The 137,174-nt window shown below is 44.4% G+C and overlaps 6 protein-coding genes across 10 annotated transcripts; 4 read left to right on the top strand and 2 right to left on the bottom strand.

The window, feature by feature from the left end:
- Positions 1 to 5,422: 5,422 nt before the first annotated feature.
- Positions 5,423 to 6,780, top strand: agtr1b (angiotensin II receptor, type 1b; the record flags this gene model as incomplete). Its single annotated transcript, XM_083632202.1, is given in 3 exon segments — positions 5,423 to 5,461; positions 5,580 to 5,651; positions 5,653 to 6,780. Coding segments are annotated over 3 exon segments (1,239 nt in total).
- Positions 6,781 to 8,437: 1,657 nt separating this feature from the next.
- cpb1 (carboxypeptidase B1 (tissue)) lies at positions 8,438 to 13,495 on the top strand (the record flags this gene model as incomplete). Its single annotated transcript, XM_083632210.1, has 11 exons — positions 8,438 to 8,502; positions 9,352 to 9,427; positions 9,772 to 9,896; positions 10,151 to 10,250; positions 10,363 to 10,464; positions 10,646 to 10,750; positions 10,840 to 10,950; positions 11,078 to 11,168; positions 11,349 to 11,551; positions 12,605 to 12,689; positions 13,308 to 13,495. 11 exons carry the CDS (start codon positions 8,438 to 8,440, stop codon positions 13,493 to 13,495), a joined length of 1,251 nt encoding a protein of 416 aa, XP_083488336.1.
- Positions 13,496 to 16,958: 3,463 nt separating this feature from the next.
- On the top strand, positions 16,959 to 31,553 carry gyg1b (glycogenin 1b). Of its 2 annotated transcripts, none has more exons than XM_083632211.1 (7): positions 16,959 to 17,093; positions 18,897 to 19,032; positions 19,146 to 19,320; positions 22,093 to 22,255; positions 26,678 to 26,804; positions 28,740 to 28,950; positions 30,586 to 31,553. In XM_083632211.1, exons 1-7 carry the CDS (start codon positions 17,087 to 17,089, stop codon positions 30,733 to 30,735), a joined length of 969 nt encoding a protein of 322 aa, XP_083488337.1. In that variant the 5' UTR covers positions 16,959 to 17,086; the 3' UTR covers positions 30,736 to 31,553. The 2 variants fall into 2 exon arrangements, with proteins under 2 accessions (XP_083488337.1, XP_083488338.1); XM_083632212.1 differs by having other exon boundaries at positions 17,039 to 17,107.
- Positions 31,554 to 33,430: 1,877 nt separating this feature from the next.
- bdh1 (3-hydroxybutyrate dehydrogenase, type 1) lies at positions 33,431 to 45,344 on the top strand (the record flags this gene model as incomplete). Its single annotated transcript, XM_083632209.1, has 5 exons — positions 33,431 to 33,643; positions 34,320 to 34,430; positions 36,074 to 36,215; positions 40,951 to 41,103; positions 43,294 to 45,344. 5 exons carry the CDS (start codon positions 33,431 to 33,433, stop codon positions 43,758 to 43,760), a joined length of 1,086 nt encoding a protein of 361 aa, XP_083488335.1. The 3' UTR covers positions 43,761 to 45,344.
- A 540-nt stretch (positions 45,345 to 45,884) lies between these two features.
- Positions 45,885 to 98,417, bottom strand: nck1b (NCK adaptor protein 1b). Of its 4 annotated transcripts, none has more exons than XM_083632205.1 (5): positions 98,305 to 98,417; positions 81,578 to 81,628; positions 78,167 to 78,407; positions 51,603 to 52,354; positions 45,885 to 50,168 (listed from the first exon to the last, which is right to left on the bottom strand). In XM_083632205.1, the coding sequence occupies exons 3-5, from the start codon at positions 78,390 to 78,392 to the stop codon at positions 49,968 to 49,970; spliced, it is 1,179 nt and encodes a 392-aa protein (XP_083488331.1). In that variant the 5' UTR covers positions 78,393 to 78,407; positions 81,578 to 81,628; positions 98,305 to 98,417; the 3' UTR covers positions 45,885 to 49,967. The 4 variants fall into 4 exon arrangements, with proteins under 4 accessions (XP_083488331.1, XP_083488330.1, XP_083488333.1 ...); XM_083632204.1 differs by having other exon boundaries at positions 78,167 to 78,402; XM_083632207.1 differs by lacking the exons at positions 78,167 to 78,407; positions 81,578 to 81,628; positions 98,305 to 98,417 and adding an exon at positions 76,532 to 76,641.
- A 3,328-nt stretch (positions 98,418 to 101,745) lies between these two features.
- slc35g2b (solute carrier family 35 member G2b) lies at positions 101,746 to 103,641 on the bottom strand (the record flags this gene model as incomplete). Its single annotated transcript, XM_083632200.1, has 2 exons — positions 103,597 to 103,641; positions 101,746 to 103,022 (listed from the first exon to the last, which is right to left on the bottom strand). Exon 2 carries the CDS (start codon positions 102,994 to 102,996, stop codon positions 101,746 to 101,748), a length of 1,251 nt encoding a protein of 416 aa, XP_083488326.1. The 5' UTR covers positions 102,997 to 103,022; positions 103,597 to 103,641.
- Between the last annotated feature and the right edge of the window lie 33,533 nt (positions 103,642 to 137,174).

Genomic DNA, 137,174 nt, shown 5'->3' with positions numbered 1-137,174 from the left:
GACAAGTCACATACAGCACGGCTTTGTAAACAGAAATATGCAGACGTGCTTTCTCAAGCCAATATTTCCATTACCTCCTGCAACCAGAAGTCAGTCCTCATTTAGCTCAGGGACAGTCTCTCTGTCTCCCTCCCACAAACACGCGCACACACACACGCACACACGCACACACACACACACACACACACACACACACACACACACACACACACACACACACACACACACACACACACACAGCACACACACACACACACACACACACACACACACACGTCACGTGACGTCCTTAACGTTCTATATATAATTGTGTGTATTTTGGGACAAAAGTCAGGGTGAATGTACAGTCTTCCATCTAAGCCTTTAACACTCAACTTAATTGCATTTATTCAGTGAGGTTGTGATGCTTGAGAGGGTTTCTTCAGCAGTGAGGTTGTGATGCTTGACAGGGTTTCTTCAGCAGTGAGGTTGTGATGCTTGACAGGGTTTCTTCAGCAGTGAGGTTGTGATGCTTGACAGGGTTTCTTCAGCAGTGAGGTTGTTGATGCTTGACAGGGTTTCTTCAGCAGTGAGGTTGTGATGCTTGACAGGGTTTCTTCAGCAGTGAGGTTGTGATGCTTGACAGGGTTTCTTCAGCAGTGAGGTTGTGATGCTTGACAGGGTTTCTTCAGCAGTGAGGTTGTGATGCTTGACAGGGTTTCTTCAGCAGTGAGGTTGTTGATGCTTGACAGGGTTTCTTCAGTAGTGAGGTTGTTGATGCTTGACAGGGTTTCTTCAGCAGTGAGGTTGTGATGCTTGACAGGGTTTCTTCAGCAGTGAGGTTGTTGATGCTTGACAGGGTTTCTTCAGCAGTGAGGTTGTTGATGCTTGACAGGGTTTCTTCAGCAGTGAGGTTGTGATGCTTGACAGGGTTTCTTCAGCAGTGAGGTTGTTGATGCTTGACAGGGTTTCTTCAGCAGTGAGGTTGTTGATGCTTGACAGGGTTTCTTCAGCAGTGAGGTTGTTGATGCTTGATAGGGTTTCTTCAGCAGTGAGGTTGTGATGCTTGACAGGGTTTCTTCAGCAGCGAGGTTGTGATGCTTGACAGGGTTTCTTCAGCAGCGAGGTTGTGATGCTTGACAGGGTTTCTTCAGCAGTGAGGTTGTTGATGCTTGACAGGGTTTCTTCAGCAGTGAGGTTGTGATGCTTGACAGGGTTTCTTCAGCAGCGAGGTTGTGATGCTTGACAGGGTTTCTTCAGCAGTGAGGTTGTTGATGCTTGACATGGTTTCTTCAGCAGTGAGGTTGTGATGCTTGACAGGGTTTCTTCAGCAGTGAGGTTGTGATGCTTGACAGGGTTTCTTCAGCAGTGAGGTTGTGATGCTTGACAGGGTTTCTTCAGCAGTGAGGTTGTGATGCTTGACAGGGTTTCTTCAGCAGTGAGGTTGTTGATGCTTGACAGGGTTTCTTCAGCAGTGAGGTTGTGATGCTTGACAGGGTTTCTTCAGCAGCGAGGTTGTTGATGCTTGACAGGGTTTCTTCAGCAGTGAGGTTGTTGATGCTTGACAGGGTTTCTTCAGCAGTGAGGTTGTGATGCTTGACAGGGTTTCTTCAGCAGCGAGGTTGTGATGCTTGACAGGGTTTCTTCAGCAGCGAGGTTGTGATGCTTGACAGGGTTTCTTCAGCAGTGAGGTTGTTGATGCTTGACATGGTTTCTTCAGCAGTGAGGTTGTGATGCTTGACAGGGTTTCTTCAGCAGCGAGGTTGTGATGCTTGACAGGGTTTCTTCAGCAGTGAGGTTGCTCTTGGCTAATTCTTCCTGTGGAATTCAATGAGGACATTTTGGAGGCCCTCCTCTGCTGAAGTCAGCCCCTGTAAGATGAGACGCTGGAGGAAGTGAGTTGTTGTAGGAGGGCAAGTGTGTGTTTGGTGCACCAGCTAAAAGCCAAAGTCATCAGTCTATTCATTCCATTCCATTACTCCACAACAGACCTGTGCATTACAGTATGCGGTCCGGGGGCCAGAACCGGCCCTCGTGATGGTTCTGCCTGGCCCGGGAGGTCTAAGATAAACCACAACATTTTACTTATGAAGCCAGATTGTTTTATGAACTTACATAAATTGGCTGTTTGGAGTGATTTTCAATTGAATAAATACTGAAGAATAAGTGCACAGTTTGTGTTTTCTATAATGTAATACTGATACAATATACACTGATGCCCACAGAAATGCACTATCAGTTTTGGGACTGGTAGAATGTCTTCAAGAGGGATAAAATGTCCCTGTAACATGTAGCAGCAAAAAGGTAGAGTTTACAACTATGGGAAGCAATTCTGTTGTCACATATACTTTCTGTTGACTGTATGGGGGGGTGGGGCTAAAATGTCAGGATGATCATTGTTTAATAGTGTGCACAAGTCTGCTGAGGTAGTGTGTTCCCAGTTAGCTGAAACTCACTTCATAATGGGCTGAAATAAATCATTAACTCCATCAACCAGACATTTTAGTGGCTCTCTATGAGCAGCCAGATGGTGGTGCTCATGTCAGAGCAGAGCAGCCTGCGTGGTGCTCAGGCCAAGGGCAGCCTCAGCCTTAGATAGCTCTGTTGATGGGAACCATGTTTTTCAACCACGCTCGCTCCAGGCCCCCCTCCACCCACTCAGACTGTGACTTTTGTGTGACTGTCTTCAGCTTGTTAAGAAATTCCCATGATCCCAGGAAGAGGCGGCATTTAAATATCCTGGAATTGGATATTTATTGGGATGTGTCAGTCAAGAGTCAGCCGTCGCTCTGTGAAGCTAAAATGTACCTAAAATGTCTCTGAATCCTGATTTTATCGTCCAGCATTCTCTGTAAGAGGCGCCATATCCAGAGATGGGAAAAGTAGTTCTTTACTTAAGTAGTACAGTTACTTGTGTAAAAAAAGGTCTCTGGTAAAAGTAGAAGTACTGATTCAACGTGTTAAAGTAAAAGTAAAAAAAAGTACAGGCTCTGAAATGTAATAAAGTATAAGAGTAAAAAGTATTTCAACCGCCTGTTTCTGTGCGAAGCTCATGTCATATTAATATACCGTAATTCAAATACTATTAGATCCACTCCAAACATGTTTGAAGATGTATAAAGACTACTTTGATTAATAGTTTGTGTTATATGGTTTTTCCACAAAAACATTTTTGTCTGTCGTGCATTAAAACTAAAGTAACTAGCATGCTTTGAAAATGTAAGGTGAAGAAAGTACAGATTGACTCTGATGAAGACGCTGTGAGCGTTGAAACGTTAGTCTTTGCACCTGTATTAATTTTTCCAGTGATTCGAGTGCTCCAGGATCCTCTTTGGGTTTACCCATTGATCTGTTGTTACAGATATGTGTGTTATAATGTAGGGAGTAAAATCCTACTTAAGTACAGTAACAAAGTATTTGTACATAGTTACTTCCCATCTCTGGCTATATCTGTCAACAGCATGGCCTCCCTTGTGCTTTATCTTGTACAAGAGGATGTGGCTTGTTCATGGACCTTGTGAAGTAGTTGTTTACCTTCCTGTCTGTGGTCACCCAGGCTTTATGGCTATCATTCAGTTATGTGCCATCCCATTCCTAGCCACTGCTACACTAAATCACCTGCCACATAATGCCCGCGCTACCTAACCTTTATTATGGAGCTCACTTACATAGGACAGCTACTATACAGGCCGCAATAACCTCAAGTCACATGATCAGCCCTGCTTAAATACTCACATTCCCCACTTTGGGCATAGCATCTCCCTCGTGGAAAAACACTGAGTTGAAATGCCACCCCTTTCAATAATAGAAGAACGCATGTGGTGTAGATTTTCTCCAATATTATTTCCATTTATGGCCATCAGAAATAAGTATTAAGATTTTTTCCCTAAACTCTTTTAAATCCTTAAATTGGAAAACTGATATGTGCTTTGCCGCTCTCCACCGTCGAGCTTAAACGTACAGCCACCCACTGTTATAATCATTAACAAAAGAAAACACATGTAAATCTAAGCAATGACATCTGTGTTGGTGCTTTAGCCCACTGCAGCAGGTCTGTGGAGGAAGCGCTCAGAGATATTTCATTATTCTGTTGCCCTTGGCACCCAGACATCTTCCATTCTCCACGATCCCCACATCTGCAACCGATATGCTTGTTGCTTTAGAGAAAAAGGCATTTTTTTGAAGAATGTATCTACCGAAACCTGGTGGAAAATTGGGAGATGTTTGACTGAGAGATAAAATAGTTCTAGTGGAGGAGCTCAGACATTCTTAATGCCAACCAGAGGGCGGTCAGAGTGTGAAGAGGGATTTTTTTTAAACAGTGCATTCAGTGAGTAGTGAGTAGCAGTTGCACACAGGACACAGCAGCAGCAACTGGATGTATTGTATAAGCAGTTGTTCAAATGTCTGACAAAAATCAAGACTTGACATATGACAAAATTGATCTCATCAAGGTTTCCATAATGATATCACTGTATTGTATCTGCTGGAAAGATGGTAAAATGTTTGAAGCTAGAATGCCATCTTGTGGCAAGAAGCCTACCTACTTTAGTGATCTGAAGAAATGGCATTTCTATTTTAGTTGCAAGTACTGGGTTGTATATAGTCCATAATTCATAATGTAAACACACTGCCCATAAAATTGTGATTTTACTATCCATGTGTTTGTTCAATTTCAAACCACAAATTCAAGTCCCAGCATCTTTTTTTCCATTGTTTGGTTTTTACTGTAACCACTGTCATGTTGTGTCATTTAATGTAATTAGTGAGAGAAAGCATCTTTGCAGTAATACTATACATCAGCCTTGTGCTAATATTACTACATCAGCAACACTAATGACACCATTAAGCTGTAACATAAAGATTCTCAACTAACAGGAGATTTTTTTTCTTTAAATTCCCATTACACATTCTGGTCTTACAAATGAACCAAAAACTAGCCCCGGGCCAATTTTCCGCAGCACGCAGGTTTGATTTTCTCACAGAGCAAAGTTTCCACAGAGCTGCATCCCTGCTGTCCTGTTTGTTTAGGTGTGTGCTGATTAGAAGTTCCCATGCTGGGTATCTCAGCACACCGAGGGCTGCAAACGTGACATGTCTTTTACAGTGAGTGGAGACGAGGCTCCCTCTCCCTATACCTCAGTGCTTAATAGCGTTGTTATCCGAGCACGCACTTTGCCATGCAGTCTTCATTAACACAGGGCCGTAACACACAACATAAACGCTCTCCTTCCGGGCGCTGACAGTCCACCCAGATGGACGGAGCATTTGATAAACACCGTACAGTTTTACTGTTGCCGTTCATTAGCAAAGAGAGACGTTTTAAGGGAGAAGGCAGAATGCAGACTGTTCGCCACGTTTCAAAGGGCATTTTTGGAATATTGAATAACGTACAACATCTGTTTTTGATCTCCTCTTATTTGACAGAAATAGCAGAAAGCTGATGGTTTTAATGTGTAGGTCTTTAATGAGCTGGTGTAGGGTGAGCGTGTGCACTTTCATGGGCGCTCTTGTAGATTAACGTTTATGGGCCGTGCCAATGGTAATGATGACTCTTCCCTCAGACTGTCTGTGACATTTTTGTTGTGTTTCTTTTATAGGACTATCTGAGGCCCTCGCCCAAGGCCTGTATCAGACAGCACAGACGCACCCTGCCGACAGGGCCCCCTGTTTGAAAGAGATCGGGATCTGGCACTAACAAAGGGGAAAATGCAGAATATAACGGCAGGAGCGACAGAAGGGATAGATCTGAAGTGTGGCATGTCTGGGAGCCACGAGTTCATCTTCACCATGGTACCCGTTGTCTACGGCTGTAACTTTGTCATCGGCATCGTGGGCAACAGCATGGTGGTGGCTGTCATCTATCGCTACATGAAGCTCAAGACAGTTGCCAACATTTTTGTGCTCAATCTCGCCGTCTCTGACCTCACCTTCCTCATCACCCTGCCCATGTGGGCCACCTTCACAGCCACGGGCTACTACTGGCCCTTTGGAGGCTTCCTGTGCAAGGCCAGTGCAGGATTGGTCATCTTCAACCTCTACACTAGCATCTTCTTCCTCACGGCGCTCAGCATGGACCGTTACCTGGCCATCGTCCACCCGGTGCGATCACGCAGGTTCCGCACCGTGGTGTACGCGCGGATCACCTGCGTTCTAATCTGGCTGCTTGCTTTCCTGCTCAGTGTGCCCACAGCATTGACCAGGGACGTCCACAACATAAACAAATCGAACACCACCGTGTGCGCCATTCTGCATCCCAAGGATGGAAACACGGTGCGGCTGAAACAACTCCTGCTAGCCATCAGCCTGATGAAGAGCCTGCTTGGCTTCCTGGTGCCCTTCCTCATCCTCATCACCTGTTACTGCCTCATCGGCCGGGCGCTGCTGGTCGCCAGGCACATCCAGAAGAGCACGCGTTCCCGGGACGACGAGGTGCTGCGCATGCTAGCGGCAGCTGTCCTCGCCTTCTTCCTGTGCTGGGTGCCCCATCAGGTGTTCCACTTCCTGCAGGTGCTGACCCAGCTGGCCGTGTTGGAGAACTGTGCCATCCTGGAGGTCATCGACACCGCCATGCCTTTCACCATCTGCATTGCCTACTTAAACAGCTGCATGAATCCCATACTCTATGGTTTCGTGGGACACAACTTTCGCAAGAACCTCCTACGTCTGTTGCGGTGCTCGCCACGTGGTGCTACTGGAGCTCACCCGAGCATCAGCTCCAGGATGAGCGCCCTCTCCTACCGCGCCTCCGAGGCCCTGAGCCTCACGGCCAAAAGCAAGGCCTCCTCTGACGTTAAGTGAGGAAAGAGTACAAATTCACGTTCCCTGCTCTTTTTGTTCTGTGGTAAAAGGGCTTGGGATGGAGACATTCCATGCTTTAAGAACCCCAACTGTATTACCAAGCACTGAACCATGCAGACATGGCTGTAATGTTGGATGTCGTATTCATAGATAGTCCAAGAGACATTCACTAACTTGCACAATGTTGTTTAGCAGAATAATCCTTTGTCAAACGTCACATGTCACATAATGTCTGTCACACCCACACTCGAAGATGTTTCTTGATAGGGCCTGTGAAATAAAGAGTGAACACATCCTTCACTAAATGACAAGTGCTAACCTTTTAGACCACGGCGCCACTTTTCCCTGACCCCCCAACACCACCCATAACCCTCTATTCCTACCAACCCCTCCAATCCCAACTCTCTATCACCTTCCTATCCCTAGGTACGGCCCTTTAATCATTAAACTCACTAAACGTCCATGACTGACTGAGTGAGTGAGTGAGCGACCGAGTGAGTGAGTGAATGAGTGAACAAGTGAGTGAGTGAGTGAACGAGTGAGTGAGCGAGCAAGTGAGTGAGTGACTGTCTGTCCTGACTTTTCCATCTTATGACCCCAGGGCCCCGTAACAACAACAATTATTTTCTAGGAGTGTTAAAACAAGTAGTGTCCTGCAAGAAAAGGCTATACATCATTACTGAAGGCTAATCACATTATACATAACATATGCAAGTGCTACAGGATTTTGCCATCTCATTGTACATTAAGAATACAGTGCAGTAATATTCATGTCCAGTGGTACTGTAACTATTATGTGTGTTTAGCAGGTCATCCACCAGTTGGGAGCTCAACAAATTACCAAAGCTAAAACTCAAGAAAATCACAATCTAGCTGCAGTATATAATGCTCTGTCAACAATTGTAAACATGGAACAATTCAATGTGTCTAGCAAATGTGATGTAAATTATATCAGCAAATAACATATATGACTATGATAAGTGGTGGCAGTATGCTATGCTATTCAAATTCTGTCCAATTCTGTGCTCCTTGTGGCAATAAATGTTTGCATAATAAGATTGAAATGCAGTAGCCAGTGATGTTGCAAAGTCTGGGAGTGACCAACAGACTGTATAAATAAGAGTGCAACACAAACACTCCAGGTAGGCTGATTATATTGTCAATATACGTGGTGGTTGTCTTTGTGGTATTTAAACATGTTGATAGATTTTTTTTCTATTCTGTAACTGTACAGTTTGTGAATATATGAAAATATGAATAAAATAAAATCAAAAATTCCAGGTTGTATAGTTTTTTCAATTACCTTATTTGTTGCAAGTCATCATCGTTCATGAAAATGTGCTATCAGTCCTGAATCACTGAAACTAAACAGGGCCAGGATTCAGGAATAACAGTACATTCTGAAAAATCCTACTATGAGGAATCAAAATCTATTTGACCTTGGTTTCACCCCTGGCACAAGCTTTCGTGGCTGTTAATCATTGATTATGCGTCCTTTCAGCCTGTATCTCCACGTAACACCTAAAGTAACAGGTGCACAGGCCCTTCTATAGGGAGGAAACGTGACATGCTGCTGCATCACAGAGGGGATTGGTGGACAGGTGGAGGGCCAGGGTTATAAGTGCGCTCCAGAGAGGAGCTCAGCCTCATCGGCAACATGAAGGTCCTTCTGCTTTTCGGATTGGTGGCATTTGCCCTGGCTGAGGTCACTCGCTTCGAGGGGTAACGTTCTAATATTTTTTGGAGCAAAAAAAAACATTTTTTTTTTCTTTCAAGTCTGTGTAACACTAGGCACAGCTCAGTGATATTGCAACTAATTACCTCCCTGCCTGCTCTGTATCATTGTATTTAGCCTCCAAAAAGGCCAATAATCAGGATGTGATGTCATTACCTGCAATTCAAAGCATCTCAACATCAATATTTGCAATTAGTAGAAACATTTGAACCGGCAGAAAGACAGAATGATGGAATGAGTGTGAGTGTAAACCAAGAGAATGCCATCTGGACCAGGTGCATTTTCAACATTTGTTTTTAGAAGAGGATGATGCAATAGAAGGTTGAGCCGGTAACTGCTGGGATGGGAGGCCTCACTAAAAGAAAAAACTACTAACCACTGTAGCTTTTGGCTGGTGCAATTATAGTTAACAGTTGGAATTTGATATGAGTAAAAAAAAACATAGTGTTACGTATTCTTATAGATTATACAGTAGGCAACACATGTAAAAAGTAACTTGAATATCACATCTGCAGCTACAGAGACTGAAAGTACAGGTTTATAAATCTCTCCAAATGTTTTTATACACCCCAATTCTGAACGCATGTAGCTGATATTGATGAACATTGTCATATAGGCTAACTGATTGGCTACATGTTCGTTATCCAATCATGTTGATTCCCTTGTTGTGTCCCTGTAACAGAATGAACCATGCCCCTACATGATCACAACCTCTGTGGTGAAATGCCTAGCACTTACTGTGTAGGCTGTGTATAGTCTGTACTATAATGAATGCTCCAAAATGTGGACAACAAAACGATGGCTATTATATTTCTTCATCTCTTTCGCATGTACAGAGAGAAAGTGTTCCGTCTGAAGCCTGTGGTTGACGAGCATGTGACGCTCATTAAGGAACTGGCTAACAGCATGGAGGTACTGGTCACACATCCCCACCTAAAAGTGTGCTATTCTCACTCACTGCAGGGGTTAAATTGGTTTGATAAAGGTGATAGGCTAAATTGGACATACTTTCTCAGGTCATTCTATTCAATGCTTGTTCAGATGGTCTAATCACTTCTAAATTATTCTAATAATTATTATTGTTTTTCTTTCCTGAATGATCAAATTAAACATCTGTAGCATTTGGACATATATTCACTTCACAATAAGAATTCAACTCCCCACAATTTGTCAAATGAGTGGAGTGGCTGAAAAACTCAGTGCTGTCTGACTGACCGTCAACGTGTTCAACTGTTTGTCTGTGGCGCCATCTGCAGGTCGACTTCTGGAGCCCAGAGAGCGCAGAGCTGGTGACCATCGACATTGATGTGGACATCCGTGTGCCTGCTGCCCACATTGACATGATGTTTATCATGTTACAGCAGAACGACATGGACCACGAGTAGGTCCCGATACACATACACTTCCTCACTGAACATGACATGGATGCATCTCAACCCGAATGTGTCTTCTTGAGTTGATTCATGATGTTTGTATGTTTGTTTAATTAACCCCTTTTCCACATTTGAGCATATAATTTTATTATCATTGCTGAAGAACTCAATTGCTATCAATTGCTGAGCGGTAAATAGGCCTACAAAATTGCTTGTTTGAAAGCAAATATTGTGCCAGGAAATAATATACTCTTGTCTCCAGGGTCCTGATTGACGATGTGCAGGCCTATGTTGATGCCGAGGCTGACAATAAGCCTTCCCCCAGGACTCACAGCTACACCAAGTACAACTCTTGGGACAAAGTAAGAGGCAAAAAATATCCTGGCATTCATAAATTCTATCGCCGTTGGTCTTTTACTCCCTCTCCCATGACCTCACTCTGTGATTTCATTCCTTCTGTTCTTTTGATTTCAGGTCCAGTCCTGGATCTCCTCCATTTCCTCCTCTAATTCTCTACTGATCAGCAAGGAGGTGATTGGAAGCACTTATGAGGGACGCCCCATGACCGTTCTCAAGGTATGCCATTATTTATTTGCAATCAAAAATCATGAATATTGATCCATGGTGTTATATAATGTATAATGATTAAGAATAATTTATTGTATGATTCCCCAGCGCTGGTACAGCACTAAATGGAGATAGTCTGGTCAAGCGACACTGGATTCCATCTAACAAACGTAATATTCTCTAACCACAGCTCGGTAAGAAGTCTAGCTCCACCAAGCCTGCCATCTTCCTGGACTGTGGCATCCATGCCAGAGAGTGGATCTCTCCTGCCTTCTGCCAGTGGTTTGTCAAGGAGGTAAGGAAGATATCCTGATGGGCATGGCTAGTATTTGGAAAGAGGTTTCTGTGAATTATAGTATCTAAACCGCTTCTGATCTCCCTCAGGCTCTGTCTACCTATGGCAGCAATTCTCAGATGACCAGCCTTCTCGACCAGATGGATGTCTTCGTTCTGCCCGTCTTCAACATCGATGGCTATGACTACACCCACAAGAGTGTATGTTACATATCACTTTGAAATGTATAGCATTACCTAATGGAGACCATGCTGGCAATCTTACAGAATTTGTTGATTTATTAGCTCTGTACTTGAGTGTGCATTCTGTGCATGTTGGGGCCTTTAGAACAGGATGTGGAGGAAAACTCGCTCCAGGAGGTCTGGATCCAGCTGCATCGGAGCTGACCCCAACAGGAACTTCAACGCTGGCTGGTGCAGTAAGTGGAACATGGACAAAGATTGCTTATGTCTTAAGCATATATAAGAAATTAAACTTGTGTATCTAGAAAAGGTTTTATTATTGCAGCTAATTGAGGACTAACCTGCTGTCACCATTCTTTACTTCAGTAAGTTTCCCTAAAAGTTTCACATCTCTCCTCAATGTGATATTACTATAGCCATCGGAGCCTCCAGCAACCCCTGCAGCGACACCTACTGTGGGTCCAAGCCCGAGTCTGAGATTGAGGTCAAGAATGTTGCCGACTTCATCCGCAGGAACAAGTCTGTCATCAAGGCCTACCTCACCATCCACTCCTACTCCCAGCTGCTGCTCTTCCCCTACTCCTACACCTACCAGCTGGCTGCCGACCACAGTGAGCTGGTCAGTCACCACCATCACCTGCCACAAACTAATCACTGTACATTATACAATCAGTGCAATGAATGGGTTAACAGATGCATCTCAGAGCAGAGATAGACATTTTAAACATGACAATCTCTTAATTGCATCCGGGAATTGTATCTGTATCTGTAAATGTGCTGTCCCAGCACATTTAAAGGAGAAATTCACGAGAAAACATTGCTGATTTATTTTTGCACATAATCTCACATGTATCTGAAAACTGAGATTGTGTGTAAAATGAATCAGCATTGTTTTTAGGTGAAGTTCTCCTATAGCCTAAGGCTTTTTGTCAGACTGATACCACCATGTTTATTGTATTGACAGATTATAAAATCACTTATGCCAAATAGGTCTAATTTGCTATAGGAGACAATTCTCCAATCATATATTATGTAGGCATCTTTTCGTTTCAACACGCTTGAAATAAAATTCAAATGCTATCTTTAACTTAAACATAGCATGACAAATGTAGTTATAGTGGTTCCAGGAGGTGGAGCATCTCCATTCAGATATCAACATATCACAATTGTCAAAAAAGAATCTTCGAACACATAGGCTAAGGCTAGTCACTCATGTCCCTTTCTCTAAAATGATTTCCAAAACTCTTATGCAGTGACTCCACCCAGTCCCATTATCACTCTTATCTTAAGTCTATACTTAGCTGCTGCAAATAATTTACTCCCTGACTCCAGCTCATATGGCTCATTCTCATAGGAAGCAAGCAGCTCGTGTACCTCTCACTGGGTGGTTAACACTCACACCCCTGGATCACACATCTCTGCCTCTCTATCTCTCACTTGCAATGTTCCAGCACGTTAACAAAAGAACTCCGGGAATCCGTCATCCATCATATTTTTGTCCAGAAGTTTGCTTGTGCATTATTCTGGGGGGTTCATTTCCTGTAGTCACACTCCCATCTGCTCTTCACTATTATGCACTGTTTGCACCTGTACAGTCAGCTTAGCGGAAGAAAAAACGTTTTTCTTCCACTAAGCTGACTGTTTCTTCCATTGTTTCTTCTCTGTGTTGCAGTTGAAGGTGGCTGAGGGAGCTTCTGCTGCTCTGCGCAGTCTGTATGGCACCCGCTACACCAGTGGGCCTGGTGCTGCCACCATCTGTAAGTGATGTTGATGTTGATGTTGCAGTCCAAAGTGGTCTCCATAGTGGAGAAGATAGGGCATAGAGAGGAAGCTTGACAGTCTATTTTCCACTCCTATAGTAGGGCTGGGCGATAGTTCAATATTATTGTTTATCGTCTTTCAGTGGAATCATATAAGGACGATATGAAGATATTTTAATATCATGACACACATTTCTGGTGACGAAATTGATGATGACGAGCACATTTTACTTAAAAACTCATGAAAGCATGGTAGGAATATTAATATTTCCGTTTTGTTTGGGATCACACCTAACATTACGACTCGGTTCAATGAGATGAACGTTAATTTGATTATTTAACATGATTTTGCATACATGACCCATATAGTGTGATACAGAGAAAAATCCTTGTGATTATCGTGATATTGATTTCAACCATAATTCCCAGCCCATAGGCCCAGCCTAGTAGTATGTATTATGTGTTCACAATGCACAAAGCTCTATACACATATGGCCTCTCGAGGTCAAAGGGTCATGAGTTATGATAACAAAGACAAGACCAAACCCAGTATTTGTTTCAAAGCCCAGTTATCTATTTTTAATTAGGCTCTTCTTCTCCTCTCTCTCCCCTCAGACCCTGCTGCCGGAGGCTCTGACGACTGGGCCTACGACCTGGGAGTGAAGTATTCCTACACCTTCGAGTTGCGTGACACCGGTCGTTATGGGTTCCTGCTGCCCGAGTCTCAGATCAAGCCCACATGCGAGGAGACCATGCTGGCCGTCAAGTACATCGCCGCCTACGTGCAGAAGAACCTCTATTAAGAGAGCGGAACTGCCAGGACCCCTGCCAACTCAACTCCTCTCTACCAACCCCCAACCCCCTTCACCCCGCAACCTCTCAGCCATCTCTAGCCCGTATCCATGGATACGGGGCACCACCCGCCATGTTTTCTCACTGTGCTTGACAGAATGTCAAGATGAGTGCAAACAATAAAATCAATGATCCATCCCCACACGCCAAAACAATTTTTTATGTGTGTAGGCTATATGATAATATAGCATTTGACGGACTAAGAATTGGTCATTTGTATGTAAAAATAGAGATGAAAACGTTGATGTATGGTGAATAAAATAATGTTGAAACTTTACAGCCCATATCACTAACAGGTCAGACAGACCTGTCAACTGCATTTATTGCAACACAATTGTACTAGAACTCATTTGAATAGTTATTTTGTATGAATTTTATGGCTTAGAAAATTCTCCTTAGCACAACAAAACACAGAGTGAGCCATTACATGTTATTCCTGCCAACCAGAATATTAGCTTGGACATTTTGAGGGCTCGGCACTTAAATAGCCAAGACAATAAGACCATGCTTTTGAATCATAATAGCACAGAAGGAACAAAAAGAGCCATGGATTCACTGTACCGGCCCCCTCTGAGACTTGGTGATCGCTCTTGTGCACTGGCACTGGTCCAGTAGTGTGTGTGTGTGTGTGTGTGTGTGTGTGTGTGTGTGTGTGTGTGTGTGTGTGTGTGTGTGTGTGTGTGTGTGTGTGTGCGTGCGTGTGTGTGTGTGTGTGTGTGTGTGTGTGCGTATGTGCGTGTGTGCGTGTGTGTGTGTGTGTGTGTGTGTGTGTGTGTGTGTGTGTGTGTGTGTGTGTGTGGGGGGGGGGGGGGTCTATCCTTGAGGGTTTTAGTCCGGCAGAACAGTACAGTACGTGACAACCATAAAGTACTGGCTCCTTGGCAGCGCCTCCACTCTGCCAAGCATGCGCCCGACTGCAGAAAATAAAGGGGCCAAAGAGCAATGTTGAATCTCTAGCATAAATTCCAAAAGCAGAAAGTACAGGCACATTTGAATGACTGAATAACACTATGATAAATGAACTTTTGTCATAATAATAGCTTTATAAATATCTAGTATTGTTAGAGACAAATACCATTTTTCTTTATATTTTGTCATACCTTTTCAACCAGTGTTCACATTTGATTGAGAATCAGTATGTAGTGTAGTCAAGGACTTGGAATATGCTGTATACGTATGCAATTCCATACAGTATATATAGATATATCTACTTCTTTTTCCTGTGAAGTACACGTCACCTATTACCCTTAACGCCATATACTGTAAATATACATACTATTATGTACAGTGTAGTAGGCCAATGATTCTAAAACTTTTTCACATAAAGGACCCCTACACTGACACAACCAATGACCCCCATTTGATAAGATTTTGTCCCAGGGTCCCTGATAAGATTTTAGCTTTTGTGATGACCCTCGACCGCTCTCCTGGTCCTGTCTGGCAGGAGCCTGGTGTTGGGGCACCTGGGCCTGATGAACTCAATTGGCCTTAAAGGGATAGTTTGGCTTTTTTGATGTGGGGTTGTATGTAGTCTCTTAAAACAGACGGTTGGCTCTTGCAATTTTCAAATGCTTCCGCCTAAATGTCTGTACTTTTAGTAGGGAAAAGTTGGTCAAAACGGAAAGGGAAACTTGGGGAAAATAATGAGCAATGACAGGGGGATATCCCGCTCGTATCTCCAATCACATCGATTTGAACTTCCTCTGGTATGAAGCATTTTTCCCCCCAACTTCCTTTGTCCATGTTCTGTTGGTTTGAATTACAGACTGTCTAAGCTGCATTCACAAAATGTAGATGAGACAGCCTGGCTTGAGAGACTAGGTTGTATGAGGTAGGCTACTTGCATACAGACATGGTGCGGTCCCGGTTTGGAGAATGTACCGGCCGAGTTTTAGGCAAGAGCTGTCTGCTGAGTGTGAAAGGGGTCACGAACAAAAACTTATAAAAATAAATAAATAAATCAGAAAAAAACACATAAAATGCTTCCATACTGCTCGCTGGCATAATCCAAGTCTCCACAAGCCCTGAGATGCCAAGTTGACATGAAAATAGTTATTTACACCCTGTTTTGAGCTGAAATATAGCCACATGCAGCTGCCTGGCTCCTCCTTCTTCTCATAGCTCGCTGGCTGCAGTGCAGATTTCAGCCTAACGACCCCAGCACCAGGCTCCTGCAAGGCATTAGTGTGTTCGGAATGGTTCACTCATTCATCCACTCACTAGTATCGCTTGCCAGACTCTCTCCCTGCTCACTCACTATTCCCCATGTAGTGTTTATCATATATAGTAAACTATATGGGGAACGATCAATGAGTTTCGACACTAGTACACTACCCATCACTCTTGGTAAACATGACCACATTGCATTGTGGTAAATGAGAGAAAATGTAGTGTTCATTCAGTGTTCACTAGAAATTCGGCATTGTGGATACTTTATAGTGATGTAGTGAATCAAATTAATGGTTGAGAATTCTGACACTATTAAAAAATGGCGAACACACACAATATAGCCCACTATTTCTGTAGGCTAACGGTTTCAAACAGGGCTAGGGTCAGGAGAGTGGGAGGGTTTTCACACTTTTAGATGTTTTATTACAGAAAGTGTATGAAACCCATGACCAAAATAATCATACATTCTGTCATTGTGTTAATTATGGTTGGAATTCTAGTGAAAATAAATACCCTTTTTGCTGGGGACCCCCTGGAACCCCTCAAGGACCCCTGGAGGGTCCCCAGACCCCACTTTGAGAACCACTGTAACACCACTTGTGCTGTTCAAGGAGTCTCCTGTGACCACTTAACCTGACATTGCCAGATGGGGGCGGTATTGTTTTCACAAACCAAACCGCACATCTCGCGGGATTTTAGATCTCGCGAGATAATCCAGCTTGCTTGCAAGACCACTGCGTAATTGTCTTGTTGTACGGTCTTTCTTCCACTAGATGGCGACAAAACAGCATAGTTCTACAAGGAACATCATGTCCTCAGCTCATTACAGCATCATCTCTCCACCTTGTCTTGAGCAAAGCTGACACCAGCCAGGGGAGCTGCACGACAGTTTGTTTGAAAGGTCAAGACTGCAGAATGGAGTCTTGGACATGTAAAATAATGTCTGACTCTGTATAGTGAATGGCATCAAAGTTCAAACAATATCTCTTTGCTGTGACTTATAGCCTTGCAGAGTAGCAGGGTCAGGGACCTTCACGGGAAGCAGCAAAACAGAAACGGTGTCTGTTTATGATCACACACAAAATAACAACTATATGACAAATAGATACCTCGCCTCTGTACATTTTTAATTGTATACACATTCCTTGTATAACTGTGAGTTGAACCCCCTGAACTGCAGGGGGGCGGTGTCTCATTAGTAGCAGCCATGTGGGTGTGTGGAGAGCGTCACGTGACGTCACGCTGGCTCTAGCTACTGTCATGCTACTATAAATCCACCTCCATATATTTAGTCAGTCCTTTCTCCACTCAAAGCTGCTGTGTCTTTTCAGTCCAGGCTACAAAGTAGCTTCGACGTAGGCTACTCTTCAGTCATGGCTGGTATGTAACATTATGTATGTTATCCTTCGATACTTTGTAGACGTTTTGACGAGATACAGTGTAGCTAACGTGACCAATCTGCATGCTCAAAACTGTTGATTAATTCTGTTAGTATCATGCAAGCATCAGCTTTGACAGTTTCCAAGTGACTGTAGCAACTAGTTAAGACTGTCTGTGAGCTGTTTGAAAGAGCCGGACGTAAAGCATGGAAAAAGTACAACGTGTAATGTTATGCTGTAAATGGTACAACCTGCAGTGCATATCTGTGTGTTCCTGAATCTCTGTCAGTTTCTGGGTTTAGTGGTAGGCTGCTGCAGCAGCCTCTTGAGAGACTGTGTTTAGCTGTCTGATACTTCCCAAATGCCTTTTTGTACTTGAAGCAAAAAGGCAAACTTACACCATTAGCTACAAGTGCTGAGGCTAGTGACAACATGGAGCAGCCAGCCATGTCTGCAACATGATCACTATCTGACAGCCAGACAAGAGAGGTGAGATATTATGTAACTGGCTTGTCATTTGACTACCAAGTTCCCAATCTTTTACACGTTAAGGGAAAGCAATGGATAAGCCCCCCCCCCCCCCAGGCGATATGATATTGGCCTATGAACCTCATCTAAGAATATTTGGTTGGTCTTTCTGCTGTAGCTGGGAAGATCAGAAGTCAGTCCTGTCCACTACTAACTTATAATGAATTAAGTTATTCCTATTTTGTTGGGGCCCCTTTGAGAACCATTTGGGTTTCCTGGACCCTGTTCTTGTGAGCCACTGGTCTGTCATGATTCACCTCTTCTTCATTTCCACTTGTTGTGTAGTGTAAGTTCATTTGTTAGGACCAGTGAGCAATCCTCCTCATAGCTGAGGAAGGGGGCGTAAATGGGTTCACAGTCTGCATATGCAGTTAGGACAAACTGTGATTTCACTGAGCCTAGGGGCTGTGACTGACATAATAACCCTCTGTTTCCAACGTTATTCACCACCATGCATCTGATGATACGTGCACGAATGTTACAACGTTGTTCCTAGCAGCCAATTGAAATGGGGGCGTGAGAGAAAAGTGGGTGGGGTGTTGTGTGTACAGTTGGAGAGTGTAAAGACGGAGAGGCACACCTCTGATGGCAACAGTGCCCTCAGACTTATTGCTTGAATCATGTAGGAACTTGATGCCTGTAAACATTTTAATAGAAAACTCACCCTGTGTCTTGCTTTCCTTCCAGTAAGTGGGTGAATTGCCCATTTTATGTACATTGCACCGAGAAACTGCCAAGTATATCACCACCTTGTAAAGCTTCGGTCCTTGCTTGCTTGCTTACTAATGGCGATACTGATCTAGCTCCTTGAAAATGTGTTGTGTGCTGCTGATATTGATGGTACAGTAACCGTATAAGAGACGTATTGTATTGTAAATGGGATTATTGGCCCATAGGCTGTGGTCACACAACCTCCCCAGCTGCCAGGCTGACTTCATCTCCATTTATATGTCTTCTCACAAGCAAGTCATTGTTCTGAGACAAGACTTGGCAGGTAACTGATAGATTTTCCTCTGGCATGAGAGGTGGTGGTAGAGTAGGCACCACACTGCAAATAATGATAAAGGAATCAATAAATAAAATAGGCAGGTTGAGAGAGGCTTGTACGCCCAAGAAGTAAATTGCAACACTTAATGAAATGATTATGGAGCACACTGAATCGTCACAAATTGATGATATATATATATATATATATATATATTAAACAGTGAAAGAGTATCCAAGAGTGTCATATGTTTCTAAACTAAGTCATCAATGTGTTTTCTTTCCTCCACAGACCAAGCTTTTGTGACATTGGCTACCAATGACAACTATGCAAGGGGAGCCATGGTTTTGGGCAAGTCCCTGCGCAACCACCATACATCCAGGAAGCTGGTGGCACTCATTGGTCCCTATGTGTCCGATCCCTGCCAGTAAGAACCCGTAGCTCCCAACAGCAGCACAACACTTCTGAATCACACCCAATGGCATTCCCATCAAATAAGACTATTTGTGGCTATTAATTCCTGGGTGTTGTGACCATCAGGTCTGTGCTGAAGAAGATCTATGACGAGGTGAGGGTGGTGGATGTGCTGGACAGCGGTGACACGGCTCACCTGGCTATGATGAAGAGGCCTGACTTGGGCGTGACCTTCACCAAACTCCACTGCTGGACCCTCACACATTACTCCAAATGTGTCTTCATGGACGCAGACACATTGGTGAGAAGACTGGATGCTTTAAAGCCCCCCTCCAGTCACTTTTTCTAACTTGATTCTGCACCAAAGAACTTGCATGATAAGAACTGAAGGGTAATAGGATGTCAAAAAATCACAAGACTTTGTCTCTTGTCTTCAATACTCTTTGTCTGCACTACAGCGCAAGTTATGTATGCCCTCTGTAACGTTAGCTTAGCTGCAAGCCACATTATTGCTGAGATATCAACAACCATCCTACGGATTTAAAAGCTGACGGTCTTATTGGAAAGAGCGTGACTTGGAAATGATTAAACACGCCCACGAGGCGGGAGCAGGATGCATTCCGGCATTACAGCCTGATATTTGTCAAGCTGAAGGATGACTGCAGCATATATGTAGGGGCCAGGAAAAACATGTTTTTCATAATATGGGACCTTTAACAAGCTAATGTTTTGGACACTCAGTGGCGTTTTGAGCCCTACAAACGTTACAGCAGCAGGCAGTGGGCTTAGCTACTGTAACATTAGAGCAGCAGGCAGTGGGCCTAGCTACTGTAACATTACAGCAGTGGGCTTAGCTACTGTAACGTTACAGCAGCAGGCAGTTGGCTTAGCTACTGTAATGTTACAGCAGTGGGCTTAGCTACTGTAACGTTACAGCAGCAGGCAGTGGTCCTAGCTACTGTAACATTACAGCAGCAGGCAGTGGGCTTAGCTACTGTAACATTACAGCAGTGGGCTTAGCTACTGTAACATTACAGCAGTGGGCTTAGCTACTGTAACATTACAGCAGCTAAGCCCACTGCTGTAACGTTACAGCAGCAGGCAGTGGGCTTAGCTACTGTAACGTTACAGCAGCAGGCAGTGGGCTTAGCTACTGTAACGTTACAGCAGCAGGCAGTGGGCTTAGCTACTGTAACGTTACAGCAGCAGGCAGTGGTCCTAGCTACTATAACATTACAGCAGCAGGCAGTGGGCTTAGCTACTATAACATTACAGCAGCAGGCAGTGGGCTTAGCTACTGTAACATTACAGCAGCAGGCAGTGGGCATAGCTACTGTAACGTTACAGCAGCAGGCAGTGGGCTTAGCTACTGTAACGTAGCTAACAGCTAGCCAGCTAGTTAACATGCCAGCTCCTCCTCACTCTGCATCGAATTGTCATTACGTTATGACTATAGCATCCATTGAGTCATAGGCTCCATTTTAGCAACAGCTTATTTATTTTTAAGTTTGTGCACAAATTTAGGTTCTTTATTCAAAAATATTTGGCGAACAGACAGTGTGGCTAATCAACATGGTCAGGACATGACTCAGAAACATGTAAATCTTAGTTAAAATTGGCTAAGTGGGTGGTGTCTGTGGGCTCGGTGTCTGTCACGATTTGTGACAGAAGTGATGTCATCATTGATGTCACTTGAGCAATTGTGGTGTCATCAGTGATGTCACTCGAGCAACTGTGATGTCATCAGTGATGTCAGTTGATGGCATGCAGTTGCACGATGGTGCCTAGGTGGGTGGGCGGTGTCTGTCAGTCAGTCACGATTTTGGGAGCCCACGGCGTGGGCAATTTCCATAAATCTTAACACGTTCACTGCCATTGACGAGATATCTCGTCTTACAAAATCCAACGGTTGACTGCCAATGACGAGATATCTCGTCTTAAAAAAAAAAAAAAAAAGTTTTGACGGTGGGACGTGGATCAACGCCCCCCACGTCTCCTATAACAATATTGGAGCCACCGAACGTGTACAACCCATTCCACCGACCCACTAAGTGGCGACAGTGCTCTCCAGACTAGAAAAAGCCAGCCAAAACTGCAGGGGAACGCGCGAGGAAACCATTCTCTCATACTGTAAAATGGATTGGCGAAAACGCTTTCGCTTTCGCGCATTATCGCGCTGGGAGCTGGCGGCGGTGGATTGCAAATTTGCATAATAGATTATGGGTGAAACACACTTTGAAACACGGCAGAAAGCCCACAATCGCACGCAGGCAGTTTCATTGCAGCTGAGCTCAACCGAAAAACCAGAAATGAACGAGCCTCATTCTCATACTGTAGGCGAAACCGCTTTCACGCTGGTGCACACGGGCGCACAACGGTGGGGGGTTCCAAAAATAGACTGGGTGGAAAACACACTTTGAAACACGCAGCATAAAGCCTAGAATCGCACAAAGCTTCATCAAAGCTCTCAAACCCAAGAAACGAGTGAGCCCCATCCACCAGTGAGCCGCCAGGGAGGGAGGCTGCTCACTGCTCAGACAGGCAGTAGAAACTGCTTGTGACAAACGCTGCTGAAAGCCACCAGACACGCCCACAGAGGGAGGAGTTTGAAGGAGAGGGCGTTCAGAACTATATTGTTTAGATGTCTGATCTCTCACTGATGCCAAAAATAAATGGTTAAAGTGACTGTTCTGCCTGTTTGATTGAATTTCACAAAACTGCGATTATCTCAGCTTTCAGTCTCAGACGCTGAAACCATGCTGTACTCAACGGCTAATATCTACATAACTACTAACTCTACAAACTAACTCTTTTAGAAAATAATCCTCGGCTCTTGTAAAATGAGCCAGAATCCTCAAAAAAACCCTCTGGCAGAAGCTACCTACAGTAAAAAAAAAAACGGCTGGCAGTGAATGTGTTAAAATAATGATCTAATACACTGGAGGGGGCCTTTAAAAGTTATGTATCTTAGTTTGACTGAGGATGCTACTAGAAATGCCCAAGATGCTGTACCTTTGTTGCACTTGTGACTGTGTGTTTGTCTGTGTTGTATCTGTTGGTGTCTGCATCCTAGGTGGTTTCAAATATAGATGAGCTGTTTGACAGAGAAGAATTGTCAGCTGCTCCGGACCCTGGCTGGCCTGACTGCTTCAACTCCGGTGTGTTTGTTTTTCGTCCTTCTTTGGAGACTTATGGCAAACTTCTTCAGTTTTGCACAGAACACGGCAGCTTTGATGGTAAGCCAAGAGAGGTATACATACAGTATTTAACAGATTATTATTTCACATTCTGTCATTGCTTGTTGTTGATGCTTCACTCAACTCAATGTACCAATTACAGATTGTACCTTATGGCGCTATTGTATGAAAATCCTACAGTATATCAACGGTTTCTCTGTATACTGTATGTAACTGTATGTCAACTGCAAGTTTAGTTTGCATCAAAATAGACCTTTCACAGATCACTGCGACAAGAATGAGGATTTAATAGGTCTAGCTTTACAAATACTTGTGGTGTTTACCATTTGGTTTGGATGCTGGCAGTCCTTTTCAGTCATAATCAAACATGTCGAGTTTGACCATGACCTTTGAGTTCTTGGTCAAAATGATTGAAAACCATGCTTGTTTATACTCCCTCCTAAGTAACGCCTTTATCGAGCTCAGTGCCCCGACACAAGGCTCTTCTGTCAGACCATCCAGCCCTTCTGAGTTATTCTCAGGGGCTCCGCCATGGGGGGGAGGTTAAATTTGAGAGGTCTGGTTTTGCACAGGCTACTGGTTGACATTCAACAACTCTTCCCCCTGAGACACAAGTGAATTGTGGTCTTCATTTTGGCTCCTCCTGCTGGGAGAATCGGTAGTGCGTACTTACTGTACTTGGGTGGGGGTGCTCCTGTGGTTTTGCTGAACGTACGTGCTCCACCTGATAGCTGCTTTGTTTGTTTTTAGCATTGCGTAAAACAGCTGGAATCCTAACACTCCAATCAACACTCCACTAGCATTTTCCGCCCCAAATGTTCATTTGGGGAACATTTTACAATGACAAAAAGCTCATTCATGGAAAGCATTCTCCATATCCTTTTATTTGAGACCCTAAACTAAAGCATACAGTTATGTACTACCGTACTTAACATAACTTTTTGAACAACTAGGTAAACTGGTACAATGTTACATTTGACTAGCATTCAGTTAGCAGCTTTCAGCTAATGGCAAAGGTAAAACAAGTCAGAATGTGAAATTATTTGAAATTGAGATTTGATCTCTTGTGAATGATTAGCATGTGTCTTGACAGTACATTATACAGTACATTTATTGATAGGATTCACTGTATTGACTTATCTACAGTATTTCAGCTGTCTGTCATTGTCCGGCTTCCTCCAAACGGCACAGCAGGACCGCTCTCTGAAATAAAGAAAGTGGCATAATACAGTATAAGCATTTGTAGGCATTTGTAGGCTCCAGATTGAGATGCTGGAGAAAACAGTTAATGTAAAAATTGTGATTCTTTATATCCGATCTCTGTAAACTTCCCATTTTATTTTATGCTGCACTGAAGCACCTACAAATTGGCCTCTTTTACCCCTCCTTAAATATTATCACCTCTGTACTTTCATCTAAGTCATAGTCTTTGTCCAGGGTGCGGCACCCTCAAGCAATGTTGCAGTAAACAAACAAAAAACATCTGTTGGGTTAAAGAAAAATGTACTTAGGGCCCCCAACAGCTGGGGCTTCTTGTTGGTGTCAGTGAACCCTTTAACAGGAAATGACATCAGAGCTGTCCTCCTTTCTGCTGATTGGTTACAGAGATTCCACCATGGAAAGTTGAGTGGACAAACCAAACCAATAATGGTCTGCTAGTGGCTCATGCTTTGACTCATTCAAATTGTTGCCACCAGCTGCTGTGTCTGCCGTCACAATAACTGGAGTACAGACACAAGACAAAGCTGTCTTAGTTTCTCCTGTAAAGAAAACTCTTTCTCAATGAAAATGCATCTAATTTGTGATTTTGCTACATATTTTGACTTCCAGTATTTTCATGTGATGCCAGCTTCTGTTAGCCTGGTAAGCTTCTTTATCCCCCCAGAATGACTGTATGTTTGAAGGACACATTGATTGCCTGGTGGTATGCTAATGGCTAAAGCTGTCTTATTTATAGCCAGGGATGGTCTTTTCATGTGCACAAGGGTATGAGTTGACGTCCCTTTGACCTTTTGCTCTAGCATTTCTGCTCCGCTCTACCATGAGGAATACATGATGTACACGCGCTAACCAGTGTAACCAGTGTACACCTAGCTTTCTCTCTGCAGACCATGGACAATATCGATAAAATTGCTGAAAGAAGATAACTATTTGTGTAGAGTGGACCCAGATGTATGTGCAGGTCTGAGGCTCCAGTGTTGTCTGCTGCCAAAACAAACTGGCATGGTTAGATGCACATTCTTGCTGAGCTATGCTCATCCCCTCAAAATGAAGACGCCTGGTCCCCATATTAAGTTTGAAAGCCTCAGGGGAGCTTCTGAAACAGCAGTTATGGGCCTTATTTTAAACTGCAGCAGGTTGTGGCTTCACAGACTGTACAGTTCTGTGCTTTGTAAGAAATACATGTGAAAGTTAAAGGCCAAGATCTAATCATCTCGTGCCAGTTTAAATCATACAATCATATACATTTCTATATGGCTACTAGATGGAGTCATGCAGTATGGTCAGTAAATTAACTTGTCATGTTTTGCCTGGCTTCAGAATTCTGTGTTCTGGTTCACGACAGATTGGATTAAGTTGATTAATTCCTGATTTACATGACCTTACAATGGAGATGTCTGTTGAAAGGAGACATTTGTTTTGAACTCAGATTAGCTGAAGTTTGTGTTTTTGTATGAGAGTGACCTGAAGGAGGCAGCAGTTAGTCCTTAGATGGTTCATTATTATTTTGCTTGTGGAGTACTGACAGATGAGCTAAGTCAGTCTTGCTTTTGATGTGTAACAATCAAGCTGCCACACACTGTGCAAGTGAGCAATTGCAATTTTGCTCTGTTGACTGATGGGGTGAGAGACCAGTGTTGAGACGAGAGTAGGCTACACAATAGAGCAGAGGTTCTCAAATGTTTTTCAGCCAAGGACCCCTTACAAGATAGAAAATATACCGGGGACCCCCTCATTCTGATTTGTGATTTTGGGCAAAGCTTAATTGTTTCCACGGTAATGTGCTTGACTTTTAAATTGATAGGTTTGTTAGATTAACAAACCATTTTAGATTTAAAGCATCAAATATTTTCGTTGAACCATGAAGCTTTTGCACACAAAAAAAAAGTTTTTCTTTTTATTTTCTTTTTTTTTTTAAATATATTTTATTTTCATTTATTTTTATTCTCTGAAAACTTTTCACGGACCCCCTTGCAAAGTGCCACGGACCCCTGGGGGTCCCCGGACCCCCATTTGAGAACCACTGCAATAGAGGACTCAAATGTACATGGTAAAATACACTGATTTAACAGGCTATGATACTGCATCCTCGTAAAGTTCATAGTGTTGCTGAGCAGATTTTGGATGTGGGCTGTGCAGAATGTAGAGTCCAGTGTGCAAACAGCAGCCAATCAGTCTTTGTCAAATATCAGCTGAGAGAATCCTCACCGCTGTGCGGATTAGCCACGATAGCGCAGACTTGCTATTTATAGTCCTAAGGCTTGCTACAACACACAATCTTTGATGGCACACACCCAGCGGAATGCAAGGGTCTCCGCATAAATACAAACAAGCTAGGCGTGTTCTGTACATCGTGTCTCCTTCACCCACTGTCTCTGTCATCACCCATAAACTTCTGCTGCCTTACGTGCATGACCCTGTATACCCATAAACTTCTGCTGCCTTACGTGCATGACCCTGTATAGTGTAAGTTAGAAATGTCTCCGTTGATGATCCCTTGCCTACCTTGTGCACTTGGTGGAGAGGGGAACTTCTGTGAAGAGCAGCCAGTGACTTCTAGTGAGATACTTGCATTTCAAATGAGCATAGACTTTTCTAAAGTAAGCAGATCAGGCTTCTCTGTTCAGAATGTGTGAGAACATTGTTGTGATGGCTCGTCTGGGCTGATCTCATCAGATTGCTGACTAATGGAGACCAGTGTCGGCAGAAAGACTAATTAATCTGGCAGTCACTGAGGTGTAGAGATCAGTTGACTGCCACTCTCACTCAGCGTTTCCTCTTTCAGTAAAGCCGGCATCTATCAACACACATAATAAACATAAACTTTTGTGAGTTTAGTGTGTTTTCATGCATGCAACTGGTTTCTCACTACTGTAGATGTGATCTTATAAAACCACAAGCTTCATTTCAGCCCATATATCTGATTGAACCGATCTAGACTTAGAACAGGCGTGTGATCTCTTATGTGGATCGTCATTGCAGATCTCTCCCAGCATTTAAATACTTTGTTGGGGATAAATCAAGTCAAATCAGACTACGGTGAAGATGGTTACTGTAGTACAGTGGTGTATATTTACCATATAAAATTAACTCTCCCTCCGCCCCCCCTTATTTAGGAAACATACCATTTGTAAAGGTTATTCTTGATACAAGTCTGCTGTCAATATGGTCAGTGTGGAAACCATTTTGAACTAACTTAGTACAGTAATGAATACTGACTGATTTTGTTTTCTTTTGCAGGGGGAGACCAAGGGGTTTTGAATGGCTTCTTCAGTGACTGGGCAACAGCTGATATCTCCAAACACCTGCCCTTCATCTACAACCTCAGCAGCATAGCCATCTACACTTACCTTCCAGCCTTCAAGCAGTAAGTACATCTACGAAATATTCATGAAAGAAAGCTTCTCCTAACATGTTAACAACACGTTAATTTGGTCTGTTTTTCACTATCTATGATGTGTTATTGTACACTTCAATGAGACCTATTACTATAGTGTCAGTATAGCTGAAATCTTAGGTATGGGTTGCAAAGCCAAGGTGTAAGCGGATCGGCAGTCACATGAGAGTCTAGTCATGCCGTGACATGACATCAGATTACTGGTGAGGTGAGCAGTGAGGTCCCAGTAGCTGGAGCTCAGCTTTGCTTTGGATATCCACCCTGGGCTCCCAACAGCTGATACCATACCCCAAAATAGAGCAGTTTATTTCAAGACCTTTATGCTTTCCACCAGGGCTACGGAGACTGGGTATTGTGCACTCAGCCTTAGCTCGCCTCCCTTCTCGCTCTCTCTCTATCTCTTTCTCTCTCTGTGTTTCTCTGTCTGTCTGTGTCTCTCTCTCTCTCTCTCTCTGTGTTTCTGTGTCTCTCTCTCTCTCTCTCTCTGTTTCTCTGTCTCTGTCTGTCTCTCTCTCTCGCTCTACAGTCAAGCTCTTGTGTTTGAGCATTAAAATCAATTAATGGCGTTTCCTGGTCACCATATATTGTTGCCATTTGGCAGCTCACAGTCTGGAATAAACAACACACCCCAGAGTGCCAGACAGACATGTGGTTGATTAGTTTACATGTGAAATGTCCCATATTAAGAAATGCATATCTGTAGGGCTTGGCTGGCTAATTCTCAGCATCCACAGTCCTTTGTATCTACATTCAACTCACATATTCATATTTGTTTGTAACTGGGTTTGGGCCGAAGTCGCGTTATAACTTTTAAACACCCTGCTTCTCGGTTTCGCTCTCTGTAGTGTGCGATTGAGCTGCCTAGCCCTGCCCCGCACTGCTCTCTACAGAGCAACAGAACAGGGAACACACACACACTCACACGCAAGACCCAAAATATGTCCTCCTGGCGGAGGTAATAATAATATAGAATTTGTTAGGGCAGTACACGTATCAAAATATGAGACGAATACCAATTCAAAAAACTGATTCTGATGAAGCATCCAAAACCAGTTTAATTGTTTAAAGTCAAGCTGAACCCAAGAATGACTTTTATTTTATTTTAGTTCAAATACCTGGGTATGCAGTGCACCTATTTAATAATGTATGCAAAACAAATCACAACAATCTAATTTCTTTAGTTTTTCACACTTTTTCACATCAAAAGTTCGTTTTTCAAGATTTCATTGATAACAGTAATTTACAGTTTGCTGACGTCACCTAGTACTATCAAATTTCTACCCCATTTCAATCAATCATTTCACAACATGCAGCTGTCAATCAAATCTGCATTTCAGGATCATTTTCTCTTCCAAATGAAGGGGAAAATGGCGCCTAGTGCCTGTCATCTGGCAGAGTTTCTAGCCCATAAACTAACTACTAACTTGAGCAATTATGCAAACTAAATCAAACGGTAATGTCTAAGAATGCAAAGAAATGTAACTGGCTCGTTAAAACATGCATTCCAGGAATATTATTTACATTTATAACGATAATGGCGCGCGCCTCCGAGCCTGACAGCCTCCCTGGCTGTCAGGGGTCGTCTCGGAGATTCCAGGCGGGCGGGCAGCACCTATGGATCGGATTGTCCGCTCGCTCCGCACGAAGCAGCTGGCTCCCTGGTACTCTGCGGATCCCACTCGCGTAGCATGACAACAGGCTGAATCCCACTCAATTTGGGGGTGGAACACGCCAGGATTGGCCAATGCCAAAGCCAATCCTCAGAATTGTCAAATCAAATCATCGACACGTATATGGTCCGCCTCTCAATTCGTTTTCAGTGTCCGACGCTCGCGCTGGTGCATTCCGTTCCGGTTCACTTCGACTTTAAATTCTAACTGGCATTCATTTTATTACTCTTTTCAGATATGGGAGCAATGCCAAGGTGGTCCATTTCCTGGGGCAGACCAAGCCGTGGAGCTACACATTTGACCCCAAATCCAAACAGATCAGAGGAGGTGAAGCAGCCACACATCCCAGCTTCCTCCTGGACTGGTGGACCCTGTACTCCAGCTCTGTGGTGCCCATGCTGCACGAGCACTACGGAGACCAGCCGTTCCACTCTGGATGTGTGGAGGTACAGTAAATAAACACTGTTTTCTTGGACCTGTAACCCTACGTTCACTCACTGAGCAACCTTATTGATTGGTCACCCTATTCTGATGTTTGTGGGCGGTGCCGGAGGCTCCGATTGCATCCATGTAGTCTGGGGCAGCTACAAAGTTCTGAACAGTTGAATCGTGTAGAACTGTGGAGATGTGTTCAGTTGGTAAAGTTGCATCACAATGCTAATATCAGACAGTAGGCCTAAACGTGGTCATTTTGAAATAAGTTCCATTCACCGTAAGAAACAACAACATTCAACTAGTAGCTAACGCTTCAACCCAGGACGTCACATTTACATGGTACAGTATGTGCCTTAACTTAGGCCAATGAGCCACCAGGATGAGCCCTAAAGCATAACTTCTGTTCAAATCATATGAAGCTAAATCTCACTGGTAGGAATAGAAAACAAGGAAGTGCGGAAATCTGATTTGGGTGTTGACAGTCGAATTGACAGTTTATCTCAAGAGGTTCCCTGGTGACGCAGCTCCATAGGAAAAGAATGGACTTTGTGTGACTTGTCGATCTTGTTGCTCACAGAGTGAACGTGGGTAACTAAGCTGTGAGGAATTGTGCTGTTTCCTTGTAGGCACATCTACTGTCTTGTCATTTAAGTGTTTTTTGTGTGTGTTTTGAGTCGTGATGATGTACCTTGTCTAATTGTCTTCCTATTCGTCTTATAAAGTTCCAGTTCAGTGACTTGGTCTTTTATGAGATTGGACAGGTATGGATTAGATTTAGAAGATTTCGTTGTAATGGCTTAATAACAGTTTGTCGGCGCCTTGTTTACCGCTATTGCTGCTCTTAGTTGCATCCCATCAAGAGCTATTTGCCATGGCGCTGTGTGGGAAATAGTTTGGTTGGTTAATGCTGCATTAGGATTTAGGGATGTTCCAAAGCGACTAATTTCCCTGTCGACTAGTTTAAAAATTCTTATAGACTAAAATTGAGCAGAAAAATCTATCAGGTTAAAACATCCCAAAAAATATTGCATGTACTTAAGAGCCATTTGATCGTTCTTCAATAATGAAATAATTCATTTAAATGCTGCTGAAATGTGCGCACTTTGCGCCATTTATTGGGAACATTGCTGCACATTACAAAACATGTACAACTCACTAAATGGTCAGCTTGCAGATTAACGTCCACATGCTTGAGCTGAATGTGGTTCCTCGTTCCCCCGGTCGAGTGGTTATATGCCAGTTTCGTCTGACACATCTTACACACAACAACCTTATCGTTTTCTTGTTCAGAATAGGGCCAAACGGTGTTGGTTTTCTTTTGGGAATTAATCTGTTCGTCTCCACGTCTCTAGCTCTGGCTAGTGGCGGGTGGCTGTTTAACATCTTGGACTCAATATTTGACATTATTACTGTAACCGTTTAACCGACTAGTGTTTTCTGCTGTTGGTTAGTGATTTGTTACCGTTTAAACGTTTAACCGACTAGTGTTTTCTGCTGTTGGTTAGTGATTTGTTACCGTTTAAACATTTAACCGACTAGTCACACACATCCCTAGTTAGGATCATTGCTTCAAAATGGCAATGATGGAAGTCCATGTCTCCTGTCACATTTCCTTGATTGCCATGTTTCTTTTCTGTTCTGTTCAGGAGGGAATGTACTCTTCACATGGCCAAGCGGACATGCCTCACATGTCTTCAGAAGAGCGCAAGGAGAAATGGGAGCAAGGACAGGCAGACTACATGGGAATGGACTCATTTGAAAATATCCAGAGGAAGCTTGATTCTTTTCTCAAATAAATACGGAATGAAGCGGAACATCAAGACTCATTGCAGTTTAACAAACGAGCTGCACGGGTCTTTCAAAAACATACTGTAATGCAAGTTTAGTATTTCCTGCCCCACCTATTTCTCAACTACAAACTGGTTGAGCCTCTCCCATCACCACTACCCACTCCTAACTCCAAAGACAAGGCTGTTTAAATGGGGAAATGTAGCAACAATACTGTAAACAGCTTCAATCGTCTATGCAAGTCTGTCACCATCCAGTTAAGCCGCTCACTAGCACCTGTTGTGCTGCAGTGAAGAAGGGCCAGGCCAAACATGATTAGAACATGAAATCAGTATTATTTTTGTACTCATTACTTTTGCACGCCAATGCCCTTTTTGTAAATGGAATTGAAACATCCAAGAGTTCTTTGAACCAAGCCTCCTATGTCTGAGTGAGTATTGCATGTGTACATACATGTGCATACATGTGTATTTTCTTTTTCTCTATTTTTTTTTTACTATTCAGTCAGTAGAAAATACAGTAGCATTTTAACAATACTTTTTTCTTTTGAAATGAAACTAAAAACCTGTTTACAACACGTTTAGATTGAAGGCCTCTCAATATGGTTCCTGTTGTTTCTTTGAATCAGGATGGGTCTTCAGTCGGCCTTATACACTAGCAACCTCAGTGCCTGTTACTCTTTAAAGTCTCCTGCTCTCTGTCATATCTACTCTTGACTAGCACTTATTTCTACTGTCCTTGCAATAAGGTGATTAGCTGTTTAGCTCACCGCTGTTTGACTTGACCCAGATGTTGCAGAACCTTTCACCTGGAAAAAATAAAACATTCAAAGTATTGGATTGACCTACGTGTTTTTCTTGAACATTTTATTTACACATCCTCCTTAGTTGTGTGTGTGTGTGTGTGTGTGTGTGTGTGTGTGTGTGTGTGTGTGTGTGTGAGAGAGAGAGAGAGAGAGAGAGTGTGAGAGAGAGAGATCGGGGTGTAACGACTTTAAGGGTGTAGATTTGCTTGTAACAGCATAAATCACTTCCTAGGCTGTTTGACTAGAGGCATTATGAAGTGCATTGATACATTTGGCACAGGCTTACCTCAGCATAGCCAGGAATTACATTCACAACTATTGTAAATCCTTTGCCAAGATGGTTGGCAACAGATGCTGCCATTGGAGAAGATATGAAATGTATCTTGACAAAATGTGTCCAGCCAGTGGGCATTACCCATTAACCTAATTCAGACTTGCATTATGCTACAACTCAGTGTTGCTTATTAGCTTTCCCTCATAATGCATTTAACCCAGTAGCAATTTCTAGAGCAGTAGTTTACTAGTTTCTTGGGAAAGCTCTGGAAGTGGTGTGCCACTGCCATCCTGTGGTCACACACCATCTGGAGCTGAATAAATGCTACTGGTTGTAGCAACCCCCCCCCCCCAATAAAACTGCAGTCAAGCCAGCCCACACCTCGGAAAGCACAGTCATTCTAGCCCACACTTGTTTTGTGGTGCGTGTATATACTAGGCATTACGGTAAAAGCATGCGCGAACTGATTTCAAAATAAAAGCGCACTCCCAGAGCAAATCTATACTAATTAAATGTTCTAATTTTTACATATAATTACAATTGCACGCTATGAGAGTTGATGTACAATTTCAAAGTAAAAGCCTACTTTTTTTTCCTTTTCACTGTTTTCTGAACATTCAAATGGATAGTTCAAGGAAACTGCCTGTTATTAAAAAATAATTATACTTCAGACTGATAGTACTCAACCCCAGGGTGTCATCCAGACAATTTCATAACAATCTGATGTAGCATTTCAGAATAAAAGCCTTCTAACTATTCATATTTCACTGCATCACATGTACATTTGGAGGAATATTGATAGAAAACTACCTGTTATTATTGAACCATTCCACTTCAGACTCATAGTACTCCACCCCGGGGGTGCAGTCAAATACACGATTATTTCATGGAACTTACAAATAAGTATCTATACAAATACTATACAAGGCACTGAAGGCAGTACATTATTATTAAGGATTGCCGATTATATTGTATTGGTATCTGCTACTATATCAACTGCTCTGCCACATTTCGGCCCGTCTGCAGCTGGAGCTTCTGCAAGAAGATATGCAATGGTTCTCTGTTGCAACCTGTTTCTGTTGGCATCTCGTTTGCAGAGGGCTTCATCATATTCACTGACCTCCAGTTCAGCAATCCTGTTCGGTTCAGCATTCATTTAAACTATTAAACAACCAAGATTAATGATTTTCATAATCCTAAACCACAGCTATGCTGCTGTCTGGATTTTTCATTTGTGATTCACACGGAAATGTTTGTTTTGTTGTAAAATATTAAACTCGGATGTCTGTCTCCCTCATTGAGTGCATGGAGAGCGGCCAAAGTTTTCTACAGCAAACTTGAATCCTGGCGTTTTGACAGCTTCAAACGAGTGTGAAAATAAACTTTATTTATTGAATGATTTATGTATTTGTTTATTATCTACGAGTTTATTATTAGGCGAATTTTTTGAAAACGTCCAAGACCAGATGTAATTTTATATGACGTGGTATTTTCAAATGAAAGTCGTATTTATCATGTTCCCATGTTACCTGAATGCATCATAATATGGTATCTCTTACGGGGGGCGTGACCACGGCATGATGGGAAGCTCCAGGAAGGAAAGTAAACACACCATTCCGTCAAGATGGCCCCGCTCTCGTTGTTCCGAGTGGCGCTCCTGGTCTCGTTTTCGGTCTTTCTGACGGTCGTGCTGGGCTTTGGACTGCCTGCCGCACTGAACGTCGTGGCGAGGCTTTGTGGCTTTCCGGAGACGAGTGTAACAGAGTGCATAGTTCTGCTGTATTTAGTTTTTGTGCTGTATGTTGCAACGCCTCGGATCCCCAGAGGACTCGTCGAGGTAAGTAACGTTGTGGACTTTTTGATATCTGCGTTCGAAAAAGAAGAACCGTTATAATCCCGTTATAAGAAGGGCACAGCAACATTTAAAAATATTATGGGTTATTATAGCAGAGTAAATCCTAATTAAGGCTATACCATAAGATACACATTCCAGTAAAGTGGCACACTATTAGCTCATAGATACTAGATAGAGAGTGAGTAACATACATGACTCTTCCTTTGGACCGTCTCTTTAGTAATCAACGTAGTATTGTATCTAGAATCTTACAGCCTAATGTAAATATGTAAGTTAAACTAAAGGTAATGTGGTGTTTTCAGAAATAGTTGCATTAGAAGTTTCTAGAGCAACAATGCAGAAAAAATTAATAAACATAAAAACACAATCAATGTATATAAAAACTCTTTCGAGTTTTTATAATAATAATAATAATGAAAACTCTTGCCCTGCCTAGAATTTGGCACTTTTGCACCTATGTCTTTAGATGCACTTTATTGATCTCCTAGGGGAAAATGTAGAAACAAATTATTATTTCAATATACTATTAATAAAACATTGCATTGCTTGGTGTTAACTATTTCATAATCCTCTTGTGTTCTCAATATATTCTGTTAGCAAAATGATGTTTGGGGGGAAATAGGCAAATACCTACTGTCTTCTCTCCCTCTCTCTATAGGTGAAGGGAAAAGCTGTATTCATAACAGGTTGTGATAGTGGATTTGGTCATGCACTTGCCAAACATCTGCACAAGCTGGGCTTCACAGTCTTTGCTGGATGTCTTCTGAAGGTACAGGATGAAACATTTCTGCTCATTTAGCTTAACCATGATCAGCAGACAGCAGCTTAGTGGTAGTTGAAGCTTATACACACTAGTTTCTTCATTCCTAGAAAGAGAGGCTGCTGTACTATGAACACATGCAACTACCAATCCAAAATGACACACCAGTCAACTCAAGTCAAAACAATATTTTAACACTCCCAGTAAGCTACATCTAAATTGGGATGCTTGAGCAATGTATATTTTTGCTATTGTTTTTTTTTTTTTTTACAATATTGCTTTTGAGGTAAGTTCTGGGTTCCTATGCAGTTTTGAGTATCGAGTTCCAGTTCGTGCAATTTCCAGGTCTGGATCAGTATGGAAAACAGAAAAGAGACTATGGAAAAATAATTCCAGACTATTGCCCCTATTCTGTTTTCTAAAATATAAAATTATGAATTTCTGAAAATAAATGGATCATACAAGCAGTGTTTTTCATGGCTTTTGGAGCAGGCAGCCAGCGCAGCCACCACTGTGTGAGAGAGAGCGCGGGCGTGTGACGCCTACGGTGTCTATATGTCATAGCCTGCAAAACAGCTCTGCCCCAAGTGCCTTATAGCTGTACCAAATCCAGACATCTGCAACCTATATCTGTGGCAATTATGTAATAATGCTGCAGTATCTAAGAAATAACAATACATTAATTATTATCATAATAAAATGCTGTGCATGTAACTATTTGGAAACATAATAGCACAGCACACAGGTATAATCTAACATACATGGTTGGATTTTAAACAATTTATTTACATAATAATCATCTAGCTATTACCGTGTGCGTGGCAGTGCAAAAAAACAAAAACTGACTTGATTTTGACCATATCGCCCAGTACTACATCTCCGTTCAGCCTAAAAATACAGAGATATGATTTTTTGTCAATAATTTTGCCCAGCTCTATGCCAGAGGAAGTGGGCTGTAACATATCGATGTGGGGCAAAAGGTTGTTGGTTCAATCCCTGCATCAGTCTCTGGCTTAAGAAATGTTCACATGATAAGATGCCAGCAGTGATGCTTCTTTATCATCAGTAGTTTGAGCACTGATATCAATAAGCTGATGAAGGAGACTGGGCAGTCCCTGGCTCTAGCTCAGTGAGATAAACAGCTGCTTGGTGTGTAGCTGCTCACTGGTTCAAATCCCACCTGTCTCACTCTTTACGCTTTCAAATCAGATGCCAAAGCCCAAACTGAGAAATAGATTATTCTAGATGTGTTTTCAAAAGGGACTCTTGATGTGTTTTCAAAACGGAGTTGTACGCCTGGCGGCCGCATCGTTCTTTTATTGTCATCAAATGTTTCTATGTTGGAATTGGTAAAAGTTCCTCTCTCATAATAATCCTCTGCTCATATGCCCGTCAAAACCTACAAACCATGGAATGGCCATAGGTGTCATTTACAATGGGGACATGTCCCTACCACTTTTCAACACAGAGTGACACCCTTGTGTACTCAGATGTCAAATATGGCCTGACAAATCTACAGAAAAGTCTGGAAATTGGAGTCTGGAAAAGTATGGAATTTTGAAATGTAAAATGTATAGGAATCCTGTATGTTGGGGAATTTCATGTGAATGTGAAGACGTGGGTATCACTGATGAGAAGTGTCATCCTGGCAGGACAAAGGCGGAGAGGGTGCAAAGCAGCTTGAGGAACTTCATTCCGATCGCATGAAGGTGGTCCAGCTGGATGTGTGCAGTGAGGAGCAGGTGAACGAGGCTGTGCAGTATGTCAAAGACAACATGGAGGACGCAGAGAGAGGTAAATAACCACCTACCTCCACTATGCAGGGTTCTCACAGGTCCTTGAAATCCTTGAAAGTTTGCGAATTTGAGGGGGGGCCTTGATTTTTTTTTAAATAGACATAAATCAGGGTCATTTGCAATTGTGCCATTACATCGACATGGTGGTGGAGTGGCGCCTGTTTGTAATCAGTACAGTGCCATAGACCAGTGTTTCCCAAACTATGGGTCGGGACCCAATTCAAACCCGTGGGGAGTGGGTCGCCAACTGGTCGTCATGGCAACTCATTACCATATGTTTTTTTTGTGAGTTTTGGTCCCAGAGAGACACACAATTTATCTTTTGGGTCCCAAGATGAAAAAGTTTGGGGTTCACACATTCAATACTCTATTTTTAATTGTCTGTGAGCTTTTGCTAGTACTCATTATAAAAATGATCAGTGTTGTAATAATTATTAACCTTGATCCATGTCTCAAACTATGGGTCCTTGAATTTGGAGAATTTACCTTGAAAGTCCTTGAAAAGTCCTTGAATTTGATGTTGAAAAAGTTGTGGGAACCCTGAAGAAATAGTTTTTTTTTTTTACTTAACTCATTCTCCGCCAATTGTGCATCATTTCTGATATTTACGTGGGGTAAAATATGATACTGTATATCGTAAAAATAAATAAAAAAATGCCCCTCCTGACATTTAGATTATTTTCTCTCTGTCCTCCCCCTGCACATGTAAAAAAACAAACGATCTGCCCTCCCCCACCCAGTTCAGCCTTTTATAATTTTATACACAAATTAGTTTGTTTGAAATAAAACAGCAATATTAACTTCTTATCACCCGACCATCATATCTGGTCAGATATTGAGAGCCTGATTGAAATTGTATTCCTGTATGCGCAGCAGCAAGGGCAGCAACGTTTCATGTGATTTGAGTTGTTAATGAGTTGAAAATATAGCCTATATGCACGGCAGATATTGATTTGGTTCCTGTTACAATTATGATTTAATGAGACGTGCAGCTGCTCTACGCATGGACAGATATCAACCATCATAGTATAGTGTCATTTTAATCAATTTAATTTCAATCAGAAGATACAGGTGAAATAGGCTATAGCTGATCATATTGATCGATTGTTGAAGTTTTGCTTTACTCTGTAGCCTAATCCTCCATTACGTGACTGCAAGCCTTCTATTTAACTTACACACAATTATGAGAATGATATTCTCCAAAGGCGCAGCGCAGAAAGGAATGTGTATGTGCAGGTGCGCCCGTCACCAGTAGGCTAATGTTTTCATATTCATATCATCATATCATTTGGTCATGTGGTCAGTTATAGTTGACTAGTAATGAGCTATAATGTAAACATGCCACCATGGTTACATAAGTAAGGGTTAATGCACGACGAGGTGTACATTATCAGAAATTATTAGACGACGCGGAGGCGTGAACCCCTTCGAGGCGAAGCCGAGGTTGCCTCCATGAAGTCCAATCATTTCTGATAATGTACACCTCGAAGTGCATTAACCCACTTATCCCATGGTCACTTGCCAAAGAAACAAAGCAAGACCATTTATATTTTCATGCGTTTGGCAATCAAAATCTAGTTTTCATTACCTTGGATATGAGTTGAGAATCGGCGAGACAAAATAGTCCCCTCAGCTGCTCAAGATTATCATTGGATAAAATGGCTGCTTAGTGCCTGCACCTGGCATAATTTCTAGACCATAAACTAACTAATAATTTGGCCAATTGTATGTAACATACAAAATAAAGAAAACGGCAATTTCTAAGAATGCAACGCCATGTAACTGGTCGTTAAACTCGCATTCCAGGGAATTACGTTAAAGGGATAGTTCGGATTATTGGACATAAACTTGTATGAACTACATACCAGTTGTAGAGTGTATGGGGCGTCCATGAGTCCCGTGGGTGGAGCTCTAGCTTGATCTGAGTGGAGAAAAACAGAGTTATCAGGTTTTACTCCTAAAGAAAGCATGCATGGGTTATGACAACTCATTTCAACAATAACGCTGTGTACAGGTGTTTCAGACACAGTGCGCTCTGTAAAACATACTAAACATGTCTGACTATGAAAGCAATGAAGATATGCCATTTACACCAGATTTGAGAGGATGTCTTTATGAACCTGAATACACAGTGATTTAAAGAATGCCGGAAACTAAAATTAGATAGAAATGCACGAATGCTCAGATGGGTGTTTCATGATAGGGATTTCAAACCTGCTCAGTTGGATGGGAGGTTTAGGCAATGGACCACTAGGGGTATTACAGCATACTGTTCCATTTCCTCCAGCAGTGGATTGGACAGCTTCCAACAGCTCTTAGACAAGTATGGTTTAGAAAAACAGGATCTTTACAGATACTTTCAGGTCAGGCACCACTTTGACAGAAATATTAGAATTACCCAGGAAACTGAAATGAACTTGATCGATGTATTTACTGATGCTTATAAGTCCAACCCACAGAAAAAACTGGTTGCCAGAATCTACTCGTGTTTACAATCTTCCAAGACTCACTCCACAATGTATGTTAAATCAAAATGGGAGAAAGAAGCTAATAGAGAGGACCGCAATGGAAACAAGCCTATGCTTTATGCTACGGCTTTATTGTGTTTTTATCCTCGGTGATTGTCTGTATCTGTATTTGTGTTCCCTGTTTCTTTGTTGACATTCACCAAATAAAGTCAATCAATCAATCAATATATCTCTTACAGAGGAGGAGCGGCTTGATATATGTAAAGCACAGGTATACACTTCAAGTTCGGGTCAATGGAGAGAATTTGTATGGAAAAACTTGATCAGGTTTTTTATCACCCCAAAGATAAAACAGAGACAGATTGGCAACATACAGTAGATCATGGTCACTGCTGGAGGAAGTGTAACAACACCATGGCCGACCACTTTCATACTTTTTGGGACTGTGCTGTAATTCAACCATACTGGCTGGGAGTAGTAGCTGAGATAAACACAATAACGGGCCTAAGGCTTAATCACGATTTTGGTACAATTTACTTATGCAATATACCGCACAAGCTCAATTCACATGATAGATACCCCACATACTGCTTGCAGCCAGTAAAAAAGCCATAACGAGGAAGTGGTTGAATGTAGAACCTCCAACAAAATCAGAGTGGATAGGGCTTGTAAAGGAAATTTACATTACAACATGGAAAGTCTGACCTTTTCTTTGAGATTATGCATGGACAAATTTGTCAACCACTGGATGAGATGGTCTCTGTATCTGGGTAGATCAAGGGACCTCTGTGAGGGCCCGGGTAACCTACCGTTGATCCATTCACTCTGTATACTGTGTTTTTTGTTTTGTTTTTGTTTTTGTTTTATTTTTCCTCTCCTGTTCTCTCCATGTGATAATCCCCATGGGATGTGATTGTTGTCTCGTATGCAACCCGCAGCAATTCTGTAAACTAGATGTGAAGAAGATGGATGTGCTCCTTCAAGACCTATTATTATTTTATTGTATTTTAATTTGTAATCGTTCCTTCCACTAATGTCTGTCTCTGTCATGTGTACTGTACTTGTATGTCTGTTCCTTTGCATTTAAAAATGGAAAAACTGAATAAAAACAAAGTATAAAAAAAAAAAGAACCTGAATACACAGATGAGGAACTTCGTCAGATCGACCTAGAATGAGCAGAGCGAGAGGAGAGAGAGAAGATTTTCCCATGAAAGTAGAGGCTTTGTTCTGTCTTTTGGGATATTCTGTGTTTACATCGTTATAGAAGAAAATATTCTGCGGGTCGTGGAAAATCACTGAAAATGATCAGAAACGCTGGTGGTGGCTGGTGACTTTTCCTTTGAAACTCTGGTGGGGAATGAGTGAACAGCAGCACAGTTGAGAAGTGCTGCTCTCTCTTTTGAATGATTGTCTGTGAGCTTCTGTAAAGCCTGCTAGTCCTGATTATACAAATTCTCTGTTTGGTAACAGCAACTAACCTTGATCCATGTCTCAAACTATGCTGTGTTGGGTCCTTGAATTTGAGGGAATTGGGCCTGGAAAGTCCTTGAAAAGTCCTTGAATTTGATGTTTAAGAATGTGTGGGCAGTGGGAACCCTGACGACTGTAACTTCGCTAAAAACAAACATCTTTGGATAAATAAATGTAAAAAAACAGTCTAAGGGCCTGTGTCCACCTAGCGTCTTTTTCCGACCGTTAAACGCTGGGAGTGCGCTGGGGAGCGCTGATCTCAGCGCACAATATACAAGGAAGCAGTCTGAAACTAACGTTAGTTCAGTGCGGTAGTAGCTTGATAGCTGACAGCTAACATTAGCAAACAACACACATACAGTGATTTAGCTCAACACTCACCAGAAATATCAAGTGTCTAGCCAATTTGCTCCCACAATTGAGCATTTCTGTCTCTGTTGCGATAGTTTCTCCATGATTAAGTTGCCAGAAAAGCAGCACCCGACACCAGCATCTTTCTGAAAAGTTAAAATATTTTCAGCTGGAAGCGCTGGGAGTCGGGCGCACAAAAACAGCGGAGCGCTGTGAAAATAGACGCTGGGCGCAGCGCACTTTCTCTAGACGTCCGTGTGCGCCCGCATACACTCTCTCCCCATTGGAAACAACTGAAAAAAGACGCTGGACCTGATGAAAAGACGCTAGGTGGACACAGGCCCTTAGGTGAGCGTTTCTGTAAAATGTCTTTGTTTCTTTGTATTCCAACTCTTTTCTATGTCGAATCTCACTTTATCCGCTGTGACGCTCTGTTGTCCCAGGTCTTTGGGCTGTGGTGAACAATGCTGGCGTGTCGACTTTTGGAGAAGTGGAGTTCACTTCCATGGACACCTACAAGCAGATGTCAGAGGTCAATCTGTGGGGCACCATCAGGGTCACCAAAGCTCTCCTGCCCTTCATCCGCAGGGCCAAAGGTCAGCAGCTGGAAAATCACAAACCGCACATTATCACTGTGAGACATGATATGATTTTTCTATTTACGACAATGATTTACTCAATTAAAGCAGAACTGCACTGCCACATTGCAAGAAGCTTAAAGGGATAGTTTGGTTTGTTTGAAGTGGGGTCCTATGAGGTACTTACATACAGTCAGTGTACTGGGGTAAGCACTCTGGACCCATCACTATGAGGTACTTACATACAGTCAGTGTAGTACTGGGGTAAGCACTCTGGACCCATCACTATGAGGTACTTACATACAGTCAGTGTACTGGGGTAAAGCACTCTGGACCCATCACTATGAGGTACTTACATACAGTCAGTGTACTGGGGTAAGCACGCTGGACCCATCATATGGTAAATGGTAAATGGCCTGCATTTATATAGTGCTTTTATCCAAAGCGCTTTACAATCAGTAGATAGTCTACATTCACCCATTCATACACGGGAGCAAGGAGGGTTAAGTGTCTTGCCCAAGGACACAACGACAGCAGCTGGGAGGGAGCGGGGATCGAACCGCCAACCCTTGCGTCATTGGCCGACCCGCTCTACCTCCTGAGCTAAAGCCGCCCCATCACTATGAGGTACTTACATACAGTCAGTGTACTGGGGTAAGCACTCTGGACCCATCACTATGAGGTACTTACATACAGTCAGTGTACTGGGGTAAGCACTCTGGACCCATCACTATGAGGTACTTACATACAGTCAGTGTACTGGGGTAAAGCACTCTGGACCCATCACTATGAGGTACTTCCATACAGTCAGTGTACTGGGGTAAGCACTCTGGACCCATCACTATGAGGTACTTACATACAGTCAGTGTACTGGGGTAAGCACTCTGGACCCATCACTATGAGGTACTTACATACAGTCAGTGTACTGGGTAAAGCACTCTGGACCCATCACTATGAGGTACTTACATACAGTCAGTGTACTGGGTAAAGCACTCTGGACCCATCACTATGAGGTACTTACATACAGTCAGTGTACTGGGGTAAGCACTCTATTTTTCAGCGCTTTACTTTATCGTCAAACAGCCCTCTCATTTGGCACTACATTTTCTCTGCACTGCACAACTACCGTATTCCTCCACAAAACGCCTGCACAGCGCCATTGGCATTTTGTATTTTACTTAGATATTTTTCTTCACCAGACCTGCATCACATTTGTTCTCCAGGTTGTCTAAAATGACTTATAAGTCTGGTTACCATTCCTTACTGAAAACAAGGGCCCCAGTAGTAGTCGTGTCCATTTCTAGGAAACTGAATGAACAATGTACGGCCTTCTGAAAAGAAAAATGACTAGGTCAAATTTTGAAATGTCGCTTTAACTAAAGGCTCATAATACAGAGCATTATGTCATGATGATAGAATGTGTTTTAATGCAGTGGAGAAAAATACTTTGGCAAAAAAAGAGGTCTTTCTTTGGAGTGCCTTACTTTGAGCAAGTTTCTAATGAGTGACCTATCAAGCGACAACAGTGCAGTGAAATCATTCACTTGGCTTAGTGAAGCTCCAGAGAATGTCTCTGTGAACAATGTCTCTAAAGACGGCTTGGACCTATGGACCTGCATGCCTGGCAGGCTTGGATTTAGAGGCTTAACCAAAAGCCCTTGCTTGGACTTGATGTTATTTTTGCTTGGTGATGCCATGTTAAACTACAAATCATCATACAGTATACATCATACAACGTCTGTTTTAGGGAGGGGGTCCTCTGTGGTACCAGAGGATGAAACCAGAGTCAAAACAAATCTCTCTCGGGTTTTCTCCCATTGTACTTGGCCAATTCCTCCTGCTATCCCAGTCGTTGTTCCACCCCCTCTGCCAATCTGGGAGAGTTGTAGACTAGCACATGCTTCCTCCGAAACATGTGCAGTCGCCAGCCGCTTCTTTTCACCTGACAGCGAGGGCTTTCAAAGGATGTAGCGCATGGGAGGATCACACTATTGCCCCCAGTTCTCCTCCACCACAAACAGACTGACCAGAGGAGCCATAGTGACCAGGACTCATACCCCACCGGCTTCCGGTGTCTGACCCAGCCGGAAGTACCACTGCCGGGAATTGAACCTGTCTCTGTGGTGGTAGGCGAGTGGTTTTAACTCTACACTAAGCAGACGCCCCAAAGCCCAGTGCATTTCTGATACCTCATGTCTCTCTTTGCAGGTCGCGTGGTGAACCTGGCCAGTATGTACGGGAGGATGGGCAACGCCTTGCGCTCACCTTACTGCATCTCCAAATACGGTGTGGAAGCCTTCTCTGACTGCCTGCGCTATGAGATGAAGGCCTGGGGGGTGAAGGTCTCCATCGTGGAGCCGGGGAACTTCATCGTGGCCACGGGCATCCTGACCCGCGACATCGTGGCCAACACGGCCAACAAGCTTTGGAACGAAGCCCCCGCTGGCGTGAAGGAGGACTATGGGAAGAGCCACTTTGAGCAGCACATGGCCCTGATGCGCTCCTACTGCAACAGCGGACAGAGGGAGGTCAAGCCTGTTTTGGATGACATCACGGACGCCATCATGTCCAAGCGGCCCTACACACGATACAACCCGCAGGAGCCTCACTGGTGGATCAGAGTGCAGCTGATGACCCACCTGCCTGCCGCCATATCTGACCGCCTCTACTTCTGAAACTGAGTCTGCGCCTGTACTACCCCCCCCCCCCCCCCACACACACACACACACACACACACACACCGCAGTTAGCAGCATGTTTTCCAACTGACTGTCTTCCACTACACCAGTCATTCCCAAAGACTGGGTCGGGACTCACACATGGGTCGCAGCAAGTTTTATTTGGGCCGACAAATGAATTTGCAGAATTTCTTCCAGTCTTTTAGTTCAAACTAAGCAGTTGTAGCTTTGCACGCCCAGTGCGCTCATCTGTAGTGGTGTGTGCCTCGCGCAACTTATTTGCTCAACTTCGCGCATGCAGAGTTAGTAAATGTGCGCTGCGGCGGAACCGCCGGCTACCTTATTATAGTAGTGAAATGAGATCCAGTATATTGTTTTACTGATGAGAGATGTTCAGTATATTGTTTTACTGATGAGAGATGTTCAGTATATTGTTTTACTGATGAGAGGGGGAAAAGCCAGAGCCTGATAACTCCGCCTGAATGCACTTATTTGGTCTCATAAAGCATTGGTTCCCAAACTGTGGTCCACGCCGCCTGCTGGTCCGCCAGAAAATTGAAAAAAAAAAAAAAAAAAAAATGTGTGCGTGTGTTTTTTGTTTTTACAGATAACCGTTTTTACATACGGTATACACATTAACCCTGAGGAGTAGCTGGATTGGACCGATTTTTGGAAATATTGTGATATTTGGGAAATTTTGTGTGATGTGAATAAGGTGATGCGGAAATGGCAATACAAATGATCAGAAACATTCCTTTATGCATAAATTCGCTGTGCTCACGATTGATAGATAGGCCTATTGTGAATTGGGTCGTGATGGTTTGTCTTTTCTTTAAGTAGGTCCCCAGAAGAAACGTTTGGGGAACACTGCACTACACAGATCTACAGATTGCTACGCTTGAAATCACACTTGACATCACTTACTGATGAAGCCTTAAACTTTTTTAAACTGAATTCATTATTGCACTTTTCTTTTTTATGTCTGATGAGGACCGATAAACTTTTGATCTATTTACATAAGTTGTAGATAAGTAGTATAACTACTTTGTGTTGGATATCAGCAGGGCTATGATAAGCCTGTAACTACAAGCAATGCATAGTTGCAATGGTATAATATGGAAAAAACGTGTCCCCTTTCAGCATCTTGGTCAAATATTCCCCTCTGACAGAGATATCTAACTGTTGGCCTTATGAGAAACTCGGGGGCCCCACTGGCACCAGGACCAAAGCTGGTGAAGCTCAAGAGAAGGCTCCTGCTGTTCTGTTGTGGCTTATGCCGGAACAAGCCAAGGTCAGCTACTGTAAGCCCATGCTGAGATTTGGCTAGACTCGCCTAAGGTTATGCAATGAAAACACAAGCCGGCTTTGTCTGACATGCGCCATGCGATGACATCCTACGTGCTACTTTTGCAGTGAGGGTGTTTGTGTGAATCATGGGCATGTTTTTCTTGTCGCCTCTGCTGTAAAAAAGTATTGTGTGTGTGGAAAGATGTGAATGAATAGATTGTTGCATTCCATTGTATATTTTGGAAATATTACAATGGCCTTTTTAAAAGGGTGATTTGAAATAAAGTCATGCATCACGCGATTGTTGTTTTAAAGGCCTCATTTTAGATATCTCAGCTTGGGCGGTGCCATTAAATGTACTGGTACAACTGGCCACCAGGTGGTGTACACGCATCACACAAGTCCATCACTGCTCTGTCTATCAGATAAGCATAATGTCCCAATTTAAGCATTATAATCACATTCAAGTTCAATCAAACCTGCATGCATAAACTACACAAAATAACCCAATTTTCAGATATTTAGGACTTTCACACAATCATAAATACATGACCAAAGCACAACTGCAGATATAAATTGAGATCGTATGTGATCGTACTGTATATGTCACTATGTTGGTACACAATAGAAAATCTAGGCCTAATCTTGATCAAAGATATTTTTTTGACATATGTATACATTTCATAATGTTAGGAATACACTGAACAAGAAAAATAAAATAGTACTGGCAAACAACGTTCAAACTGCACTGATTATTCAACAATAAATGGGATTTTGTTGTTGTTGATCTCTTGACACTAGATAAAAACAGAGTGCAGGCAGTATCATTTTATGTGGTTTATTACTTCCTTTGAACAGTCTAATAAACTCTTCTAAATTATTACACATGAAGATGATTTCCCCTCCATTAAACAGTATTAAGAGCATGACATTAATTTTCACAGCACAGCCTTCATCATTCCACAGGCCGTATCCGCTTTCCTCTCTCCCGCGTACAGAAAAGGCTTTGTGACACAAAGAACACCATAGAAAACATGGAAGCAGCACAAAAGCACCAAGTTAACATGGATCAGTTGTTTTGAATATTATCAAGAAATGCATCTACTGTATACTGAAAATTAATTTAGGCTCGTTTAGCAGTCAAAGATACTTCTGACTGCATTATAACTTCTGCACACAATTCCTGATAATATTTTCTCCAACTGGCCTCAATGTATTTTTTTTAAGCAGATTTAAAACCAATTCTGTACAGCTGTAAGGCTCTGCTCATGCAGCCTCCATTGGTGTAAAATGAAAGAAAGAAAAATCCCAGTTTATAGCAATATCAATGCAGGGAGATAGTTCTGTATTTGAATATCAATTAAAACATTTACGTATTGAGGAACCTTTTACATATTTAAGTGGCTAAACTGCAAAAGTGAATGTCTTCTTACACTAGCCTTAATATGAAATACATTATAGACAGAAACAATCTATTTGCTTGGAAACCATGAGCATTTTGTCACAACCAACAATGTGTGACACCGTTTACTGAGGTGCTCATACATGAGATTCAGGTGGTGATTACATCACACCTGGGGTTATGATCTGAATGAACACCAGCACATATTTTATACAGTTAGGCATTCGCTGTATGAAATCCACTATAGTAAGGTCACTTGATACTACACACAATGGTATCTAATGGGCATTTTGAGCGGGAGGGGGTGGGGGGGAGCTACAGACACTGACGTTTTCAGCCAACATGGAAGCAAACCGAACACTCCATAAGGAAATAGGAATGTGGATAAGGATGTTTTGGGAAGCCAGGGTGTGAGGACATCGCCCCAACACATCGCTCAGTAATCACACTCAGCCGACGCACATGCAAAGCTTTAACCAAATAGCACACGGCAGTGACAAGAGAAGGGGGAAGCGCTACTGATGAGATGAACTAAGGGCCACTAAACCTTTGGTAGACAGTAAGCTGTGAAGGCACATTACAATGTCCTGCTCAATCCAATCCAAACTGCGACAACCAGGCTTGGGGAGTAAAAAAAATAAAAATACAATTAACAGGATTCCTGTTAGCCAATTACAAACAGTAATTAATCTAGTGACATCTTGAAATAACAGTTGCATCCAAATTGGTCTGTATGTAAATTGAAATGGTCTTAAACTCCCTCTCCTCCTAATTAAGTGAAATCATTCAAACGATGATCAGGAGTAATCTATTGAATTATATTTGATCACTTTATGTGCAAGTTATCGGAAATCGGTTACAGTAAGCATTCCCAATCCTGGTTGCAACTTGACAAAAATATCTTATTGGTGGCTCCGATTAAAAGTCCTCAACTTGGAATGTTGTTTTTAATCAACTATGAGGTATCACATACTTAATTTCTGAGTTTGATTTATAGATGCAAAGTTAGGAGTTCGTCGTTTTTAATCCATCGTAAATCTTCTCCAGGAATACTCCAAAACATGAAAACAGAGTTGTCCCATAGTCCTTTCATCTGTCAATCAGTTGGGGAAGGAAGAGAAAAAAACAAGTTCACGCCCATGTTTTGTGTTCTTTGTGGCGGGTCTAACTTTGTTTCTGCTTGGATTACAAACCAGACCCCAAAGTCCCTCTCCAAATACTCCATTTAACGGTTATTTTCTTGCAGCATGATGTATCAGCATTGGTTATTTTCTTGCAGCATGATGTATCAGCATTGGTCTCCGTTCCTTTCCCCGCCCATATGATTGGGATTGGGATTCCAGACACTGTAGCCAGTGGAACAGATTCCCTGGATCTCAACTCGCTGCCTTTGTTTTTCAGCCTCATTTTTCCGTTGCTCCTCTCTGCCATCCCTCTTCCTCACTCTGTGCTCGCTCGGCTCCAACTCGCCACAGCTGGAGAACTCATCACAGCGGCGTCATGATCGTCCCCCCGAGCCCACTGGAGCAGCTCTCTGCCACTGCTGCTGGATGCTAACTGCCCCTTAGCTACATCCAGACCAGCTCAAACTCTTACTTGGTCCATTTTCACTCAACAAATGACCTTCCTTTAGACACATTTACCATAACTGAAAATAGAACCTGTTTTTCTATTCAAGATATTTTAACGATATGACATTCTAACCGGACACTGACCATGAAGTCAACCTTTACCTACCTCTTGACAAACTAACTGGAACACTTTCTGCACACACAAAAATGAAAGGCTTGCACATGGAGATGATGTTACAGTATTAGCAATACCACATGGAGATGATGTGACAGTATTAGTAAAACCACATGAGGCACAAATAGCATAAACCTTGACACATGATGGGGCAAGAAGGAAATATCAAAGGCAAATAAACCATGAGAGGCATTCCACCAAGCAGCCTTTCTTTCACCGCTACTTATCAAAAACACACTTGGTTGTATGCCCCCAAAAACACACAAGAGGGATTTCTTCCTGAAAATACTTTGTGCCTGCAGGAAGAAGAGGGCGTTTCCTAGCTTGATGTATGCAATCAGACAAACACGACCCCGGGGTGACCCCTTCCTCCTCCATTCCCTCCCATGATGGCGGCTAATTCAGCAGCAGTGACATCACCTCTGGACAGGCCCCTGCATCTACCTTCCCTGCTCCTGGTGTCATGGAGCCCCCCTCCCCTTCCTTATCTCCAGAGAGACGGCCCCTCCCATGGTCCCCCTCAGGCAACACTGGGAGGATGCATCAGCTGTCAATCACACTCCAGCGGGGAGGCGGGGTCTACATTGAGAAGGTCTCCAGACAAGAGAACACACAAAAAAAGTCAAGCTCTCTTCGTATAACCTCCAGAGGCCTGGGTAAATTCCCATCCGCCATATGTCCTGCCAATCTCTGGCTCTGCCATTTCTTGGGAGATAGTGAGAGTGTGATGATATCAAGCTCTCTGTTCTCTTATCCTAAACACACACACACACACGCACACGCACGCAGAGTACAGATACAGTGAGAGTGAGATGATATCAAGCTCTCTGTTCTGTTGTCGTACACACACACACACGCAGAGTAATGGGATTTTTGTGAGGGGGTGAGCAGCGCATTGTGCCGCCTCAGCTTTGCAGCACTCAGATGATACGGACACAGCCATGTGCGAGACGAGCAGATGTGTTTTATAAAAAGGAGAAATAGTTCAATGTCTGGTTTTAACCATGCAGGCAGAGGAATCCTCCACATCTCCCCTGCACTCACTCAAGCTTCGGGAAAAAAAGCAGCCACACCGTGTGATATTCAAATCTCCGTAACCGCGATAGAAACCTAACAGAAGTGTATCAATAAATATGCTTTGGTCACTTAATTATTTTTATTCATGATTAGCAGTTAGCAAAAGCTGTGGATTAGTGTGTCCACAACGTAGCATTCCATGAAGAACGTGTTAAGACAGACAACACAAAATGAGTTGAAAGGTAGAACTCTAGGTTAGATTCTGGATTTTGCAAACCATCATCCGAAAATGCCTCGTATTGGTGGCTGTTGTGTACTGGATAGAGTTAAAAATCACATTTTAAAAAGAAACTGTTAAAAAGATTATATATTATCAACAACAACAAAAGAAAACTAAATGTAGATCTAATGGATGTCAAGGTGGAAATACATGGCATTGCCGATGACCTAAACACATCTGGATATTTTAGAATAGTCGACCAAGAGGTCTACAGTCTACTCTCAGGGGTCCATTCCTCTGTGTCTCTCCCATACGTTTCCCCTCTCTCCTCTTGGAATGCTCACAAATTGGGCATTTAAGTCCTGATGGTGTGTTAAGTCTTCAGGCTTTGAGTTTGAATGTTAGTGTGTGTTCTGGTGTAGCATCATCACTGAACGTTTGTATGGATGCAGGTGTGTGTGTCTGCGCGTGCGCGCACACACGTGCGTGTGTGTGTGTGTGTGTGTATATATGAGTGAGTGAGTGAGTGAGATCAGGAGGCGGCCAGGGCCTTGATCAGGTACAGTTTGTCTCCCTGCTCACTGGTGAAGATGGGGGCCTTTTTGTAGTGTTCAACAAGCTCCTCCATAGAGTTGAACTTGCGCTGTCCAATGCAGTAAAGGTTGTCCTTCAGCTGCACTTTGAAATGCTTGTTCTTGCTCTGCGCTTTCAGAGAGATGGAGAAGTCGTTTGGCTGTGAAAAGAAAAAGGGAGAGACAGGGTTACCATCAGTGTTGAAATAAGAGTGCAACAAAACAAAAACAAAAATGTTTAGATTTTTTTAACATATTTTTTGGTCACAGTCAAATGTTCGATGGTCTCTTGTGATTCATCTCATAGCTAAATCACTTGGTTTGTCTAAGGACTAGAAATCAATCTCTAGTGTTGCCTGCTGCAGTTGAGCTATTCTGCACCACTGAGCAAAATAACCACTCAGTCTTATTATAGTAGTGAGATTTTATGAAAGGTAAACGGGAAAATTAATGGGGAATTTCACTCCCTAGGCCCCATGGGATTGCTGAAGAGGGCGTGACTTAGGCACGCTATAGAGCCGTTATGAAGGGGCATATGATTTCTGCAAAACGGAAAAAACAATCATTGAATTTGGTAATAAAAATGGAATAAACTGTAAAACATGGAATATTACAGAATTTTCCATAATTTGTCTGAAATTGATAAAAGTAGATCAAATTATCATAGTAACCTAAATGATTTCATAATTGTAAAGGCCTAGAGAAATGATTCAGTTTTCGATTGGGGTGTTTTGAGAGGGGGGTCGGCCTTGCGTGGAACCCTTAAGCTGTGTTCACACCGAGATATTTATTTTTCGCTCTGTCGCTTGATTCAACCCTTTGGAATCGCTCTGTCGCTCTGTTTAAATCGCTCATCAACAGGCACACGAATTGACGGACATGTGGGGGCTATAACGTTACGCAATGTCATGATGTTTGTCCACTACGAGCCACCGTCGTCATTTACAAGCTAAGCCTATCAGCGTGCTCCTAATGCGAGCTCCATACCGGTAGTACAGACTTCACTTCATGTCAGCCTGTCAATGCGGTTTGTTGCCACACAATAAACCAGCGGTTTGTTCCAAGCCAGTGTGATCCTTGACTCACTCTCACACGGCAGCCAATCAGCGTTGAATAGCGAGCGACTGATGCCAGCGTATTTTCGCTCGAGTTGGGATATTTCATCTGGGGCGACGAGCGTATTTTCTTCCTATCGCTCTGTCTGTTGCTCGGACGCCCAGCGATTTTTCTCCCGGGCGAATATACGCTCAATCGCTCGTTTGCATTGACTTTGTATGTAAATTCGATGCCAGCGAAAAACTTTAATAGGTCGGTGAACGCAGCTTTACTGCACCTCACAACTTAGTTTTCCCCTTGAGAAACATGTCGAAGAGGCTGTCTGACAGAGCCAAGTCATGAAAAAAAAAAATATCTAATCGCTCCTAACCCCTAAATTTCAATTTCAAATTAAAAAAACTGAATTTGGGAAAAAATAAAACGGAATTTGGGAAAAAATAAAATGGATTTCATATGACTCTACCGTTATGTCTGCTGAGTAATCAATGTCAAATCAATAAGCAGGTGGGAGATATATCGATCAGGTGTTGGCTACTGACCGATGACTCGCTGTCTCGGATGAGGAAGTCTCCCTCTGAGCCTCTCTGGTTGAGGGCCACCTCGGCCTGATGGCGTGTCACCTTGCCGTAGTACCACTCCTTCCCTGCGAAGCGCCCGCTGCCTGAAGGCGAGATGTAGTCACAGTCGGGTGTGGGCGGCCCGGGCGGGCCGGCCGAGGGGTGATGGGAGGTGGAGTCCAGCACGGTGACATAGTTCTTAGGCACCAAGCCAAGCTGTCCGTCCGCTTTGCGGCACTTCCACCACTCGGGGTCGTTCTCTGGCTTCTCCACCACCTCCATCACCTCGCCCTTCTCGAAGTTCAGCTCCTCGTCATTGCCCGAGCTGAAGGGGTAGAGCGCCTGCACTGTGTGCAGCACGCGGTTCCCGTTGGTGGCGCCACTCACCTCCGCAGTCAGCTTCTCCGTCAGCGTTCCGGCAGGGTCGCCCGGACCCCCACCTCCTCCGCCCGCCGTCCCGTCCACATCCTCAGTCACGTAGTTGGAAGGGAACCAGCCGGAGCGCCCGGTGTAGCTCCCCCTCCACCAGCCGTCGCTGCACTTCTCCATCACCACCACGCGCGTGCCCTTCACCAGCGACAGCTCGTCCTCGCGCTCCGCCGTGTAGCTGAACTTGACCAGCGCGGGCAGGTTCAAGTCGTACAGCCGCTCACCGTTGTCTGCGTACATGTCTGTGTCGGCATTGGAGGCCGTGTCTCTCATGCCTGCCTTTCTGCTCTTCACCTTGCCGATTCCTGGACAGAGCAATCAGGACAAAGTGTGAGGGTTTACAGAGAGCACATCACCATCTACACTGAAATATAGTCCAGTGAATTAGGTCAGGAGCTTTAATATGAGACATCTGGCCAACTGAAAAAAACAAACAAAAACAAATCCAATGTAATGTAGACAATTTGATGTGAAGTATCCTCTACTAGGTCTATCTACAATAATGTAATGGGTGTCCTAAATAGCTAACTAACAGCTAACAGCAGCTAAAAAAAGAAAAGGAAAAAAAAGCCTTTGAAAATGTATGGGGGGATCGCAGACAAATACCAGGCAGCGATAATAAGCATTAGTGGTTGTGTTGAAATAGAGGGAGGGGGTGAGTAGGCCTAAATACAGGGAGGGGGGATGATAGGCCTAAATAAAGGGAGGGGGTGAGTAGGCCTAAATACAGGGAGGGGGGATGATAGGCCTAAATAAAGGGAGGGGGTGAGTAGGCCTAAATACAGGGAAGGGGAGGGGGTGAGTAGGCCAAAATACAGGGGGGTGAGTGAGTAGGCCTAAATACAGGGAGGGGGTGAGTGAGTAGGCCTAAATACAGGGGGGTGAGTGAGTAGGCCTAAATACAGGGGGGGGTGAGTAGGCCTAAATACAGGGAGGGGGGGGGGGGTGAGTAGGCCATTTTACAGTACCCGGGCCTTAACCCCCAACCCTACAAATCCAAAATGCATTTTAAGGGATTAGTCCGAGGATCAAAAGGCAATGCTGGTCTGACAAAGTCTGAAAAAATATCTGAATGAGATGTTAATTTTTCTTGGCATGGGCCGAAAGGGCAATTACAGCCGTTTACTAAATTATTATCTCACACTGAAATACATTACTAGCTTAGCCCGCCTTTAAACAAAAAAAAATCAGGAATATAACTATCTATTCTACACTATATTGCAGCATGCTTAACAAATGCTGACAGATAGACAGGTTTGAAAAAGAATGGAGAAACAACAGGATTTGAGAAGAAAGATGACTGAAGCAAAACATTGTTTTAAGTCTACTTCTACTAATCTGATTCAACGGGACTACTGAAAAGCATAGACCAGGGGTGGCCAAACTACTGCACCTACACAGCGAGTGCATGTTCAACTGTGCCCTCTTAGCTCCTCTGCATTGCACTAATCACCTCGGCCGCCCTGACATCTGTGGCCTGCAGCTGGATACCAAACTACTATCCCCCTTTCTGCCAACACTCTGCCTCACCGCTTCCTTCCCTGTCCTACTCCCTCACACATTCTCCACTCCTCCATCTCTCCCTGTGCCACTCACTCTGTACTCTGTCATACAGCCTCCACACTGAGCTGACTCAGTCACTCTCTGTACTCTGTCCTACAGCCTCCACACTGAGCTGATGAGTTAACTCAGTCACTCTGTACTCTGTCCTGCAGCCTCCACACTGAGCTGATGAGTTAACTCAGTCACTCTGTACTCTGTCCTACAGCCTCCACACTGAGCTGATGAGTTGACTCAGTCACTCTGTACTCTGTCCTACAGCCTCCACACTGAGCTGATGAGTTAACTCAGTCACTCTGTCCTGCAGCCTCCACACTGAGCTGATGAGTTAACTCAGTCACTCTGTACTCTGTCCTACAGCCTCCACACTGAGCTGATGAGTTAACTCAGTCACTCTGTACTCTGTCCTACAGCCTCCACACTGAGCTGATGAGTTAACTCAGTCACTCTGTACTCTGTCCTACAGCCTCCACACTGAGCTGATGAGTTGACTCAGTCACTCTGTACTCTGTCCTACATGATGAGTTGACTCAGCCACTCTGTACTCTGCCCTGTCCTACAGCCTCCACACTGAGCTGATGAGTTGACTGAAGTGTTGTGCAGGGATGCTTAAAGAGCATATTTAATATCAACACTTCATTCAACAGAGGTCTAGCAGAGAACTAGTTTTTCTTTCTCTTTGCAAGCTAAAATATCAGCCAGGGAAAGAGACGAATACATAAACAATTTAATTGGTCGGTTGGTTGTCTTGTCGTGAGCAGGGAAAACAGATACTCCATCTTCTGTCTGCATATTTGGCTTACAATGAGCCATATGCTCATTTGGCACCATAAAGTCATCACAGAGGATCATGGATCTGGGCTACAATCCCAAGTCCACCCACCTTCCAACCCACACTGGTCTCAACGCCAGACCCATGAGAGTTCTTATGCTGCATTACTGCATGCTGCAGATAGACCCATGAGAGTTCTTATGCTGATACACTGCATTACTGCATGCTGCAGATAGACCCATGAGAGTTCTTATGCTGATACACTGCATTACTGCATGCTGCAGATAGACCCATGAGAGTTCTTATGCTGATACACTGCATTACTGCATGCTGCAGATAGACCCATGAGAGTTCTTATGCTGATACACTGCATTACTGCATGCTGCGGATAGACCCATGAGAGTTCTTATGCTGATACACTGCATTACTGCATGCTGCGGATAGACCCATGAGAGTTCTTATGCTGATACACTGCATTACTGCATGCTGCAGATAGACCCATGAGAGTTCTTATGCTGATACACTGCATTACTGCATGCTGCAGATAGACCCATGAGAGTTCTTATGCTGCATTACTGCATGCTGCAGATAGACCCATGAGAGTTCTTATGCTGATACACTGCATTACTGCATGCTGCAGATAGACCCATGAGAGTTCTTATGCTGATACTGTATTACTGCATGCTGCAGATAGACCCATGAGAGTTGTTATGCTGATACACTGCATTACTGCATGCTGCAGATAGACCAGATAGTTCTTATGCTGATACACTGCATTACTGCATGCTGCAGATAGACCCATGAGAGTTCTTATGCTGCATTACTGCATGCTGCAGATAGACCCATGTCAAGTCAAGTCAAGTCAAATTTATTTATATAGCACCTTTCACACACAAAGGCAATCCAAGGTGCTTTACAAAAAATCATTGAAAGACAAGCAGCAAAGCAATGCATAGCACACAAAGAGAAAAAAATAAAATAATAATAATAATAATAATAATAAAGAAATCAACAGCATATCAAAACACTTTCATAATTAAAATAGAACAATAAACCAAAACTGCTACCCGCTAGCAGTTTGCCAGTATCAGCCAATGTTAGTCATTTTTTAATATACCGGTTTCGGTCTGATGAGCAAAATAAGAGTAATGTTAATATTGGTTATCGTATCAGTCAAAATGTACATATTGAGAGGAAACTATGGGGGAAATCTATGATTTATGGGCTTTTCCAAATGGTTTGGATTTAAAGAAAGACATTACCTTTTCAAATTCATGTGACAAGTGGGGAAGTGGGTGTGGTCTAGCATGTGTCCCGTCACCCTCTTGGCATAGTGTAGGACTGCACTGGGTTACAGCATCTCTGCACAGCCCACAGGGGGACGTTATGGAGCCCTGGAGGCCAGCCTTGGCAGGCCTGTGGTCATCGTCTTACTGGACAGGAATGTCCCCTTTGCAGCCCGGCACCGTGACGCTTGTATGAAACACATACGTAGCTCACAGGAGTCAGACGCCTAATACTGAGAAACACCCCTGCTGCCCACTTTCCAACAGACGTGAATATTCACAGCCACAGCATCGCCATACGTTAGTGCCTGGGGACACTTCTATCAAAACGGGGACAGCAGCATGCCACCATTTTGCTTGTTATTGCAATGCTAATACAACATTAGAGCATTGTTATCATTATAGGCTTATTATGGCTATCAACAAAGATCTATCTGATGATGGAGGCAGACTAGAGGCAAGACTAATCAGACTTTGATAACAGACACAGTGTGAGCAGACTGGCAGTGACCCTATTTTTGATTACGCTAGCAAGGCTGTTGCAACATGCATCATCAAAAGTCAGCTGGGTGAAATTATACAGGGAGACAGGGTGTAGTCGCCAGGACAGAGCTGGGAGGATGGTGCGTGTGTGTGTGTGTGTGTGTGTGTGTGTGTGTGTTGTTTGAACAGAGACAACATGACTAATGTGTCACGACGCCACAGTCAATCTGTTTCACCACAGATAAATTGTCGCTGAAAGGTGTCGGTGACTCACGGAGAGGAAAGACAAATTTCATGGTAGCGCCGTCAGGCTCAAACTGCTTCCAGGTAGAACCTATCATTATTGTCACACAACTGTACATAACTCCAGACTCCAGACAGGCTGTTGGAGCTCATGTCTATTGGTTAACTCTAATACCACAAAATACAGACAGAAAAACATAGAACAGCTGAAACAGCAAAAAGTAGTAGTAGTCGTAGTAATATAAAAGTAGTAGTAGTAGTAATATAAAAGTAGTAGTAGTAGTAGTAATAGTAGTAGGAGTAATAATAATATAAAAGTAATAGTAGTAGTGATATAAAAGTAGTAGCAATAGTAGTATTAATAATATAAAAGTAGTAGTAGTAGTAGTAATATAAAAGTAGTAGTAATAGTAGTAGTAATAATATAAAAGTAGTAGCAGTAGTAGTAGGAATAGTAGTAGGAGTAATAATAATATAAAAGTAATAGTGATATACAAGTAGTAGCAATAGTAGTAGTAATAATATAATAGTAGTAGTAATATAAAAGTAGTAGTAGTAGTAGTAGTAATAATATAAAAGTACTAGTAGTAGTAAATTAGTAATAGTAATATAAAAGTAGTAGTAGTAAATTAGTAATAGTAATATAAAAGTAGTAGTAGTAAATTAGTAATAGTAATATAAAAGTAGTAGTAGTAGTAATATAAAACCAGTTCCCCATGAAACAGCCTGATTAAAGTAGCTATGGATCTTTTGGTAAGTGAATCTTCCTTTTCTCTCATAACACAACTCCACACTTTCCTTCCAAACTTCAAACTGAAATGAGGACAAAATTTGAAATAATTAGGGTGGGATATATATATATATTGTTTTAAGAAATATCGATAGATCGATCGTGATCCTCTTTCAATACATTATCAATACACTAGCGCCATATCGTGATACCATATTGAGACATTTATCCTGAAATGGGAGAAAACAAAACACAACAAGCCAAGATGGTGCAGGTGCAAGCCCCAGGATATGTGCCTTGTGCACAGTTGGAAATGACCTAGTTAGCTGAAAGGTTGGAGGTCAACTCTACATAAATACAATGGCTTTCAGCTCCAGCTGAGAGGCTGTATTTCTGGCTTCCTGGCCAGGTAAAGGAGGATGGGCCTTATCACACACACTATCAGAGGCATTTATTTGATGCTTCCTGCTCAAGTCACACGGATGCTTTGCATTAAATAAGCAAGGAACCCAACACTGTAGCTGCTCAATCTAAGCCCGATTGATGAAAGGGAACTGAGATTTGCCTACAAAGATAGGTAGATGATAGTGGGAGAAGATAAGTAGTTGTTTTTATTGAGGCCATCTGCTTCTCCAAAAGTTCAACTGACTTATTTGTAAAGGTTCAACAATGTGTATTTCTGTGGTAGTATACAATATCTGAGTGTGTAAAAACATGCAAAATATCTGTACTACTACTTTCTAGGGGGTGTAACAATACGCGTATTTGTACCGAACTGTTTAGGTATGAGGCTTTAGGTTCAATGCCCAAACTGAAATGAATGTTTGCCTGCTGAACAGTGCAAGTCTTCTACAAAGCTGAATCATTCAACAAGTAGACGGCCCGTGCACAGCGCTCTCAGCCTTTACTTCCTGGTGCAGGTGATGCCAGGAAACATCAGCAGAGTCATTCAAGAAGAAGTCACTGCACACAAGAAGGCTCAATTGCTTCATTTTAATTCATATTTAAAAAGTAGAAGAAAAAGGCATTACTTCTCTACTTTTTCTTAATTAAATTACTATTCAATTAAAATGATCTTAATTCAAATTAAGCAATTCAGCCTTCTTGTGTACGGTGACTCTTCTTCTTGAATTACTCTTCTACATCATGCTAATGTCAAACAGAGGCGAAAGGTGTTAAAAAAACATTGTCTTAAATTGAGATAATAAAAAACTAGAACGACCGCAACGCGGACTTATGCCTCCGCATTAGTTCATTCTGGAGTCCAAATCGCCATTTGAGGCAAATTGGAAGAGATTCCGTCAAGGCGCTCCTGTGATGTTGCGTTACAGAGCTTGGAAATTGGGTGTGTGAGAGGTCACAGTGAGCTTGAACTTTGACCACCAAAATGTAATCAGTTCATCCTTGAGTCCAAGTCGATGTTTGAGACAAGTTTGATTAAATTCCGTCAAGGCATTCCTGAGATATCGCGTTAACAAGCTTGAAAATGGCGTTCGAGAGCTCACCTTGACCTTTGACCTTTGACCACCAAAATGTAATCAGTTCATCCTTGAGTCCAAGTCGATGTTTGAGACAAGTTTGATTAAAATCCGTCAAGGCATTCCTGAGATATCACGTTAACAAGCTTGAAAATGGCGTTTGAGAGGTCACAGTGACCTTGACCTTTGACTTTTGACCACCAAAATGTAATCAGTTCATCCTTGAGTCTAAGTAGATGTTTGAGGCAAATTTGATGAAATTCCGTCAAGGTATTCATGAGATATCACGTTAACAAGCTGGAAAATGGCGTTTGAGAGGTCACAGTGACCTTGACCTTTGACCTTTGACCACCAAAATCTAATCAGTTCATCCTTGAGTCCAAGTCGATGTTTGAGACAAGTTTGATTAAATTTCGTCAAGGCAGTCCTGAGATATCGCGTTAACAAGCTTGAAAATGGCGTTTGAGAGGTCACAGTGACCTTGACCTTTGACCTTTGACCACCAAAATCTAATCAGTTCATCCTTGAGTCCAAGTCGATGTTTAAGACAAGTTTGATTAAATTCCGTCAAGGCATTCCTGAGATATCGCGTTAACAAGCTTGAAAATGGCGTTGGAGAGGTCACAGTGACCTCGACCTTTGACCTTTGACCACCAAAATCTAATCAGATCATCCTTGAGTCTAAGTCGATGTTTGAGGCAAATTTGATGAAATTCCGTCCAGGCGTTCCTCAGATATCGCGTTAACGAACCTCGTACGGACGGACGGACAGCCGTACGTACGTAGGGACGGACAACCCGGATCCATAATGCCTCCGGCCTGGCTATCGCCGGCGGAGGCATAAAAAACTAGACTGTGAAAATAAAATAAATAAGTAAAATCAATTACAAAATTTAAAATCAAGGAAATTGGTATTTTTTTGCTGTATCGAAAACGTACCAAACCGTGTCCCCACTTGTGTTGTATCGAACCCAACCGTATTTTGTGAACCTTTACACCCCTACTACTTTCCTCTACAATTACAATGTAGGCATTTAGCTGAGGCTTTATTCAAATAACTTGCAGCGATTGAGCAAGTAGGGCTTCAGTGCCTTGCTCAAGGACACTTCTGGTTGTTATAGAGATTGAAGCTGGGAACCTTTAGTTATGCTCAGAACAAAAAGGGAAGCACGCACATCTCCGTAAAAATTGTCTTTTAACTTTTAATTTTTCTATTTTTATTATACTGTCTTTTTGTCTATGCCTTCCCTATGGTACCATATTTGTGTACTTGTTCACTTATTTGATCTGTGCATCTAGGCCTTGAGTGATGTCTATTTGGAGCCTGTAAATGATTGCTCTATTCCTAATGTGTCTTTTTTGGGATCCCAAAAACACCCATGTACTGCCTATAATTAGTCCATTGGCTCTTTTGCCTCTTAAAACTGTATTGTGCTGCATTATGTCATTACATTATGTCACTAAAATGAATGAATTTCTATTTTTCTACTCATTATACTGTTTGTAGCCTGTCCCCTTAAGATGGGGGGGTGTGTCCATTATCCCCGACACAGCTGGGACTTGATTGTTTGCTCCCTATTTTAACCTGCCTATGTCTGCACTCTTCATACCTGATGAAGACCCGAAGGGGTCGAAACGTTGTGTGAGCCTTAAATAAAATTGTGGTCGCTGGAGCGTCAACAGTGTGCGGACTTCCTCTTCTTTCTATAACCTTTAGTTATGCCACATACTCCCTCTTGCGAGTAGGCCACCATGCCACCCAGGACTGGCACCTATACCAAAGCAAGAGCACTTGAGGGGGATTGTAGGCAACAATACAATGTGTCAATTGTGTCCAAACACGTCATCGAAAGTGAAAGGAGCCCGCACAGCAGCCAGTCAGAGCATCAAGCTTCAGGAAGCCTTTTGACATTTGCACAAAGACAGAGTGAAGAGAAATAGGGAAAGAAACATTATCTCCTTTTTTTTTTTAGCACCCTGCGTGGCAGCTTGCCGCCTTCGGTGTGTGAATGGGTGAATGTAGGCACATTGTAAAGTGCTTTGGATAAAAGCGCTATATAAATGCAGTCCATTTACCATCATCCATCCATTTACCATTTCAGCAACTCGTAGTCATGCTCACAATAGACTGACCACAATGTGCAAACAAATAATATACATATTGAGAAAAAAGAAGTCAAATCAGGGCTCCAGAGTGTGCCTATTTACATGCATTTTCCCACCTTAAAATCTGCCAGTGCGCCTACGCCTAAATATTTTTATAGGGCGCACCGGTGCACCTGGGAATTTGTAGTGTCTTTTTTCTCTCTCTACCGCCCCGCTCTTGTGCCACCGCGTGCCTTGCTATGCCAATCTCTCCCCCCTCATCAGGCAGACAGGCACACACACAGAAAGATGGGGAAATACAAAAAAAAAAGAGAACATTTTCAATTGCTTCCGAGTGCTTTAGACTTGTGCAGAATAGTTTTATTTTTTAAATCCGACTGTCTGCAGCCAGCTATCCAGATCCCTGGTGTGACCGGACTCATTGTCAGACGATTGTTTTATACGCCGGAGACAAAGCTAGTCTGAGTTGACTTCTGGCTAACGTTAGCTGGCTGGCATGACATTGACATCTTAGCGTCTAATGTTAGCATTGCTAATGTTAGCTAGCATCCCGCTAACTATAACTATCAAGCAAATTATGGGAATAACGTTACCGAACATGTAATTCAAGATCGCTAAAATGTGGTGTTGACAATATGGCTATGCTGTCTGTAAGAGCAGCTATCTGCTAGTCTCGCTGGCCAGCCTCCCCTCCCTGCCGTGAGAAGAGTCTGACACCGCAGGTCTCCATTGTGGGATTGCGATGGGCGGCGCCTGGCGGCAGTGCCCTTGGAAAATAGTTTCCAACAATCCAACTTGCCATTTTCAGCATGTAGCAACGAGCTAGCGTGTAGGTTTCTGCCGTTAGCTTGCTAGCTAGTTAGCGTTGTTGTTTTCACTGAGGCGGCAGGGCACCGTTTACAGCGACACACAGGGAGGAGGGAGCGGAAGCCACTCTGATTGACATGGTCGGAGCCAATGACAGAGCTTGTAATAAGCCGGGAGCGGACATCCGGCCGCGACTGAAACAGTCGCTCCAATGGGGAGCAGCTGTAGACCAAGGGAGGGCTTATCCCAGTAGCCCGTTTCCGTGCAGCCAGACGACTCTCATGGAAGGGAGAGGAGGCTGGCCAGCGAGACTCTGCTGATAGCCTACTCTGTTCAGTGATTTCACAGCACACTGTGGGATATGTTACTACACTAATCACACAGTAACGTGAACGTTCACAATCACGATCACCAATCATTACATAATGTGACTAAATAAATGTTTAATGATAATTTAATGACAACAATAGCCAATGAGCTGAGTCATTCTGGTAAGAAATTCATGGTGCATCATGAGAATACGGTAGCTTGAATTGAACTCAATTGTAATGTATCAGAGATTAATCATTGTGTCCTTAAAATTATTTATGTGCTATTAACTTTTTCAACTAATGTAAGGTGATAATCTCACCACAGACACCCAGTTCATAAATGCTGCAATACTTAAAATGCAAAGGCTTCCATCAATGGGCCATAGGCTTAATCCCCATTGTGTTAACTCAGTTGGTGATAGTGACTTACCAGACATGTACATGAAAATCTTTGAGTGTTTCACTTTAAGAAATTACCAATATGTATACAAAATGACAAAGAACGTAATGCTTAAAATGTATTATTGTGGTGCCAAAAGGCTTGGTGAAAAAATTGGGCGCACCTAAATTATGTGCTGGTGCACCTAAATTAAAAAGGTAAGCTGCACTGGTGCACCTAGTGTAGAAAGTAAGTCTGGAGCCCTGCAAATAACAAATTCCATTAAGACTGGCATAAACGATATGTGACAGACAACAGATGAATATTCCTGGGTTACATACTCAACAGAGTAGTACTGTAGGCTAAAAGTGACAATCTAAAAATACACACCATTTTGGTTGAAACCCCAATGGGGGGTAGTACATTTCCTGTGGCTTACCAATATGTTCACTTCCACAAAATTCAAATACGGCAGGTATTGCCTGACAGTGTAGATTTAAACCGCCATCTTGGAATTTTCCTGGACGAATTAGATACTCTTCTCTCCATATTTCCAGAAGATGGCACACCACTGATCCTGCTTGGCGATTTTAATATCCTGCCAGCAACCATGCAATCTCCCCTCTTTCTCAACTTTTTCGCGTCTTTTGACCTCTCCCTCTCTTTTTCTCCGCCCACTCATAAGGCGGGGAACATCCTCGACCTGGTCTTCACCCGTTCCTGCATCACTTCCAACTTCTCAGTTACCCCTCTCCCGGTATCCGATCACCATTTCATAACCTTCTCCCTTCCCATCTCCCTCCCCAAACCCCTCCCATTACCGTCTCATTACATTACCACCCGACGCAATATAAAATCCCTCTCACCCACAGCCCTCTCCTCTGCTGTCCTCTCCCTCCTTCCCTCAGCTGAACTCTTCTCTCTCTTACCCACGGATGAGGCTTCCACTACTCTTCTCTCCTCCCTCTCCTCCGCTCTTGACTCTCTCTGTCCCCTCATCTCAAAACCGGCTCGATCCATTCCCCCTGCACCTTGGCTGTCTGAGGCTCTACGATTCCATCGAACTGAGCTTAGAGCAGCGGAAAGAAAATGGCGGAAATCACAAGACCCCATAGATCTATCTGCATACCATCTCACCCTGTCCAACTTCACCACTGCTGTCACCTCTGCTAAATCTTCTTTTTTCATTTCCGAAATTCAATCCTCCGCCTCAAACCCCGGTAAACTGTTCTCCACCTTTTCCTCTCCTTAACCCTCCCTCCCCTCCCCCTCCTTCCTCCCTCTCTGTTGATGAGTTCATGACCTTCTTCTCCAAAAAGGTTGAGGACATCAGCGCTTCTTTCCCCCCTCCAGCCACTAACAGCAATACTCCTAAATATGACTCTCTGTTTCCTGCCACAGGCTTTGCCTCCTTCTCTCCCCTCTCCCCTGAAGACGTCCTTAAACTTGTCAGGTCCAACCGTCCCACCTCCTGCCCCCTGGATCCTATCCCCTCCTCCCTACTCCAAACCATCTCTGCTGACTTATCTCCGTTTCTCACGTCATTTATCAACTCCTCTCTGTCCACCGGTCTTGTTCCTGCACCTCTCAAAATTGCCAGAGTAAAACCACTTCTTAAGAAACCCTCCCTTGACCATACTGCTGTTCAAAATTACCGACCCGTTTCACTCCTGTCATTTATCTCAAAGACCCTTGAGCGAGCAGTCGCGGAACAACTCTCTCTCTACCTCGCTCAGAATAAACTCCTCGATCCACTACAGTCTGGCTTCAAGGCCTCCCACTCCACTGAGACAGCTCTCCTCTCCGTCACTCATGCCCTCCACACTGCCAAATCCTCATCCCTCTCCTCTGTCCTTGTCCTGCTCGACCTATCTGCCGCCTTCGACACAGTTAATCACAAAATACTTCTTTCCACTCTCTCAGACCTAGGCATTTCTGGATCCGCTTTGTCTTGGTTCACCTCCTACCTCTCTAACCGCTCATACCAGATCACATGGCGTGGGGCACTCTCCAGAGCATGCACCCTCAACACAGGAGTACCCCAAGGCTCAGTCCTGGGCCCTTTCCTCTTTCTCCTATATATCAGATCCCTCGGTCATGTCATTTCATCCCACGGCTTCTCCTACCATTGTTATGCTGATGACACTCAACTCTTCCTCTCTTTCCCCCCCTCCGACACCCAAATAGAATCACGTTTAGCCGCCTGCCTCAGAGACATCGTCACTTGGATGACTGCACACCACCTCAAATTGAATCTTGCCAAAACTGAGCTACTGTTCCTCCCTGGAAAGGACTGCCCTATCACAGACCTCTCCATCCATATTGACAACACTACGGTACTCCCTTCTCCAACAGTTAAAAACCTCGGGGTGTTTCTAGATCATCAGTTATCCTATTCAGCCTTTATCGCAGCGACTGCCCGTGCCTGTAGGCTTTCACTTTATAACATTCGAAAAATCCGTCCATTCCTCACTAAAGAGGCGACCCAACTATTGGTCCAGGCGCTTGTCAGCTCGCGTCTAGACTACTGCAACGTTCTGTTGGCCGGGCTACCTGCCTCGGCCATCCGACCCCTTCAGCTTATCCAAAACGCTGCAGCCCGTCTGGTGTTTAACTTACCTAAATTTTCACATGTCACTCCCCTTTTTTGCGACCTGCACTGGCTTCCCATCCAGGCACGCATCAGGTTCAAGACACTGGTGCTGGCCTACCGGTCAGTCCACCGGTCAGCCCCGCCTTATCTGCAATCTTTGGTAAGTTTCCAAACTTTGCATCGCTCCCTCCGCTCCTCTACCGGTCCACCTCGCCTTGCCCCTCCATCACTACATGGGCCCGGAGGTCGCTTGTCCCGATCACAACTTTTTTCCTCACTGGCTCCTCAGTGGTGGAATGAGCTTCCCCCCTCGATCAGAATGGCCGAGTCACTGGCAATTTTCCGTCGGAGACTAAAAACCCACCTCTTCGGCCTACACCTGGGCCTTTCTGAATCTTAACCATTTCTTAAAACACTCACATGCTGCTAGCTACGCCCCTGACTATTTTTTACATTATTTGTATCCCCATAATGTGTTACTCTAGTTCATGATAGACCAAGATACTTGACTCTTATTGATTGTATTACATGCTTTTTACTACACTACGTTCTTATATTTATTACTTTCAATTGTTCTGTGTTATTTCTTGTGTATTCTGATGAGATGTGATGTTGTATTTCTTGTGTATTCTGATGAGATGTGATGTTGTAAGTCGCTTTGGACAAAGGCGTCTGCCAAGTGCAATAAAGTAAATAAAACAAAGCAGTTTTCAACTCAGTTTATATTAAGCGTCAATGCACAGGAAGTGTATTGACCTTTTTCACCAGCAGCCATTTTGTGTCTAAAAGGCAGGAAGTAACACAAGTGCAAGCAAAACATGAGGGTTTCCAACTTCCAATCCACTTAGGTGTTCCAGTGCCGGGGCCCTCGCTAATGTTTTGGTTGCACCTGTGTTACTTATTGCATTTTAGACACAAAATGGTTGAGGTGAAAAAGGCATATTGGCCGGCCAATACAAAGAAGAGGTTAACATTGTGTATAACGTTATTATGCAGACTGGAGGAGCACCTCTTACTCGCCTAAGCACGATCCTGTCTCTCATTTCCCATACTTGATCCATCCATCTGAAGTTAGGCCTAAATACTATCTAGTGTATCTATTGTACACACACACACACACACACACACACACACACACACACACACACACACACACAGACACACAGTAACCCAGTGCTTCCACCAAAATCCACAAACCATCCTGCTTCTTAGCAGCTCCTTGGGAAAGCCATTTAAACTGGAGGAAAACTAAAAGCATTGTGTGCTGGAAATTCTTTCGACGTCAGGACGCCGTTTCCTGTGCGTTTCCTGAGAGGAGGATGCTCAGGAAGGAAACCGCGTTGCGTCAGATGGCGGTAAATCAGTGAAAATGACGACAATGGACTAACACTTCTACATATTTACCGCTCCAAAAAGTTCACTTTTTTGTTACGGATGAGGTGAAGCAGCGGGAGGTGAAGAAAGTGCTGGGCAGTTTCTTCGGCCAGCCAGCGGTGACAGACAGGAAGTAGTTTTGTTTTTAACGCGGGCCTGCCTACGCTGGCTGGCTGTCCATTGTCTGCCGCGGCCCTCTCGACCCCACCGCTTTCCTCCATTCCAGGGCTCTTCCTCTGCGGACGCCAACACCCCGCGTCAGCCTGTCTGTCTGACAGTGCAGCACATCCCCTGCTTCAACACTGCCATCCTTTCACCAAGTTCAGCAAGCAGAGAGACGGCTTGTTGACCAGAAGAAACATTCAAGTCATAAATGTGCTGCTGGTCGTCAGCTTGAGGCCAAAGTACAAGTCTAGCTTGCCTAATAATCAACGCTTGGCTCGAGCAATGTCCTGAGCTAGTCACTTTGTCCTGAGCTAGTCACTTTGTCCTGAGCTAGTCACTTTGTCCTGAGCTAGTCACATTGTCCTGAGCTAGTCACTTTGTCCTGAGCTAGTCACTTTGTCCTGAGCTAGTCACTTTGTCCTGAGCTAGTCACTTTGTCATAACCTAATTGCAATTTTAGCGCAGTTGCCTTAATGATCATGTAGCTTGAGTCAGTCAGTCACTTAATGATCATGTAGCTTGAGTCAGTCAGTCACTGGGGAGACAGTAAGTACAGGACTCTCCAAAGGTTCCAATACGTCAATGGAAATGTGAAGTCTGACAGCCATGTGTCACACACATGGCTATAAGCAGTGGATAGCCAACATGGCAGCCCTCAGCCACATGGTGTTTAGAAGGTGACTTCCATACTGAAAGCTACCAACAGTCTGGGCTGTGGAGGAAAGGGACAGGAAGCATGAACACAAGAGTGAGTTGGCACATTCTACAGTTGGGTTGGTGGAGGCTGCCTTCTTAAGACGGCAGCTTCAATCAAGTCAGTGCTGCCAACATGGCTGACTGATGGCTGGCTGCTTTTGATGTCTCAGACGGCTGAAGTTGAAAGAGCGCCGTGTGTTTCCTGCACAGCTATCAGTCTGAGACGAGACGAGATGAGAGGCAGGGGGAGAGGAGAGGCAGGGGGAGAGGAGAGGCAGGGGAGAGGAGAGGAGAGGCAGGGGATAGGGAGAGGAGAGGCAGGGGATAGGAGAGGAGAGGCAGGGGATAGGGAGAGGAGAGGCAGGGGATAGGGAGAGCAGAGGCAGGGGATAGGGAGAGGAGAGGGAGAGGAGAGGCAGGGGATAGGGAGAGGAGAGGGAGAGGAGAGGCAGGGGATAGGGAGAGGAGAGGGAGAGGAGAGGCAGGGGAGAGGAGAGGCAGGGGATAGGGAGAGGAGAGGGAGAGGAGAGGCAGGGGATAGGGAGAGGAGAGGCAGGGGATAGGGAGAAGAGAGGGAGAGGAGAGGCAGGGGATAGGGAGAGGCAGGGGAGAGGAGTGGCAGAGGAGAGGAGTGGCAGATGAGATGGCAGGGGATAGGGAGAGGAGAGGCAGGGGATAGGGAGAGGAGAGGCAGGGGATAGGGAGAGGAGAGACAGGGGATAGGGAGAGGAGAGGCAGGGGATAGGGAGAGGAGAGGCAGGGGATAGGGAGAGGAGAGGGAGAGGAGAGGCAGGGGATAGGGAGAGGAGAGGGAGAGGAGAGGCAGGGGATAGGGAGAGGAGAGGCAGGGGATAGGGAGAGGAGAGACAGGGGATAGGGAGAGGAGAGGCAGGGGATAGGGAGAGGAGAGGCAGGGGATAGGGAGAGGAGAGGGAGAGGATAGGGAGAGGAGAGGCAGGGGATAGGGAGAGGAGAGGCAGGGGATAGGGAGAGGAGAGGCAGGCGATAGGGAGAGGAGAGGCAGGGGATAGGGAGAGGAGAGGCAGGGGATAGGGAGAGGAGAGGCAGGGGAGAGGAGAGGCAGGGGATAGGGAGAGGAGAGGAGTGGCAGACGAGAGGCAGGGGAGAGGAGTGGCAGATGAGAGGAGAGGCAGGGGATAGGGAGAGGAGAGGAGTGGCAGACGAGAGGCAGGGGAGAGGAGTGGCAGATGAGAGGAGAGGCAGGGGATAGGGAGAGGAGAGGGAGAGGCAGGGAGGGAGAGGAGAGGAGAAGCAGGGAGGGAGAGGAGAGGGAGAGGCAGGGGATAGGGAGAGGAGAGGAGAGGCAGGAGGAGAGGAGAGGCAGGGAGGGAGAGGAGAGGAGAAGCAGCAGGACAGGAGAGGAGAGAGCTCTTCATTTGGGTTTGACTGCCTTCAGAGAGTATGCCAAGCACAACCCTTCCTGAGAGCAAAACAAACGCGTGGTCTCATTAATTCCAGCCAATATTAACTTCAGCTCTGAAATCTTAATGCGTTTTAATCAAGCAAGGCTGTTAATAGATTCTAAGGGAAAGTCTTTTACAATGAGCTGGACCAACACTTCAGTCAAGTAGAGAAATCACAGTGAAATGTGAGTCTGACATTTTGAGCACATGATCAGTTACAAAGTTGCAAGCACACTGGAATGATCTTTCTACTGTGAAGCTGCCTTCACATAAGCCATCTTCTCTTCTCTCACCGCGAGGTAGAGCGGAGAAAGCTCAACGGCAATTACCGTAATTTCCGCACTATAAGCCGCACCGGAGTATAAGCCGCAGCAGCAAAATTGCCTGTTTGTTACATATATAAGCCGCACCGGACTATAAGCCGCAGGTGTTTTAATGTTTTTTTTTTTTTTTTTTTTTTTTTAAATTGTGCCAAGAGGGGATTGTCGGGAAAGAGATGGCTGTTTGAGGAAGCTCCCATTTATTAACATTTCAACAAAACAACATAACACAACACCACCTGTGTTTTTTTTTACAGTGCACACAGTGTCCACGGTGTGGTGAAAAGAGGGCAAGAGAGGAAATTAAAACAGAAGTGGATTTATAGTTAGAAAGAGTGCTAAAGAAGAGAGAATTCCGTTTTTTATTTTTATTTTTGCTGAAAAAATCCATAGATAAGCCACACCGTTATATAAGCCGCAGGGGCCAAAAAACAGGGAAAAAGCCGCAGCTTATAGTCCGAAATTTACGGTAGGTCAAAGTTGAAACAATTTGAACTCTGAGCGCAGCGCAAGGTGGCAAATTCAAGCAGTGCATGATGCCCAGGGTAGCGCTGGCACATGGTTGGGAGACACCGCTCTGCCCCCATAGGAAAACAACAGCACAGCGGGCACCGGGCACACAGCTGTTTTACCACAGATCATGTGTGGGGGGGCTTAACAAAATAAAATAAAAAAATAAAAAATTATTCCTTCTCTTCTTTTCTTCTAATGCTACATGTTACTTATTTCTTCTCAAACTACTTCCTACATGGTGCTATTCTAGTAGTCACGTCATGTCTTAGCTGTCATTGATTGTGTTGCATAGTTGTTTTCTGTACGGTTGACAAAATGTGATATTGTAAGTCGCTTTGGACAAACGTGTCTGCTAAATGACGTAATGTAATGTTAACATATCAGCTGCCCATTGCCAATATGAACTCAAAATTCAGATGATACAGAAATATGCTGGCACACCAGATACAAATAGGCAAGTATATTTAAACGCGTTGCGTTTTTTTTGCCCGTGTCTCCTATTTTTTGAAGTTGTACATTGTATTGTAAACCTGTGCAGGTTACCTGTGTACCAACACTTCTGCATTACATTGTTCTCTAAAAAGAAACCAAGAAGCTCCTTTTTCCACTATTGATCACTATTTTGACTTTGAGCTTGCTTGCTTCCACTTTCTCTGTTCCTTCTTGGCTACATATTCACACATCCAACACCAACTAATTCTACAGAGCCTTCAACAGTAAGCTATTGCTAGCTTCTAGAGAGCTAAGCAGAACGTTCATTCTGAAACTCAGAGCAAGTTCAACAGACAAAAGGGAGCTGTCCTGTTTCCACTCTGCTGTTCTACAAACATGTTTATGGCACTGGGCTCAGTGGGCTGGCTACTCTTCAGCCAGGCCAGCCATCACTCACTTCCTCTTGTGCAATTCCTAATGGCAGAAGACACGGGAAAACAAAGATGGCTGGATGGCTTTAGAGGGGCAAAACAAAACAAAGTTGAGAAAACTCTCCCACCAGTTTCCTAAAATCACAACAGTATTCTGCTTATTTTCTCTGGGAACAGCTTTGGAGAAAAACACACAAGTTTGAGAAGAGGGAGAGCATGACACACACACACACACACACACACACACACACACACACACACACACACACACCCAGAAAGACCAACAGACAGACGCTCAACAATGATTCAACTTCCTACTTCCTCTCTGCTCCACGGTCCTCTCCAAAACTCTGGGAGAAATGTGGCTCAAATTAGAGCTTCCGCTCACTGGGGAGGCCAAGACAGGAAAACAGAGGGAGGGAAAGGGAGAGAGAGGGAGAGAGCGACAGAGAGAGAGAGAGAGGCAGAGAGAGAGAGAGAGGCAGAGAGAGAGCGACAGAGAGAGAGGGAGGGAGAGAGAGACACAGAGAGAGAGAGAGGTAGAGAGAGAGAGAGAGAGAGACAAATGGCTCTGAAGTTGACACAAGCAAAAGGTTTGTTAGCTCATGACCAGAGGCCGGTTTCTCTTCCTATCCACCTTATTTTTGAATGCCCCACTGTAAAAAATAATTGTGCGTACAAGGTCCGGTTTAACGTGACTTATTGTTGCAGCTTGCCATTTCCTAAATGGTATTCTACTTGATTTGAAAAGATGGCCGCCTACACTCAGTCTCTTGTACCCTGGCTGAATTGAACATAACTTGGTCAATAAGTATGTAACATACAAAATAAAACAACCCGTAATATCTTAATTTTTTGTAGAATGCAGAGGACATGTAACTGTTTAGTTAAACTTGCATTCCAGGAATATTGTGCTCTTAAGATGACGTTAGTGGCTCGAGACTGTTTCGTCCTGAAACCCACATAGGTTGCGCCAGGCGTAACCTATGTGCGATTCGAAATAACGCATCCGAGATAGAAAACGTTATGAATATAGCCACGTTATAAACAACAAACTAACGCTGGTGATCCGTATGGAAACAGTGTTACTCGAAATGGTTAAAAGTTATATCAATTTGGTCATTCAGTGGCGTTTTTACTGCCATGTAACATAACTAGCGGCTAATATTAGCCACAGCAGGCGATTACCCATGAATGTACTGTGCTCTTAAAAGGGATATTTATCGACGAGATTTTTGCCAAGGTGGACCTGATTAGTGATTTGCTCCGTTCGCCCAGACGGGTGTCAAGCTGTCAGCAACAAGGCTGGGAGGATCACACCGGAAGAAGCACCCATCAGGCAGATCAGGCAAAAATGGCCGCCAAAAATAAGGTGGATAAGGTCCTTGGACGACACAGAGTGGTGCCAGTCAGCGAGCACACAGGCCCACAGGTAGTGGAGATGGACACAGAGTGGTGCCAGTCAGCGAGCACACAGGCCCACAGGTAGTGGAGATGGACACAGAGTGGTGCCAGTCAGCGAGCACACAGGCCCACAGGTAGTGGAGATGGACACAGAGTGGTGCCAGTCAGCGAGCACACAGGCCCACAGGTAGTGGAGATGGACACAGAGTGGTGCCAGTCAGCGAGCACACAGGCCCACAGGTAGTGGAGATGGACAGAGGCAGAGGACGCCACTCAACAGTTACAAGGTGAGATTAGAGTACAGCGGCGCGGTGTCAGTGTGGCTGTAAAGTATCTGCCCGGGTAACGACATTCCTGTGATAACCGGGCGAGGAGCCTCGTCGCCCCATCAATCAGCACCCGTTTCTCCTCTCCTCTCCCCACAATGACTACAGTGTTCTACATGAACACCCCACTTCTCTTCACTGTACAGTGTTCTACATGAACACCCCACTTCTCTTCACTGTACAGTGTTCTACATGAACACCCCACTTCTCTTCACTGTACAGTGTTCTACATGAACACCCCGCGTCCCTTCCACTGTTGCTCATTACAGGGAGCGGGGGGACCCTCCCAGAGCTAGCTAGCCCGCCCTGAGGCTAGCATAAAAGAAAACAGGCTTTGGCTATGTCTTGAGATATTCCTAAACAGGGCGGAGAGAGGGGGGGGGTTCTTCAAGCATGATAATGTAATCCAGTGAGTTGCGGCCCACTCACTAAGAAGGAGGAAAAAATGGAGTAGGATTACCGTATGTGTGTGTATGTGTGTATGTGTGTGTGTGTGTGTGTGTGTGTGTGTGTGTGTGTGTGTGTGTGTGTGTGTGTGTGTGTGTGTGTGTGTGTGTGTTAAAAGAAAGAGACAGAGGGAGAGAATGAGTGCTGAGGCAATTACAGGCTTGGGCTCAGCAGAAGGCTTTTCAAAAGCAGCATATCCACCCAGTCTGCAGCCGCTCACACAGATACTCAGCCTCTCTCTCTCTGCCAACACAATATGTTAGCATTATCCACCCAGTCACACAGATACTCAGAACCCTCTCTCTCTCTGCCAACACAATATGTTAGCATATCCACCCAGTCACACAGATACTCAGAACCCCCTCTCTCTCTGCCAACACAATATGTTAGCATATCCACCCAGTCACACAGATACTCAGAACCCTCTCTCTCTCTGCCAACACAATATGTTAGCATATCCACCCAGTCACACAGATACTCAGAACCCTCTCTCTCTCTGCCAACACAATATGTTAGCATATCCACCCAGTCACACAGATACTCAGAACCCTCTCTCTCTCTGCCAACACAATATGTTAGCATATCCACCCAGTCACACAGATACTCAGAACCCTCTCTCTCTCTCTGCCAACACAATATGTTAGCATATCCACCCAGTCACACAGATACTCAGCCTCTCTCTCTCTGCCAACACAATATGTTAGCATATCCACCCAGCCACAGATACTCAGAACGCTCTCTCTCTCTCTGCCAACACAACATGTTAGCATATCGACCCAGTCACACAGATACTCAGAACCCTCTCTCTCTCTATCCACCCAGTCACACAGATACTCAGAACCCTCTCTCTCTCTATCCACCCAGTCACACAGATACTCAGAACCCTCTCTCTCTCTATCCACCCAGTCACACAGATACTCAGAACCCTCTCTCTCTCTATCCACCCAGTCACACAGATACTCAGAACCCTCTCTCTCTCTATCCACCCAGTCACACAGATACTCAGAACCCTCTCTCTCATATATCCACCCAGTCACACAGATTCACAGCCTGTCTCTCTCTGCCAACACAATGTTAGCATATCCACCCAGTCACAGATACTCAGAACCCTCTCTCTCTCTCTCTCATATCCACCCAGTCACACAGATTCACCGCCTCTCTCTCTCTGCCAACACAACATGTTAGCACAAACAAAAAGTGGCTTTCACACACACTAAATATGACTCATTTGCACACCCTCAAGCAGAAAACATTTCTCAAAGTATAAAATCAAAAAAGGAAGAAAGAGAAAAAACCTGCTGACAACCAGTCGTTCAAAGTGAGAGAGAGAAAAAAAACAGCACAGACTTCACAAAAGAACCCTACACCCATTTTCACAACAGCCAAGTTAGAAAAAGTTTCAAAACGAAGAGCTAAGAGAAGACTAGGAAAAGTTGAGAACTCACGAAAGAAATGTTTGAATAGGTTAGCCATGTCCATTTTGGGCTCGCTCCCCCTCTCTCTCTGTGTCTTTCCCGGCCCCTCGCTCTCGTCCCACTGCAGCCGTATAGTTATTCCATGTGAACACCCAGAGAGCAGGGCGGACAGCCCACTCCAGCACCATGTGGCCTGGCCTAACCAATGGGAGGACAGGAGAGGGAGGCCTCCAGTCCAACTCTGGAAGGCAGAGTACAGAGGCCTCATGGAGAAGGGAAGGGGAGGGGGGGGCAGAGAGAGAGGGAGAGACATATAGAGACAGAGAGAGAGAGAGAGAGAAATAGACAAGGAAAGAGGAAAGGAAGGAGCCATTTCATCACCACTTAGAGCAGATGGAGAAGTGAAAGAAGGGGCTTTTCCCAAACATATGCATTCTATGGAATCTGTGCGCCGCACGGGTGAGTCACGCAGGATTGAGTGTCACATGATTGCAGTTGCTTGTAGAGACACACTCACAACTTCACAACACAAACCCTGGAAACATGAATCCACACACACAGCCATCTGCAGATAGCTCATACCCTCACACATTCTTTTATATGATGACACTATTCCACACCCAGCAACCCAGCCAATGTAAAAAAAAAAAAAGTTCTTCCTCCCACATAAAATATGAACATGTGGTCGTTGAGCTGCTTCTCTCGTTGTTCTCTACTACAAACATTGAGACAATCCCCACTTCCCTATTTGCCAGTTCAAATCTATCCCAAATCTCTATGAACACAAAGGTGAATTATTAACAAGCGTCCAATGTTTTTAGTATAATAGTACTTTTTAAGAGCTGGATTTGATTAGGCTCAGTTTTCTGTGAGTTCATGTTAACGCAAAAATGAGCGCAATCAAATCCAGTGTGTGAGTGTGTGTGTCATCTGGCCAGCTGCCCACCTGAGGTTCTATGATCTACAGCTACAGTGACAGGTGAAGTGTTGGTGAGAGCCTCACAGCTGTAGTCTATATGACACATCACTCACACACACATTACACACTATAGACTCAGACAAACATACAGAACAGACCTAAACAGAGTGTATTGGCTGAAAGTTCACATCAGTTATGTTTGAACTTTAATAATGTATCTGTTTAGTAGGGCTGGGCAATATATTGATATTATATTGATATCGTGATATGAGACTAGATATCTTAGATTTTGGATATCGTAATCTAGCATATTAAGCACAAGTGTTGTCCTTTCCTAGTTTTAAAGGCTGCATTACAGTAAAGTGATGTCATTTTCTGAACTTACCAGACTGTCCTAAGCTCCTGGCTGTTCCATTACTTGCCTTTACCCACTTAGTCATATCCACATTAGTGATTATTATTTATCAAAAATATTTGTGTAAATATTTTGTGAAAGCACCAATAGTCATCCCTACAATATTGTTGCAATATCGATATTGAGGTATCAAAAATATCATGATGATATTTGATTTTGTCTATATCGCCCGGCCCCATTGTTTAGGCCAAGAAAATGTGAGGAAAAATCCAAGAGAACAAATGAGAGATGATGGATTTGCACACACTTCAACTCCCAGGGAGCTTTGTTTGCAGTGCACAGTCCTCAAGAGACCTCTTCCTGTTGTTAGTGTTCTTAATCAGAGCATTTCAGCACAAAGCCCTCCCCTTACACCACCAGTCAGTCACCCCTCACCACAACACACGTACACACACACACACACACACAGTGCAGTTAACAGGAAGACGCTACTCATTGTAACCAGTAGATACTGTTCTCCGCAGTGTAAGTATGTTACAGTAATACACGTGAATGTGACACATCTCAGGTTAGCGGCAGTGAAACAAACCCCCTTCCTGCCTCGACGCTGAGCTGAGCAGGCAGGGTAGAGCCAAGTTGAGGCCCAGGGCTTCCCCCCTTACGGGTCACCCAGAGGGGTATGTCACCCCCACATCAAAGACCGAGAAGAGAAGAGAAGAGAAGAGAATAGAAGAGAAGAGAAGGCTACCTCTCTCTTCCTCAGCCGGACAAGTGTTTGTTCAGTGGGGCCACAAACAGTGAGCACTGGCTTGTGCTCTGTGGGAGGAAATAGCAATAGACCTTATTCGATAACCCCGGACGGCGCCATATTGTTGACAAACCGCAGCCGTAACGTAGTCTGGCCGAGCGCATAGCAACGGTTATGGCTTCGTCAAAGAGAAGCGATGAGAAAATAAGTTTGGTCGGAGGTGCGGACCCCTATAAAAAACTGACTTAATATAACTCATTATATTGCCAGGTATAACGTACCGGACATTGTGAATACACAGTATTGGCATAGGCTACATATGAGAAAATCCTACGCATTACGATAAGGATACAAGTCCCCAACGCACAATTCTTTCAACATTTTAAACCACTTAAAAAGGGAATTAGTTACGGAGGGAAACTGTATTGGATTAACATCACACCATGTGTAAATATATCACTGGTCAATTTTTATAATTACCATAAATATCATGCAGCCCTATTCTACAGTGCCTCTTAACCTCCCCTTAATACAATGACTTATGTTGCCGTCCTTACTCCCTTGTGAGGTTATTGATCGAATAGGATCTTCTAATCTAGGCTAAACAAACATGGCAAACAGCAAACAGGGTCACCATGCTGACAGTGATAGCCTGGAGAGCACAAAAGCTTGGAGACTGTAATATGAAAAGCATCAGAATCTAAAGACACCACACTGCCACACATCAAACACGTACGAGAATTACAAAGTATATGACTGCCTTACCTGAGAAAGTGTTTGAAGGTAAAACGGTAAACGCATGCAGCAGCCTAACCCTAAGCAGGTACTGCACAACAGACGCTTTTAGCGCTTTACAGTAAAGACACCTTTGAGAATTATCACCACACTCAGTGGCTTCAACCAATGACACATAACAAGAGTGGGGGCCATCTTCCTGTGGTGTAAGTCACAGCAGGGGGCCATCTTCCTGTGGTGCAACTCAGAAATATTGTGGTGAAAAACAAAAGAGGCAGAAGACGAGAGTTGGCCTAGATAAAGGAGGTGCTTTGACGCTGCGCTCTTGAACTTGAATGTCATCACCCAACTGTTTGAAACACAAAGCAAGTTGGCCTACAGTTATGTTATGAGTAGGGATGGGAATTGATAAGATTTTAGCGATTCCGATTCCATTTTCGATTCTGCCTATCGATCCGATTCCTTATCGATTCTCTTATCGATTCTCATTGGGCAAGGAAAAAAAAAAAAGAGTACAAACGGGTTTATTAACATTAATTTTCTTTTATATTATTATCATTATAATTATGTATTCTTATTCAGCTCTGAGATCAGATTGCTCTTTTCAATCCCATACCAAGCAGGGATCAGTGTCTGTTAAACTGGCTTTGTTTAACAAGCCAGTTTGTATTTTGGGTTGAGCATCTTTGTCATCTCCCTATAGAAAATATATAGTGGGAATGAATGAAACAGAACCAGTGGTTAGAATGACAACATGCAACTTTGACATTTTACTTTAGCTGGCATGTCAGACAAACTAGTCACTGCTCGGTGACATTCGTTTACCCTCGCCTCGGTCATTTTACTCTTCCCTGCCTGGGTGAATGGAGGGGCTAGAAGTGTGCAGCACAAGAAGTACTCGCTGCAGCCTCTGTCCCAGAGCGACTACCAGCCTCTGAACCAGTCTGACTCTGAACGTCATCATCCTCTAAATTAAATGGATGGAAATGGAGTATTGGTGAAATCTGGTTTACGCAACGAAACAAATGGCACAAACAATAAACACACAATAGACAGGGTCTGGAGGAGCGCTAACGTTAGCCGCACTGCTGTTAGCCACGTTATCGTCACTCCGTAGCACATCAGAAACGTGACATTCCTCCAAAATTATTGCATGCTGTGTGGACAAATGTTTCTGCATATTGCTAGTATTTCCCCCTTTGATGAAATAGAGGTTTTGCAAGCATTGCAAGTGGCACTGTGGTCATCGTTTTGCTTCTGCCTAAACGGTGGCTAGACCGGTGGCTGCGGTCTAAACAAAACAAGGCTGCGTTGCGTGCGTGACGCAGCGTGTGACGTCATCGCGCATGGAATCGATAGTGGAATTGTTAAGGATTTTGGCTAACGATTCCAAGGAATTGATCCACTGGGACCCGGTTCTCAACAAGAACCGGTTCTCGATTCCCATCCCTAGTTATGAGTGACTGAGGAAATATCAATGTTTACAGGGCAGATATCTACGCAGGTCAACTGGAACCTTGTAAGCTCCTACAATCAAAAATAAAAATAAACAAAGAGAGCTGGAGTATAAACTTAAACATGGTTTCTGCCCATTGCTTATGAAACTATCAAATGTTAAATTAAATATGGGTCAAATGAAGAAAGCGTAGCTGATTTTTTTTTTACCAAGAGTGTCTTTAAGGTTCTTGACAATAGAGGCTTTGCGGGCGCTGTTTTTCCTCTCCACGTAGTTGGAGGGCACAAAGCCTGTTTTGTTGGTGGCATTTCGAACCCTCCACCAGGACTTGGAGTCGTCAAGGAGCCAGAGGCGCTCGTTCTTCTTGATGTCCAGCTCCTGGTCCTGCTGGGCCATGTAGTCAAACTTGGCGATGACAATCACCTCTTCCGTCATCTTGCACTAGCTGCACTGAGGGAGAGAGAGAGATGGAGAAGATATGGAACAGATGTCAAGGTGCATTGGCTGAGATGTCAGCAGGGCTGAAACAATTATTCAACATTACCAACAATTTCAACAATAATAGATGATCAAATTATATTTCCGTTGTACAGTGCCATCCTCTGCAGCTAATGTTGGCTACAGTGCAGTTAGTAGTAGCAATAAAGTTAGATTTGGTTTCTATCACCTATCAAGAGCCTGAATGCACAAGTAATTTAGGGTTAGTTAGTAGGCACCGTCGGGTATGTTGAAGCAATGATCATGGAGGCTCATGTTTTTGTTTTGTTTTCAATATCAAATACTGTTGCCTGTCAAAATATAGAGGCTAGTGTTTATGTATAGTATAGCTGGAGGAGCTGTAGAGACACTGCATGAAATAGGCCACACCTATCACGGGGGAAAGCTCTCCGTTCACTTCCACACACCAGCGTCATATTCCTTGAATTAAACATAGCTAAAAGCAGTTGTGTGGTGGGCTGCGCAGACAGTTTTTTTGTACTCCCGAGCAAAACAAGGAAGCCATTGAGAATTGGCGAGAAGAAAAATGTGGATGTTGCTGTCAATGAAGTAAGTTGTAGTGTTCATCTTCCGTATATATGATCTTTGTGTGCAACACCCGACCATGCACGTGACATAGGAGAACGCCAGGATTTGGGGGGAGTTTGTGTTTTCCCCCGTTTTGGGCATGGTTTCTGCTACAGAGTGGATGCATTACAGAATAAAAACCCAGAAAAGCCCTATAAAAAAGGCTGTGTGTTGAGGGTCGTTTAATTATTTAGGGTGTATTCACACCTATCTCGTTTGGAGCAGTTGTTTCCGAAACAGAGAACGTTTTCCCCCTTAGTGCGGTTCGTTTGGGGGAGTGTGAACACAGCAATCGCACTCGGATGCGGGACAAAACAAGCGGACCGAGATCGCCAAGAAAGGGTGGTCTCGGTCCGCTTTAAACAAACTCTGGTGTGGTTCGTTTGTGGTGAGAACGGGATCCGACCTCGATCCGCCACAACTACAGGAAACTGTGCACATTTTTGGATAAACCAGCTGCCGTAGTCAGCTGCGCTGTGCGTAATGGCCTGAAGAACAAGCATTTTTATCGTTTAAAAACAACATCTTCATTCAGATCCTGTTTTAGCGACTTGTGACTTGCATGGATAAACTTTGGGGGATTTTTGGATCATCACATCAGCAGTTTGAACTCAATCAACTTACCTCTGGTCTCCATTCAATAAATGAAAACAAGTCTTGGTAATCAGAGGCAGAGCCAGCCTTGTTTGTGATAAGATTGTCTGGTTAAATCAGACAATCAGACTGATTGCATGTCTTCCTCGAAATGTCCGTTATTATTAAATTATTTATTAATATTTTCTTCCTGACAGGACAGGTGTTCATATAGCCTATGTCTCGGCTAATCCTCTGAAGTCTCCATGACAGTAATAGCAGAAGTTGCGAGGGTCTTTGATCTTCTATCTCCAAATTCCCGATAGCCTCAATAGGCTAAATAAATACATAGGCTTACATAGGCTACATAGCCTACATAAATAAATAACTTTCTCCCTCTCTCTCTCAATCCCTCCCTCTTTCTTTCTCTCTCTCCTCGCACGGCGCACGCCCAACATAGCCTACAATGTAGGTCTAACAAAAAGCATTCTTATAATCATATAGGAAAATATTGCGATATATTGCCGTATAGATTATATTGCCCAGCCCTAGTGTGAATATGCGTGAGCGATTAATTAATATGCACGGACATTAATAGCGGGCACTTGTGTATTTTTAGCAATTCATCAGACTCTGATATCATGATAGTTTGTTGAGTGCTATATTGATAGGCTAGTTGAAGTCTTCCATGCGAGAAGTGGAGCCGTTTTCACAAGACTTGTGTATTATCACTAGGGCTGTGGCGATTCACTTATCTCCCGATTCGATACTATCACGATTCTTGGGTGCCGATTCGATTTACAGTATATTGCGATTCTTGCGATTCTACGATTATTGCGATTCGATATTACGATTTATTGCAATTTTTGTTTATTTTTTTCTTTTCTTTTTTCAGTTTGTTTGCTTTTTTACACTAGATTAGAACATGGGAAAAGTTGAATCATACACTAGAGACTGTATATTATATCATGAGTAGGGCTGGGCGATATAGTTAAAAACAGGGGCGGACTGGGATCATAATTCAGGCCGGGCATTAGATACCAAGCAGGCCAGGCCGATATGGGCCGACGCGCGTGAAATTTGGGCCGTTTGAAACCCAATTTGGGCCGTTTGAAGCCCAATTTGGGCCGTTTGAAGCCAGATTTGGGCCGTTTGAAGTCCAATTTTACAATGAGATGCACCCACTTTAACCCTGAAGTGTAATTATTACTTCAGACTAACTAATAAAGTAATAAAACCACTAGTAAACCAGTAGGTGGCGCCTGGCCTGCTGTTCAGTGAGTGGCCTGACTGCGGGCACCCACATTTTTTTTTCTTTTTTTTTTGCGATTATCGATTCTGGAATAAAAGATCGATTCAAAAAATCGTGACATAAAAAATCGCGATACTTAGGTGAATCGATATTTTCCCCCACCCCTAATTATCACTTTACACGGTGACGGTCAAAGACTTCCACTCTGGGACCTGTTTTTACTTTTTTGCATTTTCAGGCCCCAAGAATGCCACTGCCATGAAAAAGGAAGGCACAAACGCAAAAAAAAAGTTTGCAGTTTTATGCAGGGAGCGTTGCCGTGTAAACCGTGCCCGAGTTTCTAGATTTGGAGTCCAGAGAAACAAATATGAGGTAAAATGCTGCAGAACAACTTCGATGTGGATAGATGATCAATGACTTTTTTATTTTGCTTTTACAATTGCAGACGAGTCATAAAGCCTTTATCTCCATGAACACATCTACGGAATACGGGGTATATGGACAAAAATAAGGACGTCCTCAGTGCCATCTGCCCATCAGTGCCTTCTGGGTTGAGATATCTGCACCAGTAGCATCGACTTCCTCTCTGTCTGCCAAACTTCATACACATTTTCATTTTGCAACTGTGTTATTTACTCCAGACAGAATAAATTGCAAGGTGAGAGCATAAGAGACACACCAAAAATACATTGTTGAAAGTGTGTTTGAAAATAGATGATGATCACTGTACCTGTACTGCATCAAAGCTGAGAACTGAAGACACGGATACTCCTCTGATGACCTACAAAAAGAACAAGTGCATGAGCATTACATAAAGTAGCTGTTGTCCCAGAATTCCCCCACAAATGTGCTGATTCATTGTCATTCTAAGTAGATCCTGTTTCTGATGAACTGTTCCCTGGATTTCCCCACAAATCTTATTTTTTCTTATTCTTCTAAGTACATCCCGTTTTTTAATCTTGGTTGTTCAACACAACCACAAACATCATCACCCGATGACGTCATCAGCCCTAGCACGTCATCCAAGTGACACTATGAGTCAAGCCTATTTCCACTTCCATAGTTTAGTTTCTTCAGACATAATTCCCCCATCCATTATATTCTTGAAAATAACAGATAAAAGTGACTATTCTTTTCAGGCTTCAACACTGACAATGCCACAAAGTTGACAGCTAATCTTTCAGTATCCACATTCTTCAGACATTTACAGAGGGGACGATTTCCTCTCTGGAGCCGTCCAGCGATTGTCCATTGTGTTACGCATCAAACACCAAGCCAGCAGCCAGGAAGATGGCAAAGGGACAGATTACAGTAACAGGGAAGTAAGGAAAGAGAGGAACTCCATGTCATGTCTGTTATTGTCAGTGAGTGGAAGTACTCTTAAAAAGGCAAATTAAGTGGGATATTGTTTTGAATCCAGCGCGGCTCTAAAAACAAACTGTCCTGTGTAGTCTATGCAAATCAAGCACTGAGTGAGAATATGTGGGACCACATGACACGCTTAGCTTCACTGTTTTGCAATAATCACAAGCACCTTGAGGTGCCCCCGGGCATTCTCAAATTATGATATGGGAGTAGGCATATCACATATGTTCCGCTGTGCAAAACTTCTTCATCTTTAACAATGAGTACATTCACATACTGGGTCTTATGATCCAGCTAGCTAGCAGCACAACTAAGCTATGTTAGGCTAATAGATAGACCCATGGGTGGACACTGGTGAGAGTTAGGTACTATAGAAAAGGGCTGCTTAGCTACTCTGGTGTCATGACAGTGGATGGAGTTTCACCTTCCTCCCTCTGACTGACATAGGGGACCTAGACACTGACCTCATAGATCGAGAGCTCTTGGTTTTTATTTGAAGCAGTAGTGTCTGGCTTTCAGCTGCAGCTGGCGTTGAGATAGGCCCAGAACCTGATCTTAGGCAAACACAAGGAGCAGAGGGAGCTGAGCTATGTTTCAGCATGATTAGCCAACAGCAAAACAGGCCAACAGGCCGCATGACAGACTAGTGCTGAGAAACATCCTCCTTACTCAAGCTATTCTGGAGAGAAATTCACAACAATCAAGATGTTGCATCCTCATGGAGAAGCCAGTGGGCATGATGACTGTGCCTTAACTAATCTAAGCCTCCACTCGATCTAATAATTGATGGAAGGGTGGACGACACCATGAGCAGTCAATGTAGAGAGGCCAAGGCTGACGAGCTCACGTTGATGTTTGAAAGGGGGTACACCTGAAGTCTGGCCTGTCTTATTTATCCATGTGTGTTTTGTTTTGCAAAAGCACATTAAAGGTGGGTGATGTCACGTGTATACTGTGGTTTTATCCCATGGCATGTTATTGCCTGCATCCATTCCATCTCTAATTAAATTAATGAACACCGGGAGGCAAGCAACATAGGGAGCGTCATGCAAAAACAAAGAGCTGATTGACTCTCCTCGAGTACTGTCTCTCTCTCTCTCTCGCCAAGACAAAGGCAACAATCTCTCCACTCCCTCCCTGGGCTGGGCTGGGCCGTGCTGGACAACGGTCTGCCAAAAAGGCTGAGGAGGAGTATGTGTGCTCCTTCTCAATTTACAATATGCCTCCATTTCCATTTTGTTCCTTCATATCTCCACTCTTTCCATTCTTCTTGGTAGTAGCACCAGAGTGTCACTTTCCCAGATACGTAACTCCAATTTTCACACAGCAGTTTGCATCCCAATCCCTAGCTGCCATCACCGCCCCCCCACATGAGCAGTGAGCAGTAAAGTGCACATGAACACCACAGTGACTTCACACGCTGCAGATCAGATGTGCACATGAACACCACAGTGACTTCACACGCTGCAGATCAGATGTGCACATGAACACCACAGTGACTTCACACGCTGCAGATCAGATGTGCACATGAACACCACAGTGACTTCACACGCTGCAGATCAGATGTGCACATGAACACCACAGTGACTTCACACGCTGCAGATCAGATGTGCACATGAACACCACAGTGACTTCAGACGCTGCAGATCAGATGTGCACATGAACACCACAGTGACTTCACACGCTGCAGATCAGATGTGCACATGAACACCACAGTGACTTCACACGCTGCAGATCAGATGTGCACATGAACACCACAGTGACTTCACACGCTGCAGATCAGATGTGCACATGAACACCACAGTGACTTCAGACGCTGCAGATCAGATGTGCACATGAACACCACAGTGACTTCACACGCTGCAGATCAGATGTGCACATGAACACCACAGTGACTTCACACGCTGCAGATCAGATGTGCACATGAACACCACAGTGACTTCAGACGCTGCAGATCAGATGTGCACATGAACACCACAGTGACTTCACACGCTGCAGATCAGATGTGCACATGAACACCACAGTGACTTCACACGCTGCAGATCAGATGTGCACATGAACACCACAGTGACTTCAGACGCTGCAGATCAGATGTGAAGGGGGATCCAAAAGAACAGATGCTGCCGGCTAACCGTGCAGCTGCAGACTGAGCCGAGGGCACTGGCCGCTGCCATGCACTAAACAGCAGGTCAGACAGGTCAAACTGCTCCATGGTGTCACGTTCGGCAGACATCTTTATTTACCCTGCTGCCTGGCAGAACTAACGGGTACCCCGATGATCCACCGCCAGGCACTCACAGCATACTTGGACGAGTCTGGCACATTTCTCCAGTCTCTCAGCCATTGGCATAGACACAGCTTCATGCCACATCTATTGATATATGATACAACTTTTTGTTGCGTTTGAGTTTCTTCACTTTCTTTCTTATTAGTAACCATAAACAACGACCTTCTCTTCTCCACTGTCACTGTAGTTTATTGGAAAGAAAGGAGAGAGGGGGCTGAGTCCATGTCATTTCTACCCATCAATGTTGCAAATGGGGTGGTAGCTTGCAAATAAACAGGTCAGAGCCACTTTGTGTCTTGTCTAAGCAGGGGCCACACAGCCATTTTCGCCTTGGACAAGTGGTTGTACAATACAGGGACATGGTTGATATCTTATCTACAAAGTGGTCCCGTGCTAAAAGGCTTTTGATTCATTGGCAACACCACCAAATTAAATATATGCAGTGTGAAATACTGCAGGAAAGATTGTCAAGTTTACTCATGTCAGGCAAATGTAGACTTAGTCATTTCCAAGTTGACAGAGAATGGGTCAACCTTCTACCCTGCCAAGTGCCAAGTGCCAAGTGCACTGAAGGCAGACAGTGCTTATTCCAGTGTCATTATCACTAATCCACTCTTGCTCTCAAGAGTGCCAACACTGGTCACAACACAGTGCCCCTTCAGCACAAAAGCAGTCACATAAATACTCTCTGCAATATTAAAGACAGGGGTAGTGATATTATATTCCAGTTAGATTTTTAGAAAATAGCCTACCTTTCTGCTAGACAATAAGACTTTAAGTTAAAAATGGCACTGCAAACGTAAACCGCACCAACCAAGAAATGCAGTGTGCAACGTTGCGAGTTATCATGTATGTTATGAGACAATAGGGTGACATGAGTTCACCACATCCTGCAAGTCTTCAGCTGCTACCCACAAGACCTTGTGTCTCCACAGAAAAAAATGGGAAAAGTTGAGCTCTAGTCAAAGAGCACACCCAGTGGCCTATGAGGCAATGCATTTCAAAAGGAGGGATATAATAGGCTTATATTGGAGTCGTGTCATGAAAAGAGAGAAGTATCCCTTTCAAAGAACTGGAAGTGTGTGTGTTCAGCACAGATTTCTCAGTGGCATGACACCTCCTTTATTTACCAAAGGCTAACATCAGAGGTTCCAGGTACAAATGAAGTCACAAGAAGTGGACACTACAGTATATTGTGTGGGCTAAAGTGGCCTGAGAGAACATCTATGTATCAGTGTCGCTTTTTCACTGTGGGAGCTGATAGCATTCCAGAGTACCGCTACTAATCATAGCACCTACAGTAGTACTACTCAGCAGATAGCACCTACAGTAGTACTACTCAGCAGATAGCACCTACAGTAGTACTACTCAGCAGATAGCACCTACAGTAGTACTACTCAGCAGATAGCACCCAGCCTCCCACAGTAGTACTACTCAGCAGATAGCACCTACAGTAGTACTACTCAGCAGATAGCACCTACAGTAGTACTACTCAGCAGATAGCACCTACAGTAGTACTACTCAGCAGATAGCACCCAGCCACCCACAGTAGCACTACTCAGCAGATAGCACCTACAGTAGTACTACTCAGCAGATCGCACCTACAGTAGTACTACTCAGCAGATAGCACCTACAGTAGTACTACTCAGCAGATAGCACCCAGCCTCCCACAGTAGTACTACTCAGCAGATAGCACCTACAGTAGTACTACTCAGCAGATAGCACCCAGCCACCCACAGTAGCACTACTCAGCAGATAGCACCTACAGTAGTACTACTCAGCAGATCGCACCTACAGTAGTACTACTCAGCAGATAGCACCCAGCCACCCACAGTAGCACTACTCAGCAGATAGCACCTACAGTAGTACTACTCAGCAGATCGCACCTACAGTAGTACTACTCAGCAGATAGCACCCAGCCACCCACAGTAGCACTACTCAGCAGATAGCACCTACAGTAGTACTACTCAGCAGATAGCACCTACTAGGGCTGTCACTTTTCATTCGAAATTCGAATGCAACTTCGAATGTGGGGGAGGGGTTCGTGTTCGATATGTAAATTGACTGTTCGATTTTTTTTTTTTTTTTTTTTTTATGAACCAAAATTAACCAACTGCTGCTTGCTGGTAATGTTAATCCCATGTCAGAAAAAGTCTCCAGATTTGTCGCGTTAGTCTCTTCTGAGAAAGATTGTCTCCAGGGTCTGAAAAGTTGTCTCGAGTTGGATGCAGCCAAGTTTGTGAGGCAGTGTTGTGACTGTGAGCGTCCAAGCTAACACGTCGGGCTGATGCCCGGTGGCCTGGACTGAATTTTTTTTTTTTTTTTTTTTTTTTTTTTTAATTAACCAAAAAACTTCGAATATATTCGAACGAATTTCGGGCAATTAAAGTTTGTTCTAACTTTATTTTGGGAAAAAGTGACAGCCCTAGCACCTACAGTAGTACTACTCAGCAGATAGCACCTACAGTAGTACTACTCAGCAGATAGCACCCAGCCACCCACAGTAGCACTACTCAGCAGATAGCACCTACAGTACAACTACTCGACAGATGGCACCTAGAGTAGTACTACTCAGCAGATAGCACCTACAGTAGTACTACTCAGCAGATAGCACCTACAATAGCACTACTCAGCAGATAGCACCCACAGTAGCACTACTTGGCAGATAGCACCCGCAGCACTGCTACTCAGCAGATAGCACCTACAGTTGCACTACTTGGCAGATAGCACCCGCAGCACTGCTACTCAGCAGATAGCACCCACAGTAGCACTACTCGGCAGATAGCACCCACAGTAGCACTACTTGGCAGATAGCACCCGCAGCACTGCTACTCAGCAGATAGCACCTACAGTAGCACTACTTGGCAGATAGCACCCGCAGCACTGCTACTCAGCAGATAGCACCCACAGTAGCACTACTCGGCAGATAGCACCTACAGTAGCACTACTTGGCAGATAGCACCCGCAGCACTGCTACTCAGCAGATAGCACCCACAGTAGCACTACTCGGCAGATAGCACCTACAGTAGCACTACTCGGCAGATAGCACCCACAGTAGCACTACTTGGCAGATAGCACCCACAGTAGCACTACTTGGCAGATAGCACCCGCAGCACTGCTACTCAGCAGATAGCACCCACAGTAGCACTAGTCGGCAGATAGCACCCACAGTAGCGCTACTCGGCAGATAGCACCCACAGTAGCACTACTCGGCAGATAGCACCCACAGTAGCACTACTCGGCAGATAGCACCCACAGTAGCACTACTTGGCAGATAGCACCCACAGTAGCACTACTTGCAGATAGCACCCACAGTAGCACTACTTGGCAGATAGCACCCACAGTAGCACTACTTGGCAGATAGCACCCGCAGTAGCGCTACTCGGCAGATAGCACCCACAGTAGCACTACTCAGCAGATAGCACCCACAGTAGCACTACTGGGCACAGAGACAGCTCCAGCATGAGCTCAGAGGCAGACAGAGTAACCTAATCCGTGTGACAGCCTGCTAAAATCACAGAGCTCTGGTGCCTGGTGGAATGTGCTCTGTGTGCTCACTGCTCGGCCCCTCCGGCACTGCTGTACTTCCTCTACCTTACACCAAAACTTAGCCTGCATGTTTAGCCACGGGGCAGGTCAGCCGCCTGAACAGTCTGCTGCCCCATGAATGGCCAGAGCAGGACAGGAGCGCTGAATACTGAATAGATGCTGGCGCTCTTTTCATATGGGACCAGAGCAACTCAAACCCAGGAGACTGTCTGCATCTCATCCCAGCTGTCCTAAATCCTCTCCAAACAAATGTGCAGCAGAGCAGCGAGGGGTCATGGGAGACTTGACAAGCCAGCTGTGAGACAGGAAGTGGGGACGCAGGAGTGAAAGGAGGGTGGGAAAGTGATGCAATCTGACAGTGCAGGCTGCTTGACCTATGAGTTCAGACAAGTTCACACATCTCCTCTGTGCCCTGCATGGATGCATAGGATTTGCTTCAATCAATGTATGAGATAAGAGAGGTCATGATGCCACGGCAGTGTTGCAGGAGGGAGATGTGATCTTTCCACATTTGAAAAAAGCATCCAACATATTTCACATTCAAATTTCGATCAAGGACAGAGAGGCCTCTAGTATCATGAGGCGAATTGGTTATATCCACCCCTTGGGATCAGCCTCTGCAGTTGGGAATGGCCTTAAATAGACCATGGCTCATGTCCTTTGAGAATTGCCAGAGATTTACTCACAGCAAAATTATGTGGAAAAAACATCACATCAAAAGGCTCATCTTATGCTCGTAAGTAACCAATCTCTAAGTGCACTGGACACCAACTGCCAGTGTTTTGAATTTAAGTCTCATTTGGGAGCTAGTAGCTTGCAAAGCCATGAAATGCACAATTTCATGCAAAGTCTTTGGTATGTCTCACTTATTGTAGAGACACATTTTAGAAGAAGATAAGAGCAATATTTATGAATGTTTGGGCATATCACATCCAGCCATGTTATGGATTTTACAAGATGTGGATTTTACTAAAGTGGAAGTAAGATCACTACAGTATATTATGTGCAAAAACAATGTGAAATTTAGGCCACACCCAAAGGCAAACCTTTGCTAACCAGTAGCTTTCAGTATTTTAAGTGAAAGTTTGTACCTGGTCTTAGCAATGTACCTGGGCTTAGTCCTCTGAGGAAGGCACCAGTACCTAATGTATGAACTAGGCATCATTTACCCAGAGCCCACCTGCATCAGTGGAGCCTGCACATCCGTGCACCCACATCCTGCTTGGTCTGGGTGGCATAAATGCTACCACTCTCTCGTCCAACAATGGCCACATCCAAGCTATCTGGGATCAAGGCAACGTTAAATTAAACCTCCGTGTAATCTCACTGACAGACAAGATCACACAGGGGATTTCCCAATCACTAACGTAAGTTTACAAAGCAAAAGGATTCACGATATCAAGTTTTATAAACCCGTTTGCGGTTTGAGCTCGTGTGGTGCCAGGCTAACTTGGTGGACTACTACTAGTGGCATTCACAGGAGTCGTCAGTGGAAGATATGCTCCACACTCCACAGTACACAAACAATCAAGCCATGTGCATCATGCATGCAATGTAGAAACTGTGTACGTCTTCTTTGCAACACTGTAGCTCTCTTCTCGAAACAGCCTTTGGTGCAGTCAAAATAGCAGATCATTTGTAAACCACAAAAGAGAACAATCCCAGTCAGCTTGTGAGAGAGAGCTGAAATGGATACAGTGGCTTCCTCTCTGTCTGCGTGCATCCTGACAGGTATAAGCCCCGGGCTGCTGTCACAATAGGACTAAACAAGCCACTTGGGACAACACTCTGGGTGAGGCACGTGTTGGAACTTGTGTATGAGAGTGTTGGGAGCAGGAGGCATTCCACATTGCACGGTAATGCCACAAAAAGCTGCTGTCTCTCTCTGAGCAAATAAGATCAATGAGATGTTTGTTGGAGAGAAACCAGGAGGAAACATTTCACACACTACCTGCATCTGTCCTGGTTGAGGTGCACACTCGCACATTTTTAAAACACTGAGGAGACTGTGCTTGATTGACCATGCTTCAAATTAGAGATGTTAAAAGGTATGAAAACTTCACATCACGATTATCGTGAGCAAAATTATTCACGGTTATCAGTATTATCACGGTTTGTTAAAATGTGCAGAAAACGTTCAAAATGTACTAATAAAAAAGTACTAATACACTCACAGAAATCATTTTACCAAGTTTTGTATTGAAAACTCAGACCCAAAAAGGATGATACGCTCACTGAAATCATTTCTCCAAGGCTGCACGTTTGCATCTGGGAGACGGTTGCCAACTTTGGTTGATGATGGACAGTATTTACCATGTTTTTCAAAGCGTAATCATGGTAACAACATGGTAATCACGGTACCACGGTTTTAATGATAATGAAAATTTTAAACGGTACGGTTATCATTAAAACTGGTTATCGTTACATCCCTACTTCAAATTGTAAGGTCATTTATATTATATCACATAATAAGAGAGCGCAATAAAGGCTTCATTTTTATGCAACAACGGTTGTTTTGGAAATCAATTTACTAGTGATTTTGAAGGCTAAAGCTATTTGTGGAGTGATGGCTGTGTCTATGGTGACAAACTGCCAGGTAACATCTTATAATTAGTTAAAGATCATAGCAGAAAACTTCATAATATGAAATTCAAAAACTACCCAACTAACACAATTATGGTTATTCAGATGAGAATATTGCTTTAGGGCTGGGCAATATGACTTAAAATCATTTCAATCATTTTTCAAGGGGACAGTGCATGAACGCATGCATTGGGCAAAAATATTAACCACATGGAATATTAATTAAGTGAATTAATGAATTGTCATGAGCAAGATTAAGACGGTTAGAGGTTCTAAATGTCGGTTTTGATAGATTTTTGGTTCATTGTCCACTATGCCACTATGCCCATGATCCCTATAGACGCTTTTAACTGAACATAAACATTCTAAATTGGCCCTGTGAAAACAGTCTGTTGCATTAGAAAACACCTCTACTTGACTTGAGAGATCAAATCATTATTCTATTCAGTAAGGGAGGGAATCACCAGATGCCCACGATACGATACTAAAACGATACTTGAGTCACGATACGATAGTATTGCGATATCGCCGATATTGCGATATATTGAATATTGCGATATTTCGATATATTGTCTAACTCCTTTTCCTACCTTTTCCTTGACCTCACCAGAAGTAAAACATGCAGTGTTTTTTTGTTTTGTTTTGGCCCCACATCTAGGCTACATTATTAAGCTTCTCTGGATTCAATACGTCACTGCAGGTGCGGACTGCAACATCGGGCGCTTCGGGCAGATGCCCGGTGGCCTGCCATGGCATGGCCTGCAAATTTTTTTTTTTTTTTTTTTTATATCGATACTTGGCTTCCAAATATCGATACAATATCGTCAGGCAAAATATCGCGATACTATGGTGTATCGATTTCCCCCCCCCACCCCTATTATTCAGTACCACCTAGTGGTTCCATGCACAATCCCATGAAGTCAGTAGATGATAGGGTGGTGGAGGGGCAGAAGGGTCACTTCAAAAGTGCTCCAGTGTCATGATGAGACTGGCTTATTTCCATCAATACCAAATGCATGCATCCTCACTGAGGTCCAATTAAGATTAACCTCACTTTAGGCAGTGACACCTACTGTATTACTGCACTTACAAGTAGGACTGGACCTGAATATTCGACTGTTCGTTCGTTGGGTTGGTATTCGGTTTTCATTTTGTGATTTTGGATATTCGTGTTTTTTGCTTCTTCTAAATGTAGGCACTTGTTAGACTGGCGCTAGGACCCCGGCGACATCAGTAGCAGTGGGGCCGGTCAGACAAGTGGACATTGAGGAAATGTTTTGGTAGAGGGGAACACTGACGGACCTCAGTGGGCTACAAAGTATGAAATGTGTGCAGATAGTAGCTTTGCCCGCAGCCAATTATGCCAATGTTTCAAAATAACTCTGCATTACCAGAAGAGGAAACCACAATGACAAAGACTCCTGCTTACAAGACAGCAAGTTGTGTGCAGTGTGAAACGAACAGCGACTGACTACTGGCACCCGTCAGGTAGCCTGTATGAGCCATCAGGTGTGCAGAGACCCCTCAGGTAGCCTGTATGAGCCATCAGGTGTGCAGAGACCCCTCAGGTAGCCTGTACGAGCCATCAGGTGTGCAGAGACAGTAACCTGTCAGGTAGCCTGTACGAGCCATCAGGTGTGCAGAGACCCCTCAGGTAGCCTGTACGAGCCATCAGGTGTGCAGAGACCCCTCAGGTAGCCTGTATGAGCCATCAGGTGTGCAGAGACCCCTCAGGTAGCCTGTACGAGCCATCAGGTGTGCAGAGACAGTAACCTGTCAGGTAGCCTGTACGAGCCATCAGGTGTGCAGAGACCCCTCAGGTAGCCTGTACGAGCCATCAGGTGTGCAGAGACCCCTCAGGTAGCCTGTACGAGCCATCAGGTGTGCAGAGACCCGTCAGGTAGCCTGTACGAGCCATCAGGTGTGCAGAGACAGTAACCTGTCAGGTAGCCTGTACGAGCCATCAGGTGTGCAGAGACAGTAACCTGTCAGGTAGCCTGTACGAGCCATCAGGTGTGCAGAGACAGTAACCTGTCAGGTAGCCTGTATGAGCCATGAGGTGTGCAGAGACAGTAACCTGTCAGGTAGCCTGTATGAGCCATCAGGTGTGCAGAGACAGTAACCTGTCAGGTAGCCTGTACGAGCCATCAGGTGTGCAGAGACAGTAACCTGTCAGGTAGCCTGTACGAGCCATCAGGTGTGCAGAGACAGTAACCTGTCAGGTAGCCTGTACGAGCCATCAGGTGTGCAGAGACAGTAACCTGTCAGGTAGCCTGTACGAGCCATCAGGTGTGCAGAGACAGTAACCTGTCAGGTAGCATGTACGAGCCATCAGGTGTGCAGAGACAGTAACCTGTCAGGTAGCCTGTATGAGCCATGAGGTGTGCAGAGACAGTAACCTGTCAGGTAGCCTGTATGAGCCATCAGGTGTGCAGAGACAGTAACCTGTCAGGTAGCCTGTACGAGCCATCAGGTGTGCAGAGACAGTAACCTGTCAGGTAGCCTGTACGAGCCATCAGGTGTGCAGAGACAGTAACCTGTCAGGTAGCCTGTACGAGCCATCAGGTGTGCAGAGACAGTAACCTGTCAGGTAGCCTGTATGAGCCATCAGGTGAGCAGAGACAGTAACCTGTCAGGTAGCCTGTACGAGCCATCAGGTGTGCAGAGACAGTAACCTGTCAGGTAGCCTGTACGAGCCATCAGGTGTGCAGAGACAGTAACCTGCTGAAACACCCAAGACCGCGGCCACATTACGGGATGGTCCGGAGCGGGACAGATTCACTTGTTCTGGGCGGACGTATTAGTCACTGCAAATCAGAAGTGATGTTTTATTATTATTTTAATTTGTGCCGCAGCAGAATATCTTAATACCGTATTCGCTGTTGATTACTACAGAATATTCAGAGCCCCAAAAATGGTATTCGGGCCAGCTCTACTGACAAGCAAGAAATTCACGAGACAAAGTTGCACAGTGTGGGGCCAGACGCAGCCCACAGCCCACCAGTTGCACATCACAAAACCTTGATATGATTTCAGCTAGTTTGGCAATGACAAAAGCCGTTTTTCCACATGCGTACTGGAAAATTACCTGTAAGTCAATATCGGACATTTCCCGGAATTTCCCTTCACACCTGAGCGCTCGCATGTGGGAATCTAGTCGTCAAATAGCCGGTATGTTGGGGGGTGGGGTGGGGTGGGGCGGAGCGGGCGGGGGGCGGAGGAGAGTGGCCTGGGGTCATGACGTATAAACTGTGCTGCAGGCCACTGAGGCCAGTCACTCTTTTGATAATATTGCTGACGCGCTTTTTCCTCAAACGTAGACAGCGACGCAGACAAATTAAGGTGAAAATGGAAAGGGATATACGTGCGAACAGAAACAGATTCATGTTCGCAGTCTTCTCCGCTCAACATCGTGCAGAATATGAAGATAGACTAAACGGGGACAGATGATGACAGTGTTAAGTACCTCTGCGCTGCTGCGTGAGACTAGAGCCGTCTGGAAGCGAGAGAGACCAGGAGGGAATTTATTTTGGGAAGATGCTCTGAACAATTTTGACGACGTGGAATGGAAGCGTCATTTTCGCATGTCCCGGTCTACGTTCGAGACACCACCTGAGACAACGCCCACTGATAGCGGGAAATGACTGGACCCGTTTCACACTTGTGTCCGTTATCGCGCATACCGCTCTTCTGACTGGCTCGAAACTGGTGAAATGTCCGCGATGACGGGGTCGCGCTTATACCGGAACAACAACTTTCACACATGAAGGCATTAGACCACATTCCGGTCATTTAGCGGTACAAAGCGCATGTGGGAAAACGGCTAAAGAAATCTCGCTGCCATCTTCACATGGTGAGCCTGAGCCTGCCCTGGAGGCCGGGGCTAAAGGCCTGAACATACTTCCGCATCCGCCCTGACTTGGAGCCTTGCCAACGACTGCGAGACATGCATACTCGAACGTCACTCAGCACGTTGGCTACAGAAACAACAAGTCCGAGACACTAGGTGGCATGTGGCGCACTCCGGCTCCACCCCTTGCAGATCTCCTCTGCTAATCTTTCCTTGATGTCTCACAGCAAGTACGTCATAGCGGATATACTGTACGTACGCGGCCCAAGGCAATGGCCAATCACAGCTCTCGTGCTGGTCACGTCACGTCTGTGACGCCACCGCGGAGTCACATTTTCGAGGAGCTGCACGCAGGCTACGCCGACACGCTCGCCAACTGCGGCGCAACCCTCGCCGCATTCGGCGAGGGGTGAGACGCGGAACTATATTTAGGCCTTAAGTGTAGTAGAAGCAAGTAGACTAGAGGCTGTAGGCTACACCTAGTGTTGATTCAACAACTTCACACAAAATACAGGTGGGCTGATTTGACCAAGCTTCACTCTACACAGTGAAAATATGTTGTTTAAGTCTGTCAGGAAGGGAATTTCAATCTCTAGAGAATACATTTTGGTAGGGATGCACCGATATGTAAATTTTGGCCGATGCCGATAACCGATATTAACATTGCTGTTATGGCCGATAACCGATATTTACCGATGTCGATATGATCTGTATAAAACCACATTTTTATGATCATCACATTTTGTACATACTGAAAAACACATGTTAACACTGAATTTGAAAAAGTTATGCATTTCTTTATTTGCAAAGCCTTTGGAAAAGCCCATAAATCATAGATTTACTGCATTATTTCATATCAATGTGAAGAATTTGGCTGATAATGATAACCGATATTAACATTGCAACATCTGACCGATACCGATATGACCGATATGTTAAAAAATCGGCCGATACTGGCCGATACCGATATGATTGCCGATATATCGTGCATCCCTACATTTTGGCAATAATATTTTCCATGATAATAAGCCAGCCGTCAGATACATGATTTGTCTCCACGATGACTGTCACAATATAAAATACATGCATCCTCATTTGTACTCTGTCACAACCTCACAAACACAACATCAAATGCATACATCCTCATTTCTACTCACGTCAAATCCACGGCACGATAACCTCAAATCATGATGAAAGAAAAACACTGTTTTTTATTACAGACCACTTCTCTAAAATGACGGAGCTAGTTCACTTACTCCAAATGAGAAAACCTCACCAAATATCTTCCCCACACATAGCCTAGAGTGTAATAGGCATACTAATTATAGGACTGGGGAGAAATCAGTCGTCACACTGAACGTCATTAACTGTGCAGCAGCTGATGACTTGGCCTATCCATGCGTCAGTAGTTGAGCAGTGATGAGAGGGGGATACGAATGTTTTCAAGTGTCCTGGCCTCTGATGAAGATATATGTCATACTTCCATGTTAGCACCAAGGGCATGTTTCGCCTGCTCCTTGGCTAAGGCTGAAGTTCCTCCTGAGGCAGGTGAGGTGACCTTGGTCGGGGTCTAGAAAGTGCATTGACTGTTCAAACATGCCTACATGCATGGGCAGTCACACAGACAGAAACCAGGCAGGCAGAAAAAAAATGAATTATGAAAGAAAAAGGGGGGAAATGGAAGAGAGCTTATGCAACAACTGAGATTAGAGAGACAACAAAAGAGAAGACAGACATGAATGCGGAGAAAGATTTTCCCCTATTTCTCAATTTCAATATAAGCTAAAAGCCACTTAATAGGCTAGACTGCCCGGCTTGTTATTTGACCAGAGAGATTTTCAGCCACATTAGTTTTCTGGCTATCGTGAAAACTGCACGGTTGGTATTTTCCTTGAGACTGCGGGTCCACATTTGGCTGCTGGAGGCCACTGGTAAAACACAGCCAGGCATCAAGAATGAGGCAAGGGTTCCTCGAGCTCACCCCATTTCTTTAGCCCTGAAGCATATCTCTCCATGTCTTCAGGATTAAACTACCACAACATTCAATTCAAACAAGTTATTCTAAGGCTAGGCTGGTTGCTTTTGGAGGGTATCTGAGTCGACAGGAGCTTATGAATAGGAGACAGATGAAGTAAATAAGGCCACGTCACTGCAATGTCAACATATGTACCCAGCCGGATGGTGAGGACTAAAGTGGACGAGGAGGCCCCGGTCCTGAATGGCAGTTCTGTACTTATCTGAGAGCGAGTGCCGGACCTGGCAGCAGATGATGGGAGAGGACCATATAAGAGAGAGGCAAATATTCTCTCATAGAGCTCCTAATGGCCATTTTCGCAAGTCTTGTAAATTGCCCTGAATGGACTGGGGAAATGTAATGTTACCCTTCAAGGTAATGGTACTTCTGAATGGGTCTCAACCTTCTTTCTCCTTGCAAACTATCCTCCTCCCTCTGACTCCCTCCCAGCAGAGTTACAGCAGGCCAAATGTCTCTCCCCCTCTCCCCTCCCTTAAACCTTAATGAAAGACTGTGAAGAGGTCTGTCAGTGTGACAATAATTACAGAAACTATAGTATTCACCAGCTGCAACCCCCCCTCCCTTCCTAGACATTTAGAAAAAACACACAGGCCATCCTACCCTCTAAATCTTACATACAGTATCCAAACAACCCAAACACACATCTGAAAATTAATCAATTGTGAGAAGTGAGCTAAATTACTTGGGCCATATACATGTGTTTATCTCACAGTATGGTGGTTGCAGCATTGTTGTTTTGTAATGGGCTTCACAAACATAAGGCCAAAGTACCACCTAATAGCACGGATCGCGTAACATTATTGTGCTACTGAATCATGACATTTTGGTCTGGCTTTGGTTGTGTAAGGTCGAACCATACCAATATAAGCGGGGGCATTTACCTGAAATCTAACCACTGAAACAAGTGTCGGTTAACGTAGATTAGACGTGGAAAACGTGATGTGATCAGATTTATGATCCTAGTGGTACAAGGTTATTAGGAGCCCTATAACAACAGGTGACTGACAACAATAACCTGTCATTTGATTGCAATCCATTTGATTATGGTAGTCTCAGCCAGTGAGCTCAGCTGGTTAAAACAAGAGGACTACATTTTCATGGCAGAGCAGAGGGCACCATAACGTAGGGAATGCATCCATCGTGACCATGAACAGTCCCTGGCTGTGTGACTAGATGCTAAACGCCTGCGTCCAATCAGTAAAACACCACAACTTCATGTTTAACTTGGCACAAAAAGCACGAGAATACAACTCACATTAAAAACAATAGAATAAGCTCAGATCTGGGAATGCAAAAATAAACTAAAAGATACAATCCACGTCATAAATTGCTTAACGTTACTAGCTAGAATAGTAGTTGTAGTTTATTGGCGTTCTCCTTATTTTCTATCTGAAATCAAGTAACGTGGTGCAATGCAAGAAAAGCGACTGTAACGTTACCCCACAAATAACGTTATGGGGTCGTACAATAGCTTTATCTTGGCGTTTATTATATAGCTTGGGCTTGACAACATGTCTTGTTAACGTTAAGCTTGGTAAGAAAACTACAATGTGTTTTTAGCCCTTTCAAAGCAATATTCGTGGCCCCCACAGCTTGAATTATATGCAAGTTAACGTTAACTGTTACCCAGCTAATGTTGGCCATGTTGGCAAGGCGAGACTGGTTTAGCTGTCTAGTTAGCTGTTAGCCGAGCTGAATGCTAGCCCTGAAGATAGCGAGAGCTAGGTCTGATAGCAATAGCGTTAGTAGCAGCACAGAGATCCCTACCCTGCTCCTACTGTATCTTACCTGGGTGATGTTTGTTGGTGGCACTCTTGTCTTATCTTGTGTTGGCAATAGTTACCATGTAGCGTTACGCAAATTGAAATTGATACACACAAATAACCAAATCCTAGCAAGCCGCCAATTATTGTACAACTTCTAAGGAGCTGGCCTAGCTAATGATACACTGTGCCCTGTTGGAATAGCATTCCTATATCAAAGCATGTCATTGCTAGGGTCGGGAGCTAGCAAGGCTAGCTAGCTACACAAGCTTCTCAGACTCCAGCTCCTCCCAATCCCACTCGATTGGTTGGAGAAGAAGAAACGTCTTTCTTTTGACTGGACAGTGGCGCTGTCAGTCAATCACTGCAGCTGCTGATGTTCTGCATTTTCCAAGGCATCTTTTCATGTCCCTTGGCTTGTGTGTGTGTGTGTGTGTGTGTGTGTGTGTGTGTGTGTGTGTGTGTGTGTGTGTGTGTGTGTGTGTGTGTGTGTGTGTGTGTGTGTGTGTGTGTGTGTGTGTGTGTGTGTGTGTGTGTGTGTGTGTGTGTGTGTGTGTGTGTGTGTGTGTGTGTGTGTGTGTGTGTGTGTGTGTGAGTGAGAGAGAGAGAGAGAGTGAGAGAGAGCTTATTACAGGTAGGCTACTTACTGTACATGTCTGTTATAGGTCAGAATGAGTTGGTCAAAGCAAAGTCATACAGCTGATTGGTTTCTCCATGTCTCCAATGCATTGTGTATAGGGCTAGTTCATGCCTGGTATGATCAATGTGCTATTGCATTCTAGTTAACACAATTCATTCTTAATGGACAACAGATAAACAAAAGCAAAAGTAGAAAATATGTTATTAATTCAGCCTACACGAGTAAGTGAAATAAGAAAACTATGAGTGTCAGTAATGTGCCTTCTTTTCATCAGTTTTGGATATTTTTTTCAGAATCAGAATTAGAATTATTTTATTTGCCAACGTATGTTTTCACATACTAGGAATTTGTCTTGGTTGATGCTCATGTAACATTGATAAGAACAAATATACAAGACATAAACAAATAAGATATAAAGAATCTAAAGAGATTATAAAATATTATAAAAAGATTCAGATATATTATTAACAGATATAACAGCATTAACAGATATAAACATTCTTGTCAGCTAGGTGAGGTACCTTAAGTTTGCTGTTTACAGAATATGTACAGGGTCAGGGTGCATCAGAGGTAGCAGCAGTAAATGAACTTTTTGGCTTGCAACCAACAGAGCACTCGTATTGTTTACTTATATAGAAAAATATAAAAACAAATGCAATATTTGCTCTCTGTGAACCACAATTAATCAGCTTGAAGCAAAAATGTTGTTACATTTTTGTATGTGTACAGTTTGAAGTAAGGCTATTTCTGTAATGATCCAATATCTTTAACCTCCCAACCTCTCCCGATCTCTCTCTCACTCACTCACTCACTCACTCACTCTCTCTCTCTCTCTCTCTCTCTCTCTCTCACACACACACACACACACACACACACACACACACACACACACACACACACACACACACACACACACACACACACACACACACACACACACACACACACACACACACACACACAATAACTTTTCTTGAAATTCCATAGGCCCCTCCTGGGAAATGATACTACTTTTAATAAACATGTGGTGGGTGGTGAAGACTTGCAGAGGGTTGTACAGCACACTGCAGGATGCAGCCTGTTTCCTGTACAAACAGAGGGGCATAATCTACATGCATTCTATGTTATGCATCCATAACCCAACCTCAAAGCAAGAGCCTTCACATTACCAAAACTCACTCTTTTACATGGCTTTATCACAGCAGTGGAGGGTAAACCAGCCGGAGCTCAGTTTATTTGCCTATTTGTCTGAGAAATTTCGCTTACCAATATTTTCAAGCTTATAAAAATCTTGAAATTTATAGCAGGATGCAGAAACTGATATATGTCACATGACAGAATATGTTTATAGGAAAATAAAAGACTAATCATTTTAGACAATTTTGTATTGATGGTTGTTTATCCTTTGGTGATAACCGACCAGAGTTCGTTACTCACCTCTTTATTTGCCGTGACATTACTGAGATTGTGATTACACAGACTAATAATTTGACATCGGCTACAACTCTCCACTGAGTGTGGTTGCAATCACAGAAATGTCAGAAATATATAACACTCAATGTAATAATGTGTGAATAGTTTACTGAATCTGCAGAGTGAATAAAAACTAATTTTGCATGAAAATTGTTTTGACTCAATAAATCATATCAGCAAACTGACTATTGGTAAGCACTGGATTTATCATCAGTACCATATCATGGTAAAATCGTACTTCTGCTAGCCCTGCCCTCAGTCTGAGTGACAAAGTGGGTTGTGAATGCCACCTGGTGGGCTCCTATGAAACATCCATGCTGTCTCAGCGTCTGACCACAGCATGCAAGTCTTCTTTCATCCACTCTGTATTTGCCATTATGTCCTTATTTCATTCCATCACTGTTGCTTTGCCTCAGGGAGAATGCAGAGACTGATTGGCTCAGCTGGGTTTTCTACACAGAGAAAGGAAACCTTGCTGGGAACTGAGTCTCTACAGAAAGGGGAAAGCACATGTTGTCAAAGGGGAGTTAAATTCAGTACTGTGCACCCGCCTCTGGCCATTAGTATGATAGCCGTCTGAAAGTAAACAGAGATGTAATCACTACTGTTAAATATCAACCAGCTGCTTGCATGGGCACAGCAAGAGGCAATAGGAAAACAGTGAAACTATATATACATAATGAATTGCTGAAACATAATACACAGTCCAAATAACCAGTAAACCTAACTATTGTCATCCAAATAAAAGCAACCGTGTCCTCCTCCATTCACGCTGCTGTCTTCTCTATTGATTCCATGGCGTTTTGTTCAAATGAATTACACTGATTGTCTTGGCAAGCAACAGATTAAGGCTAAGAAAATCAATACCAGTTTATTTATGAATGGTGGGTGGTATTTGTTTTATTCTTTCACTCGAATATGAATGATTCCTTTGCTGACAATTAGACAAGTGTGGCAGTGTGACAACACAGGGATACACCACACCGTGTCAATGTTATAACCATAGGTTGAAAATCATTAAAATTATCTTCTTACACTATACTCACAAGACCAGATTCAACATGTGTTCATATGTTCCATTAAACATATCACAAAAATGAAATAGTTTCTTGTTTTTTTGCTTGATTCTTTTTCTTAGACACCATTTGACATTAAAGTAATACTATCAGGGGGGGGGGGGGAGATCACCATATTACATTTCTCTTTTATTTCACACACAAATATAAGACATTAGATAACTGGCACTCTTCCAACAACACAACAATACAAAATCATTAAATGATGATCCAGACATTCTTGAAATTGCACATGAACCGAGCAACATTGTAAACAAATAGATTGACATGTCGAAACTCATTTGATGGGTGAGTCTAGGATCTCTTGATAATCTTGCCGAATGGCCCTGCTCACCCGGTAAAGCTTGACTCCTGTCAGGGTGAACACACTGACCATGATGACCAGACCTCCGATCACGTCGTAGACGGACGGGATCATCCTCAGTACAATGAGCTGGAGGAGCATGGCCACCACGATCTCCAGGTGCTGCACGGTGCTAACTAAGGCTGGGTGGAACTTGTTTAGAGCATAGTAGACTCCGAGGAACGCCACGGTGGAGCAGATACAGATCCCAATCAGATAGCCCCAGGTCTCGCCGTCCAGGGGGATGATGGGCTCCTGCATGATGAACATGGTGGAGGCACCCCACACCGTGCCCGTCCAGCCGAAGGTGAAGAGTGCCGTCCACATGCTGACTCGCTCCTTGATGGCTCTGTAGACGATCATGGACAGGGCAGCGGTCAAACCGGCCATCACTGTCATGGTGTAGCCGAAGGCCTCCTTCCAGAAGGTCAGCCTGGACTTCTCCTCGTCCGCCACGTTGGGTACCATGACCAGGCACAGGCCAAAGACGCTGCCGACCACCGTGACCACGTCTGTGTAGCCCAGCCGCTCATCCAGCAGCAGGAAGGCCAGCACAGCGCTAAAGACCGTGGTGGAGGCGCGCCACATGATGGTGCCGTTACTGGGCGGCACGATGGCAAAAGAGGTGTAGGCGCAGGTGATTGAGATGACGTTGCACACCCCGTAGAAGAAGAGACGCAGCCGGTAGCCTTTAGGGCCAAAGGGGGCCTCGTGGTAGTAGAAGACCACCAGGATGGACAGCACTTGGATCACGGAACGGATGAAGATCAGCTCGAGCGAGGGAACGTTAGAGCGGTCGGCCGCCAGACGGGTGATCAGTGCCACACACCCATGGGCCACCGCTGCCCCAAACAAGGCCATCCAGGTCACCCTAGAGGCTAACACATTCGCCTCGCCAAAGCTGGCCAGCTGGCCCCCGACCCCCTTGTCCTTCTGAACACCTGGCTGCTTAGGCTGGGTGTCCATGGTTCCGAAGAAAGTCCTCCCACCTTTGCTGTCTGACACCAGTCTCTTTGCCACATTGGCATCTGCGAAGGTGCCAAAGTCCTCAAAAGAAGGTGCATCATCATAGCCTTCATCACCAGGCTGGGGGAAGTGAGTGGCATATTTCACTGTGACTGTGTTTGGGTGGATCTTAACCTTCTTTTTGGATCCATACTGCAGCTTGGATGGAGATGTATCCATGTTTCTTTAGGTGTCAAAGGGGAAATCTGAAAAATAAAATAAAAAGTCATTAAATAGTAAATGGACTGCATTTATATAACGCTTTTATCCAAAGCGCTTTACAATGTGCCTACATTCACACACACATTCACACACCGAAGACGGCAAGCTGCCACGCAGGTTGCTGACACAGCCATCGTGAGCAATTAGGGGTTCAGTGTCTTGCACAAGGACACTTCGACATGCAGCCTGGAGGACCCGGGGATCGAACCACCAAACTCTTTTATCCAAAGCCATTAGTGGATGACGTGCTGAGCCACAGCCTCCCCATTACTGTGTCATATTACTAAAATGGCATCCAAATATTGTCGTCTGACTTCCCCCCATACTAAATCAAGAAAGAGGTTTTCACAGAAAGATTTATTTTGCATAATTCATCACTCATTGTCTCAGCATCCCTTCCTCGCCCCTTCACACACACATACACACGTGCTCACACCCACACACCCCTCCTCTCCCTCTCTCTCTCTCTCTCACACTCACTCACACACACACACACACACACACACACACACACACACACACACACACACACACACACTTCTCAGAACCCTCGCTTACCTTTGTACCCTGTCTATCCTTACACGCATGTGTTGTGCTATTTCTATATCCAGCAGGAGCTCATATCAGTCAAGCAACAAAGCTTGTGAGGCTGATGCAGGCTGATGGGGATGAAATTACATAACAGGAAACCACAGCCTGTGTGAAGATATGAATGTGCTCCACTTATAAGACGATAGGAGAGACACACTATTATGAATTCACAAATTCTGTAAAAAGCATTGTGTGAGAGCATCAAATGCTGAATGGGGTCCTTCAAAAAGAGTGCTTCCTGATGCTTGCTTTTATTGTAGCCTTGCGTATTATGTCCCCTTCATGACTGCCCTCATCAGTGATAAGCCACATTTTGTGTATGACTGGGTTGAATGATGCAAGCACTGCATGACTGTCTCCAAAAAAGTAGGCTATACCAAATTGCAAAGAACTGAAAAGTGCATCTTAAAAAAATATTGTTGCAAGAGGGAATCATTACATTGCAATAATTGCATCGTAAAGATAATTCATGTAGATTATTAAAGCATGAAAAATGCAGCCACAAATATGGGTCACAAAGAAATAAATTAAATCTTACATGACATTGTTATGAAAGACAGGCAATAAGTCCTAAGAAGATCACATTCAGTCTGTCAATTCCACAGAACATTAATATCTCAAAACCACAAGGGGGCAGAAACACCTATTTGCCCTCCCCCTCATCTCTCTCTCTCTCTCTCTCTCTCTCTCTCTCTTGCCCTCTCCAATACTCGCTCTCTCTTTGTTTCTGAATTCCTGAAATATTCAGAAATATTAATTGATAATTTGATATCTAATGAAAACTTTTAACATGGCAACAATAATGAGTTGTGAAAAATGCTGAGTTGGGGGGGACTACAAAATAAACAATTCTCTCAATTTCATAAAAGACAGACAGAAGCAATGCTGTTACATCCAACATAATGACGTCTTGTTATTTTATTAGATCACAAAATCGCACAAAAGACTCATTTTTGGGAGAATATAGGCAAACAAGTCAGAAAATGTAGGCTACCGTTCTATGAGTAGGCTAGTAGCCTAATTATTTCTTAGTACATGGACGGATTAGCCTATGTCGTGAATTATATAGGCCATAATAATAATAAATACATCCACTCACGTAAGTCTGCATAGATAGCCTATTTGCTATTTTCTTCACAGCCCATCAAATCAGATACCATCAGTAGGCTAGGCATATTTTTTTAAAGAACGCTTTTGCCCAATAACATAGTTCTTATAGAAAAATATAATCTAAGCAACGTCAAATGTCTTACCTTTTATTCTTTAATGAGTTCCGATGCCTAAGCCAGGTTTGTGTCATAAATGGAAATATTGTTTGATTTCTCGACCCTTACATTTGGTGAACTGCAACTCCCATTTCCCCATCTTCCCCTCCGACTGAGCGCCTCTTGAAGATGCGAGGTGCCTGTTTGTTCTCCACACGCTGTCGACGGTCGCTGCTGCTGCTGCTGCTGGAGCGGGGGAAATGCACGGGGGCGGGGGGGGGGGGGGGGGGGGATGGGGGATGGGATGTGTCTGAAGTTAGTCACAGCCAGCGCTCTCTCCTCCTCCCCATGATTATTTTTACCCCCACCTATAGCTACCTCTCAATATGTTATGTCTCCATCATCTCTCGAAAAGGAAAAAGATGGGCGTCGGTCCATCATCATCATCATCATCATCATCATCACCACATGGAAATGAGACAAACCCATAAACCCATTAATGCCTGCATGCGTGGAATTTTATAATTTCCTTTACAGCACTTTATAGCCATAGCTGAGCAAATGCTTTGACATTTTTTAAATCGGCCTCCTGTGGCTTATGAGGCAAAGTTTTTCTTAAAATGATTTGAACTCAAATGGAGGTGTTTTTGCTTCTTGCAATTTGAAAAGAAAATCAAATTTGTCTACCAAGGCATGATAAATATCTGGAGAGAAAAAAGTGGATCCAAACAACAACAAAATGTGTTTTTCATGTCTAACAGAAATCATTCTGTGGGGCTTTTCCTTAAGATTTCCAGTATGTGTATGATTTATGTACATTCCTGGTTTCAGATATATTTGCCATATCCTTGTTTAGCTTGCATGATGTTGGATGAGCTTTCTCACTGTTTCTTTTATCTGGTATAACAGCCTGCAACCACTGGGATTCCCACAATCTTCTCTGGGATCTTCCCATTTGCCACAAGGAGAATCTCATGGGATCAGTCGGTTCTCGCTTGTGTGCGAGTCACCACTAGCCAGGCTCTTTCCAAAGAAGAATGGATTTCTATCTTGCTTGAGGCAAACCCCTTTGACCAGCTGTTTTCATGGGCGCAAATACACTGATTCATCTTGCAAAAATACCATTGGGTCTTTTGCTGGGAGGCCATGCAGTTTATGGATCAGCCTGTGGATCATGACATCCTTGGGAGAAAAACCAAGGGGAGCCAGATGTTGAGTGCATGCAGAAATTCAAATTAATTTCAAGATGGGGAAGTTGAAAGTGCTGAAATTAGATATATTGTGTATTTTACGCTCCAGGCAATGCAACAGAGGCCTCAGCATTAGCTGATAAATACCCTCTGCCTCGACATGCCTCTGATTTTAACCACGGCCATTCTGATTCATCAGCTAATGAATCAACCATGGTGGGGGGAAAAGAAAACATGTCAAATTGGAATGATATCAGGCACTGCATGAAGTGTTTTTTAAACAAAGGTATCTTCATGTCAGATTTTCTTGAATGTTTCAGTAAAATTACTATGTAAACTGTAATTTTAGGTTGCATTTTATAGCCAGCTTAGTTGGGAGTACAACATAATTAAGTCTAGGAGGGTTGTAGGAAATATGGACTTAAGGAATGGTATAATCATAATATTTAGATCTATTAGTGATGCAAAAAGTAGTTGGTTAGGTTAAATGTGACTGTATTATCTTTTAACAAATGAAACACACTGTGGGTTTGATTAGCAATCAACCATACAGAAAATAAACTGAACAACTTAAATATTATACATTTTTTGGAGACACTCAGGTTGTCTTCTACATCACAGCAATCAATCAATTTCAATGTCATATTTATGTAGCAGGAAATATGTTGTACTCAGAGAAAATACTTCAGTAACTAATATAGCCTTTTGAATTTCATTCTAATTTCTTTGGAAATAAGGGAGGATGGATTTTGGTATCTGGGCTTACAGCATTAATGTGTTATCATGAAAAAAATACTATTGCTTGAATATTCTCGCCTGTAAGCAACACATAATCTGTAACCTCATAAGTGTCTTGCACTCTTTGAGATGAGTCATTGCAGATGTTCTGTATTAAATCTATTATGAGTTTCTACAACCATCAACATCAGTTGGGTGTAAATAGTGTTCAGATGCAAATAGCTCTTTATTGCAAAATGTTTTGTAACACTTTGATAAATTACATTGAAGTTTGCTTTGAGCAGGCATTTATTTATGAATAGAATGAGGGGGACACGTCGATTGTTCAAAACAAGTGACTTCATGCAGAACACAGCCCCACCTCCCCCCATTACCCTGGGTGACTCCCCAGTCGACACTGTGGAGTCCTTTCGTTTCCTGGGTTCGATCATCAGCCAGGACCTGAAATGGGAGCTGAACATCAAAGCTCTCACCAAGAAGGCACAGCAGAGGATAGTCTTTCTTCGGCAGCTGAGGAAGTTCAAGGTGCCAAAGGCAACGATGGCACTTTTCTATACCTCCACCTTTGACTCCATCCTCATCTCCTCCATCACTGTCTGGTATGCTGCTGCTGCCCGCAAGGACGTCTGAGCGCATCATCCGCAGAGCTGAAAAGGTGGTTGCATGGATGCAGCTGAAGTGGTCTCGGAAAATCATGGCCGACCCCTCCCACCCAGGTCATAAACTCTTCAAGTCCCTCCCCCATGGCAGAAGACTGATGTCTGGCAGTACCAGAACCTCCTGTCACAGGAACAGTTTCTACCCAATTACTATCTGCCTCTTCAATGAGACCCAAAAGCCCCCACAAATCAGGACTTTCTGCCCGCCCCCTGATGCCTCCTGAGCACAACCGGCTCAGTGACGGGCTGGGGTCCCCCCCATGGACATTATCCCACAGACACTATCCTACCCCCCACCCCACCCGCCCATTATATGTGACTTTAAATGATTTTTGGACTTTATAATTTGAGATTGTCTTCTGTATTGCTCCATCTTCTATATTGATGTGACCGCTGTGCTGCATACTTGCACAAAGTCAAATTCCTTATTTGTGAGCTACTTACTATGGTTATTAAAATGTTGAATGTTTAACAAGGAGCGTAGGAGTGTGTGTGTGTGTGTGTGTGTGTGTGTGTGTGTGTGTGTGTGTGTGTGTGTGTGTGTGTGTGTGTGTGTGTGTGAAGCTGTAATTGCTTAAGCTCTATAGCAATAGGTGAATGAATAAAAGGCCCTGGTAAACGTTGAACTGCCTCACAGCTCATTGAACCATGGTGAAGCTGTGAAGCGACGCTGCAGTTTCTCCTTGTACCATTCAGGACAAACATACATGACGGGAATTCAATTAAGGAGGCTTGTCTGGATTTACTTGAGAGGTGAAAAGTTCAAGATGCTGCAGTGCTGAAAATGGAGATTTGACATTATTTCATTAAAGAGAGGAACACATTTCTTTTCCCTGTATCTGGTCTTGAAGATAACTCAGGGGAGATGTAGGCCTAATTGCCCCCTGGGGATTAATAAACTGTATCTAATGTAAACATATTAAGCTGCTTGAATGCTAAAAAAGGCTTCTAGAAATAAGCACTTGTTGATTTCCCTTATCAGTTATTTTGACTCTTTCACTCTGCTCTCTTCCATTTTGCTGTACATGTATTGTATTTAACATTAAATCTCATCTAAGTCGCTTCCATCATTCATCTCATCTTCAGCAGTCCATGCGTAGACACGGACACATTTTTAAATTGGCCTGAGGCCGCATAATGAAGACGAATTTCTCAATATATTATATCAATACATTTCTATGATCCCCTGTAATACACACAGCTGTAGCGCAGCTTCTTTGCGTCACACCACTGACCTGACTCACTTCACCCTGGAGCTTAGTTACATGACTGCATTCGGGTGAGCTGATTATTGACATGGGCAAAACAAATCAACATAGAATTTCAAGCCAATTAACATGCATTCATAAGTGATGATGTGAGTGTTTATCCTCACTTGTGCACAGGAGTTTGCAGTTTGCACTTCTTTTGCTTATGATTAATCAGTGGTTATTATGCGTAAACAAGTCTCTATTTTTTGTGAGGAATCGAATGTATTTTGTGCACTGATCAGCAAATAGAAAGAGCTATTTTGTATCTGCAGGGAGTGAAAAGACATGGAGCCGCTTGGATCACTGATTCAATCTGATTCACATCCTGCCATGTTCGAGAACAGAAGGTATATTGATCTCCAGATTTGTAGGGATTTGAAATGCAAACATTATGCAGTTTCATGTCATAAAATGATATGAAATTCAATAGAAGGTCCTTTATTTTCACACTTTTCAGTGGTTTGCGGACGTTTAGCAGCCTCTTTGCTCCAATTAATACAAGTTATGCATCATCTCACGTATCTCTCACTCTGTCTCTGGATGGCTTGGGATTCTGTGTTATCTTTTCTTATTGCCATTTGGTGAGCATATTGGAGTGGGGGGGGTGTATGTGTGTGTGTGTGTGTGTGTGTGTGTGTGTGTGTGTGTGTGTGTGTGTGTGTGTGTGTGTGTGTGTGTGTGTGTGTGTGTGTGTGTGTGTGTGTGTGTGTGTGTGTGTGTGTGTGTGTGTGTGTGTGTGTGAGGTTTGAAGTCTCTGTTTTGTATTCACACCTGCGGTTTAGATGTTTCCACTTCTCTGGCCCCTCTAATGAGCTTTCACAATAGACATGAGGCTCATTAATCTTCTGTCTGGACCATCTGTCACTGATACTTAGATATATCTCAATCTTATTGGAGTGGAGAGCAGAAGATGACAAAGCACACTTTCCCTTCTATTGGTATTAGCGACTGACAGACTCATACGGCCTGCATTGGGGAGTGAAGGAGACACTGACATGGAACAAATGATGTGGAATGAATGGAAGGTGGTGACTTTGATGTGCAGTAGATGTGAATGGATGGTGGGGTGCTGTGTCTAACTTCAGGGCCAAGCAAGTGCACCAGAGAATGCACAGAAATGCATAACATTTATCTTAAAAATCAGTCAGATCAATGCTAAATATCTACATAACTGACTACAAGGTATTGAATCATGAACATATTCACGAAGCCAAATAACTTTAGTATCTATTACAGAAAAGAGGCAGTGGAGGCGGCCTGGACAGATAATTTTGTATGCAACATTTCTGAACAAAATTGAATTCCTGTGGATTGCCCTTGAATGAACCAAGGAGAATTCAGATCAATGTCTCAAAAAGCACATATGAAGTTGTATCATCATAGATGATAGCAGATAGACAGTAGATGATACAACGCCATACATATCATTACTTAACCTTTCTTTACCTGACTCTTTGCCCTAACAGGGTAAATTGCTTTAAGACATAGCCTACTATAAAAAGGTAAAACAAAGTCATTCATTATGTCACGAATGGACATTCAGAAACACCTTCAAAAGCAACACATTCAATATTCAGTCAGTGTGTCAGTGTGGGTCAAATTGCCGTTAAGAAAGCATGCTTTATTTTATTAAGTAATTGAATTAAAACTGAGAAAGGAAGGAAGTGAAAGCAGATAGACAGTGGCACCTCAGCCAGGGAACAAACCAGCAGACAATATGCAAGGTCATTCTCTCAAACGGAAAAAATAAGCCACCAAGAAGCACCAACACCTACATACACGTATGCTTACTTCAACCCAATCAACCAATCATCAGGCTGCACAACCCCTTTGAAGCTAATGCTCTGTGGCCTGCCATACCTATCAACAGAGAAAACATTTGTTACAATCAAAGTATATTCAAACTAATCAGTCGATCAAATGAGATTATTTGGTCACCAGCAGAGAAATCAATAACCTTAACACATAATCTCATAAAAGTCTTATACAATACGGTTAATGTGGAAATCACACAGATTAAGTTTAAACTTGAACAGGAATGGTTTATCTATATGTTAAATCTTTTGGTTCCTATACGCTGTTGCAAAATTGAAATGAACAGAAGCTCATCCCACCTCAACCCATTCTCTGATTTCAACCCCCATGTGCCTGGAGATTAAAGCAGAGATTGTGGGACCTAAAATCATATTCATCCAACTACAGATGCAGATTACAGAGAGGGGAGCCGTTTCTCCTCCCTATCAAACCTGCACCTCGACTGTAGCAGATAACAACCTTCGACGTCATTCCCTCTCTCACACACACACGTCACAGACACACACTCACTCTCTCTCTCACTCCGATAATATCAGTGCAGCCAAGCATAAATGGAAGCTCCAGCACTTGTCAAATGATTTTTGTGTGTGTTTGCTAGTGAAAACTCCATTCTGTGCATGTTTGAATTGCGGCCCATTCTGTGCATGTTTGAATTGCGGCCCCCCTTGGGAGCAATGCTGCGGTGTGGGACTGTGAGGTAGCAGTGTTCGTTTCAGATGCCTCACTGACTTGTGGCACTATCTTGAGGCTTGGGAATCATGAGCGTGGGCAGCTGATGGCTTATTGTAATATGATGCCATGATTTGCCTGATTGTCTTTCCTTGGGTAATTGGCATGAGGAAATTCATGGAGCTGAAAGTGTGTGTTTGATCATACACAATACACACATCTGTATGCATATGAGCCTGTAGATGTATGAATGGATTAATATGTGCATTTATGTAGAAGCGATTCACCCACAGGAAGTCACACACACATTTCTCAGAGCTTTTAATGACATCATGTCCATGTTTTCCCACCAGAAAATTGATAGTGCTTTGACATTTGCTGTATGGCCACCATTCATCAAACTTGCCACTTGCCTTTGGACAGTGGGGGGAAAACTGTTCGTAAGTATGTTGAGATACATAGATTACTATCTATTGAGATAAACCAAAGAAAATAAATACTTGGTTATTTGGATCCACAAAGAAAATTCCTTTTCTCAATGCACAATAAGTGAGAGAAATATGTTTTTCCACCACAAAGGATCATGTGAAGGACAGTCGACTACAACCATTGAATAAGTGAAAACGACATTTGACATTGTGGTCAGGGTGGGGGATGTTTTTTTTTTTTTTTTTTTTTACATTTTCCTTCAGCTTTGACAACCCATCAGGTTATATTCTCAATGCCATCTCAAGCACTCCACTGTAGGTGAAGAAAGGTACAAGGAGTCAAGCTTCAGAAGGCACAGTCAGCATTTAGACATGAGGACATGAAAGACAGGTACAAGGAGTCAAGCTTCAGAAGCAGGGGCGGAGCGACCCTATCAGCTCAGAGGGGGCAAAGTTTTTAGGGGGGCTGGCGGCGAAGAAAAATTTGCCTTTTTTGCATGTTTGAATCTGTTTTAGCCATATTTAGTGGAATATAAGAAAATACAAGGAGTCAAGCTTCAGAAGGTACAGTCAGCATTTAGACATGAGGACATGAAAGACAGGTACAAGGAGTCAAGCTTTGGAAGGCACAGTCAGCATTTAGACATGAGAAGACATGAAAGACATGTACAAGGAGTCAAGCTTCGGAAGGTACAGTCAGCATTTAGACATGAGGACATGAAAGACAGGTACAAGGAGTCAAGCTTCAGAAGGTACAGTCAGCATTTAGACATGAGGACATGAAAGACAGGTACAAGGAGTCAAGCTTCGGAGGTACAGTCAGCATTTAGACATGAGGACATGAAAGACAGGTACAAGGAGTAAAGCTTCAGAAGGTACAGTCAGCATTTAGACATGAGGACATGAAAGACAGGTACAAGGAGTCAAGCTTCGGAAGGCACAGTCAGCATTTAGACATGAGAAGACATGAAAGACAGGTACAAGGAGTCAAGCTTCAGAAGGTACAGTCAGCATTTAGACATGAGGACATGAAAGACAGGTACAAGGAGTCAAGCTTCAGAAGGTACAGTCAGCATTTAGACATGAGGACATGAAAGACAGGTACAAGGAGTCAAGCTTCAGAAGGTACAGTCAGCATTTAGACATGAGGACATGAAAGACAGGTACAAGGAGTCAAGCTTCGGAAGGCACTGTCAGCATTTAGACATGAGGACATGAAAACAAGGTAGGGTTAGGCATGAAAGACAGGTACAAGGAGTCAAGCTTCAGAAGCCACAGTCAGCATTTAGATATGAGGACATGAAAGACAGGTACAAGGAGTCAAGCTTCAGAAGGTACAGTCAGCATTTAGACATGAGGACATGAAAGAAAGGTACAAGGAGTCAAGCTTCAGAAGGTACAGTCAGCATTTAGACATGAGGACATGAAAGACAGGTACAAGGAGTCAAGCTTCATAAGGTACAGTCAGCATTTAGACATGAGGACATGAAAGACAGGTACCAGGAGTCAAGCTTCAGAAGGTACAGTCAGCATTTAGACATGAGGACATGAAAGAAAGGTACAAGGGGTCAAGCTTCAGAAGGCACAGTCAGCATTTAGACATGAGGACATGAAAGACAGGTACAAGGTGTCAAGCTTCAGAAGGCACAGTCAGCATTTAGAGATGAGGACATGAAAGACAGGTACAAGGAGTCAAGCTTCAGAAGGCACTGTCAGCATTTAGACATGAGGACATGAAAGACAGGTACAAGGAGTCAAGCTTCAGAAGGTACAGTCAGCATTTAGACATGAGGACATGAAAGACAGGTACAAGGAGTCAAGCTTCAGAAGGTACTGTCAGCATTTAGACATGAGGACATGAAAGACAGGTACAAGGAGTCAAGCTTCAGAAGGTACAGCCAGCATTTAGACATGAGGACATGAAAGATGGGTACCAGGAGTCAAGCTTCAGATGGTAGGCTAGAGTCAGCATTTAGACATGAGGACATGAAAGACAGGTACCAGGAGTCAAGCTTCAGAAGGCACAGTCAGCATTTAGACATGAGGACATGAAAGACAGGTACCAGGAGTCAAGCTTCAGAAGGTGCAGTCAGCATTTAGACATGAGGACATGAAAGACAGGTACCAGGAGTCAAGCTTCAGAAGGTACAGTCAGCATTTAGACATGAGGACATGAAAGACAGGTACCAGGAGTCAAGCTTCAGAAGGTACAGTCAGCATTTAGACATGAGGACATGAAAGACAGGTACCAGGAGTCAAGCTTCAGAAGGTACAGTCAGCATTTAGACATGAGGACATGAAAGACGGGTACCAGGAGTCAAGCTTCAGAAGGTAGGCTACAGTCAGCATTTAGACATGAGGACATGAAAGACAGGTACCAGGAGTCAAGCTTCAGAAGGCACAGTCAGCATTTAGACATGAAGACATGAAAGACAGGTACAAGGAGTCAAGCTTCAGAAGGTACAGTCAGCATTTAGACATGAGGACATGAAAGACAGGTAACAGGAGTCAAGCTTCAGAAGGTACAGTCAGCATTTAGACATGAGGACATGAAAGACAGGTACCAGGAGTCAAGCCTCAGAAGGTACAGTCAGCATTGAAAGACAGGTACCAGGAGTCAAGCTTCAGAAGGTACAGTCAGCAGTTAGATATGAGGACATGAAAGACAGGTACCAGGAGTCAAGCTTCAGAAGGTACAGTCAGCATTTAGATATGAGGACATGAAAGACAGGTACCAGGAGTCAAGCATCAGAAGGTACAGTCAGCATTTAGATATGAGGACATGAAAGACAGGTACCAGGAGTCAAGCTTCAGAAGGTACAGTCAGCATTTAGATATGAGGACATGAAAAAAACAGGTACCAGGAGTCAAGCATCAGAAGGTACAGTCAGCATTTAGATATGAGGACATGAAAGACAGGTACCAGGAGTCAAGCTTCAGAAGGTACAGTCAGCATTTAGATATGAGGACATGAAAGACAGGTACCAGGAGTCAAGCATCAGAAGGTACAGTCAGCATTTAGACATGAGGACATGAAAGACAGGTACCAGGAGTCAAGCTTCAGAAGGCACAGTCAGCATTTAGACATGAGGACATGAAAGACAGGTACAAGGAGTCAAGCTTCAGAAGGTACAGTCAGCATTTAGACATGAGGACATGAAAGACAGGTAACAGGAGTCAAGCTTCAGAAGGTACAGTCAGCATTTAGACATGAGGACATGAAAGACAGGTACCAGGAGTCAAGCTTCAGAAGGCACAGTCAGCATTTAGACATGAGGACATGAAACACAGGTACCAGGAGTCAAGCTAGTTTCCCCCTGCTGTGGGGAGATGGATCTGACAGGGGGCACTTTGGAAGGGCAGTGGTGGCCTAAACAGATGGTGGTGGCATTCTCTGTAAACTCCTTTGAGACATGCTTGTATTTTTGTACTATATTTTTCCTGGAATGTTATCTTTAAATATGCAAATGAGGCATTATCTAATTAAATAGGCACTAATTTGCATACATTTCCAGAACAGAAATCTGAACATTGGATAAAGAAAGCCAGGTTCAAAATTTTTATTTTATTTTGTTGACATATTAAAGCCAAAGTTTTTTTTTTTTTTTTTTTTTAGGCTACAGAGAGAATTGTAATCACTCCATAAATCAGAAAATACTGTCAACAGTCACAATTTTTGACACGTTTTTAGAAATAAAATGTTATATAAACCAGGCAATGAATGATATATGAAAAACCCCTCTATAAAAACCTTCAGAGATAGGAATAAAACTGGGCAGGTTGGTGTATGTTTAGTGCTACTGAAGTGGAGATTTCTGTTTCAGAGCATGAGGGAAAAACTAATTTCAAATCAAATGTTATATCAGGCTATAAATGATGAACAAACCCCTCAGTAAAAACCTTCAGAATTTAGTTAGGAATAAAACTGGAAAGTCTGGTGTATGTAAGGCTATTGAAGTAGAGATTTTTGGCTCAGAGTATGAGAAAGACAAAAAACCTATTCACCTGGGGTATCTCACCTTAACCCCAACCGCTCCAGTGGAGCTGCTCAGTGGCCAGCAGATCAGAATGTGTTTGCACTGGTTCTGGTGAATGTGTGCGCTCCTGAAAAAGAGAGCATTGTGAGACTCCCCCTGAATAAATAAAGGTTAAACAATAGTATAGCTGCCTTTACCTCCCTGCTGTCTGGACTGTGGATGGCACATCTTCAGTGCCTTCACATGTACTGTAGGCCCAGTCCCCTGAGTGAGTCAGCATGGGAACCTTTGTGTGTGTTCAACAGGGCTTCCTCACTACCTGCTGTATCAAAGGAAATCTATTCAACATCACGGTATAACCTTTACATCTGAACGATAATGCATCAATCTACTTTCCATAGAACTGAAAAACAAACTGCTCTTCTTCTTCTGTATCTTAAAAGTAACATTAGAAAGACCATCTGGCACAGAAGTATCCAGTTTTGCCCCCGGTGGTTTAAGGTTGCATCAGAGCGATTAAGACATGGCCATTTCTGGTTTTGATTAGCCTGTCCCTTAACCCCTTCAGACTACTGCCACAGACTGGCCTGGGAGGAGTCAGTGTGTGTGTGTGTGTGTGTGTGTGTGTGTGTGTGTGTGTGTGTGTGTGTGTGTATGCATGTGTGTGTGCGCGTGTGCACGTGTGTGTGTGTGTGTGTGTGTGTGTATGCGTGTGTGTGCGCGCGTGTGCACGTGTGTGCCTGTGTGTGTGTGTGCTGATCCATAATGCATGTGATCCTTTCGAGTACACGCTTTCTCTCCTCTCATGAGAATGACCTTTTCTTGCATCCATCTGCCCATTTACCACTTGCATCTCCTCTGATCACAATTCGCCAACAAATGTTCTGATCAGTTTACTAGATTTACAATTATGCAAATGTCGTAATGGATCATCGTGCTCTTGGATGCTATTTTGTTGGCAGTCTTGGCTGGTCTATTTATACTAGATTTATCATATGTAGTCGAGGTAAAGCTAGACAGCCAGAGAGAGAGAGAGAGGGGGGTTGGGGGTTAGACTGTAGGGATATGCAAACATAACAGAAAGCTGTGTTATGTTCATTGTTATCACACTGCAGCAGCTACATTATGTTTTATAAATGGGGATGGATGGTGGCATTGCCTTGTCTCAGCAACTTCACTCATCCATCAGCATCATGCGGCTATGGGGAGAATGAGTGATGCTTCAGTCAATTATGAGGTGCAGAATGTACAAAGCTGCTGCGGACAGCATAAATTACACTGTGTGTGCAAGTACGGCTGTAGTTGCTGTAGAAACACACAACAATAATAACACTGATTTATGTATTTTAAGCCAAATGGTGCTGCAAAGGCTGGGTGTGTAGCAGCAGCGCACAGCAGCAGTTCAAAGTAGACATGCATCTACATAAATACTGCTATTGATTATCAGTGTCAGGCCAACACATGGCTAAAGTAGAGTAGTACGTTCAGAGCATAATTTCCAGTACTAAAGTCTGATGAGATCTAATTCTAAAAATGTGATTTTATTAGATCAATTTGTCCACACAAAAAATAATATGTGGACATGAAAACGGTTAGACTATCTAAAAAAGAAAAGAAATTGTAAAAAAAAAGGAAAAAAAAGAATCTGTGTCTGCAAGGTCTTTTCTGCTCTCTCTCTCTCTCTCTCTCTCTCTCTCTCTCTCTCTCTCTCTGGACTGCATCCAGATATGTCAAATACTCATCCCTGATGTTATGGCATGCCTTGTTGTAGGTTCTATTTAGTTTGATGTTAAACCTAATGACACTTGTCATGGTTCTCTGGCTGGATCAGATGATGAAAGCAGCAAGGCAACTGTGGCCAAAGTAAAGCAACTTGTTACTCGTCCTCCTGCAAACAAGGATACTAGATCACTCTAATAAAAAGTGTTATATCTCAGTTCATCTTATCCAAACTCATTGTCTAAACATTCATTCATGCTGCATTACTCGCATGACTTGAAGAATAAGCAGCGAAATTGGCGTGACAATATGCAAGCATGTATAATGACACCACAGTCACACAGCCACATCCATTATGATTTGTGATTTGGGTTGACATCTTTCTGCTTGACAGCTTTACATGTTGAAAGAGGCTGGAGTGAACATGCACCTCTTCGCCTCAATTTGCAGCTGATCGAGTGAAAGTTCATCCAGTTAGCCTCATTCCACTGACTTTGGATGCATTCATGTTGCCTCTAATTTAAATTTTCTGTTCTGTCCATTCAGTTCAGTGGAAGTAGTCAGTAATCTAATCTGATCCTACTTTGAATAGGTCTTCAGCAATGAAACGTTACAGACATGACAGAAAAGGGGATCTATAGGATATTCTGCTTTACACCTCAGCTGTCTCAAAGCAAGTCTACTGAGGCGAACCGAGGGCATCAAATCAATCTCAAACAACAACACATGTAAATCAGATTGACTGTAGCACAGGAGAATAAATCCTTCAATGTCCGCTCTGGAGTCGCCAGTGCTGTGCAAAAAAACAAGCAGTCAAGGTATTGGAGTCATTTATCACATATTTTATGCTCCTCTGACAGAAGAGCATCTGTAGCAGGAAAAGATGGAGGACGTTATGTGATGATGATCCTACCCAGTCTATCACACAGCAGAAGCTGGGACAGACAGCAGTAATTACAGTTTAATGTGAGAGCAGATTATTAGAGGATTATCCATTATTTCATAGAGAATGAATCATCAGTGTCATTTAAAGATCGAGTAGCAAGAGTTAAGAAGGTCAGAGCAAGGTGATTTATTGGAAGGGAGATTATAATCACTGATATGCCCATGTGAAACAGAGACCTAAATCAAAACCCTCCCCTTCATAATTATTTAATTCATAATTGCTCTGTACTCCTACTGATATTGCCATTCCATAAAATGAGAATATTGACATATTGCAGACTTTAGCTGTTTTTATGGGCTCATTTTGAGCGAAGGGCCAGGCCAATAAACAACTAGACATCTTCTACCATCCAATGAAAGTTTTCAGTTTAGTGAGACCACATGTACCAAAAACATTTTTTTTTCAATGTAATTTCTTAATTTACATCTGGGGATGCTGCAACCACAGCAAGTCCATCTCCTTCAGTGACTCCAAAGTGTTTGCCACATCAAAGATATTTCCGAGACTATTTTTTCTTTCTGGGAATAGTCTAGAGCAGGCCACAGCGTGCCATTTCATCAAGGTCCCTGAGAACACTTTGATGTTTTTAACTCGACAAAGACAACCTGCATTTGCCATTTTGCACCTCCTTGAAATACACATGGCCGTGTGCTCTCAGTGACTTAGATCAAGGTGTTTGTTTTGATTGAAGGGAACATTTTCTTCCAACTCATTCTCTCCAGATACCTCAGGATATTGAGTTGGACGGACGGGTCACCTTATTACACTTATCTCCGTAAACACAACCCACCAGCACACAAAAACCCGGGCACTCCACTAATTTCTGCACTTGTTGGCAAGCAGCATCAGATAATGAGAGTGAGAATGAGGAAAGGGACATGACAAGACTGATAGCAGGGCCAGAGTACACATCGATGTTTCAGCCAGACATGGCATGGATGCTTATAGCAGGAGGCCTATATAGTGGAATATGAATCACTGTCATCAGTATGTCAGACTCAAACCAGCTCTAATAGATTTGTGCACTGATGCATCTTAATCCATGTATAATGTTTTGAGAGAATGCATATAAATCAGACTGTGTGAATGTTAGTAGGCTAATGATGAACTAGATTATAGAGATTTTTCATGAACATGCCATCTAGGAGAATGTTTCAGCACGTTATGTAAAGCTCAGGAGAGCTCATATTTGCCAATACATTTGAATAGGACTAAAAATAGTGGAGTTTTGGATAGTGTTTGTTTCCCCATGTCTAAGTGATTCATCCAGGTTGTCTTGGGAATGATTTGAATTTCAAGCTGCAGTTTGAAATAAATATGGCACAGAAAAAAACAAAACTTCAAACCAGGCGCCCCCTCGCTCAATTCCTGGATGCCTATGGGATGATGATAATGTTATTTGATCCAATAGACCCTCAACAAGATAGCCTGCTATTGCTGTTTGACATGCTTCAGACTACACCAAATACATAAAAAGGTCTGAAGGCATTTATTTTGTTCTGAATCTGGGAAAGTCGGAAAAACGGTCAAATTCCCCAAAACTACTGTATCTCTGAACTATATCTTTAACCAAATCACAGATTAAGGCTATTCTATAAGATCTCCTTTTTGATAATTAACATAATATTTTTTCCACTCCCATTCACTGAGCCTCCCCTGAAACTGCTTGCAGCCCCCCTGGGGAGGCCCGCCTCCCACTTTGAAAACCTCTGGTGTAGATGCTTCATGCTTCAGTCTTGACAGATTTATACGGAACTTGCAATAAGCACAAAGTACGTCTATTATATGTTACTGCTGGTATGCTGGTTGCAGTCTTGAGGCCTTGATTTGCAGTGACTCACACAACATGAATTCAAATGCACAGAACGTTGTAACTAAAGAAGGACAAACACGGATGAATACTACGCCGCATACATAATGGTAAATGGCCTGCATTTATATAGCGCTTTTATCCAAAGCGCTTTACAATCAGTAGGTAGTCTACATTCACCCATTCATACACCGATGGCCATCGGGAGCAAGGAGGGTTAAGTGTCTTGCCCAAGGACACAACGACAGCAGCTGGGAGGGAGCGGGGATCGAACCGCCAACCCTTGCGTCATTGGCCGACCCGCTCTACCTCCTGAGCTAAAGCCGCCCTCTATACAGACACTAAGACAAATTCCTCATATGTAACTTGCATACTGTGGCAATAAAAGTGATTCTGATTCTGAATTCTTTAGAGTTGGGTATTTTTAAGGGCTTTATTTGGAGCCCTCCTCCAAGAATGCCTTTTATTTATTTATTTACCCTATAGATTCTTCACTTGATTACCCTGCTCCAATCACCACGGAGACACCACAGGCACTTTGTCATTGTTGGGCTGGTCAGAGCTGGCTGGCACTCTGATCGACCCGGGGAACATGCTAAAGTTCTTATTGATTGGCTGGCTCTCTCACTGGCCATTATCTTTACTGCCTCGTTACCAGATGGAGGCAGTCAGCAGTGGCAAAAAAAACAAGCCCATGCACCTCCTCTGTGTGAACAGATGGACCGTGAAGAGATGGGAGATGTCACTTGATAGAGCCAGGATGCACAAATTGTAGACAGGCTCACTGACCATGTGCAACAAGGCAGTGCAATGACTGCAGGAGAGGATAGACACGGGGCGAGAGAGTAGGACCAATGATAAGGCTACATACACCGTGAGCAGGTACTGATCCAAATCCAAAATAACACAGAAACACTGAGCTGTCATCATCCCTCTCAGTGCCCAGTGACCAATACGCCCCCCTTCTGTGCCATTGTTTGTTCAGTTCAGCTCAGTTCCTCTTTATTGTCCCTTGAGGGGAAATGTGATTTGCAGCAGAGGGCAACAACACAAATACAACACACAAGAGGACACGGGACATTATACATTATTCACAACAGAACATTTAAACCTATTGCGTTTCACCCTGGGGGACCTGTAGGCTAACTCCGCCCAGAGGGGTGAAGAACCAATTCCTCCAAGAGTGGGCGGGTAAAGCTGGCCAAGATGAACCATACCTACCTTCTGCAAAATGTGTCTCTCATCTGTTAAAGAAAGCTGCTCCGAATTATTTTTGCTGACTACTTTCATCATATTGAACAAGCAGTTTTTGTTTTGCACTGTAAGGTGGTTCCCATACTAAGAAATGAAACAAAAGGTTAAAATAGACTCAATAAAGGATTTGAACAGTGGAGGAACGTGGGTCAAGGGGTCCTGACAAAACGTCAACATAGGAAGCGATGGGAATGAGAAGGCGTTGTCAGTCTGCACAGAAATGAAGTCTCTGCAGCCTCTTTTTGCAGATTGCAGATGTGTTGAGGTGGTTGTGTCTTTTGGGCCTCGCTGACAGGCTGATGCTTGGCCCTGATCACCACACGATGCCCTTTGCTTCTGGATGAGTTAGTGATCCTTCGCCCTCAGCCACTTAAAAATCTTTATCTGACACCGAATGGAAAGGTTGCTCAAAGGGTGTCACGGCTGACAGAGTACTTAACATTGTGTCACGGCTGACAGAGTACTTAACATTGTGTCACGGCTGACAGAGTACTTAACATTGTGTCACGGCTGACAGAGTACTTAACATTGTTATCACTGGAAGCAGTGTTGTAATCAAGTCGAGTCGGACTCAGACTCATTTTCACGGCTCGTGACTGGAATTGGATTTGAGCACTGATGACTCGGACTTGGACTAGGTCACATTCATGAATTCAGACTCGGAAGTTGGAGACAAGTACTCTGACTTGGTAATTGATAAAAAAACGTTTTTTTTTTTGTAATAGGCCCTAATAATTTGGCAGAAGATATTGATAGCTATATTAATACCATGACTTTATTCAATCTGAACGTGTGTTCCACCTAGGTACATGTGGATTCATGCTCATGTTCAGTAGACTTGGATTGGGACTCAGGTAATGGGGACTCGACATGGACTCGACTTGGACTCTTCTTTGGTGACTCGAACACTGAGGACTCCAGACTCAACTTGGATTTGAGATATTAGTGACTTGACTACAACACTGACTGAAAGCATGATACTTAAACATGTAAGGATGTGAGATTGTTTTTTTATGAGTAAGTCCCTCATTGTGAGAAAAGGGAATCCTACCAGGCACACTATTACTAAAGTTGTTAGAGCCAATATATGTCAGAATGCGCTGATGGATCTGCTGCTGCATGCCCTCGTTAGGGAGGAGACTTTCTTGGCAGAGCCTTCTTTCCTCATAGCGACTCACAGCACAATGAGGTGTTCCGCTTGACTGAAGATGATGTTTTTGAAGTGCTGCCCTCATCTCTGGCACACAGCCTTCTGATATCATGATGCTATACGCACGTTCAGTTGGGATAGATCTCCACCCTTCCTACTGTTGTTCTACCCGTCTCGCTGTCTGCCATTCTCTCATTCTTTTTGACGGTTTGACCTGAGGGATCCGGGCATGCAGCTATCAACACTGGGGCACCCTGGCTGACTGCAGAGTAGCTCCAAAATGTGAAATGCTATTTCTAGAACTCGAGAGAATACAAAAACGAAGCTCGGTATATAGAACAGGCCCACGCCACATACTGAACAGCATCGATGCACACTGCACAGTGAATGTGCGATTAGGTAGCACTGCTTTATTCTGCTCCCCTGAACAGGCCACCTTGTCCCCCTGAAATGATTGTTGTCACATGTTTACTTCAGGACATTTGCATTTGACATTTTCCATTCAGCTCGTTCATAATGAAAGAGCAGGAAGTGATCTGTGGTGCGCGTTAATGTGTTTGTGTGTCCGTGAGAAAGACGGGACAGGGCGAGGAGAGAGTGAGCGTGTGACAGAGAGAAGTGATGGACAGTCACGACAAAGGGAGGTATGAGTCATGTGACAGAGAGAAGTGATGGACAGTCACGACAAAGGGAGGTATGAGTCATGTGACAGAGAGAAGTGATGGACAGTCACGACAAAGGGAGGTATGAGTCATGTGACAGAGAGAAGTCATGGACAGTCACGACAAAGGGAGGTATGAGTCATGTGACAGAGAGAAGTGATGGACAGTCACGACAAAGGGAGGTATGAGTCATGTGACAGAGAGAAGTGATGGACAGTCACGACAAAGGGAGGTATGAGTCATGTGACAGAGAGAAGTGATGGACAGTCACGACAAAGGGAGGTATGAGTCATGTTGAGAGGCGGGGTCAGGAGAGTGGCACCTTTGGTGAGGGATCATCGACCGCCTCACCTTATACATCCTCCTGGTGGCTTTTCAGCCATTAGGAAATGTTCCACGTTATACGAGCAATAAAAAGAGACAAGAATCATGGAACTCTGTCAACTCATTACTCTGTCATAACACTGTCATGGCATTTAGATGGGTGTACGATGTGACATTATTTCACTTAACGGGGATCTTATTTATATTTACTGTCTGCAGGAGAGTCCAAATAAAATCCCTGTTAAGGAAAATGTCACATCCTACAATAAACACAACAAACTGTAGGCTACTATAAAAAATGCTATTACAGTATTACGACCGAGTAATCGATCCAAGGGGCTCTTGTTATTGGTTTGATAATAGGACACATCTAAGAACAACTAAGTTAGATATACTGAACGTTTAGAAGATGGTGTCTCAAAACATCACAAATGCATTCTGAAAAGTAAGTGTTTGAGATATGAGGGGTAACATAAATGAAAATGATGGTGGAAGGCTGATAAGTAAGCCTAAGTAAGCCCAAAAACAAAAATGTTGATCCTCTAAATGCCATCCTCTTCTAAAACATGTAGACTACTGTCGGTTGTCTTATGTGACACTGCAGCATTTTGTACTTTAGTGTCAACGCACCAAAATATCATCTCACTTTTTTTTACAGGCCTCATTTAAACCACCAAGTTATTAACAACACAATCTCATCACTCAGCTTTAAACCCTGTATCATCACTCAGTTGCCTTTTTTATTTGTTTTGTACAGTATGTCAATAAATGGTCAATGGACTGCATTTATATACTGTAGTAGCGCTTTTCTAGTCTACCGACCACTCAAAGTGCTTTACAATAATCCCTACATTCACCCATTCAACAGCAAGCTACCACGCGGGGTGCTGGCACAACCGTTTGGGAGCAATTTGGGGTTCACTGTCTTTGCCCAGGGACACGCGGACTGGAGGAGCCGGGGATCGAACCACAAACCTTCTGATTAGTGGATAACCCACTCTACCTCCTGAGCCATAGCCGCCCAAAACACACTTGTTTATCAATGGCTGACATCTTTAAGGACTATGGCAGCAACAAGTGCAAACCTTTTATCCCACAGCGCAGTGGTGTGACCATTCAGCTTTATGGCCCCCACACGGCTCCCACCACCCACATCCACCTTAGCCACTCCCCCTACCCACCCCTCCAATCCCGACTCTCTACCACCTTCCTATCCCTAGCCACGGCTACTTTTCCCTCACCACCCCCCTTCCTTGCCCACCACCCATACCCCCTCACCACCCATACCCCCCTAGCTACTCCACCTACCCAGCCCTTGACCCATGTTCCTTATAACGTGCAGGAGAAGACAACATACTGTAACATGTTTCTTATAACGTGCAGGAGAAGACAACATATTGTAACATGTTCCTTATAACGTGCAGGAGAAGACAACATACTGTAACATGTTCCTTATAACATGCAGGAGAAGACAACATACTGTATCATGTTCCTTATAACATGCAGGAGAAGACAACATATTGTAACATGTTTTTTATAACGTGCAGGAGAAGACAACATACTGTAACATGTTCCTTATAACGTGCAGGAGAAGACAACATACTGTAACATGTTCCTTATAACGTGCAGGAGAAGACAACATACTGTAACATGTTCCTTATAACATGCAGGAGAAGACAACATATTGTAACATGTTTTTTATAACGTGCAGGAGAAGACAACATACTGTAACGTTCTTAGTACTTCATGAGGCAGAGGCTTCTTGCTGGTACAGGTTCTTTATTCACAGTTATTCATATTTACAACTCTCCGCTGTTGTCATGCTCATAGATAGCTGCTTTCCCTTAGGCAGTGCGCGGAGACTGACGCGCATGCTCAGTCTCCCCCCGGAAGTGGTCCCACAGCATAGTGCTCCCCAACATAACACTCCCCCACACAGTTCCTATCTGTAGTGGAGACACTACCATTGCTCACCACTATGTGTGTACTGCTGATTCGCTACATACTCCCCGCCCAACAATAAGGTCAACGCCCACGTTGACACCACATCACACCTCCCCTGTACCAACACTCCCAGCATCTTTTTTTCTTTTTAACAGTTCTTTGTTTTTTAACCACATTTTATGTTTCCATCTCAGGCTTTTCCCACGTCTCCTCCCCACAATATCTCATGCCATACACATCATTCACTTTCTATTATAACACTTCCAACCATCATCTCCTCCTTTTTTTTTTTTTTTTTTTTTTTTTTTTTTTTTTTAGTACAACTCGAAGTTGCTCAAATGTCCTGGAGCCCTTGGCTCTCTCCGTGGCCGTGTTAGTCTCTGTGAATCTGCCGGTGGGCCTGACCCCACCTGCAGTGTCTCTGGTGCTTCAAGTCTCTGAGTGGGGCCCGCCCGGTCATGGCCGGATGCCCCTCTCTGTGGAAACAGATTCCTTCTTTCACTCTGTCTAAGTGAAACCGCTGGGCGGCCGAGATCTGGGGGAAGGGTGCACCCCCCCCGGTATGGGGCCAACCTGTCTCTGTGGAGTACCTTCTTGCCACCAAGTGGCATTTGCACTCGGTACACCACCTCCCCCATTCTCTCCATGACCCTGCATGGGCCTGTCCAGTGACAGTCCAGTTTAGGGCTACGCCCTTTTTTTCTCCGGGGTGTGTACACCCACACCAACTCCCCCCCCTGGAAATGGTTTCCCTTTGCCCTCACATCATAGTTCCTTTTTTGTTTCATGCCTGCTTTCTCTAGCTGGTCCCGAGCGAAGTTGTGAGCGGACTCTAATCGATCTTGTAGCCTCCTGGCGTACTCTCTCCCCGGGGGAGCGTCCAGTGCATCCGGTGGCTTGCCGAACGCCATTTCTGCTGGTGTCCGCAGTTCTCGACCTAACATGAGCAGGGCGGGTGTGCAGGAGGTGGACTCGTGTGTTGCGGATCTGTAGGCCATGAGGATGAGAGGCAGGTGCGTGTCCCAGTCTCTCTGGTGCTCCTCCGTGAGGATGGCCAACTGCTTTTTCAGTGTCCTATTGAATCTTTCTACTAGGCCATCGCTCTGGGGGTGCAATGCTGTGGTCCGTGTCTTTCTAATGTTCAGTTTCTCGCACATGGTGGCGAACACTCGTGACTCAAAGTTTCTTCCTTGGTCACTGTGTAGGGTCTCTGGTGCTCCGAACCTACTGAACATGCCTGTGACTAGTGCGTCGACCACCGTCCCCGCCTCCTGGTCGGGCAGCGCGTATGCCTCTGGCCATTTTGTAAAGTAGTCCATGGCTACTAGGACGTATCGATTTCCACTCTCTGAGCGTGGAAACGGCCCCATCACGTCTACCCCTACCCTCTCCATGGGGGCTCCTGCTGCTAGCTGTTGGAGCGGGGCGCGAGACTGGTCTAATGGCCCTTTGTACGCCGCGCAGAGGTCGCAGCGCCGACAGAAGTCCTGTACGTCTCTCCTCATCCTCCCCCAATAAAAGCCTTGTCTGATGCGACGGAGGGTTTTGCTTACCCCAAAGTGGCCCGCCCCTACTGTCCCATGGCAGCTCCTGCACACCTCATCTCTCAGTGTCGTTGGCACTACTTTTCGCCACTTGTTTTCTCCCGTTGCTGGCTCTTTCCAGCACTTCATCAGCACTCCACTGTTCAATCTCAGGGTGTCAAACCCTGCCCACAGCCCTTTGGTTGTGTCGGTGGCCCCCGCCACCTCCTCCCATTGCGGCTTCTGGCCCGCTTCTACCCACTGCAGCACTGGTGACAGCTCCCTGTCGTTTTCCTGGTGGCCCTTCCAATCTGCTGCTTCTGCCATCCGCAGTGTCTTGCACACTGGCCCATCTCCCGTGTGGTTAGGGCAGACTCTAGCGTCTTCTTGGAGCTCTCTCTCTCTCCCCTCTCTCTTCTCACAGTACACACACCCCCTTTCCGCGCAGGGTCGTCGTGACAGGGCATCTGCATTTACGTGGTGTCTCCCTGCTCTGTGCTCTATGGTGAAGTTATAGTCCGCCATTCTCTCTAACCAGCGGCACACCTGTCCCTCCGGCTCCCGGAAGGACCATAACCACTGCAGCGCTGAGTGGTCGGTCCGTATGGTGAACTGAGGCTGTCCCAGGAGGTAGTATCTAAAGTGTCTCAGTGCTTCTACGACTGCTAGGAGCTCCCGGCGTGTGACGCAGTAGTTTCTTTCTGTCTTATCAAACGTCTTACTGAAGTACCCCACCACCTGCTCCCCCTCCGGCCCTGCCTGGGACAGCACGGCCCCCATACCCCCATTGCTGGCATCAGTGTCTAGTAGGAACGGCAGTGCGGGGTCTGGTGCTCTAAGCACGGGGGTCTCGGTCAGCGCTTTCTTGAGGGTTTCGAACGCTAGGTGGCATTTTGCTGTCCAGTTGAAGTCTGTGTTCTTTTCTTTAAGCCGGAACAGTGGCTCTGCGATGTCAGAAAATCCTTTTACAAACTTTCTGTAGTAGGATGCTAACCCTACGAAGCTCTCGAGTTCACTTTTGTCTCTGGGGGTGGGCCATTCTGAGACTGCCCGTGTTTTTTCCTCTAGAGTGCGGATGCCCCCCTCGCCGATGCCATGTCCCAAGAACTCTACCCTCTTCTTCAGGAAGTGGCACTTATCTGGGTGTAGCTTTAGACCCGCCGCTGCTATTTTCTGTAGGACCTTTCGTAATGCTCCCACCGCTGCCTGAAACGAGCCCCCGTGTGTCAAGATGTCATCTAAGTATACGACGCATTCTGTTTGGGGAATGTCCCCCAGCAGTTTCTCCATTAACCGCTCGAACGTTGCGGGTGCGTTACACAGCCCGAAACTGAGTACTCGAAACTGCCACAGTCCTCTCTCGGTGCGGAAGGCGGTCTTTGGCTTGGCATCGTCGCAGAGGGGCACCTGCCAGTACCCACTGCGGAGGTCTAGGGAGGAGAACCAGGCTGACTCCCCCACTATGTCTAGTAGCTCCTCGATGACGGGCATCGGGTACGCGTCTTTTTTTGTCACTTTGTTCAACCCTCTATAGTCTACGCAAAATCGCATCTTTGCGCTATTTTTCTTTTTTACCAACACTACTCCCGATGCCCATGGGCTCTCTGACGGCTCGATGATCCCTGCCCTCAGCATGTTTTCTACAGCTTCGTTCGCTATATCTCTTCTTGCTGCTGGAACTCGACGGGGATATGATCTGATGGGCCGCGCCCCTTCAGTGTCTATTTGGTGTTCTACCAGGTGAGTGCAGCCTAGTTCATCGTCCGACATCGCGAAAATGTCTTTGTACTCTTCTAGTACTCTCCACAGTTCGTCGCTCTGTTGTGGTTCTAACCCCTCGCTCTGACGTTGGTGTAGTGTCCTGAGCATTTCTAACCTCTCTCTCTCTCCCTCTGCCTGTTGCATTGGCTGAGGGCAAGTGTTTGGAGGTGGGCTAGGGGCGTGGTTTTGGGGGGGGGCTTGGCCTGCTAGGTGGGGTTCATGCTCTACGGTGACGCGGTACACGGTGATGTTGTTAACGTTAGGCCGTTCCCTTGGAACGGTGGGCGGGTGGCTCATTTGGACTACTGTTCCTTCTGCAAATGTCAATGTGCTTTTTCCTAGGTCTACTGTGCATTTGTTCATCGTTAAGTAGTCTTCCCCCAGGATGCAAGGCCCCGCCATTTCTACCACCCACACCGGAAAGTCCACTGTCTGTCCCCCCACTGTTATCATTACGTGTCCCCTCCCCCTCATTGGCATTAACTCACCGGACACTGTTCTTAGCAGCTGTGCTGCTGGCTGCTCCAGGCGCATCCCCTCGGGCATCATGTTGACGTTCACCAGCGTCGCCGTACACCCCGTGTCCACCAGGGCGGCGCAGTATCTCCCCTGTAGGTAGGCTGGAACATGGCAGCCGTTCATCGCGCGCGGCCCGCTCTGCATGTTGACAGCTCCGGCGATGTCGTCTACTTCGGGGCACGGCGGAGCCCCACCTCTCTGTTGCTGTCGGTGGGCTCCCTCCTGCGACGCTGTGGCTACGAGGACTGTGGCATCGTAGACCCGTCTCGCCCCATCTGGACGGGCCCCGTACCGTTTCCCTGGTTCCACGCTCTCCGGCGGCAGTCTGCTTCCCGATGACCGGGCCGTCCACATCCCCAGCAGATCATGCTCCCTCTAGCCCAGCTGTTGTTCCGCTGGGTGGGCTGTCGAGCGGGGTTGGGCTGCAGGGTCGCTCTGCGGAGCAGTTGTTCTTTGAGCTGTTGTACTGACTCGGACAGTTCTTTCACCATGTTGCCTTGTTCTGCCAAAGCCGTCTTCCACGCTGGCTCTTCTTGTATCGGGCTTTCCGCTGCCATTCTCACTACGGGGACAGCTCTCCCCTCTTCGCTGTTCATGGCCCAGCCCTCCACTGTCTCTCTTTCAAACGCCAGCTCTAGCGCTATTTCTAGTGTCTTTGGCCGTTGCAGCATTACTTGCTCTCGTAGCCCTCGCGGCGCGATAGCCTGGACGAAGTAGTTTCGGGCTAGCTCGTCCAGTGCTTCTGGCGGCAGCCGGCTGTATACACGCCGGCTGAGGATCTCAATGTCTGTGGCTAGCGCCCGCAGCGACTCCCCTGGTCGTCTACGCCTGTTACACAGTTCTGCGACCATAATGCCTTCTTCTTTGCATCGTCCGAAACGCCTCCTCAGGGCCGCCATCACAACGTCTAAGTCTTTGGTATCTGCCATTGCTGCTACACATGTTATAGCTTCACCCTCGAGTGACATTACCAGATGACTGGCTCTCTCTCCCCTCGACCAGCCATTCATTTCCGCTGCTACGTTGAACATTGTGCAATATGGCTCCCATTCGCCTTTACCGTTGAATTTTGGCGGGGTGATTTCCTTTCTTCCTCGCCGCCCGCCGTCCTTTGTCTCCTCGACCCGTGTCCCGTCTTTGTCTCCGGTTCTCCGGCTAGCTTCACCGGGCTGTGGCACAGCCTCCATGGCTACAGCGGTGTTGTCAACCCGCTCGATCTTCACTCTCACCGGCCTCGGCTCTTCCGCTCTCTCCGCCGCCTCGTTAGCCTGCCTGCTAGCCTCTTTGAGCCGCGGGGTAGCTTCCGTGGCTACGGGGATATCGCCGTTTAGTTCGGATTTTATCATCACAAACCCCAGGCTTGCTGCTGCTATCCCCGCCTGGATCTCTGTGGTAGCGGCCGCGTCTACCCAGTCTTCTTCCTCCTCGGATGCTTGGTAGTCCGCCCCGGCTCTTTCTTTTCCCGCCTCCCGTTTGAGTCTTTGCTTCTCTTTCTTCAGGAACTTGTTAACCATCTTGCCGATTCTGGAGGTAATTCACCGTTTTAAACTTCTGACGCCAATGTAACGTTCTTAGTACTTATGAGGCAGAGGCTTCTTGCTGGTACAGGTTCTTTATTCACAGTTATTCATATTTACAACTCTCCGCTGTTGTCATGCTCATAGATAGCTGCTTTCCCTTAGGCAGTGCGCGGAGACTGACGCGCATGCTCAGTCTCCCCCCGGAAGTGGTCCCACAGCATAGTGCTCCCCAACATAAAACTCCCCCACACAGTTCCTATCTGTAGTGGAGACACTACCATTGCTCACCACTATGTGTGTACTGCTGATTCGCTACAATACTGTAACATGTTCCTTATAACGTGCAGGAGAAGACAACATACTGTAACATGTTCCTTATAACGTGCAGGAGAAGACAACATACTGTAACATGTTCCTTATAACGTGCAGGAGAAGACAACATACTGCAACATGTTCCTTATAACGTGCAGGAGAAGACAACATACTGTAACATGTTCCTTATAACGTGCAGAAGACAACAAATTGTAACATGTTCCTTATAACGTGCAGGAGAAGACAACATACTGTAACATGTTCCTTATAACGTGCAGGAGAAGACAACATACTGTAACATGTTCCTAACAAGCAGGAGAAGACAACATACTGTAACATGTTCCTAACAAGCAGGAGAAGACAACATACTGTAACATGTTCCTAACAAGCAGGAGAAGACAACATACTGTAACATGTTCCTAACAAGCAGGAGAAGACAACATACTGTATCATGTTCCTTATAACGTGCAGAAGACAACATACTCTAACATGTTCCTTATAAGTTGCAGGAGAAGACAACATTGTAACATGTTCCTTATCCTTCCTTCCTTATCCAGATGTCAGCATTTTGTAATCATCTCAGTGGTGATATGTTATATAGATGATACAGTCGATATGACACAGGCCTACAGGACAACTATGATTGGAAAATGTGGGTATGGATGAAATGATTTGTCACACTGACAAAATACAAGCGAAAGTGCCTCATATGGTTTCAGTGTGATTTCAAATGGCAGCAAATGGCAGGGTGTGTGGAAAATGCATCACCTTTTGACACCATCTCTAGAATAAGCATGTTCACATCATTGATCTTTTGATGCTGGAGATAGACCAGACTGCAGCTGTTCCCATCAGAGAGGGTGTGGGTTGGGGAATAAAAACAAACTCAAAGAAGACTGTGCCATCGATTTCTTTTGATCTGCCATATATTATTTTTTATATTAACAAAACGCAAGTAATTGTTTGGGCTACTGTGCTTACTCTCGCTCTCTCTCTCTGTGTGTAGGTGTGGGGAGGGGGTAGCTGACATTACAGTAGGCTAATGGTCGTCAGTCTTTTTATTATTAAATCAACAGGCAAGATGAAAGGCCCTTTGTACACATTGAATAGAGGAGATAAAAGCTCCTGACAGCAGTCTGAGAGCAACATTATCAGTGAAAGCCTCAGACAAGTCCACCCAGCCCGTCAGTATAAATGAGCTATTTTATATAGATCATAAACCTCCAAACTGTCATGGACATTAGAATTTAATATCACTGTTTGGTTGCTGTCAGAGGCACTGCTATTCGCAGTAAATAACAAATGCCTGCGAGATTCACCCTGTTCCTGTTTATGTCTTGTATAAACAGGCACAATATCATATTTGAATGAAAACATCTGTTGTGATTGTCTCTTGGAAAGGTATATTTGCATCCTCCAAAGGAAACACAATGAGCAGGGATAAGCATCTTCTGCCCACATACTTTCTGCCCTGACCGCCCCACAGACCTCCTCTTTGTGCTGTGTGCTTGTGTGGGCGCGCGTACACCTGTGTGTGTGTCCGTGTGATTATGATTGTGAAGGGGTGGAGTACTTCCATGAACTGATTTATACTTTGAATAAAATAATCAAAAAAAGTTGGGTTATGATTGCCTGTTGTAATGCATGATAATAATTATGTTCTCTTCTTGATGCCTATTTGCAAGTATTTGGTTTAAGGAGGACTGAACATTAATAAATACTTGCACAATTATTATTATTAGTCTTTAATAAAACATCATAAATCATCCACCCCAGAGGTATCACTTCAACATATTTCCCCACTGTGAGTGAATCTGTATTCAGTATTCAGAAAACACAAAAAGGCCATCATCAAGCCCATCATTTTGAAAGCTTTAGAGACCTCTGCGTCTGGATCCAGCTGCTCATGCTTCATCTAAAACCACAAGGCTGGATGCAGATTGATCCTGGTCACTTGTGTTTGTATCTCAGCAGAAAGGAACATGTAAGACCCAGCTGGACCCTGCCTGCCTGAAGCCAATGTCACATCATGCAAATGGATTGTACTTAGCCTTTTTCGATCAATTGATTGTTTTTTTTACTAAAGCACAGTAAGTTCTCAGACAAGGAGGTTATCAGTGGGTCAGCGTAGAGTGAGTGGAGAGGGGTGACTACAGTGCTATAAAGTGTAGAAAAGGATGGCATTAGACATGTACCACAGACAATTTTTTAACAGGGCAGCATATAGCCTACTGAAGGTTATGCACACTTATAAAACGGCTCTCTCAAATCAAGCAATCTGATTGGTTTCACAGCCATTGTATAAATCCAATAACCCACCCATGGCCATGGGTTATTGGTTGCCATGGCAACTCTCTTACTAAAAGCCTTTGGTTACCTCAAAAAAAACAAATGGCGGAGACAGCTGTCAGATCCTTGTGAATCGATCTTCGCTTATAACTTTACTAATACTTCGCAGAAAATTATGTTTTGTATAAGAATAGATGCGGGCTAATGTCTTCTTTGCAAAAAAAAAGGCTGTTAACCCCGCATTTAACCCCGTAACGTTAGTTGGTGTCGGGCTTTGCAGAAAGCACTCAGCTTCTCAGCAAGCGCTGAGAATGCAGCGCTGCGCTCGAGCTGCCTGTCGGGGTTTCCAGAAAGCTCTCAGCTTCTCAGCAAGCGCCAGGATTGGCCAATGTCAACTTCAGTCTCCAGAACGATCCAATCAAATCACCCGCATGTTTATCTTCTTGCTAGAGGTCCCGCCTTACAGTAGTGTTTCAACTGACTCTATCAGAATACCATGCCAGTCGGACTTATAGTATTATTATTATATTTATATTATCATACTTGGAAACTGTTTTATAAAAGCAATATAGCACTCGAGCAGCGTGTGTTGTGGCATATATCCCGCTGATCAGTTGTTATCCCACTCGGCCTGCGGCCTCGTGGGATAACAACTGATCAGCGGGATATATTTGCCACAACACACTAGCTCTCATGCTATATTGCTTAATTATACACTATCCCTTCATTTTGATTGGGTAGGTGTTAAAAACACATTTTGAAGATATACTGTGTAAACTTTGGGTTTACGGTCATGAACAGAGCGGTTATTTATTTATTTTTACCACAGAGGAAAACGATTGTCCATAGTTCTGCCAGCCAGCTCCTATGCCAGATAACGGAAATTGAAGGGAAGTGGTTTTAGCTAATCCACTCTTTTATTAGGCATCTCACTGGGGAGCAGTAAGCACATAGAATGGTGTGTCAATGCATTATGTGCTGCTACATCAGATAAGAGGTACATTTCTGAAATGGTGTCGGACAGCTGTGGACATCTCATGGTACTCTGCCATTGCTACAGAAGGTAGCCAGGCTGTATGAGTGACTGAACATTTTGTTATTTCTCCTTACATGACGAATTGCATGTAGCTCAGCCTGGCATGTAGCCTCAGCCTGGCATGTAGCTCAGCCTGGCATGTAGCTCAGCCTGGCATGTAGCCTCAGCCTGGCATGTAGCCTCAGCCTGGCATGTAGCCTCAGCCTGGCATGTAGCTCAGCCTGACATGTAGCTCAGCCTGGCATGTAGCCTCAGCCTGACATGTAGCCTCAGCCTGGCATGTAGCCTCAGCCTGGCATGTAGCTCAGCCTGGCATGTAGCCTCAGCCTGGCATGTAGCTCAGCCTGACATGTAGCTCAGCCTGGCATGTAGCCTCAGCCTGGCATGTAGCTCAGCCTGACATGTAGCTCAGCCTGGCATGTAGCTCAGCCTGGCATGTAGCCTCAGCCTGGCATGTAGCCTCAGCCTGGCATGTAGCTCAGCCTGACATGTAGCTCAGCCTGGCATGTAGCCTCAACCTGGCATGTAGCTCAGCCTGACATGTAGCTCAGCCTGACATGTAGCTCAGCCTGACATGTAGCCTCAGCCTGGCATGTAGCTCAGCCTGACATGTAGCTCAGCCTGGCATGTAGCCTCAGCCTGACATGTAGCCTCAGCCTGGCATGTAGCCTCAGCTTGGCATGTAGCTCAGCCTGGCATGTAGCTCAGCCTGGCATGTAGCTCAGCCTGGCATGTAGCCTCAGCCTGGCATGTAGCCTCAGCCTGACATGTAGCCTCAGCCTGGCATGTAGCTCAGCCTGGCATGTAGCTCAGCCTGGCATGTAGCCTCAGCCTGACATGTAGCCTCAGCCTGGCATGTAGCTCAGCCTGGCATGTAGCCTCAGCCTGACATATAGCCTCAGCCTGGCATGTAGCCTCAGCCTGGCATGTAGCTCAGCCTGGCATGTAGCTCAGCCTGGCATGTAGCCTCAGCCTGGCATGTAGCCTCAGCCTGGCATGTAGCTCAGCCTGACATGTACAGTAGCTCAGCCTGACATGTAGCCTCAGCCTGGCATGTAGCTCAGCCTGACATGTAGCTCAGCCTGACATGTAGCCTCAGCCTGGCATGTAGCTCAGCCTGGCATGTAGCCTCAGCCTGACATGTAGCTCAGCCTGGCATGTAGCCTCCGCCTGACATGTAGCCTCAGCCTGGCATGTAGCTCAGCCTGGCATGTAGCCTCAGCCTGACATGTAGCCTCAGCCTGGCATGTAGCTCAGCCTGACATGTAGCTCAGCCTGACATGTAGCTCAGCCTGGCATGTAGCTCAGCCTGACATGTAGCTCAGCCTGGCATGTAGCCTCAGCCTGGCATGTAGCTCAGCCTGGCATGTAGCCTCAGCCTGGCATGTAGCTCAGCCTGACATGTAGCCTCAGCCTGGCATGTAGCTCAGCCTGACATGTAGCTCAGCCTGACATGTAGCTCAGCCTGGCATGTAGCTCAGCCTGACATGTAGCTCAGCCTGGCATGTAGCCTCAGCCTGACATGTAGCCTCAGCCTGGCATGTAGCTCAGCCTGGCATGTAGCTCAGCCTGACATGTAGCTCAGCCTGGCATGTAGCTCAGCCTGACATGTAGCTCAGCCTGACATGTAGCCTCAGCCTGGCATGTAGCTCAGCCTGACATGTAGCTCAGCCTGACATGTAGCCTCAGCCTGGCATGTAGCCTCAGCCTGACATGTAGCCTCAGCCTGGCATGTAGCTCAGCCTGGCATGTAGCTCAGCCTGGCATGTAGCTCAGCCTGGCATGTAGCTCAGCCTGGCATGTAACCTCAGCCTGGCATGTAGCTCAGCCTGACATGTAGCTCAGCCTGACATGTAGCTCAGCCTGGCATGTAGCTCAGCCTGACATGTAGCTCAGCCTGGCATGTAGCCTCAGCCTGGCATGTAGCTCAGCCTGGCATGTAGCCTCAGCCTGACATGTAGCTCAGCCTGGCATGTAGCCTCAGCCTGACATGTAGCCTCAGCCTGGCATGTAGCCTCAGCCTGACATGTAGCCTCAGCCTGGCATGTAGCTCAGCCTGGCATGTAGCCTCAGCCTGACATGTAGCCTCAGCCTGGCATGTAGCCTCAGCCTGACATGTAGCCTCAGCCTGACATGTAGCTCAGCCTGGCATGTAGCTCAGCCTGGCATGTAACCTCAGCCTGGCATGTAGCCTCAGCCTGGCATGTAGCTCAGCCTGACATGTAGCTCAGCCTGACATGTAGCTCAGCCTGGCATGTAGCTCAGCCTGACATGTAGCTCAGCCTGACATGTAGCTCAGCCTGGCATGTAGCTCAGCCTGGCATGTAGCTCAGCCTGACATGTAGCTCAGCCTGACATGTAGCTCAGCCTGACATGTAGCTCAGCCTGGCATGTAGCTCAGCCTGGCATGTAGCTCAGCCTGACATGTAGCTCAGCCTGACATGTAGCTCAGCCTGGCATGTCATGGTGGTAAATCCAGCGCCGTAGAGACCGAGTGGGGAGTAGAAATGGACGGCACAGCAGCTGCCAGCTGGCTAACTCCAGGGCAAACACCTAAATATGAACATACAGCTCAGCTCTCACTCTAATGTTCTGCTGTGAAGAAGGCTCCATCGCACATCACTGCACATGGTTAAAACCTATAAGTTAAATCGTTCCCTTTGCCAGTGAAGGCATTTGACAAAGCCATGCAAAATAAAAATAAAAATGTAGGTGGGGAAGGTGGCAAGATTTGATAAGTATAACATGTATGATTGGCCCTTGGTAAATCAATTTGAACATGAAAATGAGTCACAAATGGAGGAAACATGAAAAAGGAGAAGAAAAAAAGGAGAACTTCTCAGAC

This window comes from Poromitra crassiceps (assembly GCF_964638095.1).
Source record: "Poromitra crassiceps genome assembly, chromosome: 2".
NCBI classification, from domain to species: Eukaryota; Metazoa; Chordata; class Actinopteri; order Beryciformes; family Melamphaidae; genus Poromitra; species Poromitra crassiceps.
Note: the sequence above shows the minus strand (reverse complement) of the source record. Positions and strands in the feature narration are given on the sequence as shown.

What these genes read in the sequence shown, in the direction of transcription:
- gyg1b (XM_083632211.1), top strand. An exon ending in TATGTGTCCGATCCCTGCCA is followed by an intron (nt 19,033 to 19,145) that starts GTAAGAACCCGT and finishes TGTGACCATCAG; the next exon opens with GTCTGTGCTGAAGAAGATCT. An exon ending in TACCTTCCAGCCTTCAAGCA is followed by an intron (nt 26,805 to 28,739) that starts GTAAGTACATCT and finishes TACTCTTTTCAG; the next exon opens with ATATGGGAGCAATGCCAAGG.
- nck1b (XM_083632205.1), bottom strand. Translation starts at nt 78,392, where the DNA reads ATGACGGAAGAGGTGATTGTCATCGCCAAGTTTGACTACATGGCCCAG. An exon ending in GAACCTTAAAGACACTCTTG is followed by an intron (nt 52,355 to 78,166) that starts GTAAAAAAAAAA and finishes TGCTCTGTCCAG; the next exon opens with GAATCGGCAAGGTGAAGAGC. An exon ending in TCCGAGACAGCGAGTCATCG is followed by an intron (nt 50,169 to 51,602) that starts GTCAGTAGCCAA and finishes TTCTTTTCACAG; the next exon opens with CCAAACGACTTCTCCATCTC.